The sequence below is a fragment of the Megalobrama amblycephala genome, linkage group LG20 (assembly GCF_018812025.1).
Source record: "Megalobrama amblycephala isolate DHTTF-2021 linkage group LG20, ASM1881202v1, whole genome shotgun sequence".
Lineage (NCBI taxonomy): Eukaryota > Metazoa > Chordata > Actinopteri > Cypriniformes > Xenocyprididae > Megalobrama > Megalobrama amblycephala.
Genome location: NC_063063.1, coordinates 34589846 through 34710969, shown reverse-complemented (window position 1 = coordinate 34710969; position 121124 = coordinate 34589846). Strand labels below are relative to the sequence as shown.

Genomic DNA, 121124 nt, shown 5'->3' with positions numbered 1-121124 from the left:
ATTTATATATAATTTATTTATTTTATTATTTAAATAATTTATTTAACAGAATTTGCACATATATAATGTATTTTATAATTATTTTTTAAATTTATTTAATTTATAATTTAAATTATTAAATAATTTATTTAATAGAATTTGCATATATAATTTATTCGATTTTTTAAAATTAATTCATTTATTTTTAATGTTCTAAATGTATTTTTATTTTTTCATTTTTTTTCTATTTATTTATTATTAATTTATTTAATAGAATTTGTATATATATATTAATATATATATATAATTTATATTTTAAACAGATATTATATATATATATATAAATATAATTTATTTTTTAAATTTATTTATTGTATCATTTAAATAATTTATTTCATATCATTTGCATATATATAATGTATTTTATAATGTATTTTTAAATTTATTTTATCATTTAAATAATCAAATAATTTATTTAATATCATTTGCATATACATATATTTATTTTATATATTTTTATTAATTTTAATTTAATACATTTATTTATATTTATTTATTTAATTTATTTATTTATTATTAATTAATTTATCTAATAATTTATCTAATAGAATTTATATATATACATATTTAACAGATATAACAGATTATATATATATATAAAATTTACATTTTAAACAGATATTATATATATAATTATAATTTATTTTTAAATTTATTTATTTTATCATTTATATAATTTAATTAATAGAATTTGCATATATATATAATGTATTTTTTAAATTTATTTTATCATTTAAATAATTAAATAATTAATTTAATGTAATTTGCATATACATATAATTTATTTTATATATATTTTAAATTGATTTTAATTTAAAACATTTAATTTAATTTAATTTATTTATTTATTATTAATGAATTTATTTATTTAAATAATTTATCTAATATAATTTGCATATATATATATATATATATATATATATATATATTTAACAGATATATATATATATATATATATATATATATATATATATATATTATATATTTTTTATTTATTTATTTTATAATTTAAATAATTTGTTAAATAGAATTAATAGGCCTATATATATATAAACAGATATTTGATGCTTCATTAAATTAACGTAGAAGACTCTGTTCTATTTTTAATGTGTATGTAGGTTAGTGTGGTTACACTGACACTTTTTGCTGCTTACACTTGCACAATTTGGGTCATTGTACACTCGACGCGCCAGAAGTATTTGGATTGGGTTTCCGCCAGAATCCCGGATCATTAGAATCCATGTCGTGTTTTCCATCTGCCCGCAGTGTGTCTGTGGAAATAGAATGAGCTGGATGTAATGTGACACTGGAAAAGACAGAGCTGCTGCTGCTCTCAGATCATGAGAGAACTCAACACACTTCAACAGCGCAGCGGATACTGTCACTCATCCTCCGGTGGGATTTAACCGGTAAGACCGTTTGTGCCTTGTTCAGCTGCTTCGGGATGGTTTTGTTCTGGGCTCTGAGAGAGTTTATCTCCATCCTGCGGGATCTGGCCGGGACTCCGGTGCGCGAGCTCCCGGTGTTCTGACGGTGCGCGCGCGTGTGCGGTCAAGATTCAAGCGGGATCGCGATGCGCCGTGATTCGGATCATTAATTCAGCTTCAGTCGTCTCGATTCGGATGATTTATCTCTGTTTAGATGATTCGGGCGATTCATTCTACTTGGTTCGGGCGATTATTCGGGTGTTCTGCACACATGGTTGCACTGATGCGCGTTTGTTTCATTCATAAAATCTCGAATATTGTGCTGCATTTGTTGAATGTTTGTGGTTGTTTTTGCTCACACTTTACATTGCAGTTCTGATTTTATTCTTTTACTTATTTTTGCACAAATAACAAAAATAAATAATATAAAAAAATAATACTTTTTTTGTAGGGCTGCTTGCAATTACACATTATCACAATAACATTGGTATTTTTATTGGTTGATTTATTTGAATACGGACAGTAAAAACATGATTCCACCCAAAAATAATAATGCATTGTATAGAGAATTAAACATATGCTAATTTGCATCTCACCTTTGGTTAACACTTTTAACTAATATAATACTTCGGTCAATGATGTGACGGGTCTTTTTTTTGTTCAAAAAAACAAAGATATGACATCCAAAGTATGTACAACTAGATCTCTTTTATTGAATCCTAAAGGTTTTAATTATATTTTGCTTCATATAAAGGTATTTTAAAGATTCTGAAGTGTCAAAAGGTCATTCGGTTTAACCGTTTAATACAGCCATTTCATTTGTGATTAAAATATCTTAAATTGTATAAATGTATGTATTTTTTTATTCTGGCATGATTTTATAACATCATATATCAACATAGTGCAAAATGGTGTTAAAATTATGTGTAGAAGTCATTGCTTTGTTATGAGAAAGAATGTCCGGAAAAATGAATTTCATTGATGTCATTCGGAGTAACCAATTCCTTTTGGATCGAGTCATGCGGTCAATATCATGTGACAGGATATGACATCATTCAGACACCTGCAAAGGATCACAAGTAACTAACTCTCTCTTAACTATTTGATAAATTCATGTTTTCTCTTGTTCATACGCATGTCTCGAAACATCAGGTCATTCGGTGCAACCGCTATAAAACATGGAAAATGTTGTAATATTTTAATAAGTATAAAACTATTTGATCGTAGATATCAGACTGTTAGCATTGTTTGAAAATGTTGTCATTCGGTAAAACCGAAATTTTGGTTAAACCAAATGACTTTTTTGGTGACACATTGTGTCCATCTTGTAAAAAATGACAAAAGCAGTGTTAACTGATTATAAAAATCACATAATATCATTGTAACACTTAATGAAACTTCAAAATGAATTATATCTCCATTATGTTTTTTTTTAATACTTTTAAAAACTTTTTTTGTCAATGACCCATACACATGCATACACCTAATAAGAGTGAAGAAAACGCTAACTTTTTGTCACTACCATAATAATTTTTTATAGGAACACAGACAATGTAAAGTATTACTTTTATTTTTCTTAAAGTGAAAACAAAAATGTCATTATTTGAATTATTGAGCATGAAAACTGTTCATAAATGTGTTTTTGTGGTGTGTGTGTGTGAAGATGCTGCTGTTTCATGCCTTGATGCAAAAACAACAAGAACCTAAAAACAGAAAATAGAGGTTCTTGCGAACCATTATAGATCTGTGTGTGTGTGTGTGTGTGTGTGTGTGTGTGTGTGTGTTCATGGAGGTATTTCTCTAGTTGAGTCATTGACCAGCCCTTAAATTCCACTTTGCAGAGTGGACTTTAGTCACAGTGTACTGTGAGTTGCATAATGCTCTATGTGTTCTATTGCGGTTTATACATAATTAAAAACGAACTCAGACGTGATTCTTGGTAGCAGGGTTTTGCTCGGAGAAACGAGAGTGATGTAAGTGAAGTGCAAGCTCTGATCGCTCTCGTGTGTTTATAAACTCACTGTCCAGAAGCAGGAAGAGCAGACGTGAATCTGAGGAGGGATTTCATGTCCTTGCTCCTGGATGGGCCCCAGAGAGTGTGTTGTGAGGGGGTCGTCTGTCCTATTCAGCTGTAGATGTAGACGCAGCAGCCAGTGGACAAAAGACACACTGACACAGAGCGGTGTTTGTAGCACGTGTGTGAAGCATTATTTGTTAACTCTGCTTTCAGTCTTGATGGACACTGCTGTGAGGCTTTATAAAGTCGAGAGGGAGACGGGATGGTGCTGTGGTTCCCAAACTGGGGTACGCGAACAAAGTTTTGCCGTTCGTTTAATGCAACCCCTCTTCAAAATAACTTTAAAACCGAGCATGTAATTCTAATAGGAGTGTGAATCTTGAGTGATTTTGATTTGATATATGCATAGATTTGATTCTAGTTTACCGTTTTGTGTTACTTGTCCATTTTGACTGTGGTAGACAGTTTAATTAAATGTGAACCTTGAAATTTATCTTGTTTTTCTTCTCATTTTAGTCAGCTCAATATTATAAAACAAATGCAATCATTACACATATGACTGTCTGTCTTCTGTAATAAGGCAATTTTATTTTATATTTAATATTAAAAACAGGACAAAATAAGCAAATTACAAACAATAGGACAAATACAATAGAAAACAATTATTTACAAATTATTTAATTTTTTCAGATGCGGTAGCCTAGGTTTATTTAACGTCTTAAATACTACAGAAATTGAATCATCAAATGTAAAAATAAAATCACTGTATGAATTAAATATAAATTGATTCATATTAAAGATACAAAAGTGATTCAGTCAAAAACTGTGATTTTTAAAAAGAAACTGACAGCAACAGTTTATTAGGCTGCTGTCCCTTTAAGAATGAATGCACAGATCTAATATACTGTTACACATCTGATTTTCTTCTAACTGTTTACATTCGTGTAGGACATAACATACTGTGTTTACGTGAATATTGCACACGATGTGCATTTTCACATAATTTGTGTGTGTATTTGTCCATGTGAGTCCTTTTCCGCAGCTTATTGTGATTAATAACACTCTAACTTGTCAATAACTTTTAGTACTGGAACGTTAAAGAAGCATAACACTTTAGAAAATCGATTTTTGAAATTTGATGCAAATCAGTAGAAGATAGAATGGTGATTCATATGTGAATCGATTTTTTTTTCGCCTACCTATTTTGCAATTAAATAATAGTTCCAACGAAAGCCACAGCACAACTGTTGTGCATCTCTAAGCAACACACAGCATTGTTTCGTTACTGAACGAATCTGCGGCTTTGAACGAATCGGAAGAGTCAATGATTCAATTACATATTCATAAAAGCCACTTGATTCGTTACTGAATGAATGAATGAATCATGATTCAAAATTTAAAACATCATCTCAGAACATTATTTATGAGCAGCATTGAACAGTGTGTAAATACATCTAGATGCAGATGCAGATCATCAGAGAAGAGATGTCGCTGCAAGAGGAAGGGACGTTATTCTGATTATAGATTACTAGGCACATTAATTTAAAACAATAATGATGCACACGGATAAATCATTTATAATAAATACTGCAATATTCCATTAAAAAAATTAATGTGGACTTTAAGGCTACAGCTTTTCTGAACTCATATTAACCAGACGGATGGCAGTTTGTGTGTGTTATGTTCGCTGTGTTTTGGGTGTGTAATCTCCGTTGAGATAATCTATCTTGCTCCGCTGTGATGAGACGCCTGCAAGTCCGTCTACATCAAACACGCACACACACACACACACACACACACACACACACACACACACACACACACAGAGAGAGGTCAGGTCAGATGGCTAGCAAACACCCAACGTTAGATCTGTGGAAAGGTCACTGACCTCTGGCTTCATCCAAAATCACATCCGTTTGCACAGATGCCACACAAACACACAGTATCCTAGTTAATTATGATTTCCTAAAGATTTTTATTTGCTTCACAACACATGAATACATAGAGTAAATTAGGCTTCTCTCCTGTATGATTTCATATGAGAACTGTACATGATTTATGAGCTTCTACATCTTTTGACCTCCTAACTGAACTCCTTTCCACAAATTGATTATAGAAATAAAAACAGTATAAATAAAAATGAATAACAGTCTTAGTCTTATTATGTGCAAACAATAAGTGCAAGTACTCTCTCAATATTCAAAATACAAACAGAGATGAAATATTTCTTCAAGCATGATACAGAGCTAAGAGATGGATACAACTACTTAGCCCAGCCTGAGAAAGCTTTCATATTGGGAGATGTTTACATGCATCAGGGAGCTGCTTTTAAACTGCAGGGTATTGAAATTGCGTTTGAATGCGCACTCGCGTTTTACTTTCGCTTTCTATTTCACAATCGTGCATACTCTGTACGAGATAAGACATCTGTCAGATGCTTATGCCGCCTTTATGTGCTATCAGAAATTTGATAATTCACACTTCTTAAAGGTGCAATATGTAAGATTGTTGCAGTAAAATATCCAAAAACCACTAGGCCAGTGTTATATATTTTGTTCACTTGAGTACTTACAATATCCCAAATGTTTCCAACTATTTGTAAATCGTGAGAAAATTGCAATTTTAACCAAGGCTCCGGGACGTGTGAGGAGTCGCCTGTCAATGGCGTCATACCCGCGTTACCCTCGGTTTCCGGTTTCATTTTGTAGAAACCATGGAAACACCAAAGACGCTTTAATATTTACATGTTTTAATAGATGAGAGAACAACTGTTTTGATATATTTATAGACAGAAAACTAATTATTGTTATAAAGCTCAACACGTTTAGTCTTATTGTTTAAATCAAATTTTCTTGATTTTTTGCGAGTACCATGCTTTACCATGCCTCAGAGAAAAACACTATTTTGTGAAGTAGCTAACATAGCATAATCAGATGCAGCTTTATTTTTAGTAACAGTAATACAGCATTTTCTCCATCATACAATACTTTTTAAAATTAATTGCATGCCATTTATCAACACAAGCCATCCAGCATTTAATATGATATTGTAAAATCAATCTATCTTACTGCAGTGTGTAACAGTGTCTCACAGCAGCCGCCGAGCGAACGCACAGAGTAACGTTATAACATCATTTTCAACACTCTCAAATGTATCTAATATGATCAACAGAGCTGCGTTACCTCATACTCATGACCGGAAAAGCGGAAGCGGCGTCATAATAAAAGTCCCGCTGCTCGTGAGGCGTGTTGCACAATCGCTCCAGCTCCTCGTTCAGCTCCACAACACTCGCTCCTGCTCTGCTTCATACTACAGTAACGTTAATAATCACATCCATGAACATGATTTCTTCCCGAGCCCTATCCCGATTGTTTCCACCGGCTGTGATGTGAAGACCACATGTCCCAAGATTCCACGCTCAAACGTGGCATCATCAAGCTACGCCTTTGTTTCGAATAGGCCTCTAGCGGACAGAAAATATTACATATTGCACCTTTAAGTCGTGATTACGAGCTCATCGCATTCAAATTTGAAATGGGAGGGCGTTAATGTGCCATTTTTAACTAGGAAACTCATATTTACAATAATTTCAAGAGCACATGAAGGCAGCATTAGGCTCTGTTGTGCAACGAATCCTCTGCCATGGTCTTGTCAGTCATCTCATCACATGATTCGTGAACTCTGATTCCTGCTGCACTATGTACGACTCTGCAGCTCGTGTTGATGAGCTGGATGAGATTGAAGCGACCGTTATCCAACTGAAGTAAATGTTTTCTATTTCTATGAAAAGCAAAATGTAAACGTAGCGGTGGCATATTCTATCCTAATTTCACCCTCACACTCAGTCATGGCAATATCTCGAGACAGCTTTTCACATCTCGTCACATTTTAATCTCGCGAGATGTCGTGGCACGAGATCTCGTCACACCCCTAGTGGTAATGATATATATCGTCATACCGCCCAGTCCTGTTCTGCAGTCCATCAGCACACTTTGGCTGAGCTGTGACTCTGTGCACTCAGCCAAATGAGTTTGATACACCAGATCTGTCAGGAAAATTGAGAAGAATTGCCAAGCCGGTGTCTGAGTGCACCGGATCCAGCTAATGGGTTCCAGAGAGACTGATATAACAGACCTTTAAGAGCTTGTCCTGCAATCACTACACATTTACATCATAGAAAGATTATCCTTTTATACAATTAATAATCCGTTGTTGGTATTATTACAATAACTCTCATTATACAGATATAAAATATGTTGTGTATATATGTTATTATTATTACTATTAGTATTATTAAATATCATTACTGCACTAAATAAATAGGAAAAAATCATAAAAATATTATTGTACAATATAAAAATAAGAACAGTTATTCTTAATGATTACAACTGTACTATGAAATAATGGAATATTTTTCATAAACATTTGTATAATAAAAAAAGTATTATTTTAATAAAACATACAGATATGTTAAATATTGAAATTATATAATTAGTATATTGTATTTTTATTTCATAGTACAAAAGTAATATTACAGCAGTAATTATTTCTTGTCTATTTCTTTACATCCACATGTTAAATCCTCAAGAAATTGAGCATGTTTTATGTGCAATTTCAGCAAATGGACATGAATGGTAGCTCAGAACTCTTATCCAAAAAGAGCCAGAAAAGTCCTGTTTTCATGATCTTACCTGTAAACTTACTGACGTGGGTTGAGATCATTCAGTCAACCTCTCAATGACGCGAGGAGGACGTTACTCAGTCGCGTGACGTAATGTGTTTGCTGTCCTCCAACAGCATGAGTCTCTGTTGAACTTCTGAAAACAAGAGTGATTTTATCTGTTATGCAGCCGAAGAGAGGCTGTGGTGTTTTCAGTCTATGAGTCAGTACAAAACCGCTCGCAAAACAAGCACTTATCAGCTGCCGAGCAGAGGTCAGTGTGTTTTTAACGTTGTGCTCATGTGCTCTGATGTTATTGGACAGAATGTTAAATATGGAGACTCACGGATGCTTCCTCAGTTACACACACAGATGATTTTGGATGAGAATTATAAGAAATTAAACTGTTTCTGGTTCCTTAATTATTTCATTAACAATTATTATAGTATGTTTTGTTGCTCCATCCCTTCATAAGAGCTTACCAAAAATGACTTAAATAAAGTAGCTACTTGTTTGGTAGAATTTTGTACTTAATTTGGTTGCCCCGTTTATTCTGAAAGAGATAGTTCACCCAAAAATAAAAAAAAAATGAAAAAGAAGACTTTTGTCCATGCATTGGACAACTTTTTAAAAATATATTATTTTTTGTGCTCCATAGACAAAAGTCAAAAAGGTTTAGAACAAAATGATGGCAAAATGATCATTTTTGGGTGAACTGTCCCTTTAAGCTGGAACTTATCTAGCAGCTTATATGCTTGTAAAATACATCTGTAATATGGCAAGCAATGTTTATCTTTATTGATCCAGTAAATTATCTTCAAATTTATTAAACCAAAATATGAATCAGATTAGCATGATACAGTTCATGTTTCAAACTCCTTGCTTCGTATAATATCAACAGGAGGAAAGTTCTCAATCTACTGAAATATGATGCATAAATAATCATGAACCGTATTAAATGACATTTGAATATTCATACTAGCTATATGTAAATTTGACAGGGGCAACAAATAAATACTAGCACTACAACATTGATATTGACTTGAATGTGACACCAAACGTGAAAGTGCATGCAGGATCCCCGGGGGTCATAAAACGTCTTAAATTTCCTTTTTTATCAAATTTAAGGTCATAAAAAGTCAAATTTAAAAGGTTGAATTTGGGGACATCCCTTAAAAGTGATCAAGAGTGGACATTAATCCATTAATTTTTCAGCATGATCACAGAAGGTTTTTTCACAGCCTACCTGACTGAAAGAGCTCATTAATATGCAGGTCATTAGAGGTCATTATGCGAATATTTTGTCTTCTCAGGTGTGAATCACAGCATTATTCATGATGATTCACGCCTTCATGCATGCTATGTTTCTTGACAAAAAGTGTCTTTGAAAATTTAAATATCTCTATAGTTTTATATGAACGAGTAGGCAGGATAATTTTTACATCATTTTTAAGCAAAAACATCATTTTTAGTCTACAACCTCCAATACCCAGAAGTCTTGTGAACACAGATTTAATATATATTTTTTGGCCTTTTTTCAGTGACTTAAGTTTTTTGTTTTTTCAATAACCACACATAAACGTTATTCCTTCAAAAACACAAACATGTACATACATGTTCCTCACATATTATTGTAGCCTAGTTTGTGCTGAATACAGTGTAATGGCACTTTTGTCATTAATATGTTTATGAACAACTGAAAAAAAGCACAAATGTCAGGGCATGTCAAAACTTCTCAAGGCCCCAAAAATCCTCAGACCCCAGAGGGTTAAAAGCTGAAATGTGAAGTTTTTGTCAAACTTGTAGGAATAAAATAAGAACAAATAAGCAAATTTATAAGGATAGCACAAATAAATACAATAGAATAAAGATACAAATTAAATAAATTGCTTTAAGTTTTTCAGGTAGGTTTAACAGCACTAGGGCTACTCAGGTAAGAAATATTACAGAAACTGAAGTAACTAAATGTAAAATAACCTTGGATAGTCTTCATTGTAAAAATTAAATACAGAAGTTACAAAAGTTATTCAGTCAAGAGCAGTGAGTGATTTTCTTTGTCTTTTGTTGTTTGATTAACATTAAAAACACGAACAACAGCATGTTTATTAGGCTGCTGTCACTTTAAGAGCCGACGCACAGATCCAATATACTGTTACACATGCATTTTCTTTCTGAACTGTTTAAGTTCACTTAGGACACAACCGATTGCGTTTATGTGAATACCCTGCAAGATGGACATTTGACAATATTTTTGAGTGTATTTGACCATTTAAGCATAACAAACCATGAAAAACAAATCAAATTGGCACTCACGTGCTGGTTCAGAGGCGTCTTTATGTTTGTAAATGTAAATGTGTGAAACGTCTAATAGTTGTAACTTCTCCCTGAGTCTCTCCACCAGTGTCGACTCCGGTTTGAACAATGTAAGGCTGAACACCGTTACTGACAATCCTCATTTTGGCTGCGTGAGATTCTCCAGCTTTGTTGTTGTTGAGCTGTTAAAGCTCCGCCCTCTTCTGGAAAGTGGATAGCTCATTTGCATTTAAAGGGACACACACAAAAACAGTGTGTTTTTGCTCACACGCAAGCTATAATGAATGATCATTTATACAGTCATTTTATGGTTTAGGATGCTACCATAAACATTGACCTGTCCTTCGCAATACAGTATTCATTTTATTTGTGCAGGTCATAAAAAATGCCTTCAATTTGATTTTACAAACCCTGCAGATAGCCTGTGCACGGTAGTTTAGATCCGTCTGTAAGGCTGAAAGAGACTGTTTTTCAGCTTGACAGTGTAATATATCGTGGTTTGAGAAGTTTTGGGGGCATTTACTGGTCACTGACTGGATGTGTGAGAGGGTGAAGGGTGTGTGTCTGCACATGCAGTGTTTGATCTTCACGTCTGTGATCTTCCATCACAAATCCTGAGTGTCTGCAGACTGCTGACATGATGATGTCACGCCTGACTGCGTCTTCATCACAATGAAATGGAAGCGTTCCAGTGCGGTGAACACCAGCAGATCAGAGTTATTACTTTCCTTCCAGGTGAACGTGTGTCCTGATACTGAGAGATGATCGTCTGGAGCTTGTGCTCAAACACTCTTGGATGTTTCATCTGTGTGTGTGTGTGTGTGTGTGTGTGTGTTGACAAAAAGCAGAATAAACAGCCAGAGATCTTTTTCTCAGCAAGGGTGGAGCTGTTTTCATCTCTCCTCAATGATCAATGATTGAGGTGCCAAAGCTCATAAAATGAGGGAATGAAGCAATGGGAGGAGAAGGAAACAGGAGGAGGATGAAAGTTAGTCGCTTATGAGATCAGGACCACAAAGGCATCCTGTGATTGTTCACACTCATCTCTCTCTCATGATTCAAGATGCTTGTGATTAAAATCACTTACGTAGCCAAAGCAGTGTTATGATACTGATTTATAATGCAGATAGATCTGACTCTGAAGTCTGATTGGCTGAGCTGCGTTTGAAGCTGTAGTATAGCTGGTTATCGCATTCGGTTATAAGTTCATACAACAAATGTAAATAGCCTAAGGTTAGAAAGAAGTTCTCTCTCTGTTGGAGCAGAAATCAGTCTGGATCTGGATCAGGGTGAGTCTGCCGTATTTCACTGGCATCTTAAACAAGTTTAACAGTTTATCAGTATGAAGAAATCAGACGCTTGCATAGAGAAACATCTGGTCAAATATGAATATAGCCAAATGAAGTCTAACATGAGCGATGTTGCTGAGCTGATTTAGACAGGGTTATTATCGTTAACTAAAACTAAATCCATTTTCATTACTTGAAACAAAATAAACATTAACTGAAATAAAAAATGTATATATTTTTATTTTTATTTTATCTAGTTGCCAAGTCAACTTTTATAATATGTTTAATTTTAAACTTAAAAACTGCATAGACATATTTTAAAAAGGAAAAAAAAAAAACTAGTGCTAAAAAAATTATTTCTCTAATTAATCGCAATTAAAAACATTGGAGTTTTAATTTTAATTTCTCAGTTAATCTCCAAATTAATGTAGAAACAACTTAAACATTAATTATAGACATTCAACATTACAGTTTAACTAACTATGACGGAAAATTGTGTTAAATATTTTTTAACCCAATTAATGTTAAAATATATTAATGGCATTCATTAATTTCGTTAAATATTTTTTAACCTGAAAAATTAATCACATGCATTAACACGCTGATTTCTACTTGAAATAAAATAAACATTAACTGAAATAAAAAATGTATATAAAAACTTTATTTCAGCTATCATTTTCATTATCATTTTCATTTAGTTTAAAACTTAACTATATAGATGCACAACAGATTTACTAAAACTTTAACTAGAATTAAAATGAAATCAGGAAATAAATAAAAATCTGCTTAAAAAATATTAACAAAAACTACAATGGTACTAAAATACACTGCTGTTAGATCACGGTTTGATTTTGAAGGAAGAAAAATGTAGATTGAGACTTGATTATATCCATCAGGAATTGATTGAATGGTGGAAAGTGTCTTTATATAAAGAAGGGAAAGTCATTTCAGAGATGAAGAAAGTTAATTAAGTTATATGAGTTGGCTAACTCAGTATTTCAGTTCAGATAACATGCTTGTGTGGAAGAAAATCAACATCTAAACTTCTAACTAGAAGTTTAAAAACTTTTATGTAAGTATTTACCTCAATTTTCTTAGTTCTGCTTACTTATTAGGGGTTGCAGTGTATTTTGATAAAAGATTATGAAGACAAGCATTTATTTCTATAAAACAGTCGCTGTTGAATCATGCACAGTAAGACCAGGATCATGAATTGAGAGAATAAATAGTCAGTTTGTTTTTAATAGGCGTCTGAGCATCTTCCATTATGTGTGTGTGTGAATTTAACAGGATGATCTGATAATGAGTGTCTGATGTAGGAAATCCCTGGAGCTGCACAAGCCTTAATGTAACCGAGGACTTTACAGCATCTCAGGAAATTCACTGACCGCAATTTCCTTTACTAAACAATCACACACAACAGACTGAATTATAAGAGTAGTTCAGACAAAAAATGAAACTTCTGTCATCATTTACTCACCCTCATGTTAATCTAAACTATCACTTTCGTTTTGTGTGTGTGTGTGTGTGTGTGGAGTCTTCATACAAAAGTCTTTTCCATACAAAAGTTCATAATGTCAAGCTAAGTAAAAGACAGCCATACGACTTGTGCACTATGTCTTCTGAAGTCATATGATAGTTTTATGTGAGAAACGGAACAAATTTGGTTGTATGTTGAATGTAAGTTGCTTTGGATAAAGGTGTCTGCTAAATGCATGAAAATAAAATTTAAATGCAAAAACAAATGATCCATTTGTTCCATTTAAAAAAAAAAAAATCAGCATGCAGGTTTGAGACAAACAATGAGTAAATAGTGTGTATGTGAGCAACAAAAGACCAGTACAGCCAGTTTGAACACATGCACAGCATGGATTTGCATGTTGAACACAGGCAGATGAAGGTGCACAAACAGTGTGACACGTTAACAGGCTCTGAGACGTCACGCCGAGGCTCTTCTTGGCTTTCACGGTTAAACGGTTATCCGTTAACATTGTCTTCACGCTGCGCTCAATAATAATACCCTGCAATCATTCACTAGCTTCTGTTAATGCCCTTTTCTAAGCATGTAGCTTAGTGTAGCTCTCAAAGTCTGTGTGTTTACACAGCACAAACACACACACCGGACTCATTGTAATGGGATCTGATTATAGACGTTATGCTGGTGAGGTGTGTGTGTGTGTGTGTGTGTTTAAATGGGACCTATTATGCCCCTTTCACAAGATGTAATATAAGTTCTCCAGAATGTGTCTGTGAAGTTTCAGCTCAAAATCCCCCACAGATCATTTATTATAGCTTGTCAAATTTGCCCCTATTTGGGTGTGAGCAAAAACACGCCGTTTTTGTGTGTGTCCCTTTAAATGCAAATGAGATGCTGCTCCCGCCCCCTTTCCAGAAGAGGGCGGAGCTTTAACAGCTCAACAACAACAAAGCTGGAGAATCTCACGCAGCCAAAATGAGGATTTTGGTTCAGCCTTACATTGTTCAAACCGGAGTCGACACTGATGGAGAGACTCAGGAAGAAGTTTTAGACGTTTCTGAATGGTTAGTGGATAAACTGATGTAGTTGCTGTGGAGTTGATTCAACTCATCCACTAGCATGTGCCGTCATGTTCATCTTTTGTGTTGAATTGACCCTCGTTTGTGAAGCAGTCCGGCGTAAAATGACGGCATGACAACAACACTCTACTACAACAACTCTTCCTCTTCTCTAAAGCAGCCCAACATGGCCCCGCCCCCTTTGTTGTGTGTTCTCGGGGGCGGGGTTTATGTACATTTTAGGGTTTGTGATGTCACAACCCGGGAAGAAGCTCGTTGTAATCCCTACCAGCTCAAACAGCAACATTACACACTAACTAAAGTTAAAAAAGTGAAATCATAATCAATGATCCTTTAATGATGTTCTTTGGAAAGCTACTGTGATCAATTAAACTACCTTCCAAACTGACCCATTTACCTTTCATTTTTCATTTAACTCCGTTATCCAGAAGGAAAGCGAACAGTGAGCGAATCACGCTGCTGTAGCAGGAATGTCTTTTATTGAAACTGAGGATAAACAGGAAAATATAAATAAAATATTCTAAAGTCCTTCATTTAAACATGGCATGTTTGATTGGTAGAGTGAAAGATGGTCAAGAACATGACCTAAGTGTCCCTCAGGAGAAACTGTATGTTGTGACCCTTTTAAAAGCGGATGAATCCGCTGATGCTTTGGCTCAAGGGGTCTGATCCACTCGTGGAACAGATGCTCCTGCCAAAAAAATGCAAGCGTTTTCCCTGCTGTGGGCCGCTGAGATCTTCTGGGAGATAAGAGGCGTGTGGGTGCCGTGTTTATGCGCGTCTGCTGGTGCAGATGAAGTTACTGCTGCCAGATGTTGTAAAACTCTGCTTTTGTCTTTATTTCATTTAAACCATTTGGAGAAACTGGATTTTTACATTGAAGAAGTGAGTGTTTGCCCATGCAAAAGTTGATCCACCACTGTACTAGTGATGTTAATCAATAGTGATGCACCTAAATGTAGGAAATATTGTAGATTTGGAGCATTGATCATTGGTGTGTGTGCATATTGCATTGTATTGAATTGGCTTATCCAATCAGCATCATCAAATGACCCTTTTAGCCTATGTAATGCAATGCCAGCGAAATATTTTGATTCATCAACATTCAGTGAAACACCCCAAAGTCCCAAAAACCAAACGAGACCAGCACTCAAAAACTGGTGTTATGTATTATAAGACCTTTCAGTATATAAACACATTGAGCGTAATGTAGGTCTCTCAGCAGCAGATGATTTCATTGTTAACTCATTCTCTGTTGATTTCTGTGAATTTGGAGTCTGAGATCTTTTCATAAGTGTTTTAGCAGTGGCGTATGAATGGCGGTGTGTGTGTGAGGTGTTATTCTGCTTAAAGAAATCAATTCCACTGCAGCTGGTACTTTCCTCTCAGTGTCTTTATGGCCTGTTTGCAGTTCTGACTCCATTGATTTTTTTTTTTCCCTCCGTCGTTCTTGCTTCAGGCTCAGAGGAGCATGTGATGAATGGCTGGAGGTGTCGGAAAGATCTGGAATTAGAGAGAGAAAGAGACTTTTCCTTCCTATTATGCTTCAATGCATCATCTCCACACACACACACGCTGCTCTCTTTAGGCCAGGGTTGAGGGATAGATGCAGGAATGATTGGAAGCTGTGACATTCCCAGATACAAAACTCTCTCCCTTTGGAAAATGCTTCAGCAGCTGTTTCAAATGTGATGCCGTTACACCGTGTGCTGCTAACCAGATATCACACGACAGATTGTGTATGTAGGCATATAAACATTGACATTGATTTTAATATACTATTATATTATTTATTTATTATGGAATTATGTACTTGTTTATTTTGTGATAATGACCATCTGACTGTACATTATCTGCTTTATTTCATGATTTCTTGTCATATAACTAACTAAATGGGCATTCTGGTTGCAGCGGTCTGAGATGTGGCACATATGATTAGAGCATTAGTCAGAGAAACAGAGAGAGAGAGAGATCTAAATAAATCAGCAGTGATCTGTGAGGGTGAGCAGGGGGTCAGACTGCAGTGAACGGCTGTCCTTAAACGCCGCCGAACACTCGTCTCCAAGAAACTCTAAAAATAACAACCTCCAGAGAGAGAGACAGACAGCGTCTCTCATCCAGCGTGTTCTCCTTTCTGTACTCCTGCTGGAAAATCACTCTCGCTGAGATGAATTTAGCTGTGATTTTCGTCTGATGGATGGGAGTGTTTGTTTGGATGTGCAGGAACTGATCCGCTATATGATATATGAATATGAGTACTTAAATGTATAATTACACTGTAACAAAGACACCTTAAAATAAAGTGTAAACAAAGGTTCTCTCGACTCAACCCCATAATACATTGCAAAAAAGTCCATCCAAGATTGTGGAAGTGAAATAAACAACGATTCTTTATATATTTAATTAATTCAATACCGAAATATTATCCATACTGAAGAATATGTTCAGTATGATGGTGTATGAATATGGTAATCGTTCTGTATGATGGTGTATGAATATGGTAATCATTCAGTGAATATGGTAATCGTTCAGCATGATGGTGTATGAATATGGTAATCGTTCAGTACGGTGGTGTATGAATATGGTAATCGTTCAGTATTATGGTGTATGAATATGGTAATCGTTCAGTATGATGGTGTATGAATATGGTAATCGTTCAGTATGATGGTATATGAATATGGTTATCATTCAGTATTTTGGTGTATGAATATGGTAATCATTCAGTATGATGGTATATGAATATGGTTATCATTCAGTATTTTGGTATATGAATATGGTAATCATTCAGTATTTTGGTATATGAATATGGTAATCATTCAGTATTTTGGTATATGAATATGTTAATCATTCAGTATGATGGTATATGAATATGGTAATCATTCAGTATTTTGGTGTATGAATATGGTAATCGTTCAGTATGATGATATATGAATATGGTAATCGTTCAGTATGATGGTGTATGAATATGGTAATCGTTCAGTATTTTGGTATATGAATATGGTAATCATTCAGTATTTTGGTGTATGAATATGGTAATCGTTCAGTATGATGATATATGAATATGGTAATCGTTCAGTATGATGGTGTATGAATATGGTAATCATTCAGTATGATGGTATATGAATATGGTTATCATTCAGTATTTTGGTATATGAATATGGTAATCATTCAGTATTTTGGTATATGAATATGGTTATCATTCAGTGTTTTGGTGTATGAATATGGTAATCGTTCAGTATGATGATATATGAATATGGTAATCGTTCAGTATGATGGTGTATGAATATGGTAATCATTCAGTATGATGGTATATGAATATGGTTATCATTCAGTATTTTGGTATATGAATATGGTAATCATTCAGTATTTTGGTATATGAATATGGTTATCATTCAGTATTTTGGTATATGAATATGGTAATCATTCAGTATTTTGGTATATGAATATGGTTATCATTCAGTATTTTGGTATATGAATATGGTTATCATTCAGTATTTTGGTATATGAATATGGTAATCGTTCAGTATGATGGTATATGAATATGGTTATCGTTCAGTATTTTGGTGTATGAATATGGTAATCGTTCAGTATGATGATATATGAATATGGTAATCGTTCAGTATGATGGTGTATGAATATGGTAATCATTCAGTATGATGGTATATGAATATGGTTATCATTCAGTATTTTGGTATATGAATATGGTAATCATTCAGTATTTTGGTATATGAATATGGTTATCATTCAGTATTTTGGTATATGAATATGGTAATCATTCAGTATTTTGGTATATGAATATGGTTATCATTCAGTATTTTGGTATATGAATATGGTTATCATTCAGTATTTTGGTGTATGAATATGGTTATCATTCAGTATTTTGGTATATGAATATGGTTATCATTCAGTATTTTGGTATATGAATATGGTTATCATTCAGTATTTTGGTGTATGAATATGGTTATCATTCAGTATTTTGGTATATGAATATGGTTATCATTCAGTATTTTGGTGTATGAATATGGTTATCATTCAGTATTTTGGTATATGAATATGGTTATCATTCAGTATTTTGGTATATGAATATGGTTATCATTCAGTATTTTGGTATATGAATATGGTAATCATTCAGTATTTTGGTATATGAATATGGTTATCATTCAGTATTTTGGTATATGAATATGGTTATCATTCAGTATTTTGGTATATGAATATGGTTATCATTCAGTATTTTGGTGTATGAATATGGTAATCATTCAGTATGATGGTATATGAATATGGTTTTCATTCAGTATTTTGGTGTATGAATATGGTAATCATTCAGTATTTTGGTATATGAATATGGTTATCATTCAGTATTTTGGTATATGAATATGGTAATCATTCAGTATGATGGTATATGAATATGGTTATCATTCAGTATTTTGGTATATGCATATGGTAATCATTCAGTATTTTGGTATATGAATATGTTAATCATTCAGTATTTTGGTATATGAATATGGTAATCATTCAGTATGATGGTGTATGAATATGGTAATCATTCAGTATTTTGGTATATGAATATGGTAATCATTCAGTATTTTGCTATATGAATATGGTAATCATTCAGTATTTTGGTATATGAATATGGTAATCATTCAGTATTTTGGTATATGAATATGGTAATCATTCAGTATGATGGTGTATGAATATGGTTATCATTCAGTATTTTGGTATATGAATATGGTTATCATTCAGTATTTTGGTATATGAATATGGTAATCATTCAGTATTTTGGTATATGAATATGGTAATCATTCAGTATGATGGTGTATGAATATGGTTATCATTCAGTATTTTGGTATATGAATATGGTAATCATTCAGTATGATGGTATATGAATATGGTTATCATTCAGTATTTTGGTATATGAATATGGTAATCATTCAGTATTTTGGTATATGAATATGGTTATCATTCAGTATTTTGGTATATTAATATGGTAATCATTCAGTATGATGGTATATGAATATGGTAATCATTCAGTATTTTGGTATATGAATATGGTAATCATTCAGTATGATGGTATATGAATATGGTAATCATTCAGTATTTTGGTGTATGAAAATGGTTATCATTCAGTATTTTGGTATATTAATATGGTAATCATTCAGTATGATGGTATATGAATATGGTAATCATTCAGTATTTTGGTATATGAATATGGTAATCATTCAGTATGATGGTATATGAATATGGTAATCATTCAGTATTTTGGTGTATGAATATGGTAATCATTCAGTATGATGGTATATGAATATGATAAATGTTCATTATGATCTTGTTCATTCTTTAGTACTCTGAAACCGTATTTCTTTAAGTGACATTTTAAAAATGTAGTTTTGTTGCTTTGCGGCTGTAGCTAATTACTGCTTGGTGTTTTTTCTTTCAGGTCAGATGAGAAACTGATGGATTCGTAGCAAATTCCTGTTCGGTCCTGTGGATGCAGAACATACGCAGGTAAGAATTCAGCCATCTTGGGTCAAAAATGATGCAAAATGTGTGTGTGGGATGTTTCGTCTGAGGAGGCTTTTACTCCTCAAAGTCTGGATGAGAAAACACTCATCAGCGTTGTGGGTATAAACACACCTTTGTTTTAGCTGAATAGAAGTCAGAACATGTTCGTTCCAAATATTTCATGAAGGTGAGATCGTGGAGTGCTGCGTAATACGTGTTGCTGCATAAATTGACTATTGTTTTTAGAAAAGTCTGGTTGTTTACCTGAGCCAGAAAATGATGGAGACTCTTTTGATTTGAGTTTTAAACTCACTAACATTTTTGGCAACACCTTCATATATAATGCATTATAAAGGGATTCGTAATGTATGTTATAATGCATTGTATCTTTTCATTACCAATTGTAACTTTGGTTACAGTTATTTGTTGAGTTTTATTGATGTCTATTTACAACATGTTTTTGAAGCATTGATCATTGTAGCCAATCACAGACATATCATATGTACGGGGGAGTGGCTAGGCATGCAAATTCCACTTGCCAGTTTCATTGGCCGTTTTTATAAAACTGTGATTGGTGCTCCTAAGTGAGACCCCATACATCAGTGAATGTGACTGACAGAAAGGGAATGCGCATTACAATGCATAATTACTAAATTCTTTTAGAATGCATTATATAAAGGCTTTAAGTAAAGTGTTACCACATTTTCTTCAGAAAATGATAAAATATGAACAATAATGTAAAAATCTTCTACTATGATAGAGAATGTATAAACATCAAATGAAACTGGGACGTGTGCATATTGCAACGGATGACTGTGCGTTTGTTTGCATATGTTGACACATGACTCGTGAATGTGTGTGTGTCTGCAGCTGGTGATGTATATTAGGTCGTATAATAGACTGTGTGTGTAAACTACGCAGTCAGAACAGCGCGTTATTGTTGAGCGTGTGAACAGTGCCAATTGTGAGCAGCAGTGACAACCGCCTCTGTCCCTCTCTTGTCTGTGCGTGTTATGAAGTTGTCTATATTAACGTCAACATGAAATGAAAATGGACTACACTTTCATGTGGTATTATTATGCATGTTAAAAAAATCAACTATAAAAATTGCAAATTTTACTTTTTCAGTTGTGCATCATTAATCTCTCTCATGTTGAACCACCTGATATATAAAAACACTTTCCATTGAGAAAAAAAAAAACCTGACCTACATTTTTAGAATATCCAGTTTCACTCTGAAATATGTCAGATTACAGACGTAAAACACTAGAATGTAATGCTAAAAAAGCAGTGCCGTGTTTTTATCCCGATGCAGATCTGTTCTGTATCCGTGACATCCAATGACATCATCATGATGACATCACAACCAACTGCAGGACAGACAGAGAATAAATTAGGTGCACAGAGAGTGAATTTAAATGTGATCTCAAATATGCTTTTTTCTTTTAAATTTCCACAAAAATGACAGAATTTTCAACAAAACTTAAGCACAAAAACAGCAGTAAGACGTGAAGATGAGCCGGGCGGCGCTGCACAGGAGGAACGTGATGTGCTTCCTGTGTGTCCAGTAGCAGAACCATAGCGGTTCACAGTTCAGATGGCAGTGTTCCTCCCTACACCAGTTCCTGTCTGAGCCTGTAAAACTCTCTCTCTTCCTCTGACAGGAAAGGCCTCATTTCCTGAGGCTGATGTGAATCAGAGTCACAGAGGGAAACATTCTGTTATGAGCGCTCTGACGACTCAGCTTTCAAACGCACTTGTGAATGAATATTTCAGACCGCACTCAGGGCTCCAGACTAACATTTCAGAGCAAGTTCTACAGCTCCTGATTTGGCAGCATCACACATGTAATATTAATAATATTACATGTTTTATCTCATAGAAATGCACATTTGATAGTAGCTTACTAGCTTGTGCTTGAGTTGGGAGGCGAATGTAAATGTAATTTCATTAACTTAACATTTGTAAAAATTGTAACAACCTCATTTTATAGGGTACACTTTAAATATTCTGACTCTTTGAGTTAGAAATCTACTTTTATTAAAATTAACCATAAGGTAAAACCATGGATGGCACCTCATTACCATTGTAAAAAAAAAGTAACTATATGGTTTCTGTGGCTTTTTGTAATGAAAAACAGTAGCCTGTTTGTTTATTGGTCATAATTGAGAATCAATCCGCATGATGGCGTATGAATATGGTAATTGTTCAGTATGATGGTGTATGAATATGGTAATCATTCAGTGAATATGGTAATCGTTCAGTACGATGGTGTATGAATATGGTAATCATTCAGTGAATATGTTAATCGTTCAGTAGGATGATGTATGAATATGGTAATCGTTCAGTACGATGGTGTATGAATATGGTAATCGTTCAGTGAATATGGTAATTGTTCAGTATGATGGTGTATGAATATGGTAATAGTTCAGTACGATGGTGTATGAATATGGTAATCGTTCAGTGAATATGGTAATTGTTCAGTATGATGGTGTATGAATATGTTAATCGTTCAGTACGATGGTGTATGAATATGGTAATCGTTCAGTGAATATGGTAATTGTTCAGTATGATGGTGTATGAATATGGTAATAGTTCAGTACGATGGTATATGAATATGGTAATTGTTCAGTATGATGGTGTATGAATATGGTAATCATTCAGTACGATGGTGTATGAATATGGTAATCATTCAGTATGATGGTGTATGAATATGGTAATCGTTCGGTGAATGTGGTAATAGTTCAGTATGATGGTGTATGAATATGGTAATCGTTCAGTACGATGGTGTATGAATATGGTAATCGTTCAGTACGATGGTGTATGAATATGGTAATCGTTCAGTGAATATGGTAATCGTTCAGTATGATGGTGTATGAATATGGTAATCGTTCAGTGAATATGGTAATCGTTCAGTATGATGGTGTATGAATATGGTAATCGTTCAGTGAATATGGTAATCGTTCAGTATGATGGTGTATGAATATGGTAATCGTTCAGTGAATATGGTAATCGTTCAGTATGATGGTGTATGAATATGGTAATCTCTCAGTGAATATGGTATGATCATTCGGTATGACGGTGTATGAATATAATAACCGTTCTGTATGATGGTGTATGAACATGAATAATTGTTTTCTATTCCTTTCATGCTGATTTATTTTTAAGTTCTGCAAAAAATGCATCTACACAGGTTTATTTTGTCCCTAGTTTTACTTCATTAGTTGTCTTTATACTTTCTGTTTCAGTTATTCCGCTCAGTTTTTATTCTCTTCCTCATTCTTGACGTCTGTATTAACGTGATGATTGTAATCCTCTTAATCCAGCATGTGTGTGTCATTCAAGAGCATCAGAGACGTCTGGAGCTTTAGCGTGCGTCTCGTGTCTGACATGTCATCTTATGCTCAATGATGCAACACAAACGAGACTCGTGTGATTAGACTAGTTTGATTGACGTTCACAATAAACAACAGGAAACACTCCCTCTGCTTCTCTACAAGTTTCCCATCGTCCTTCAGTCCTGCCAGGGATGTTTACGCATGTGCTTGTGTGTGTGTGTGTGTGTGTTTGTGCTTGTGTGTGTGTGTGTGTGTGTGTGTGTGTGGTGTGGCCTGTCTCAGCACATCATCTGCTAGTTACGCAAGTGTTCCAGCCGCTACAGCCCACAGTCTGACACAGCTGATAGCTGCGAGTGCATGAGAGATGGTGCGTCTTTGCCAGACTGTCTGCATATACTGCATATACCCTATAAATCACCATCTGAGATAGATGATGTAAACGGGATATCATGTGATTATGGAATCGGCTCTCGTATTCTGTCCTGATTTCATTATTTTACAGCAGACACAGAAATGCTTCCTGCTCAAACATGCACACAAATGCGTTTATCTTAGTGTTGAAAAAATAGCCATGAGTTTATGTACTTCTTCATGCTGTAAATAATGAAGAAAAGATGCAAACTAAAATATGACAGAAGAGAAATATCAACAATATAGAACTGGATATTTACTAGTGATGCACCACAAAATATTGCTGTTTTGGCCGCAACAGTTTTTCAGGGCCAAAATCATTTACTGATATGGTGACGTTTAATTTTCTGCAGAGTAGTGATGAATATTGTATTTTGAGGGCTTTGCACACTCCCACATCTCTAATCCATAAACTCACATAAACAGAGTAATAAATACATCATGACAGTGCATATAAAAGGATGAAGTTATGTAAACCATGCTTTTCTGTTATTGCTATTGCCTCTCTGATGACATTTTATGCACTCAACGTGGATAAACTGCAACAGGTAAATGATAAATGAGAACTTGAATTTCGGTTTGTGTAAAAAATTCATTTTGCATCACTACTACATGCAACGTTTTCAAGAAATTGTGATTGTAAGATGGTTACTAGGGTGTTCTGGGTGGTTTTGTTCCTGTCTGGTGTGGAATTTCTCACTTGTTTTATGGTCCAGCAGAATTAATTAATTAATAAAAATAATTTTAAAAAATGGCAATTGTATATAACTAAATCGCTAAAAATTAAACTAAAATTAACATGAAAACTAGACCAGTATGCTGATATGGAAGGCCAAAAGGTTCAAAAACGTGAATTTTAACACGTTAACAACGTGTAAAATATGCATATTTAACACGTAACGTATTTCATGCGTTAAATATGTGTTTACATGTTAACATGCTGATTTTTCATGTGCAAACACGCATTTAACGCATGAAATATGCATTTAAAACATGTGAAATACATGTATTTTACATGTTCTTAACGTGTTAAAATTCACGTTTTTGAACCTTTTGGCCTTCCATACACTGATAGACGCCTGCTTTCAAATGTGTATCTGTGTATCTCGGTGAAGAGCGTCATTGATGTCTATTTATAACATACAATGTTTTCAAGAAATTGTGATTGTTACTAGGGTGTTCTGGGTGGTTTTGTTCCTGTCTGGTGTGGAATTTCTCACTTGTTTTATGGTCCAGCAGGAGAAAATGGTACATCTGATCACTTCATCTGGCACTGTGTCTAAATCGGGTGTGTTTTACAGGGACTGAGTGTTGATGGCCGTGCGGTAGGGACAGAGAGGGTCCTGCAGGATGAATTCTTTCCCGTCCATGGACAGACACATCCAGCAAACCAACGACCGGCTCCACTGCATCAAACAGGTGAGAGAAAACAGACATGATGGGACCTTAAAGGGGACCTTCGAGCATGTTTTGGAAATGTCCCGCCGCTTACCATAACCGCCAATTTCAACACACTACTAACTAACTCAACTAGGCCCCGCCCCTTTATTTTGGGCAGGAATTATTTAAATCATCATGTCAATCATTCAGGAATCAATGCTTCTGCATTTACAGTGTGTGAGTGTTTTAAAGGTTTCTAAGTCATACTCAACGCTGTGACGCCCCCTACAGGACACCTGGAGAGCAGATGCATTTATTAGACTTCATTAGGGGCTCATACCCTCAGAAACAATCTACAGAATTTTCTGTTGATTAGTAATGAATATTTCACACATTAACATTTCAACTCACATAAACAGAGTAATAACTAAATACATTCTTATATGCCTGAATCATGACAGTACATATGAAGGGATAAATGAAGTGGTTTGTCATGTGATTTTCCTCTTATCAGCACCTGCAAAATCCAGCAAACTTCCAGACGGCAGCAACGGAGCTGTTGGATTGGTGCGGAGATCCACGAGCGTTTCAGCGGCCCTTTGAGCAAAGCCTGATGGGATGCCTAACGGTGAGGTCAAATTGATCAAATTTCAGTTTCAGTCAATTAATTAATCAGCATTCATCTGCTAGTTAGTAATAAAAACATTTGGCTCTGACAATGTGTGAAGATTTCCATCTGGCCCCTCTCACGTCACATTAAATATTCTATATTATATTATATTATATTATATTATATTATATTATATTATATTATATTATATTATATTATATTATATTATATTATATTATATTATATTATATTATATTATATTATATTATATTATATTAGGGCTGTTTGATTAATCTTAATTTATTTTCAATGTCGATTTTGGCTTCCAAATATTATGAAAACAAGATAATCGAGGTAAAATTAGCCAAATAAGTGAGTGTTATAAAATGACGTCTACTATTGCTAAACTGCGGGATGGGTTTGGTATTAAAAAAGAGTTATTAAAAGTGCATTAAGCCACAAAAAAGCCTTTTTGGAGAGTATTCACATAAACACAGTGGGTTATGTCTTAAGTAAACATACACAGTTGAGAAAGAAAACGCACGTGTAACAGTATATTGGATCCGTGCATTCGCTCTTAAAGTGACAGCAGCCTAATAAACCTGCTGCAATCTGTCTTCAATGATAATGACAAAGGAAAATCACTCAGATCTTGACTGAATAACGCAAGTAGCTTTAATGAGGATTAATCTATATTTAATGTGTACAGTAAGACTACACAGTGTTATTTTACATTTGTTTATGCATTTTATGTTGTAGGCTATTACTTATCTCAATACCGCTGTTAGATCTGTGCCTCAGACACTTTTATTCTCTTTCCGCCGTAACTTCTAATTGTGCTGATGTGAACTCTGACATGTTTCCACAGCAGAGAAAGAGCAGATCTAAGCTGCATTTAAGGAGAATGTGGAATGACGGCTAAACCAAACCTCCCTCAGATGTTTAATTATGTGCTTTAGACACACATATATCTCTGCCTGATGTGTTTAACTGTAATTAAGACGCAGATATGAGAGATTGCTTCCTGCACGTCTGTGTTTCAGAGGGAAACAGGCCTCAGGGTGTGGTGGTGTTGTGCGTATGGGCCGACCTGATGAGGGTTTGCAAATCAGGAGTGTGATTTCATTCTCTCAAACCCCCAAAACCACAACAACCCTGTGCAATTTTACTATGACAAATCATGCATGCCTGAATGCTGATATTTCAGTGATGTTTGAATATTGTTTGTCGGTCTCTCTGTCAGGTGGTGAGTCGTGTAGCAGGTCAGCAGGGGTTCGACATGGATCTGGGGTATCGGCTGCTAGCCGTTTGTGCAGCAAACAGGGACAAATTCACCCCAAAATCAGCAGGTGAGACTCCAGGATCTTCTATGATTGTCTCGACACCTGGTTTTGAGGCTTCTTTAATCACAGAGTGTGACATCAGTGCCCATATGAGCATATGAATTCTATACTTTTTCACTTTTTTTGCTGGACCTGATGTTCAGCACAATGATGACGTAACTAACTAGTTTACTACATCACCTTCCCACAAAGAAGAAATTGTTTCGAGTCTTATTCCTAGTTTTGAGAAGATATTTTAACTTCCAAAGTAATTTCAGACCATGTAACACTTAATATATAATGAATAAAAATTTGGTGTAATTAATTCCTATATATAAAATCTAAAAACTTGCTTAAGTGAGGGTTATTATTGTTAACTAAAACTAAAACTATTAATAAAATTTCTGTCAATTGAAATAAAGCTGAAATACTATAAAATATAAATATTAGTTGAAAAATGTAACCTTGGAAATAATCTGAAATAAGTTGAGGTTTGAGCACTAAAATTATTACCTGAAATAAAATAAAATTAAATCTAAATATCAGCATTTTAAATTAATAAAAATAATTTTAAAAAAAGGCAATTGTATATAACTAAATCACTAAAAATTAAACTAAAATTAACATGAAAACTAGACCAGTATGCTGATATGGAAGGCCAAAAGGTTCAAAAACGTGAATTTTAACACGTTAACAACGTGTAAAATATGCATATTTAACACGTATTTCATGCATTAAATATGTGTTGTTTACATGTTAATGTGCTGATTTTTCACATGCAAACACGCATTTAACGCATGAAATATGCATTAAAAACATGTGAAATATGCATTTAAAACATGTGAAATACATGTATTTTACATGTTGTTAACATGTTAAAATTCACGTTTATGAACCTTTTGGCCTTCCATACACTGATAGACGCCCGCTTTCAAATGCTTCCATGTGCATCTGTGTAAGCGTTCGGTGAAGAGTGTCATTGATGTCTATTTACAACATGTTTTTGAAGCGTTGATCATTGTAGCCAATCACAGACTTATCTGATGAGCGCGTGAACACAATGACCAATCAGAGGTGTTAACGAATCCGCTCAACAGCGCTCAAAGCGTCGCATTTTTAAATTTCAGTACCGACTAGGTACCGAAGTTGGTGCTTTTGACAACACTACAGCGTCTAGTTTGTATTTGGTGAGGACCTTGTCTGTTAGTGTTGTCCAACAGTTTCTTGGGAGATGGTTTTTGTCTGGTGTTAGCTTGACTGAATTCACTCCGAGATGATTTTTTTCTACTGTCTGAGAATGATTCTGCCATCAGAGGAATCAGCAATGCCAGAAACAAACACGTTTATAGCTGTCTGATGTCGGTCTAGACTGGGTGTGTGTGGGGTTTTCATGCACTTCTTCAGTTCACAGCTGAATGCTGGGGAGAAAGTCTGACAGCAAGGGACTCAATCTGTGTAATCCTAGAGTATGACATTGACACGTCCTGTTTGAAGATCGTTTGATGAGCGGTTTTTAATATGAGAGAAGGGACCAGCGTGAGCACGCAGGAGATTACGGTACACTTTAAGATCATTTATTACATGACTCTCTGCATTCTGTATACATATATATGTATGTATACATCAGGGTTGGAAGGGTTATATATATTCCACACACATATATTATATAAACACAAACCTTTATGTTATATGCAATTAATCGCAATTAATGACAGCACTATATATATGAATTATGAATGTTATTGAGGTTTCAGAGAGTTCAAAAAATATTTTAGGTCAAAAAAGTTTGTCCTACAGTATTAAGTATTTGCATGCATTTAACAAAACGCAATCCAAATATCATGAGTCTGAATGCATAAAGTAATAAAAATTGTATGTGTACCTTGAATGCAATGTAAGTTGCTTTGGATAAAAGCTATATATATATATATATATATATATATATATATAATTTTATTAAACTGTTTAAAGGTGTTTTAATTTAAAGAACCTTCGTTATGTCTTTGATATAGTGCCAGCGTCTGTATCGTGGTTTTCCCTGTGGATCAATCGCTCCTAATTGCTTTCGCTTCAGTAGACGGCAAGAATTCCACAGCTGCTCTTGCAGAAGAAGACGCTCGACATTAACCCTTCATTTACTGCAACTTAAAATCGGCTAAAATATGACACAACAACTCCAGACTTGAGTGTTTTCATTATCTTGTGGATGTGTGTGTGTGTGTGCCATTATGGTGGTTCAGGGTGTATGAGAGATCAGATGATAGGCCTTTGCTCAGACTCATGATGGTTTAACTAGTTCAAGCATGAACGACACAAGCCACTCGTTTAATGGAATGTGAAACACACTCGCGCTGTTTTCTGCACTAAGTGGAAGCATTTAGAGTCAATAGAGCATTTAAAATGCTTGTCTAGAGGAGGAGATGCCACACGTAAGGGCTTATGTTTCTTACCGTAACTCTGAGAATCATCCTGGTACAGAGAGAGAGAGAGCTGTCTCTGTTTTCACCGAAGGTGTCAAAAATGAAACCTTGTATCCGTTTGATGCTGAAACGCTCGGAGAGATTTTTGCACATTAATGTGTCAGTGTTTCCGAATGCAGGATTTTCCAAACTTATAAAAAAGAATAAATCATTTAAAAAAAAAAAAAAAAAACACTTCAAAATAGAACACTTACTGAAATAAGATGGAGTATTTTATTTGTTCATCTGCATGTCATGTGACCATTAACCGACATCAGAGAACTGCGAACATGCAAATGCAATTTTAATATTAACTTAAAGTTTCAGAAAAGTTTGGGAATCCTTGTCCTACAAGATTCAGTTTTTGTATTGCATTTAACAAAATGCATTGCATATATGAATTGATAAAATGCATGTGCACCTTGAATGCAGTGTAAGTTGTTTTGGATGCTCTGAGATTAGTTTCACATCAGCATTTACATACAAAACCAAACATTTAAATGCATGACAAATGCCACCTGGAAACTTTTGTGAATATTTTTGCAAGCAAATTACTGAACGAGAGTTTTGAATGGATTCATTGAATTGTGTATACACAGATATATTTAAAAATAAACTCTTAATTATCTCTCTCTCACACACACATAGAGATTTCACAGTCTGTAATTTTGTACGGGTGTCTCTCAGGGTAGAAACTGATAGTTAAACTGTGGCTTTTCCTAAATAGAAAATGACACAGACATCTGAGTGAAGCTGACAGCAGCCCTCTAGTGTGTGTGTGTGTGTGTGTGTGTGTGTGTGATTCATCAGACTGTAGCTCTGTCCTTGTCTTCTCATATCTGTTTCAGCTCTGATAGATCACACATACACACGTCATCACGTTTCTACTTCAAAGCTCTTAGTACAGAGTAAAGTATTCTGACGCTATTATTGCTTTTATTTGCTGATGGTATTATAGCATATTTATGTGCATGTTTAGGAGCAGATAAATATGGAATTGCATTTAACAACATTGGCTCAACCAATGGCGTTAATTGGGGGCGGGGCTACCCGTTTGGCTGACCAATGGCAGATAAAATGAAACATTTGGAACTTGTTTGAAAACAGGATTTTTTTTTGTAGTTCCGATCAGAGAAATCGCACATTTCACCTTGAATTAGTCTTCTGGCAAAGCGAATATAATGCTGAAAACTGCTGAAAATATACAGCTGTGCTCATGGATATGTTGTTTACTTGCTGCTAATCAACTGTTTCAAGATTTGATTCAACTAACTTGACAATCTCCTTCAGATCCAGTTTTTATTTTTTACTCAAAAGTGCTTTTTCATCCTTTAAGAGATGTGTTGATGTTTAAAGAAATAGTTTGAAATACAATTTAAATGTTCAAATGCCTTAGATCTTGCAGATTGTTATAGTTAAACTAAAATAATAAAAAAAAAATGTTACTTGAAATAAAATAAAATGATTAATAAAAAAACTTAATTTCAGCTAGTTCAGCTCATTTTCATTTAATTTAGCCTGATAATAACTAAAACTAAAGCTGAAATAAAATTAATTAAAACTATAGACATATTAAAAAACTAATAAAAATGACAAAAACACAACAAAACTTTAACTTAAAAAAATGGACATATGAATAAATCCTATAATAGTTTCTCAATTATACTAAAATAACACTGTAAACCTTTTAATACATGTGATATAATAGTCTTTTAAAAAATATTTTCTACAAGTGGTCATTTTTAATAAATTAAAAATGTAAATTTTTATAAAATATTTTTTAAAGTGGTAAAAATGCATCAGCAATTAAAGGCTAATATTATGAAGAATCAACATTCTCTTGATCTTTTGATGTTTCTGACTCAAATCTTCCTCACCAGACCATTTAATTTGAGTGTATTTGAGAGGAAAAAACTCCAGGACCTCAAGGAAAACATCAAATAATATGACCCATATTTTAAATATGACCCATTTATTGTGTGTTTGTGTTTGTGTAGCATTGCTGTCCTCGTGGTGTGAGGATCTGGGTCGACTTCTGCTGCTGCGTCATCAGAAAAGCAGACAACCCGATCCATCTGTGGGCAAGAACCCGATGCAAGCCAACATCAACAACATGAAGCCGGCGCTCTCACATGGGTCAGTTTCTTCCACACACACACACACACACACACACACACACACACACACACACACACACACACACACACACACACACACACACACACACACACACACACACACACACACACACACATTGACTCACACAGTGTTCCACACATTAACTGTTTACATCCTTGTATAATCTCCATAGTGATCCATCATTTCAATATGACTCCGTCTCCTGGCAACAAAACACCAATCAACCGCCGGGTTCTGTGTCCGTGGTGACCACCGTATGGGGTGTGACCAATACGTCACAGAGTCAAGTAAGAATGTATTTAACACCGTTCAGAGCACACACTGCTGTTTGAGTCTGTGTTGTAAGTCTGTGTGTGTGTGTGTGTGTGTGTGTGTGTGTTTAGGTGTTGGGGAACCCCATGGTAAACCCAAACAGCCATATGAACCCCATGACCGGAGGTAACGGGGCTATGAACCCGGGACAGTTTACTGCACAGCAGCAGTTTTCATCCAAGGTTAATGCAAACCAGGCCTACATGCAGCAGGGGATGTACGGGAGATCCAGCTATCCTGGAGGAGGAGGAGGAGGAGGAGGAGGAGGAGGGTTCGGGGGAAGGTCAGTGTCTCTTGCTTTTTTATTATTTATATAATTTTTGAAAAAGGCCTGTCAAATTTCCATCTGTTTCAAGCTACAAATATATAGATCACATCTCAAAAGAAGAACAACAAAGAAATCAGTAAAAACAGTGGGATGCTGAAAAACACTCTCTGATGTACTTAGAAAATATTAAAATATCAAATTCAAATGCAAGCAGATTCGATGAAAGTTTCATGTTGAATGTTTTTGTTTTCCCATAGAAAACATTATAAAGAAAATGCTTAAAGGGTAGTTCACTCAAAAACTGTTACGCAGCACGTTTGATCTTCAGCGAGAACCAATGAGGGTCATTCTCGTGTTACGCAGCACGTTTGAGCTTCAGCGAGAACCAGTGAGGTTCATTCTCGTGTTACGCAGCACGTTTGAGCTTCCGCGAGAACCAGTGAGGTTCATTCTCGTGTTACGCATCACGTTTGAGCTTCAGCGAGAACCAATGAGGTTCATTCTCGTGTTACGCAGCACGTTTGCTCTTCCGCGAGAACCAGTGATGTTCATTCTCGTGTAACGCATCACGTTTGAGCTTCAGCGAGAACCAATGAGGTTCATTCTCGTGTTACGCAGCACGTTTGAGCTTCCGAGAGAACCAGTGAGGTTCATTCTCGTGTTACGCATCACGTTTGAGCTTCAGCGAGAACCAATGAGGTTCATTCTCGTGTTACGCAGCACGTTTGCTCTTCCGTGAGAACCAGTGAGGTTCATTCTCGTGTTACGCATCACGTTTGAGCTTCCGCGAGAAACAATGAGGTTCATTCTCGTGTTACGCAGCACATTTGCTCTTCCGCGAGAACCAGTGAGGTTCATTCTCGTGTTACGCATCACGTTTGAGCTCCAGCGAGAACCAATGAGGTTCATTCTCATGTTACGCATCACGTTTGAGCTTCAGCGAGAACCAATGAGGTTCATTCTCGTGTTACGCAGCACGTTTGGTCTTCCGCGAGAATCAATGAGGTTCATTCTTGTGTTACGCATCACATTTGCTCTTCCGTGAGAACCAATGAGGTTCATTCTCGTGTTACGCAGCACGTTTGAGCTTCAGCGAGAACCAGTGAGGTTCATTCTCGTGTTACGCATCACGTTTGAGCTTCAGCGAGAACCAATGAGGTTCATTCTCGTGTTACGCAGCACGTTTGAGCTTCCGCGAGAACCAGTGAGGTTCATTCTCGTGTTACGCATCACGTTTGAGCTTCAGCGAGAACCAATGAGGTTCATTCTCGTGTTACGCAGCACGTTTGCTCTTCCGTGAGAACCAGTGATGTTCATTCTCGTGTAACGCATCACGTTTGAGCTTCAGCGAGAACCAATGAGGTTCATTCTCGTGTTACGCAGCACGTTTGAGCTTCCGAGAGAACCAGTGAGGTTCATTCTCGTGTTACGCATCACGTTTGAGCTTCCGTGAGAACCAGTGAGGTTCATTCTCGTGTTACGCATCACGTTTGAGCTTCCGCGAGAAACAATGAGGTTCATTCTCGTGTTACGCAGCACATTTGCTCTTCCGCGAGAACCAGTGAGGTTCATTCTCGTGTTACGCATCACGTTTGAGCTCCAGCGAGAACCAATGAGGTTCATTCTCATGTTACGCATCACGTTCGAGCTTCAGCGAGAACCAATGAGGTTCATTCTCGTGTTACGCAGCACGTTTGGTCTTCCGCGAGAACCAATGAGGTTCATTCTTGTGTTACGCATCACATTTGCTCTTCCGTGAGAACCAATGAGGTTCATTCTCGTGTTACGCAGCACGTTTGCTCTTCCGCGAGAACCAATGAGGGTCATTCTCGTGTTACGCATCACGTTTGAGCTCCAGCGAGAACCAATGAGGTTCATTCTCATGTTACGCATCACGTTTGAGCTTCAGCGAGAACCAATGAGGTTCATTCTCGTGTTACGCATCACATTTGCTCTTCCGTGAGAACCAATGAGGTTCATTCTCGTGTTACGCAGCACGTTTGCTCTTCCGCGAGAACCAGTGAGGTTCATTCTCGTGTTACGCATCACGTTTGAGCTCCAGCGAGAACCAATGAGGTTCATTCTCATGTTACGCATCACGTTTGAGCTTCAGCGAGAACCAATGAGGTTCATTCTCGTGTTACGCAGCACGTTTGGTCTTCCGCGAGAACCAATGAGGTTCATTCTTGTGTTACCATCACATTTGCTCTTCCGCGAGAACCAATGAGGTTCATTCTCGTGTTACGCAGCACGTTTGCTCTTCCGCGAGAACCAATGAGGGTCATTCTCGTGTTACGCAGCACGTTTGCTCTTCCGCGAGAACCAATGAGGTTTCACTCTCGTGTTACGCAGCACGTTTGAGCTTCAGCAAGAACCAATGAGGTTCATTCTGGTGTTACGCAGCACGTTTGATCTTCCGCGAGAACCAGTGAGGTTCATTCTCGTGTTACGCAGCACGTTTGATCTTCCGCGAGAACCAATGAGGTTCATTCTCGTGTTACACAGCACGTTTGATCTTCCGCGAGAACCAATGAGGCTCATTCTCGTGTTACGCAGCACGTTTGCTTTTCCGCAAGATCCAATGAGGTTCATTCTGGTGTTACGCAGCACGTTTGATCTTCCGCGAGAACCAGTGAGGTTCATTCTCGTGTTACACAGCACGTTTGATCTTCCGCGAGAACCAGTGAGATTCATTCTGGTGTTACGCAGCACGTTTGATCTTCCGCGAGAACCAGTGAGGTTCATTCTCGTGTTACGCAGCACGTTTGCTTTTCCGCAAGATCCAATGAGGTTCATTCTGGTGTTACGCAGCACGTTTGAGCTTCCGTGAGAACCAGTGAGGTTCATTCTCATGTTACGCATCACGTTTGAGCTTCAGCGAGAACCAATGAGGTTCATTCTCGTGTTACGCAGCACGTTTGAGCTTCAGCGAGAACCAATGAGGTTCATTCACGTGTTACGCAGCACGTTTGATCTTCCGCGAGAACCAGTGAGGTTCATTCTCGTGTTACGCAGCACGTTTGCTCTTCCGCAAGATCCAGTGAGGTTCATTCTCGTGTTACGCAGCATGTTTGAGCTTCCGCAAGATCCAGTGAGGTTCATTCTCGTGTTACGCAGCACGTTTGATCTTCCGCGAGAACCAATGAGGTTCATTCTCGTGTTACGCAGCACGTTTGATCTTCCGCGAGAACCAATGAGGTTCATTCTCGTGTTACGCAGCACGTTTGATCTTCCGCGAGAACCAGTGAGGTTCATTCTCGTGTTACGCAGCACGTTTGCTCTTCCGCAAGATCCAATGAGGTTCATTCTGGTGTTACGCAGCACGTTTGAGCTTCCGCGAGAACCAGTGAGGTTCATTCTCGTGTTACGCATCACGTTTGAGCTTCCGCGAGAACCAATGAGGTTCATTCTCGTGTTACGCATCACGTTTGAGCTTCCGCGAGAACCAGTGAGGTTCATTCTCGTGTTACGCATCACGTTTGAGCTTCAGCGAGAACCAATGAGGTTCATTCTCGTGTTACGCAGCACGTTTGAGCTTCAGCGAGAACCAATGAGGTTCATTCACGTGTTACGCAGCACGTTTGATCTTCCGCGAGAACCAGTGAGGTTCATTCTCGTGTTACGCAGCACGTTTGCTCTTCCGCAAGATCCAATGAGGTTAATTCTGGTGTTACGCAGCACGTTTGCTCTTCCGTGAGAACCAGTGAGGTTCATTCTCGTGTTACGCATCACGTTTGAGCTTCATTCTCGTGTTACGCAGCACGTTTGAGCTTCCGCGAGAACCAGTGAGGTTCATTCTCGTGTTACGCAGCACGTTTGCTCTTCCGCGAGAACCAGTGAGGTTCATTCTCGTGTTACGCAGCACGTTTGAGCTTCATTCTCGTGTTACACAGCACGTTTGATCTTCCACGAGAAGCAGTGAGGTTCATTCTCGTGTTACGCAGCACGTTTGAGCTTCCGCGAGAACCAGTGAGGTTCATTCTGGTGTTACGCATCACGTTTGAGCTTCAGCGAGAACCAATGAGGTTAATTCTGGTGTTACACATCACGTTTGATCTTCCGCGAGAACCAGTGAGGTTCATTCTTGTGTTACGCATCACGTTTGATCTTCCGCGAGAACCAGTGAGGTTCATTCTCGTGTTACGCAGCACGTTTGCTCTTCCGCAAGATCCAATGAGGTTCATTCTAGTGTTACACAGCACGTTTGCTCTTCCGCAAGATCCAGTGAGGTTCATTCTAGTGTTACGCATCACGTTTGAGCTTCCGCGAGAACCAGTGAGGTTCATTCCCGTGTTACGCAGCACGTTTGCTCTTCCGCAAGATCCAATGAGGTTCATTCTAGTGTTACGCAGCACGTTTGCTCTTCCGCAAGATCCAGTGAGGTTCATTCTCGTGTTACGCATCACGTTTGAGCTTCAGCGCGAACCAATGAGGTTAATTCTGGTGTTACGCAGCACGTTTGCTCTTCCGTGAGAACCAGTGAGGTTCATTCTCGTGTTACGCATCACGTTTGAGCTTCAGCGAGAACCAATGAGGTTCATTCTCGTGTTACGCAGCACGTTTGCTCTTCCGTGAGAACCAGTGAGGTTCATTCTCGTGTTACGCATCACGTTTGAGCTTCCGCGAGAAACAATGAGGTTCATTCTCGTGTTACGCAGCACATTTGCTCTTCCGCGAGAACCAGTGAGGTTCATTCTCGTGTTACGCATCACGTTTGAGCTCCAGCGAGAACCAATGAGGTTCATTCTCATGTTACGCATCACGTTTGAGCTTCAGCGAGAACCAATGAGGTTCATTCTCGTGTTACGCAGCACGTTTGGTCTTCCGCGAGAACCAATGAGGTTCATTCTTGTGTTACGCATCACATTTGCTCTTCCGTGAGAACCAATGAGGTTCATTCTCGTGTTACGCAGCACGTTTGCTCTTCCGCGAGAACCAATGAGGGTCATTCTCGTGTTACGCATCACGTTTGAGCTCCAGCGAGAACCAATGAGGTTCATTCTCATGTTACGCATCACGTTTGAGCTTCAGCGAGAACCAATGAGGTTCATTCTCGTGTTACGCATCACATTTGCTCTTCCGTGAGAACCAATGAGGTTCATTCTCGTGTTACGCAGCACGTTTGCTCTTCCGCGAGAACCAGTGAGGTTCATTCTCGTGTTACGCATCACGTTTGAGCTCCAGCGAGAACCAATGAGGTTCATTCTCATGTTACGCATCACGTTTGAGCTTCAGCGAGAACCAATGAGGTTCATTCTCGTGTTACGCAGCACGTTTGGTCTTCCGCGAGAACCAATGAGGTTCATTCTTGTGTTACGCATCACATTTGCTCTTCCGCGAGAACCAATGAGGTTCATTCTCGTGTTACGCAGCACGTTTGCTCTTCCGCGAGAACCAATGAGGGTCATTCTCGTGTTACGCAGCACGTTTGCTCTTCCGCGAGAACCAATGAGGTTTCACTCTCGTGTTACGCAGCACGTTTGAGCTTCAGCAAGAACCAATGAGGTTCATTCTGGTGTTACGCAGCACGTTTGATCTTCCGCGAGAACCAATGAGGTTCATTCTCGTGTTACGCAGCACGTTTGATCTTCCGCGAGAACCAATGAGGTTCATTCTCGTGTTACGCAGCACGTTTGATCTTCCGCGAGAACCAATGAGGTTCATTCTCGTGTTACGCAGCACGTTTGCTTTTCCGCAAGATCCAATGAGGTTCATTCTGGTGTTACGCAGCACGTTTGATCTTCCGCGAGAACCAGTGAGGTTCATTCTGGTGTTACGCAGCACGTTTGATCTTCCGCGAGAACCAGTGAGGTTCATTCTCGTGTTACGCAGCACGTTTGCTTTTCCGCAAGATCCAATGAGGTTCATTCTCGTGTTACGCAGCACGTTTGAGCTTCAGCGAGAACCAATGAGGTTCATTCACGTGTTACGCAGCACGTTTGATCTTCCGCGAGAACCAGTGAGGTTCATTCTCGTGTTACGCAGCACGTTTGCTCTTCCGCAAGATCCAATGAGGTTAATTCTGGTGTTACGCAGCACGTTTGAGCTTCCGCGAGAACCAGTGAGGTTCATTCTCGTGTTACGCAGCATGTTTGAGCTTCCGCAAGATCCAGTGAGGTTCATTCTCGTGTTACGCAGCACGTTTGATCTTCCGCGAGAACCAATGAGGTTCATTCTCGTGTTACGCAGCACGTTTGATCTTCCGCGAGAACCAATGAGGTTCATTCTCGTGTTACGCAGCACGTTTGATCTTCCGCGAGAACCAGTGAGGTTCATTCTCGTGTTACGCAGCACGTTTGCTCTTCCGCAAGATCCAATGAGGTTCATTCTGGTGTTACGCAGCACGTTTGAGCTTCCGCGAGAACCAGTGAGGTTCATTCTCGTGTTACGCATCACGTTTGAGCTTCCGCGAGAACCAATGAGGTTCATTCTCGTGTTACGCATCACGTTTGAGCTTCCGCGAGAACCAGTGAGGTTCACTCTCGTGTTACGCATCACGTTTGAGCTTCAGCGAGAACCAATGAGGTTCATTCTCGTGTTACGCAGCACGTTTGAGCTTCAGCGAGAACCAATGAGGTTCATTCACGTGTTACGCAGCACGTTTGATCTTCCGCGAGAACCAGTGAGGTTCATTCTCGTGTTACGCAGCACGTTTGCTCTTCCGCAAGATCCAATGAGGTTAATTCTGGTGTTACGCAGCACGTTTGCTCTTCCGTGAGAACCAGTGAGGTTCATTCTCGTGTTACGCATCACGTTTGAGCTTCATTCTCGTGTTACGCAGCACGTTTGAGCTTCCGCGAGAACCAGTGAGGTTCATTCTCGTGTTACGCAGCACGTTTGCTCTTCCGCGAGAACCAGTGAGGTTCATTCTCGTGTTACGCAGCCAGTTGAGCTTCATTCTCGTGTTACACAGCACGTTTGATCTTCCGCGAGAAGCAGTGAGGTTCATTCTCGTGTTACGCAGCACGTTTGAGCTTCCGCGAGAACCAGTGAGGTTCATTCTGGTGTTACGCATCACGTTTGAGCTTCAGCGAGAACCAATGAGGTTAATTCTGGTGTTACACATCACGTTTGATCTTCCGCGAGAACCAGTGAGGTTCATTCTTGTGTTACGCATCACGTTTGATCTTCCGCGAGAACCAGTGAGGTTCATTCTCGTGTTACGCAGCACGTTTGCTCTTCCGCAAGATCCAATGAGGTTCATTCTAGTGTTACGCAGCACGTTTGCTCTTCCGCAAGATCCAGTGAGGTTCATTCTAGTGTTACGCATCACGTTTGAGCTTCCGCGAGAACCAGTGAGGTTCATTCTCGTGTTACGCATCACGTTTGAGCTTCAGCGAGAACCAATGAGGTTAATTCTGGTGTTACGCAGCACGTTTGCTCTTCCGTGAGAACCAGTGAGGTTCATTCTCGTGTTACGCATCACGTTTGAGCTTCATTCTCGTGTAACGCAGCACGTTTGAGCTTCCGCGAGAACCAGTGAGGTTCATTCTCGTGTAACGCATCACGTTTGAGCTTCAGCGAGAACCAGTGAGGTTCATTCTCGTGTTACGCAGCACATTTGCTCTTCCGCGAGAACCAGCGAGGTTCATTCTCGTGTTACGCAGCACGTTTGAGCTTCAGCAAGAACCAACGAGGTTCATTCTCGTGTTACACAGCACGTTTGAGCTTCCATTTTTTCTTCTAGAATGTTCACTGCTTAAGTCAGCTACATAAAACCGTAGATTGGTCTAATTTGTTATCGAAAAGTAAGACTGATTACCCCTAACTGCTAGTTGGTCATACTAGTTCTTAAGACACATAATGGCTATGTTTACGCAACTGGCCCCTGAACTCTTTCTCTCTCTCTCCTGCAGTTATGGGGGAGGTCCTAACCACGCAGGTGGGATGGGCCTGCCTTCACAGACACGCCCCCCTTCGGACTTCAGCCAACCAGCTGCTGCCGCCGCCGCCGCTGCTGTGGCTGCTGCCGCTGCTACAGCAACCGCCACAGCCACGGCGACAGTTGCCGCCCTACAGGAGACGCAACACAAGGACATGAATCAATATGGCCCGGTGAGGGAGCGTCTATTATCGTGACAATTATTTCTAAGTGAAAAGATGAGTTTGAACAAAGTGTTTTGTTTGTTTGTCTTCTAGATGTGTTCCTCCTTTCAGATGGGACCAAACCAGGCTTACAGCACTCAGTTTGTGAATCAGCCCGGCCCCCGGGGGCCCCCTGCCCACCCTGGCACCATGAACATGGGCCAGCCTCGGGGGCAGATGCCACAGATGGGGCCGTACGGGGGTCACCCACAGAGAATGCCCCAGCAGGGCTACGGGTCACGACCCATCCAGGGGTTGAAGAGACCATATCCTGGAGAGGTGAGGAAACCTTATCTTATGTGTCAAATAAACAGTTAGTGGAGGTACAGCAGGTCAATAGCTTAGTTAACAATGTTCTTGAATGAAACTGTTTTACTTTAGGGGAGCTACGGGCAGCAGTACGGACCAAATGGGCAGTTTTCCTCTCAGCAGGGGCAGTTCCCGAACCCCGCCGCCACCAGAGGCCTCACTTCGCCCCATTACCCCACGCAGAGGACACCGGCACAGCCCGGGACCGCAGCACAGTACCAGACCGGCAGCATGGGACACTTCTACAAGGTCTGTTAGGAAACAATAACGTTATGCTGCCTTCTAAGACAACTTATTTTAACAATTTTAATAATAAATTTATTTTTATTTATTATCCTATTATAATAATAAATGTAATAAATAATTCTGAAAAGATTATTAATACAATAAAAAGTAACTATAATACTGGACTACACACCACTGTTTTAAAGTATTATATTATTTTATTATAATAATAAAATAATAAAAGTATTACATTCTAATAAAATCATGATAAAATTGATACAATAAAAAGTAGCAGTAATACTGGACCACACCCCATTGTTTTAATTTATTATACATTTAGCAGACTCTTTTATCCAAATTATATATTTTTAAATTATTTTATTAAAATAATAAAATCAAGAATTGTTTATGATAATATATGTTTATTATATTATGATTTTATAATATAAATATTATAATACGTTTTATTATATTTATGTTTTAAATATTTTATTAAAATATATTTTTATATTACATTCTAAGGCAGTCCTGTGTATGTACTTCCCAAAAACAATCCAATCCCAAAATGCTGAGAAGTTCATTGAAAAGAATCTTCAGAAATAGTGGATGAGATAAATGTGTGTCACGTTTTGTTCATGTTTTCAGTCTGTGTTTATGTCAAATATGAAGCAACAGAAACACATTTCATGTAGTGCATAATACAGCAACATCTGCACAAGAATAAAGTTCAACTACTATTTAAATACCAAAAAACTGGGTCTATATCAGATTTATTTTGATAAACATGACTCAATATAACATTATGGTTACATGAAATGTTGGCAACATAACTGCATCTTTCTCTCCATCTCTACTACAGGAACCCAGTAATAACTTCAACACGGGGAACTTTCATTACAGCCAGTCCAGCGTGAACGGGGTATGTTAGTACGATGTCCAATCAGAGGCAGTTTCAGCTGTTTACCTGTTCTTCATATGCGTGTGATTTATTGATGTGTTTGTAGCCTCAGCGGTCGATGGGCAGTTACCCCCACTCCCCGTTACCGGGTAACCCCACGCCCCCCGTGACGCCAGGAAGTAACATGCCACAGTTTCCATCACCAAACCAGGACATAAAGCCCCAGTTTCCTCCCGATATCAAACCCAACATAAATGCACTGCCGCCCCCTTCAGGTATGAGCCTCGTCCAGCCGTGGACACACTGTATAAAAGTCATATTCTTCCTTGTTTTCTAGTATAATATCTTGTCATTTTTGTAATGTGCACTAGCTTGTCGTCCGCATCTTGTTTCCCAGGTAATCCTAACGAGGAGCTCCGCCTGACGTTCCCGGTTCGGGACGGTGTGGTTCTGGACCCCTTCAGACTCGAACACAACCTGGCCGTCAGTAATCATGTCTTCCACCTACGGCCCACCGTCCACCAGACGCTCATGTGGAGGTGAGACGCGGCCACACAAACACAGTGTGTGAAGATGCTGCTACGTTTGCATTTTTCTAAATTAATGTCATGATCATCATGCCCTTGAGAGCCACCAGGGGGTGCTCCAACCCAGACTTTTGTCACTCTCTCACAAACTACATTCCCCATAATCCCTCGCCTGGACTCATCAATGATTGCTTTCAGCTGTCACATCATCTCATTATCAGCCTTATCAGCCCTGTGCATTTCAAAGCAATTAATAAACAAAAAAATGTATTACAAATTATGTTTGGTGAAAAGCGGTTCTGATTCACATCATGATTCTTGAGACATCTTTTAAATTGTCACTATGATAAAAAACCGATTTTTAAATGCTGTGATTTATACAATTAACTGTAATATTGGACTACACTCCACTGTTTTAATTTATTATATTTTTATTATTTTATTATAATATTAAAAATTAATATTAATTAAATTAATAATAAATAATACCGCACACCACTGTTTAAAATGTATTATAATTTATTTTTATTATTTAATAATAATAATAATAAAATCAATAATAATTTATTATAATATTTTACATTATATATTTTATTAAAATGTATTTTTATTTTATTACTACAAAACTTTTATAATTATTTTATAATTAAATATTTAAAGCAGTTAAACAGAAATCAATATTTGTATTATTTTATTATGATATTAAAATTAATAATAATTAATTATAATAAAATGATGATAAAATAATTTATACAATGAAAAGTAACATAATACCACTGTTTAAAATGTATCATAATTTGTTTGTATTATTTTATTTTGATAATAAAATTAAGAATAATTTATTTTATTATTACAGAACCTTTATATCTATTTTTAGAATTAAATATTTAAAGCTGTTAAACAGAAATCAATATTTTTTTTATTTTATAATAATGAATAATAATTTATAATATTTTATATTGTTTATATATTTTATTCAAATGTATTTTTTTATTATTACAAAACGTTTATAACTATTTTTAGAATTAAATATTTAAAGCGGTTAAACAGAAATCAATATATATTTTATTTTATAATAATATTACAATTAAATATCATTTATTATAATATTTTATATTTATATATTTTTATTAAAATATATTTTTATTTTATTATTAAAATCTTTTATAATTGTTTTTATAATTAAATATTTAAAACGATTAAACAGGAATCAATATTTTTATTATTTTATTATAATATTAAAATTAATAATAATTTATTATAATATTTTATATTGTTTATATATTATATTAAAATGTATTTTTATTTTATTATTACAAAACCTTTATAACTATTTTTAGAATTAAATATTTAAAGCGGTTAAACAGAAATATGTGTAAAATGCTAAATGCATAAAAAATAATTTTCAATGCATATTGAATCTCACAGCTAAATATTGCAATATCAAATCGAGAGGTCTATGGCAATTTATTAGCACTTTACTATCACATAAATGCTCACACATGTATAAACATTCAAACACCCAATCAAAGACTCTCAGTTCACATCTCTGTGTGTGTGTGTGTGTGTGTGTGTGTCAGGTCTGATCTGGAGCTTCAGTTCAAGTGTTATCATCATGAAGACAGACAGATGCACACTAACTGGCCGGCGTCGGTGCAGGTCAGCGTCAACGCCACACCTCTCACCATCGAACGGGGCGACAACAAGACTTCCCACAAAGCCCTGCACCTGAAACACGTGTGTCAGCCGGGCCGGAATACCATCCAGATCACAGTGACGGCCTGCTGCTGTGTGAGTTTACACACACACACACACTCTTGTGCTCATCAGGTGGGCGTCGTGTGAGCATTTGTGGTCTGTTCTCTCTGCAGTCGCACCTGTTTGTCCTTCAGCTGGTCCACCGGCCGTCGGTTCGATCTGTTCTGCAGGGGTTACTGAGGAAGAGACTCCTCACCGCTGAACATTGCATCACTAAGGGTAACGCTTCAGTCTGTCTCTCTTTCTGTTAGTCAGTGTTGCATTTCTGTGCCTTCATTCTCTCTGTCTCTTCAGTGAAGAGGAACTTCAGCAGTGTAGCCGTGTCTGTGGCCGGTGCCGGACTGAACGCTGATGATGGGGTGGAACAAACGGCCATCAAAGTGTCTTTAAAATGTCCAATCACGTTCCGGCGTATTCAGCTTCCGGCAAGAGGCCATGACTGCAAACATGTGCAGGTCAGGAAGTCTTTCAAACACCTGTTTTGATGTCTAATGCACGGGCCGCAAGAGGGTTCTAGGGGGGGTTTACAAAAATAATATTAATTATAAATATGAATAATTTCTCCTCAGGTTTATACATCCAAAATTAGTTTAAAAGATAGGACTGGGCAAAGAAAATCTTTTTTTTTTTTTTTGATTAATTGTTTTTTAAAATGTGGTTGACTCGATTTTAATTCTCAAAAACCAAGAATCAATCTTTTTCCCGTATTTATTTTCACAAACATTGAACATAATATCTGATTGACGTTAATCTTATTACTAGTCTTCTAGATGTTATCCTCTTATTTACCTTACGCGATGTTACAGCGGGGACCCTGTCATTCATTCAGTGCTTAACACGGCTTTCAGCAGGAAAGACGTTCCGGAGAGTTGAAGGAAATGTCAGTGTCCCAGTGCTGCATGGTCACGAAAGTTTATCATTTGCATGCTTTTTCAAGCCTTGCCAATTATGGAAGCTTGTTTCCTGCTACTGAAAAAAATAAAAATGGTAATTGCGACATTTTATCTCATAATTCTTTTAATACTTTTTTCTCAGAATTGCATGTTATAAAGTCAGAATTGTGAGATATAAAGTCAGAGTTGTGTAATATAAAGTCAGAATTGCGAGTTATAAAGTCAGAATTGCGAGATATAAAGTCAGAATTGCGAGATATAAAGTCAGAATTGCGAGTTATAAAGTCAGAATTGCGAGATATAAAGTCAGAATTGCAAGATATAAAGTCAGAATCGCGAGTTATAAAGTCAGAATCGCGAGTTATAAAGTCAGAATCGCGAGATATAAAGTCAGAGTTGCGAGTTATAAAGTCAGAATTGTGAGATAAGTCAGAGTTGCGAGATATAAAGTCAGAATTGCGAGTTATAAAGTCAGAATTGCGAGATATAAAGTCAGAGTTGCAAGTTATAAAGTCAGAATTGCGATTTATAAAGTCAGAGTTGCGAGTTATAAAGTCAGAGTTGCGAGATATAAAGTCAGAGTTGCGAGATATAAAGTCAGAATTGCAAGATAAGTCAGAGTTGCGAGATATAAAGTCAGAGTTGCGAGATATAAAGTCAGACTTGCGAGATATAAAGTCAGAGTTGCGAGTTATAAAGTCAGAATTGCGAGTTATAAAGTCAGAATTGCGAGATATAAAGTCAGAGTTGCGAATTATAAAGTCAGTTGCGAGATATAAAGTCAGAGTTGCGAGATAAGTCAGAGTTGCGAGATATAAAGTCAGAGTTGCGAGATATAAAGTCAGACTTGCGAGATATAAATTCAGAGTTGCGAATTATAAAGTCAGAGTTGCGAGTTATAAAGTCAGAGTTGCGAGATATAAAGTCAGAGTTGCGAGATATAAAGTCAGAGTTGCGAATTATAAAGTCAGAGTTGCGAGATATAAAGTCAGAGTTGCGAGATATAAAGTCAGAGTTGCGAATTATAAAGTCAGAGTTGCGAGATATAAAGTCAGCATTGCGAGATAAGTCAGAGTTGCGAGATAAGTCAGAGTTGCGAGATATAAAGTCAGAGTTGCGAGATATAAAGTCAGAGTTGCGAGATATAAAGTCAGCATTGCGAGATAAGTCAGAGTTGCGAGATAAGTCAGAGTTGCGAGATATAAAGTCAGAATTGCGAGATATAAAGTCATAATTGCGAGATAAAGTCAGAATTGCAAGATATAAAGTCAGAATTGCAAGATATAAAGTCAGAATTGTGTGATATAAAGTCAGGTTTGCAAGATATAAAGTCAGAATTGAGTGATATAAAGTCAGAATTGCGAGATAAGTCAGAGTTGCGAGATATAAAGTCAGAGTTGCGAGATATAAAGTCAGAGTTGCAAGTTATAAAGTCAGAATTGCGAGATATAAAGTCATAATTGCGAGATATAAAGTCAGAATTGCAAGATAAGTCAGATTTGCGAGATATAAAGTCAGAATTGCGAGATATAAAGTCAGAGTTGCGAGTTATAAAGTCAGAATTGCGAGTTATAATGTCAGAATTGCGAGTTATAAAGTCAGAGTTGCGAGTTATAAAGTCAGAGTTGCGAGATATAAAGTCAGAATTGCGAGATATAAAGTCAGAATTGCATGATATAAAGTCAGAATTGCGAGATATAAAGTCAGAATTGCGAGATATAAAGTCAGAATTGCAAGATAAGTCAGAGTTGCGAGATATAAAGTCTGAGTTGCGAGTTATAAAGTCAGAATTGCGAGTTATAAAGTCAGAATTGCGAGTTATAATGTCAGAATTGCGAGTTATAAAGTCAGAGTTGCGAGTTATAAAGTCAGAGTTGCGAGATATAAAGTCAGATTTGCGAGATATAAAGTCAGAATTGCGAGATATAAAGTCAGAGTTGCGAGTTATAAAGTCAGAATTGCGAGTTATAATGTCAGAATTGCGAGTTATAAAGTCAGAGTTGCGAGTTATAAAGTCAGAGTTGCGAGATATAAAGTCAGAATTGCGAGATATAAAGTCAGAATTGCGTGATATAAAGTCAGAATTGCGAGATATAAAGTCAGAATTGCGAGATATAAAGTCAGAATTGCAAGATAAGTCTGAGTTGCGAGATATAAAGTCTGAGTTGCGAGTTATAAAGTCAGAATTGCGAGATATAAAGTCAGAATTGCGAGATATAAAGTCAGAATTGCAAGATAAGTCAGAGTTGCGAGATATAAAGTCAGAATTGCGTGATATAAAGTCAGAATTGCGAGATATAAAGTCAGAGTTGCGCACAGAAAGCTACCTGTCTCACTTAACGTCTACTTGTGGACAAATTCACACAAATTTATCTCAAAATGCCCACTTTGGCGAATATCTTAGTAAGCATAGTCAGTTATGGTTTAAGTGAACGTGAACAGTAGAGAAAGACATCAGTATGTTGGATCAGTGCATTAGTCTTAAAGTGACAGCAGCCTAATATTCCTGCTGCTGTTTTTAATGTTAATCAAACAACAAAAGAAAAAATTATACTGACCCAAACTTTTGAATGCACTTATATTTTAGAAAGGAGTATGATATCATCATATTTGACATCAGAAAGATTGAAAACCCCTGATCTAATGTTCTAATGTAATTAACATTGTGTTAATGTTCTCTTACAGTGCTTTGACCTAGAATCGTATTTAGAGCTGAACTGTGAGCGGGGCACATGGAGATGTCCGGTGTGCAAGTAAGAACCTCCAGTCAGTCCTGAGATCACATCTGAGATGGTTGAATTGTGCAGAACTGATCTTCTGTTTCTCTTCTTCAGTAAATCAGCTCTGTTAGAAGGTCTGGAGGTGGATCAATACATGTGGGGGATCTTAAACGCTCTCCAAAAGTAAGTCTGCCCTTGATTTGGCTTAAAAAGCTAGCACTCACTTTTGGTTTTGTAAGTTTGCGCAATTTGTCCCTTTCATTTTCTCATAAAAGGATTTTAAAAGAGTTTATAAGCCTTGAAACAAACCAGACCATCTCACTAGACTGATCACAGATCCTCTTTCAGCTCAGAGTTCGAGGAGGTCACGATAGACCCGTCGTGCAGCTGGAGGCCGGTTCAGATCAAATCTGAGCTGCACATAAAAGAAGATCCAGACGGGCTGATGTCCAAGCGCTTCAAAACCACGAGCCCCAGTCAGATGGTGCTGCCCAACGTGACGGACATGATCGCTCAGCTCGGCCCGGGAGCGTCTCCATATCCTAACCAGAACCAGCAGAACAACAGCACTAACCAGTTCAACAGCCCAGGTACAGACAACACTCACATCCTGCTGAATCACCCACAACACTGGGGCTGCTCCATATCGGAGTTGACTTTTTCTGCGATATACACAAAAATTTGGAATAATTAGGATGTTTTTAATGTTTTTGAAAGAAGTCTCTTCAAGGTTGTATTAATTTGATCAAAAATACAGTAAAAAATGTGATATATTATTACAATTTATATATATGAATATATAGTAAAGTGTAATTTATTCCTGTGATCAAAGCTGAATTTTCAGCATCATTACTCCAGTCTTCAGTGTCACATGATCCTTCAGAAATCATTCTGATATGCCGTAAGAGGACCACCAGTGTATATCACAATATGAAGAAATAAAGGAAGCTCAACCAGATGACTTGAATAGCTATATTTGGAAAAAAAATAATCATTGTGAAATGAGCGGGGTGATTTTGTTGGGGATTGAAAAATAAAAACAATTGAAAAAGAAGGAAAATATTTTTTTATTCCTGAATAATTAGTCTGATTATATACAGCATATTATTCCTAAAACATAGTGAAAATTGAGTTTTTTTCCAGCTGTTGACAGTATTTTCTGATTTATGAAGTGATACAAAGCGAAATCACATCAGCAAAATGAAACAAGATTTTGAACCTGCCTTTTCTGTTCTGAAAACGTATGCAAATTAGTGCATGTTTAATCAGATAATGCATCATTTGCATATTTAAACAGAATATTTTTTTTTTGTAATATAAAACATGTCTGCTGTTTTATTTTTGTGATGTTTTTGCAATTTTCTCCCTATATGTGTCACGGGTGCACAAGGACAAGATGTAAAAGATCCAAGTGCAGCATAAGTATTTATTGGGGAGTCCAGAAACGTAAATCCAAGGCAGGCAAGAGGTCAAAATCCAGGTAATCAGTCCACAAAACAACAAGCCAGAGATATAAAACAGTGCACGTAACAAATACAACAAACCACAACTGAGGACAGAAACAACTGAGATTAAATAGACAGACACTAATGATGAAACACAAAACAGCTGAGTGCAATGAGTGTAATAATGAGTCCAGGGGTGAATATGGGAATTGTAGTCCAAGGGGTGAAAACAAGAGTCCAAGATGGAGTGCCCTCTAGTGGCTGATGGGCACTCTCACAGGTGATCGTGACATTACCCCCCCTCAAAGGAGCGGCTACCAGACGCTCCACCAGAAAACAAACAAAAACACAAAAAACTCAGGAGGGAGGTGGACAGGAGGAGGATCAGGGGGAGGGATGGTGGGCCAGATCCAGGGTGCCCAACTGATAGCCAGGGCGGTGCTGGAGGAACTGACCAGGCTGGTTCCAGTGGTTCTGGAGTCCTGGCTGATTGCCAGGGTGGCGCTGGAGGAACTGACCAAGCTGGTTCCAGCGGGTCTGGAATCCTGGCTGATTGCCAGGGTGGTGCCGGAGGAACTGACCAGGCTGGTTCCAACGGTTCAGACGGCCTGGGCAGTGGCGGCAGGGCAGAAAGCCTGGGCGGCGGCGGCGGCAGGGCAGAAGGCTTGGATGATGGCGGCAGGACAGAAGATCTGGGCGGTGGCGACAGGGCTGGCCAAGGGTGCTTCGTGGCCGTATCAGGGAGAACGAGCAGCTCGGTGACGGCCTCCGTGGCCGTATCAGGGAGAGCGGACAGCTCGGTGACGGCCTCCGTGGCCGTATCAGGGAGAGCGGAGGACTCAGGGACGGCAGCGGGCTCAGACTGGAACTGCTCTGGGACGGCAACGTGTTCGGACTGGATCTGCTCAGGGACGGCAACGTGTTCAGGCTGGAGCTGCTCTGGGACGGCAGCGTGCTCAGGCTGGGGCTGCTCTGGGACGGCAGCGTGCTCAGGCTGGGGCTGCTCTGGGACGGCAGCGTGCTCAGGCTGGGGCTGCTCTGGGACGGCAGCGTGCTCCGGCTGCTCTGGCGACGCCGGCAGGGCAAGGCGCTTCGTTGGCGCCGGCAGGGCAAGGCGCTTCGTTGGCGCCGGCAGGGCAAGGCGCTTCGTTGGCGCCGGCAGGGCAAGGCGCTTCGTTGGCGCCGGCAGGGCAAGGCGCTTCGTTGGCGCCGGCAGGGCAAGGCGCTTCGTTGGCGCCGGCAGGGCAAGGCGCTTCGTTGGCGCCGGCAGGGCAAGGCGCTTCGTTGGCGCCGGCAGGGCAAGGCGCTTCGTTGGCGCCGGCAGGGCAAGGCGCTTCGTTGGCGCCGGCAGGGCAAGGCGCTTCGTTGGCGCCGGCAGGGCAAGGCGCTTCGTTGGCGCCGGCAGGGCAAGGCGCTTCGTTGGCGCCGGCAGGGCAAGGCGCTTGGAGAACCCACAGACAACCTCTAGAGTGGTCTCCAGGCCTTGTCGGACGGAGGAAGCCCTTTTCCTCCTCCTCCTCCGCTTATGAGGGTGAGGCGGTGGCTCACCCAACAAGGATTCACTGGCTGGAGCGGACTCACTGGCTGGAGCGGACTCACTGGCTGGAGCGGGCTCTGTAGTGGACTCACTGGCTGGAGCGGGCTCACTGGCTGGAGCGGGCTCTGTAGTGGACTCACTGGCTGGAGCGGGCTCACTGGCTGGAGCGGGCTCACTGGCTGGAGCGGACTCACTGGCTGGAGCGGACTCACTGGCTGGAGCGGGCTCTGTAGCGGACTCACTGGCTGGAGCGGGCTCTGTAGCGGACTCACTGGCTGGAGCGGGCTCTGTAGCGGACTCACTGGCTGGAGCGGGCTCTGTAGCGGACTCACTGGCTGGAGCGGGCTCTGTAGCGGACTCACTGGCTGGAGCGGGCTCTGTAGCGGACTCACTGGCTGGAGCGGGCTCTGTAGCGGACTCACTGGCTGGAGCGGGCTCTGTAGCGGACTCACTGGCTGGAGCGGGCTCTGTAGCGGACTCACTGGCTGGAGCGGGCTCTGTAGCGGACTCACTGGCTGGAGCGGGCTCTGTAGCGGACTCACTGGCTGGAGCGGGCTCTGTAGCGGACTCACTGGCTGGAGCGGGCTCTGTAGCGGACTCACTGGCTGGAGCGGGCTCTGTAGCGGACTCACTGGCTGGAGCGGGCTCTGGAGCGGACTCACTGGCTGGAGCGGACTCTGGAGCGGACTCACTGGCTGGAGCGGACTCACTGGCTGGAGCGGACTCACTGGCTGGAGCGGACTCACTGGCTGGAGCGGACTCACTGGCTGGAGCGGACTCACTGGCTGGAGCGGGCTCACTGGCTGGAGCGGACTCACTGGCTGGAGCGGGCTCACTGGCTGGAGCGGGCTCACTGGCTGGAGCGGGCTCACTGGCTGGAGCTGACTCCAGGCCTTGAAGGATGGAAGAAGCCTTCTTCCTTCTCCTCCTCCTCCTCCCTTTACCGGAGTGAAGCTGAGGCTCAGTGCCCACCTCCTCTGAAGACTCTGGAGTGGACTCACAGGCGGGAACGGACTCACTGACTGGTAGATTAGGTGAGGTTCTCCTACCCCGATCCTCGAGGTAGAAAACGAAACCCCAAAAATCCAGGGTCCGGAGCCCCTCCAACTCCCACTGAGACAGAGGGTTGTCGAGGCATCCATTAAAAATCCCTTTTAACGCCTCATCATTATACCGCAGTCCTCTTGAAAATGTCCAGAAAAATTGGGCAAAACACCCTACCTCACTCCCCTCCTGTCGCAGCGCCAATACTGCCCGAACCAGAGCCATCCGCTCTCCAATGGAGGCTGGGGAACTAATCCGAATACTCATGCTGCTGGATCCTTTGTGTGGTGGTTTGTTCTGTCACGGGTGCACAAGGACAAGATGTAAAAGATCCAAGTGCAGCATAAGTATTTATTGGGGAGTCCAGAAACGTAAATCCAAGGCAGGCAAGAGGTCAAAATCCAGGTAATCAGTCCACAAAACAACAAGCCAGAGATATAAAACAGTGCACGTAACAAATACAACAAACCACAACTGAGGACAGAAACAACTGAGATTAAATAGACAGACACTAATGATGAAACACAAAACAGCTGAGTGCAATGAGTGTAATAATGAGTCCAGGGGTGAATATGGGAATTGTAGTCCAAGGGGTGAAAACAAGAGTCCAAGATGGAGTGCCCTCTAGTGGCTGATGGGCACTCTCACAGGTGATCGTGACAATATGTATGTAAATACTTATGTTGCACTCTGTGATTGCTTTTTACCAGGAAACAGTTTCCAAGGCCACAGTAAGTTTGGTGACTATCCCCATGGCAACCCTGCAGCATCATCAGTTAGTGAGTTCGTTCAGGGGCCGCACCTGTCACACCCCCCCGCTGACCTGCTGACCTCTGAGAGCGGCCTGACACACGCGCTACGCGACACGGTGAGTCACGAAACCACTATTCTAACAACGTAAGGACCGCCCACTTAGTCAGGAAGAGGCCTAAAGTGACCAATCACAGTTTAGTTTTGTTCAGCATCATGTTTAAGGACAGATACATAATAACCATCAATACTTTATTGTGTACCTGCATATGCCACAGATATATATTATTCCATTAATTAATGAACCTTAACACTTTTCCCTTAATCAGACAATATGATAATTAAAAACATTAATATCAGTTGATGCTGATATGCGAGATATAAATGTCAATTCATGTATATTTTCTGTTCTTCACAGGTGCATCGCCCACTCAACACGGATCATTCCCACAATCCCCTGCAGCACAGTATGCATGGTCCACCCAACAGTCAGCCGTTACATCACAACGCCCCACCACACCCCTGCAGGCCGCCGCCCACCCAGCAGAGCTCCGTCCCCGGCAGCCACATGCACCCAGAGATGACCTTTAACCCCTCGCCAGCCAACCTGGAGGGTCAGAGCGGCGCTGACGCACGCGAGGCCTCTTTAGATGTGAGTTCAGACTGACTCGGGACACTTTTGATCATCTGGTTTTCCTTGATAATAATCCAGATTTTTTCCCTCCTGCAGCTGCTGCCAGATCTGATGAATCCAGATGATCTTCTGTCCTACCTGGATCCTCCGGACCTTCCCAGCAGCAGCAACGACGATCTGCTGTCGCTCTTTGAGAATAACTGAGACTGTCAAACCCTCGACTAGCAGCTCCTCCATACTTGACAAACACAAATGCACTTACCGTCGTTTCCTCTTCCTGTACAGATTTCAAAACCAGCGTGAACAGACGCGTCCGCAGAGGTTGTGCTACAAATAATCATTCATCACTAATGCTTCACTGTAAGGTTTCAGTTCTTAACTTTAGTTAACTATATTCTAAAGCATTTAGTCATCTTAGTTAAGTTTAAGTTCAACATTCACTAATACATTATGAGCTCTCTGGTGCTCTTCTGTCATTTTTGACTGAAAAAAAATTACATTTTGGGGTTTTTTTCAGAATTTTTTACTTCATTGGAATGATACAAAACTTGGTAAAGGTAATTGCGAGTTTATATCTCACAATTCTGACATTTTTTTCTCAGAATTGTGAGTTATAAAGTCAAAATTGAGTTATAAAGTCAGAATTGCATGATATAAAGTCAGAATTGCGAGATATAAAGTCAGAATTGTGTGATATAAAGTCTGAATTGTGAGTTATAAAGTCAGAATTATGAGATATAAAGTCAAAATTGCGAGTTATAAAGTCAGAATTGAGTTATAAAGTCAGAATTGCAAGTTATAAAGTCAGAATTGAGTTATAAAGTCTGAATTGTGAGTTTATACCACACAATTCTGACTTTATAACTCGCAATCGCAAGTTTAAATCTCACAATTCTGAGGAAAAAAGTCAAAATTAAAAGTCGCAATTACCTTTTTTATTTTTTTCTTTAGTGGCGGAAACAAGCTTCCATAGGTTTTGGCGCTTGCTATGGGAACACACAAAAAAAAAAAAAAAAAAATAATGTACAGGATTTGAAAAGGTTAAATTGTCCTGAAAAAAATAGTCACACTTGTACTTCTCGTGGTCAAAAATGAGCATATTGGATACGAATGGGAAGCAAATCTAGTGGAGACTTTTGGTACTGCGCCCAAACAAATCTTACTGAAAGCTCATTTATTGAGATATCAACATTAAATTTGGAACACAACTTGTTTATATGTACGGCTTTGATTTATTTAGGAAAATATGTATTTCATGTAAAAACTGAAAATAATATTTTTGTTCATTTTTCATAACAATAAACGTAAAATTCTAAACGTAAAAAGTTCATCATTATATAATTTAATTAATATAATAATAAATATAATGTTTTGTTGGGGATTGAAAAATAAAAACAATTGAAAAAGAAGGAAAAAAAATTTTTATTCCTTAATAATTAGTCTGATTTTATACAGCATATTATTGCTAAAACATGGTGAAAATTGAGTTTTTTTCTGGATGTTGACAGTATTTTCTGATTTATGAAGTGATAAAAATCGAAATCACATCAGCAAAATGAAACAAGATTTTGAACCTGCCTTTTCTGTTCTGAAAATGTATCAGATTTATTTTGGAAAATATGTATTTCATGTAAAAACTGAAAATAGTATTTTTGTTCATTTTTCATAACAATAAACGTAAAATTCTAAACGTAAAAAGTTCACTTTTTACTGCATAAATATAATTTAATAAATATAATAATAAATATAATTTACCATAAAAATCCCTAAAAATTAAATAAAAAACATTATTGAACTAAAATATAGTACATTCATTTCATTGAAATAAAAAAACTCAAAGTGAACAGCACCAGAGGGTTCAAATCAAAAGTTGTTCATTAGGATTTAATCGACCTGAGCAAACATGAACAAACAAAGAACAGTTGCATTTTTATTAATAAATACTGTAACAAATGCATTGCTCATTAACTAATGTCAACTAACAGGACCTTATTTTAAAGTATTTTACCTTATACCTTATTTTTATCTGTCAAAATTGCAAAGCATTTCCATTATCAGTCAGCGTTTTTATCATTAAATGATGGAAAGTTAGCGCAACCTCTGAGCGTTCAAGCTGAAATTAACTTTGCAGCTAAATTCAGTCTTTTTTACCACATGAGAACAAAACTCGTGAATATATGTGCAAGCGTTTTTCTACTCGCTTTGACTTTGATATGAAGAACCAGACAAACGTCCGTCCGCTGTCAGAGTGTATCCTCTGTTTCCGCCACAGTCAGCTCCGCTTTTGTTTTTCATTCTCAAATGTCCACGCAAACATCTCAAAGCACAGCTCTTATTTGAAACGATTCACTCTGTTTGGAAATTTAAAGGGAAATAAAGGAATTTCAAATTACATGAGAACAGAAAACATACACGTGATTATCCTTCTAGTTCACTACTGTTCATAATGCAGTTGTATTATTTTTGAGAAGCTCATGTAAATATTTGTGAATACATTTGTAAGGTCTTTTGTATTGGTTGGTCATCCATGTTTCTTCTGCCACTGTATGTTTATGAATATTCATCGCAAGAGCGAGAGAAAGACACGAGCTGCGTTCAGAATGCAATACTGCATACTAATTTATAGGTCGGCTTTAAAATATTCTGTAAAAGTCAAAGGTTTGGGGTCGGTGAGACTTTAAGAAGGCTCTTCTGCTCAGCAAGGCTGCATTTACTTGATCAAAAACCAAAGTCATCTGGGTTTTCAGTGTGATACCGTACCTAGTATATATATATTTCATACTGCAAGAAGTCGTATGTTATTCTGAAGGCAGCCTGTGTCACGTCCACATGCAGCAACACACGAAACAAATACACTTGCATTTAAGAAAACCAGTTGTGTGTAAAGCTGTCGGAGGCTCAGTTAAGGATATTTTATCGTAATACAGAGTTTCATGTTAATATGAGAAATATTGTTAATATGTACAAGCAAATATAACAGCCTTATGTGAAATAAATCTATACATGTTTGTTTATTTGTAGAAAGGGCAGCTTTATGTAAAAGCTAACAGGTTTAAAATGTTGAGTATTTTATTATTTTTTGTTTCGGTAAATTATTTTTTATTGTTTTTCTTATATTTTAATGCTTGTTCTGATCACATAGCAAAAAATTATACACATGCAATGAATTTTTTTAATGAATTTGAATATGCGACACAAGTCTTCCCTTTTTTATGAAAGAGACGGATGATTTTAATATCTGATTCTAAATCGTTTTTATCTGTGAAATCGTTACATTTAAACACTGAGCGTCAGGATTTCCTTTCTTTAGAAATAAAGCCTTTCATTGGGATTTCTTTGGTCTGATTGTAGTGAGCAGCAGACGAGTCTCTAAAAAGTCTTCAACATCACAGTCTGTCCTCCTCGAAACTCAATAAACTCATCTGAAATCTCCAGCTCAGTGCCCAATTGACTCGACATTTATTGTTCTTAATCTGAATGATTGATCCTGTAGGTTCATGAACTGCTTTCAGCCGTTTAATCATTTACTAATACTCAGTTCAAATTATTTTTTTGCCATGATGGAAGTCTGTAACAAAAACTGAATCATTGTATTTATCATTTATCTCTTAATTAGATTTTTAAAAGACATTTTCAATCATTCAGGGTGTGATGTTATAGTCACCTTTGACCTTTATGTCATTGTGCACTGATGACAATAGCTAGTCGCATACTATAGTAGGCAAAAAAGCAGCAGGCAAACAAATATTATGTCCGAATCCTCATAAATCAGTAGGCGAGAAACACCTGGGTGGTGTATTATTTCACGTGAGATTTGGGTGTGAGTATACTAATGTTGCGTCCGAATATGCCTACTTGCCTACTATACAGTAGGAGAAAACAGTACGTGAAATAAGAAGTATGTCCGAAACCTAAAAGTAAAAAATCAAAAAAATCATAAAACGGCAGGCGAGAACTGCTCCCGCCCAGATTCTGAAAGGGTTAGTTCGCACCAAAATAGAAATAAAAATATAACAAAATAGAAATTCTGTCATTAATTACTCACTCTCATGTTGGAAGACTTTCGTTCATCTTCCGAACACAAATAAAGATATTTTTGATCAAATCTGAGAGCTTTCTGTCCCTCCATTCACTGCCTTTGCAACGGCCACTTTGACACTTCATAAAGTTCATTAAGAGATTGTAAAACAGATTGAATTCAGGCATTTTCTCACATTAGCAGAAGCTCAGCCGAACCTGAACGACGCACAAGAACAAACACTCTTCCGGAAGCTCAAACGTGCTGCATAACACACGAGAATTAACCTCACTGGTTAAACAGCATGATTGAGCTTCTGGAAAAGGTTCTTGTGCATCATTCATGTTCAATTGAGCTTCTGTTCATGTTCGCTGAATTATATCCACTGCTGAAACAGAACAAAAACAGTCAATATTGCATCTAAAATGTAATTGCTACTTTAATTATTAATTTGACCACATTAATTAAAGGTGCCCTAGAACCAGTTTTTACAAGATGTAATATAAGTTACAGCTAATATAACCCTCAAATGGATCTTTACAAGATGTTTGTCATGCATACTGCATGCATGTGTCGGATCATGTGAGTATAGTATTTATTTGGATGTTTGCATTTGATTCTGAATGAGTTTGATGGTGCTCTGTGGCTAAAGCTAACATTACACACTGTTGGAGAGATTTATAAAGAATGAAGTTGTGTTTATGAATTATACAGACTGTGAGTGTTTAAAAATGAAAATAGTGACGGCTCTTGTCTCCGTGAATACAGTAAGAAACAATGGTAACTTGCTAACAAAACATTTAGAAAGACAATTTACAAATATCACTAAAAATATCATGTTATCATGAATCATGTCAGTTATTATCGCTCCATCTGCCATTTTTCGCTATTGTTCTTGCTTGCTTACCTAGTGTGATGATTCAGCTGTGCACAGATCCAGTTAATACTGGCTGCCCTTGTCTAATGCCTTGAACTTGAGCTGGCATATGCAAATATTGGGGTCATACATATTAATGATCCCGACTGTTACGTAACAGTCGGTGTTATGTTGAGATTCGCCTGTTCTTCTGAGGTCTTTTAAACAAGTGAGATTTATATAAGAAGGAGGAAACAATGGAGTTTGAGACTCACTGTATGTCATTTCCATGTACTGAACTCTTGTTATTCAACTATGCCAAGGTAAATTCAGTTTTTTGATTCTAGGGCACCTTTAAGGTGGTAGCACATTCTGATAAGGGTATATTCACTAAAGTGGCTGTAGGACTGACAAATGACCAAAGAAATGTTATCAGTAAGATGGTGTAAAAGCGTACATTTCTCGTCTGCTTACACCAATGGAGGAAATAAGGCAGTTACTACAGCAGAATATGTGGGAGAGCATTGCTATAGTGTGACTATACAGTACTTCAGTGCAGGTGGAAGTTCATTCTGAGGGATATTTTGAGCCGCTCAGGATGTGCTGCCCTTCTATTGGACCCATTTGGCCACTAAAAAGTCACAACAAAAACATAAAAATAAAAGCAAACAGTAAGAATCAAAGAAAATTAGTTACAATTAATTTGCATAATTTATTCAGAACATAATGCATGCTGGGAGCAATGGGTGCGTTTTGATTGGTGGTGCCCAGCATGCATTGCAGCATGAAGCTGTTCATTGATTGTCACCGTTGTTCGTTGTTGAGATTCATATGCTGATTCTTGATGTCTGTGTGATTCAAAGTAATGCTGTAGATGTTTTTAAAAAGTTGCATATTATTTGATAACCACAGCACTGCTAGATATCCTACTGTGGAATCACATGGCCGCTATTATGAATAAAACAAAATTAATAACACATTACCTACAGGTGCTGGTCATATAATTAGAATATCATCAAAAAGTTGATTTATTTCACTAATTCCATTCAAAAAGTGAAACTTGTATATTATATTCATTCATTACACACAGACTGATATATTTCAAATGTTTATTTCTTTTAATTTTGATGATTATAACTGACAACTAAGGAAGATCCCAAATTCAGTATCTCAGAAAATTAGAATATTACTTAAGACCAATACAAAGAAAGGATTTTTAGAAATCTTGGCCAACTGAAAAGTATGAACATGAAAAGTATGAGCATGTACAGCACTCAATGTCTTGCATACGTCTGTGAGTAGTGGTTCTTGAAGCACTGACTCCAGCTGCAGTCCACTCTTTGTGAATCTCCCCCACATTTTTGAATGGGTTTTGTTTCACAATCCTCTCCAGGGTGCGGTTATCCCTATTGCTTTGACTATTGCTTTGTGTTGACTTTATTTCTGTCGTAATGAATATAACAGTTTCATTTGAGATCACCATGATGGAGATCAGCGGTGACTTTAGTTTGACTCTTGACCCTTTAACTTTTAATATTAGATTTTCTCTGGTTGTTGCAACTTTGTGTTTATAAAGTACATTTGTTATGGCAAGAGAAAATGTGATCAGTTGACGTTGGTTATTAACTGATAATGTAATCATTGTCTAAATCACTGAGCTGATGCTCTAGTTATGTAGGTTTTGTGTTATTAATAGTAGCTATGTGATTCTACAGCATGAGATTCAGTGTTGTGGTTATTAAATATGCAGAATTTAAAAAAAAACATTTAGTGCACAAAGGGTTTTACTTAGACACACACACACACACACACACACACACACACACATGAATAATCAGCATATGAATCTCAACAATGGTGACAATGATGAAAATAAGTTTTTTTCAATAAAATGTTTATTGAACTGTTGTATGAAATCAGTGTCACATGTTAATCAGGAAGTAGACACTCTTGGTCATGTGATGTTGCTTAACTGTATCATATGTTATAAATATAAAAATCACATTTTGAATTTTTACCGCAGTAAGTTAACATTTGTTTCGATTTCTCCATTATTTTTTATATGTTATTATCCACTATCGATCGTCATTTATAAAATAAAATCAGAGAGATTATTGTGTTTTGGTGATTCCCAAGTTATTTATTTATTTGTTATTAAAGTTTTAATCAGGTTGCTTGTCTGGCTGGCAAGTACAATTCTCTTTCACATGCCCCTTCAAAAAATCCAGTGTTTAAAACAATCATATTAACCATATGGTATATAAATATAATACAAATACAATAGTACTTGTTTATTGTCTAATAATTGGCTTGGCCAAATATAAATAGTTACACAATAATATAAAATTACACAACAACAGAAATGAAAACACTGTACAAATGCCACTGTACATTTGAAGAACTACGCAAAATAGAACGTTTATAAACATTCTTAGATCTGCTGTCATATACTGGCAATAGAATGGAATGTTAGAATGACAGATTTATGAGTTACTGAACACAAATCATTGGTTTGCAGTGTGCTCTGTACATCAGTCTCTGGAGTGTGAAGTGAACGAGCTGAGCTCATGTTCTCAGGTGAGCTGTGAGTGACGACAGGCCGGTTTTCTCCAGGATCCAGTGATGGTAGTTGCTCACTTTGGCATAAACACCAGGACGAAACTCTCTGGAACATCCCTCTCCCCAGCTCACCACACCGAACAGGAACGCACGGTCATGGACGTGACACACCAGCGGCCCGCCGGAGTCACCCTATGAGAGCAAACACATCAAACTTAGAGGCTGCTCGTGGCTCTCAGCGATAAAAATCTGCAATCATCTTACTTGTGCCAATATACACTACTGATTAAGTTTTAGATCTGTTTTTGAAAGAAGTTTCTTGTGCTTATTTGATGAAAAAATTGAATTTTCCCTCTGCATGCATGATTTTGCACCAGTCTGAAATGTAGCCCACTAGAAATCAAATAAACTATTTTGAGTTCCTGTGTAATTGTTTTTAATTCCAAAAATTGGATACATTTTAAGATATGCTAATGCAAAAATAATATATTTCTTTACCATTTTGTCTTTGTGATTATTTGTTGATATCTCTTGAATAAAATGATTCATTGTTTCATGACAAGAAAATACCTTTATGGTGCTTTTAGCTGAAATTTATTTATTAAGATACACAACCGTTTAAAAGTTTGGAATAATTATGCATTTTTAATTATTTACTGTTTTGAAAGTAGTCTCTTCTGCTCTCCAAAGCTGCATTTATTTGATCAAAAATACAGTAAAATTGTGAAATATTTTCACAATTTAAAATAACTGTTTTCTATGTGAATATATAGTAAAGTGTAATTTATTTCTGTGATCAAAGCTGAATTTTCAGCATCATTAATCCAGTCTTCAGTGTCACATGATCCTTCAGAAATCATTCTAATATGCTGATTTGTTGCTCAAGAAAGATGATTCTGATTATTATCAATGTTGAAATCAGTTCAACAGATTCATATTTTGTGGAAATCTTGATACATTTTTTTTTTTAGGATTCTTTGATAAATAGAAAGTTCAAAAGAACGGCATTTATCTGAAAAAGAAACATTATAACATTTTGTAACATTATAAACGCCTTCGCTGTCACTTTTGATCAATTTAATGCATCCTTGCTGAATAAAAGTATTACTTTTTTAATTTATTTCCCAAAAAAAATATTCTTGAGCAGCAAATCATATTAGAATGATTTCTGAAGGATGATGTGACATTGAAGACTGGAGTAATGATGCTGAAAATTCAGCTTTGATCACAGAAATAAATTATATTTTACTATATATTCACATAGAAAACAACTGTTTTAAATTGTAAAAATATTTCGTAATTTTTACTGTATTTTTAATCAAATAAATTCAGCTTTGATCACAGAAATAAATTACACTTTACTGTATATTCACATAGAAAACAACTGTTTTAAATTGTAAAAATATTTCGTAATTTTTACTGTATTTTTAATCAAATAAATTCAGCTTTGATCACAGAAATAAATGACACTTTACTGTATATTCACATAGAAAACAACTGTTTTAAATTGTAAAAATATTTCGTAATTTTTACTGTATTTTTAATCAAATAAATTCAGCTTTGATCACAGAAATAAATTACACTTTACTGTATATTCACATAGAAAACTGTTTTAAATTGTAAAAATATTTCGTAATTTTTACTGTATTTTTAATCAAATAAATTCAGCTTTGATCACAGGAATAAATTACACTTTACTATATATTCACATAGAAAACAGCTGTTTAAATTGTAATAATATTTCACTATTTTACTGTATTTTGGATCAAATAAATGCAGCATTGGAGAGCAGAAGAGACTCTTTCAAAACAGTAAAAAATCTTACAGATCTAAAACTTTTGAACAGTAGTGTACACAATCAGTGAAGAAAGTAGTGCCTCATTTTTATAATAAATATTCCAAATCATCCGTAAGGATCATTATTGCGTCTCACCTTACACGCGTCCGTGCTCCAGTCAGGACTCGCGGCACACAGCATGTTGTCTGTGATCATGTTGCCATAGTATGCTTTGCTCGAGCACAAATCCTGTGACACCACTTTGACCTTTGCTTCTCTGAGATACTGAGAGTAATACCACGACCCTGCTCGACACACACACACACACACACACACACACACACACAATGAATGAACCCTTCATTATAGTGCAAACAGAACGGACACACTCTCAACACACACTCAGCTGCTGTACCTTCTTGCTCTTTGCCGTATCCAGTGACCTCACAGGACGTCCCGTGACTGAGTGTCTGATGCGGTCCAGGGATGCAAACCGTCTTCACTGAACTGGACTCTTTTGCACAGCGACCGTCAGGACTGTGAATCTTCAACAACGCTGAACACACACGGATCAATCAGATGTTAATGAAAATCTGATGTATGCAACTTAACTAAGCTATTTTGGCCTTGCTAAATAGACCAAACCAAATCTGAATGCTTCTTTATTAGCTTAACCTGTCAGACTTTATTATAGTAGTAATCAGCATTACCGATGTCGTTTTTGAAGTTGCCGTCTGTGTTGTCGAAGTGTTCATGGATGATGAGCTCAGAGACGCTGAACTCCTGCTCTCTCTGAATGTCCGTCTCATTTATGGCGTTCTTTCCCAGGACTACTGAGAGTTTTTTAGTCTGAGTGCTGAAAACATGAAGGAAGAGACAAATGTGAGAGTATATTTCCAAATCCATCCATCTATCCTTCCTTCCTTCTTTCTTCCCATCCATTCATTTCTGCTTCCCATTTATTCAAATCAAATCTGTTAAAAAGCAGCAAAAGGGAAGGTGATGTAAAAATATGAGATACAGGAAAATTTATATTTTAAGGCTTTTGCGTTTCCTGGAGGAAAGCAAATGTTTTGTGCGCAAATGAAAATGCACTCTCAAATATAATTTTCCCATCAGCAGACCTTTGGTACGGAGTGGAGGAAAAAAATGAAATGGGAGGAAAAATAATAAGCCGATGCTTTTGCATTCTCCTGAGAAACTTTGCATTCGCTTGCAAAACCTTTTGAGCTCTTTGTGAGGGAAACCAAAGTTTCTTAAGGGAACTAGAGAAAGCGGAAACATTGACAAATAATTTTTTTTTCATCTCATATTTTTTTCCACCACCACATCCCTTTAGGTGCTCCATACTTTTGTGTTACCCCCAAAGAAAGTTTGCATTTTTGCAGGCGAGTGCTACGGAAAAGGATTAGGGCCAAGCAATAATAAAAAAATAAAACCATCTAGAGATTAAAGTTGTTAAATTTCGAGAAAAAACTCGTTAAATTTCGAGAAAAAAAGTTGACAAAATGTTGAGAATAAAGTCATTAAATTATGAGAATAAAGTCATTAAATTATGAGAATAAAGTCATTAAATTATGAGAATAAAGTCATTAAATTACGAGAAAAAAGTCATTAAATTATGAGAACAAATTCATAATTTAACGAATTTGTTCTCGTAATTTAACGACTTTTTTCTCATAATTTAATGACTTTATTCTCAACATTTTATCTCGACTTTTTTCTCGAAATTTAACGACTTTTTTCTCATAATTTAACAAATTTGTTCTCGTAATTTAACGACTTTTTTCTCTAAATTTAACGACATTTTTCTCATAATTTAACGAATTTGTTCTTGTAATTTAACAACTTTTTTCTCATAATTTAATGACTACTCTCAACATTTTATCTCGACTTTTTTCTCGAAATTTAACGACTTTTTTCTCATAATTTAATGACTTTATTCTCAACATTTCATCTCGACTTTTTTCTCGAAATTTAACGACTTTTTTCTCATAATTTAACGAATTTGTTCTTGTAATTTAACGAATTTGTTCTCGTAATTTAACGACTTTTTTCTCATAATTTAACGAATTTGTTCTCGTAATTTAACGAATTTGTTCTCGTAATTTAACGACTTTTTTCTCGTAATTTAACGAGTTTATTCTCAACATTTTATCTCAACTTTTTTCTTTAAATTTAACGAGTTTTTTCTCGTAATTTGACGAGTTTATTCTCAACATTTTATCTCGACCTTTTTCTCGAAATTTAACAAGTTTTTTTCTCGTAATTTAACAACTTTAATCTCGAGATGGTTCTATTTTTTTGTTATTGCTTGGCCCTAATCCTCTTCCGTAGAGTGCAAATCATCTCAAGGGGAATTTTTTTTGAGTGAACACAAAAGCACTGAAATATAATTTTTACTCCAATCTCATATTTTTCCAACATCACAACTTTTGCATTCCCCTGAAAAATAATTTGCATTCACATGCATAAAAAGCAATGCACCAAAAACAAAATTTCTGCATATGTGAAAGCATTGATTCGAGTAGGACTGGTTACATTTGGTGCCGTGACCCAGGTGGGAGAGAGGTTTAGGGGGGTGACTATAACGTCGTTTTTCAATCGAATGCATGCATATTTTTCATAAATTTTACTTTCGCTTTGTTTGCATTTGCAAAACCACAAAGTTTCTTTGGGGAACACAAAAGCATTGACATGTTCATACTTTGCTCTCGTCTGTTCGGTTAGCTTGTGTACTGACCCGTCGGGGAAGCAGTGCGCGGCCGTGAGGACCCAGCAGGGCGAGATGAGACTCCCGCCGCAGGTGAACGCTCTTCCCCGTGACCTCCAGCTGAACACCGCCGCCATCCAGGGGTGGAGCTCCACCGTGCTCAAAGCCCCGCCCACAACCTTCATGCTCCGCTCCTCCCTCTGGCCACACTGCCAGCCTGGACACATGAGAGACAGAGCCGCCTGTCAATCAAACAGATACTGCACTTCTTCAGACAGCATCTCAGGTCAGCTGGCAACAGACAAAATGATCTCATTCTCACCTGACTGTGCACCTGCCGGACTGTCAGTAGTCAGATCAGAACCTGCAGAGATCAGGTGGACAAAACCATTCAATATGTGTTCAACATTAATACAGATATTGAGTGGTGTTATATTAATAGAGTGAAAAGGACAGAATCAGTACTGTGATCTCTTGCACAGCGTGGAATATCACAGTCCTCTCTCATGATCCCAGACGGCGTCTGGACGTAACACCACGGTCTGCGGCTGTAGTCTGGGTTTCTGGTGGTGTTAGAACATGTACAGTAAGTTATGATGGATGTAAGTGACATGATAAAGAGAAATGAACACAATAACCACATTTACACGTGCAAGAATATTCCAAACAACACTGGAATGTCACAGGCTCGGGCAGGAGTGGGAAGGTGTGTATTTTTGCAGGAGATTTTCACGTCTGGACTTGAGAATAAGGGGGAGTATTACAAATCTGATCAAGAACGTGTGTGGGTCACTTTTCACTCAAAATGAAAAGTAAAAATAAATTGCTTTGCACTGTGATTAAATTCTCACTATACTGTAATGCAAAAATATTTATCATTATTTAAACTGATTATGTCATGCTGATATTACTAAAAATTATTATATAAAAGCTCTGATTTACTGTAATACAGCAAAATATAAATAAATGTTAATGTGGCAAATTATCATGAAAATAAAGTCACAATGCAAAAATCTTAATCATCCATCAAGATTGATTTTTTTTATGCAAAATAAAATAAAAATAATTATTTATTGTATAATACTATTGGTTTACTTTAAAACAGTAAAATTGTTAATGGGGTAAATGTGTTTCACTGGTTAATAATGTCAAAATGCAAATCTTAATTAGTGAAAAAACCTTAATTTTCTTTATGCTTTCTTAAATGAAATACAATTAAAACAATTACAGTATTGATTTACTGTAATATATATATAAATGTTAATTGGGTACATGTGTTTAATTGTGTTTAATAATGTCAAAATACAAAAAAAAAAAAAAAAATTGCTAAAAATGTTTCTTAAATTAAATAAAATTAAAATATTTTTTCATTGTATAAAAGTATTGGTTTACTTTAAAACAGTAAAATATAAATGAATGTTAATGGGGTAAATGTGTTTTATTGTGTTTAATGTCAAAATGCAAATCTTAATTAGCAAAAAAAAAATCTAATTAATTTACTTTATGCAAAACTTTTTAAAATTAAAAACAATAACAGTATTGATTTACTGTAATATATATATATATATATATATATATATATATATATATATATATATATATATATATATATATATATATATATATATATATATATATATATATATGTATATATATATATATATATATATATGTATATATATATATATATATATATATATATATATATATATATATATGAATGTAAATTGGGTACATGTGTTTAATTGTGTTTAATAATGTCAAAATACAAAAAAATATTAATTGCTAAAAATGTTTCTTAAATTAAATAAAATTAAAATATTTTTTCATTGTACAAAAGTATTGTTTTACTTTAAAACAGTAAAATATAAATTAATGTTAATGGGGTAATTGTGTTTTATTGTGCAATGTCAAAATGCAATAAATAAAGAAATAAATAAAGAAATAATAATAATAATAATAATAATAATAATAATAATAATGCAAAAAAGTCCAAGCTTAATTTAATTTATGCAAAAAATCTTATAAAATTAAATTAAATTATTATTATAATTACTAAATTAAAATTTATTTTAAAAAATAACTATTTTATTTTATTTATTTGTTTGTTTGTTTATTTTAAATTGGTTAAATTTCATTACATATAATATCTCAATTATTTCTTCTAATTTCAGGGTGAATTTTGCCCTAGACATGCTCTTGGCTTGTTTTCTTGTTCTATTTATATCCAAAGCTTCAGGACAAAGGCATGTTGATTTAGTATTTTTCAGCGTATTTGTGGTTGTCAGGTCACTCCTAGTAACGGAGGATCATGGCAGGTTTGGACAGAAGCTCTGCAGGGTCTGTTTTCTCTCTTTCTGTCAGTATAAGCTCGACTCGCCTGCAGTGTTTGTGTCGGCCCGGCCCAAGATTCTTGGGATATCCTTCGATGTCACGCACTCTCTTTAAATCCCATTGCAGACATTCCCGTCCACTCTCTGATTTAGACACGGGACCTCTGTAGTTCCGACCGGACCGGTCAAAGCAGGAGACGGATTCATCTACCAGAAAACATCATTATCTGACGAACATCACAGAGAGAATCGGTATTCATGAATCCAAACCCCTGATGATAAACACCTGTTTCACAGCTGGACCCGCTGAAGCCTTCAGGACATTTACAGAACAGGTGAAGTCCTGACAGAGACGGGACAGACTTCCCACCGTTCAGACACAAATCCCCTGCAGGAACACAAACACAACCCAGAGATCAGACAGAGGGATCTGTGTGTGATTAATGTGACATGATGTCTGAATGAAAAAGCACCTGATTTGTCCTGTAAAGCACTGGAAAAGGGTCTGCGCTGGGCTCTCTGGAGGTCAAAACAAAGAAAACAGGAGAAAACTGCTCCATTAAAACCATTCTCCAAATGGAAGAGAGTGAAGTATGTACTTGTGAAGCACACTTACACACACTGTGAGCGCTGCTAATGCTAGAATCAGACTCAGACAGCAGAATCCAGCCATTTCTCCTGCAGTCTTCAGACTCTGAAACACAGTGCATGTGATTAAAAGCAAAGTAAAGCAAGATTTTGATTCACAGCTGAGAATCCATGGCATGAATTTTCCTGGAAACAGGCCAGGATCAGACAGAACAGGCCCGGAGCGAAGATTAAAGCTCAGAGATCTGCACCCACGGGAAACAAACATCACAAATGAGACATGTGTAATAACGGCAGAGAGAGTTCAGCTGTTCTGAGATGAAGAGCCAGACATCTCACATGCGTCTCAACAAGGTCTCAGACTGGAGATTTGTCGAGATATCAAACGTATGCAATCAAAAGTCAGAGATCTCAAATATAAACTCATCAAAATCTTCTCAGAGCAAATGATCTGAAACTATCCAGCATGATCCAAATAAAATAAAATAAATAAAATAAAATAAAATAAAATAAAATAAAATAAAATAAAATAAAATAAAATAAAATAAAATAAAATAAAATAAAATAAAATAATAAAAAAAAAAAAAAAAAAAAAAATAAAAAAAATAAAAATAAAAAATAAAATAAAATAAAATAATAAAATAAAAAAAATAAAAATAAAAAAATAAAATAAAATAATAAAATAATAAAATAAAATAAAATAATCTTCCCAGAGCAAATGTTCTGAAATATCCAACATATTGAAATAATAAAATAAAATAAAATAAAATAAATAATCTTCCCAGAGCAAATGTTCTGAAATATCCAACATATTGAAATAATAAAATAAAATAAAATAAAATATCTTCCCAGAGCAAATGATCTGAAACTATCCAGCATTATTCAACATATCCAAATAAAATAAAATAAAATAAAATAAAATAAAATAAAATAAAATAAAATAAAATAAAATAAAATAAAATAAAATAAAATAAAATAAATAATCTTCCCAGAACAAATGGTCTGAAATATCCAACATATTGAAATAAAATAAAATAAAATAAAATAAAATCTTCCCAGAGCAAATGTTCTGAAATATCCAACATATTGAAATAAAATAAAATAAAATAAAATAAAATAAAATAAAATAAAATAAAATAAAAAAAATAAAATAAAATAAAATAAAATAAAATAAAATAAATCTTCCCAGAGCAAATGATCTGAAACTATCCAGCATTATCCAACATATCCAAATAATATAAAATAAAATAAAATAAATAAAATAATCTTCCCAGAACAAATGGTCTGAAATATCCAATATATCAAAATAAAATAAAATAAAATAAAATAAGTAAAATAATCTTCCCAGAACAAATTATTTGAAATATTCAACATAATCCAACATATACAAAAAAAATAAAAAATAAAATAAATTAAAAATAAATTAAAATAATCTTCCCAGAACAAATGATCTGAAACTATCCAGCATTATCCAACATATCAAAATAAAATAAAATAAAATAAGAAAAATCTTCCCTGAACAAATAGTCTGAAACTATTGAACACATCCAAATAAAATAATAAAATAAAATATAATAAAATAAGACAAATACATTTCAGTATAAATGTTCTGTGTTGCCTCTTACGGTTCATTAAAACAGCATGTACTAATATAAACATTTGGAAACAGTTTTATATGAAGTATATCATGTTATATCTACCAGCATGCATTGGCAGTGTTCACAGCACAGATCATCTTGTCACTATGAATATTGTGCAGTTGGATTATTCTCAAAGCAGTTTAAGTCCCAGCATGCCTTAACTCTGGTGTCAGCAGTAACTCACCTGTATCAGATCTCACCGCAGGTCTGGAGTGTGTCGCTCTGCGTCCGTCTGATGCTTTAAATACAGGCGCGTTCGCTCCGATTGGCTGCTGGAACAGAAGTATTTGTGTGGGAAGATTGTCTGTCTGGTGAGGCAAAAACACACACATGATGTTAAACTGAAACTAGATCAACGAATAACAATAATAAAGGAACATACTTGATTATCCACACATATTTAATAGAAAAATCATGAGTATCAAATATGATCAACAGGCTTTTGAGGAAATGTATTTGTTCATCATTGTATTGCATTGCATTATATGTTTTAAAACAGAGTTTTGTAGCATTAAATACATTTTATTGGCAGATAATGATATTTTTATGCATTTTATGTATGTATCTGCTGCACTGTAATAAAGATCTCATTGATTTACATTAAGAATTTCATCACTTTTTGGCCATATAAATATCAGCATCTGCACCAAATTGCATATTTTTGGGCCCAAATTGCATAAATTGAGCTGTTTATTCTCATATAATACTGGAAAAAAATTGATTTTGTCCAAAAAGGTTCAATAAACTGTTCAATTTTAACAAAAATTACAGTAAAACTCATGACAATATATGAATAACAGATGTTTTCCCGCAGTAATCAGAGTCTGAAAGGGATAATCCGAGTCTGGGGCATGAGCGGGGTCACTAAGCGCCGTTCCGGTCAGCAGATGGGCATTTTCTCCAAAACAATGACACTGACACCCACCCGCTGGAGAAACAAGTGGGCAAACTGGGAAATCAGTTTCTCGCTTACAAACATCCAGCTGTGCACTAACACTCTACGGGCCACATTTGGCCTCCATCCCATGATGCGCTCACTTCCTCTGGGATAAAAAATATTCAGTGACTAATTAGTGTAGGTGTTGGTCGATAGCTCATCATTTCGGGAATGTACAGATATGATTCAGTGTGTGTTTGAGCCTCAGACTCTTGATTCACCTTCCACTGTTGTAGAGGCCGTGAAGGCGTCATCACAGACTCGGAGCTGATTTTAGGTCAGTGATTAAGGCTTTTGAAAACGTGATGGTTAAAAATGGAGCTCCACACCCGACTGACTGAGCGGATGAAGAGCGGCGTTCATCATCTCTGACGGATGCAAAACAAACAGGATGTAGGTGAAACTGCACAATCATTTGAAGATTTTTGCAAGACAAAAAATTTTGGGTTTTGATTGGTGTTGGTGGAACATGTTGACAGTTAATGTCAATTATATATATATATAAATATTATACACACATACATATATATATATATATATATATATATATATATATATATATATAAATATACACACACACAGTATATATAAATTACTGAAAAAAAATAAAATAAAGACAATAACAATTTTTAAAAGTAATTAAAATATATTATATTAAAAAGTAAAAAAAAATTAAAATAATAACAATAGAGAAAACTTTAAACAAAAAAATTCAAATATATTTTTTAATTAAAAAGTGAAAAATAAAAATATATAATAATGAAAATAATATGTATGTATGTAAAAATGCATGCATGTAAAATGTATGTATTTTAATTAAAAAGTAAAATATAAATGAAAATATTAATAAACAATATTTTTAATTCAAATATATATTAGTAAAAAAATAAAAATAAACTTTTTAAACAAATTTATATATATATATATATATATATAAATAAATAAAACTATATATTAATTCTATTGAAAAAATAATAAACATTTTTTTAAACTAAGTAATTCAAATATATATACTTTCATTATTAAAAAGTAAAAATAAAAAAATGTTGAAAATAATAATAAACAATATTTTTAAATCAAGTCATTCAAATATATATTTTGATTATAAAAAGTAAAAAAATAAAAATATAATGATGAAAATAATAAACAATATTTTTAAACAAAGTAATATATATATATATATATATATATATATATATATATATATATATATATATATATATATATATATATATATATATATATATAAATAAACAATATATATATATAAATAAACATTTTTAAACAAAGTAATATATATATATTACTTTGTTTAAATATGTTTATATATATATCTTTTTTTAACTATTGATTAAAAACAATATTTTAAACAAATTCATATATCATCGCCATGGTCTCATAAATACAAGATGTTGAATTAAAGAAAGCTGGAGCAGAGGTTTCAGGAGTGAATTCTATTTATTTATTGCAGTTAAATCCCCAAAAAACATTTACATAAATACATTTATACAAAAAAAATAAGCATAACCGAACAATGACGTTCCAGTCGAGTAGTGCGTTATGAAGCAGACGTCTGAGAGAGGAAAGAATCATGTTTGTCACAAAGTGAAACCAGAGACTCTGTTGCTATGGTGAAAGAGTGGGCGTGGCCTAGGCAGAAGTGTCAAAGAGCTTGTCAATCATTTCTTCCACCTGCTCTGGGGCGTATCGGTGATATTTCTCTGGGTTTTTGGTGAATGAAATGTTTGCACATCTGTAAAAACAAAGATTAGCATGTAAACACGATCTGTATATCACACATCAGATATGAACCGATTGGTCGGTGATGCGTGAATGTCAAAGCCTCACCGCTGAAGGAAGGCTCTATAAGCCTCTGAAACCACTCTCTTTTGAGCCTGTCTGATGGCGTCACGCTGCTCTTTATCAGGAACCGCCCAGCCCTTCTGGATCTTACACAGTTCCTCCAGACCCTCATTAAAGCCCTGAAACACACACACACACACACTCTCAACACGAGATCATGATGCAGACAAAATAGAAAAGACTGAATATGTGTTTTGGTTGAGTACCATATTTGATCCATCAGGCTTATATAGTCTGATATAGTGAGAATATGGAGGAAAAAACAGCTCAGAGGAGCAAACTGAGCAAATAATTGCAATTTGGTGCAGATGCTAATATTTATATGCTCAAGAAGGACTGTAGGAGATTGTGTGTGATCAAGTTTTTCAGCAGTTTTGATCATTTAAAGGCTTTAGAAATGAATGCATCAAATATGATACAGTCAGTTTAAAGAATGAGTCTCTCTCACCTTGAACTTGTCCTTGATGATCTGTCGCTCCTTGTCTTTCAGCTGCTCATGCAAACACATCAGTGAAGGGTTAAACTGAGATCATTTAATGATGATGAACCAAACAACATTTTTAACAAAAAAAAGCTCAAAAAATAAGTTGCACTTGACTGCAGAAGTTACAAAATGCCTCAGAGCGGCCATATAATAAAGCATTAAAGAGGATCTAAGTCTTAACTTAACTTAACTAGAACAGGTTTTCATGCTTAAATGTTGATTATTTTCCTCATTGTTGCAGCTCCTCTCTTCCCAGTCTGTCAGTAATGCTCTGTCTCTATGAAGCCCCTCCCTCTGAGAAGCACAATGTGCTCTGATTGGTCGGCTGGAGCAGTGTGTTGTGATTGGTGTTTGGGAAATGTCCCGCCCCTTACCATAACCGCTAGTTTCAACACACTACTAACAAACTCAACCAGGCCCCGCCCCTTTATTCTGCATATTAATTATTTAAATGAGGAATATTGTGACGTGTTCGTTCCCGGAGGAAAACTCAAGACTACAATGGAGGCGTTTCAGGGAGATCTTCTTACTTTGGTTCCAGGCTGGAATGCTGGGATGTTTCTCTCGGTCAGATGCTCCGTGACCTTCAGCCAGCTGTATGTGAGTGAAGGTCAGAAGGTCATTCATTGGGTCATTACAGGATGGTTCTTGCATTTGGATGATGCTGTTTTACCTGCGCTGATAATTCTGGATCTCCAGCTCGATTAGCTCTCTGTATGACGTCTCCACCTTCTTATGAGTCACAGCAACCAGCTGAATCAACTCAGACCTGCACAACAGGAAACAGCACTCACAAGCCATTTTTCATTGGAAATGTGACTTATTCTATTTTCGAGTGTCTGATTGGTCTGAACCCGTTCAAATGAACTGAATGAATCAGTCCGTATACTCACTTCTCCAGGGATTTCAGGATGTAGTTGTAGTTGTTATGGAGGAAGACGGCTCGCAGGGCCGGATCTTCGTACACTTTAGCTTTGTTTGACAGATTCAGCTGCAGGTTACCGAGGACTTTATCTACAAACAGAAGAGCACAAAAACATCATCTATTTATCTACACTCTTAGAAACAATGTGCTGGCGCAACAAAAACAAATAATGCAACAGTATGCATCAGTTATGACATCTTTAGTGAATTTACGTTCAACCAAAAAGCTACAGTGAGTTAGTGGAACTTAATTTTTAGCATTAACACAAATTTTACTAAAAAAAAATAAGTCACTCCAACTACCAGAGTTGTAGCCCTGGAATCAATTAATCAGTTCAAATCAACAGCACATGCTAGCATAACTTATTTAACATGTATATTTCTTGAACAAGATATTACTTGTCACTGGCATTAGCGCAGTCTTTGATTATAGTGTTTACTCTTCAAGTTACCACAAAAACTTCAACATTACAGAAACTCTTTTAAACGTCAAACACTAACAGATCTTTCCCTTCACTAAAAACAAATTATTTAACACTTAATTTCAACATTTATTCTCCTTAACCAGTCCTATGCAAAGAATGCTGGGAACTGGAAATCCACTGCCTAATTTCTGAAGTTATCAAGACAATTTTATTAAGTTACTACAACCTAAAAATACCTTTAAAAAAAGCCAATTAATGCAGAAATTTGAGTTTAAATTAGGGCTGTTAAACGATTAATCGCGATTAAACGTATACAAAATAAAAGTCTGAGTTTGCATAATATATGTGTGTAAATAATATGTATATATAAATACACACAAATTAATGTATATATTTAAGAGAAATGTGTTATTTATGTACAAAAAAATTTATTTATATATAATATACATTACATAAAAATATAAATAAATACATATACTTGTAAATATTTCTCAAATATATACATGGATATGTTTGTATTTATATATACATAATAATTACACACAGTACACCCACATATATTAGGCAAACTCAAACTTTTATTTTGTATGCGATTAATCATTTGACAGCCCTATAATAAGTTGATGTGATGATCAACATAATTATGTAAACAGAACTCAACAAATTAATGTTTGCAACTTACATTTTTTAATTAAAACAATAAATTAGAATTTTTAACTTGCAATCATGCATTTATTTAAGTTGTGGTAACTTTACTTTTTAGATTCCAAACACAACCAGTGTTAGTTTACTATTATTTATACCTATTACAGTGAATTAACATTTGGTTAATTTTAGTTGAATTTAAATATTTTTATTTAGCTTTAATTTATTTTTAATTCAGTTTTAGTAAGTCATTTTTAGGAAACATTTTTATTTTAAGTTTTTAATCTAATATTTATATTTAGGGGCCAAACACCGAAGGTGCGGAGGCACCTATTGTATCTGTTGGCGTTCTTTTTATTTTCGATTCTTCTTCTTCTTCCGCTCTTGAAGTCTATGGCAGCCCATAGAACCACTTGCGGGAAAGTTGTGAAATTTGGCGCACAGTTAGAGGACAGTCTGACCTTTGTCCATAGCAAATTTGGAGTCTCTAACTCAATCCCTCTAGCGCCACCTGCTGTCCAAATTTGCACTTATGTTTATGCTAATAACTTTTGAACCGTAAGGGCTAGAAGCAAAATTCGAATGCGTCATTTTCCGTCATGAAAATTTTTCCGCCATTTTGAATTTTCTGAAAAACGTACTTTTTCGAACTCCTCCTAGGCCGTTACTCCGATTTTCATGAAAATTGAACCAGATAATCTTCAGACCATGCCGACAAAAAGTTATGGAATTCAAGTTGATTCCTCAAACCGTTTTCGAAAAACACGCGAACAAATTTAATGTTGCGCTTGCGAAAATAGACTTAAGGCTGTATCTCCGTAACACTTTATCGTATTCAGACCAAACTTGGTACATGTCTTCACAAGCATGACCTGAGGCATCATGCAGTGTTTCGGCGCAGCGCCACCTACTGGTGCGGAGATATAAAAAAAATGGTTATTTTTGCTTATAACTTCTGATGGCTTTGTCCAAAAATCATAAATTTAAAGTTAGATTCAGGGCATCATGCCGAGTCAAATGATATCAAACTTTTACATATCAGCCATTTTGGCAGTCGGCCATTTTGAATTTTGTGCTAAAATGCTGTAATTTGCTAACGCATTAGCGTATCGTTACGAAACCCGGTATGCGTCTTTGGCACCATGTCCTTACAATACTCAAAAAGTTTTGGTGCAGCGACACCTTGTGGTCAAAAGTTATAACAAAATTTACAAAAATGCGAATAACTTTTGACTATATTAACCGATTGTAATGAAACTGGTCTCAGTAGATTCCTTGGGTCATGCTGAGAACATAGATATCAAATTTGACATAGTCAGCTGAACTTCCTGTCCGCCATATTGTTTTTCTTTAAAAACCTACTTTTTCGAACTCCTCCTAGACCGTTGCTCTGATTTTCACCAAAATCGAACCGTATCATCTTCAGACCATGCCGACAAAAAGTTATGGATTTCAAGTTGATATATCAAACCGTTTTCATATACCGGAGCAAAGATTTTGAGGCATGATGCAAAACTCACTCTTTAAGCTGTATCTCTCCAATGCTTTGACATATTGACACCAAACTTTGCAAGTGTCATTGTCACCTCACTCTGACCATAACACAACAATTTGGACACAGCGCCACCTATTGGTCGAAAACGATGAACCAGTAAATCCTCATTTTTGATAATTTTTCAGCTCGTTTGCCTAGAATGATCTTAATAGGTCTTTAATTGCTCACTGTTGCAGTTGGTCTGATGCTCACAGCCGTGTTGGCTGGCTCATTGTGCCGTTTTTGTGCTTGGCTCCGTAATTGCTGCTTGCAGCTATATTTTATTTTATATTTATTTCAAAACAATTTTAATAGTTTTAATACTTTTTTTAATAATAACACTGAGCACAATTTTTTTACTGTATCTACTGCTATTATCTACTGTATTACTACTGCTAAACTAACATATCTTTAGTAAGATGTTTTGTTTTTTTAATGCAATACATTAAAAAAAAAATCAGTGCACACTTAAAGGGGCTCATATCATTAGGAATCAAATTTTATGTGATCTTTTAATATAAAAGAGTTTGATGATTATGAAAAAATCCAGTAACTTTCGGGACTCAAAACTTCATCTTGATCCTAAAAAAGAGCATTCAATGAAAATGGGCAGACAATTCTGAACGTCTGCAACTCATCAGACATCAGATCAAGAAAAACTACCCACTAACATTATAAGAAGACCTGAGGGAAAAGCTTATGCATGATATGACTCTTTGAAACATCAGTTATTTGTGTGTGTGTGTGAGAGTCTTACAGATGTATGTGCTCAGTAGTTTTCGGCTGAACTCTGAACTGTAGCTGCTGGCGGATGAGCTGCTCTCTGAAAATGACAAGAGACACATTTAAACAGCCGTTCATTTGTTTAACATGCAGAAAAATCTCACTTCCTTCTGTCTGAGCCATTCTGTCAACCTCTGAATCTAAATAACTTAATGCTTAGACTGAATCTAATCCAACCTTACATGCATAACATTACGCTTCTATACACTCACTTTCTGAGAAGAGAAACTGGTCTCAGACCAGATGAACTGATTTTGCTCAGATTAAATTACATCTCATGCTTTAACATTCTATACATTTCAATAACTTAGTTATTGTTTCATATCCTGTTCGCTACAGGGGATAATATGAAGATCCTCAGAGCCAATAACATGACATTAAACTTTCCATAGACAGATTATGTGAGCACAAACAAAAGTTCCTGGAAAGCATCATAAACATCACATTTAAAGCCTGCAACTCTTTCAGAAACATATGCATGTCTAAAAAGCAAGTACAGTAAGCGATTCAGAAAGACAGTTATGGGTTTGAAGTCAACATGAAATCAAATCGGCCTCGTTTACATTCATAATAAATGTTTCTGGTCATATTGTGAATGATTTTGATGTGTTATCAAAATCTCTGTCTGAAACGATTGCCATTTTCTGCTGATTTAATTAAGGCCAGGCAAAATGACATTAACTAATAATACTTTACCCCACTGTATGCATGCAATCAAATCCCATCCTTCATTATTTATAGTTACAAAATACTAGTCAGCACACAGTAAAATCCCCAGAGTTAAATCAGCTCTGCTCAGAGTACATATGGTCTCTCTCAAAATAGTGTTAAAGTAACACTGAAGCAGAGTTAAAGTTAATGAGATAATTAAGCAATTAATAAGGCTGTTCTTGTGTTTCTCTTCTCTTCAGTGATTCTGCTTGTTAACAGCAGGTGTTCATCACTAATGCACAATCATCACTTAATTCATTGTTTAATTATCTCATTAACTTTAACTCTGCTTCAGTGTTATTTTAACACGATTTAGAGAGGGACCATATGTACTCCGAGCAAAGTTGATTTAACTTTGGAGATTTTGCTGTGCATGAAGTGTTTTTTACCCATCATACTTAGTGAAACGCTTATAAACATTTTACTTTAGAATAACGAGCATCGACAGATCATGTATTAAGAAAGTAAAGCGAGTCAGTTCAGCTTTCATGTTGCCTGTAAAGTCGGAGGAGTCCCGCTCTACTCATCCACGTGGCTCTTACCTCGGGGGTCTAAAGGAATATTGTAAGTGTCCCCGAGTACTACAGGGCAGAAGCAAAGCAGAACAGAGAGAGAAAGAGAACAAGAGAAAGAGGCAAAGGGCAAGAAGTTAAAATAGTTCTGTTAGTGTAGAGCTTAACCACTGATGGCCAGCCAGGGTGGGAGAGCAAGATCATGTGACAGAAGCAGGGGTGAGTGGGCGGGGCTGAGAATCCAGTGGGAGGAGCTACAGAGTGGCATGCACTGCTGTGAACATGAACGGTAGAGGATATATTTAGTTTTCGACCATTTTCACTGACCATAAGGCAAGACTGCTTAGCAGATTCAACTCTAAATAGTAGTTGATTGCCAAAATGGTACTTTGGGCAGAATACTGCAATTTAGAGGCTAAATTATTATTATTTAGTGCACCCTTGCAGGGTGGAGAGAGATGGGTCAGGGAAAAACAACAGCAGAGAAGCTGAAAATGGTTGAATTTGCTTTCCAAATATGATCGACTTCAGGAAAACCAAAGGAAAAGGAAATGCAGACCACAGGAAATGTGAAAAGATGACAAACAAGGAGACAGGAGGGTGAGGATGGCGGTCTGTGGGGATTGTGTTATGAACATTAATGTGATAAAAACAGACATCTCAGTTGTCCAATATAGAGCTCAGATCTGCTCTTTAATTACAAACAATCTTCAGCTCATTGCAGAATGGCAGATTCATAATTCATATATATCTATTGGATCTAATATGTCTGTTTTTAATGTGTACATGACTGTGTTTGTGCTTTACCCTGAGAGGCCAACATCGCCCCTGCGGTTTCCTGGAAATCCAACAGCTGCTGCAGGAACAGGATGGCCTGAGGAGAAACGATGAGAGAAAAAGAGCATCTTTGTCTGGTTTTATAACTATTTACATTTAGTATTTTAATGTAGTAAATGGACAATGAAGAGATCTTACATTGCTTGTGAGCTCATGCACGGTTCCATCTTTCGGCATGTTGTACTCTTTATCTGGATCGTTCTGTTGGAGTAGAGAAAATCACATTGCCGGAATATAAAAATAACCGTTACTAAAATGGCAGGGCATAATGTATAGAAGGTAATTAGATTTATATTTATTATTATCGTTATTAATAATAATAAATGTAATTAATTATTCAGTATTAACACTTACAATAAATGCATTAAAAATATTGTTTACATTTAATGTAATATAAAATAATATATTTTTTAATAATTTTACATTATTTCTACATAAAATTAAATCATAAATACTATTTTAATAACTAATAGAATTTAGAATTAATTATTTATCACTTTTATTATTAATAATTTATTTAAATGTAAATAAAACAATAAATTTATACATAAATACATAAATAAATAAATATATATATATATATATATATATATATATATATATATATATATATAATTTAATATTTTATATTAAACGAAAAATATTTTAAATAGTCATAATTAATTATTAATTACATCGAGATATATGTATATAATTTTTATTGTATATATATATATATATATATATATATATATATATATATATATATATATATATATATATATATACAATAAAAATTTTATTGTATATGTATATATATATATATATAATTTTATATTAAATTAAATATATTCAAACAATTAATAAAATGTAAAATTAATTATTAATTACATTTAATAATAATTCTACTAATGATAAAGCCCTAAAATGAAATAAAATAATGAATTAAATATTAATTACAATAAAACGACATTAACTAATAATATATATTAATAATATTTTTAATTAATAATAATTTAGATTTAAATAGATTTAAATAAACTAATTTAGATAGAATTTAAATAAAATAATATATATATATATAAAATATATTAAATTATATTTCATATTTTGAAATGAAATATATTTTAAATAATAATGTTCATAGTTAATTATTAATTACATCTAATAAACAAAATAAATATATATATAATTTTTAAATAATTGAATATTTTATATTAAATTAAATCATAAATATTTTCATATAATTAATCAAATGAATAATTAATTATTAATTACATTTAATAATACTAATACTAATAATAAAGCTATATTTCATTATATTTAAATGAAATATAAAAATAATACATTAAATAATATTAACTATACTAAAATTACATAAATTAATACATTAAAAGGGGGATGATCATGTGACCCGGAGCTAGATGGTCGCTTAAGACTTCGCTCTGCTCCAGGCCAGGGTTTATTCTCTTATTTTCTCCAAGTAAATGTGACATTATCAGTTAATTATTGCCACAAAAAGCAAATAAGCAATAAGCACAATCAACATTCTGCACAGACACTGGCCATTCTGGGGTTTGCAGCCTTTTGATGACTGAAGCAGAGCTCTGGGCTGCGCAAGCCTAAGATGATCATAGAGATCAACGGTTCTACAATCAACTTAGGCTTACAATCCTTTTAGGAAACGCAGATTGATCATTACACTGCAGTCAGCGGTTACCTTAATACTGTCAGCGAACTCCTCAAGTGCTTTAGCTCCGATGGTCTCCATAGAGGTGATGAGAGCTGGGAGCTTGTTCTTGGTGCTGGCAGCCGTTCCCTGCACCACAACACAGGATATGACATCATCAGCTATGACACCTTACCAACAAAATCCAGTGCAAAATTGTATATCATTTCATATGCGTGTACTCTCCTTCTCCTTTATACCTGTAGTGTGGTGTCAAAGTCCGGTTTGGTCTGTTTGAGGTGGCGCAGGATGGGGAAGATGGTCAGCACGGCGGAGTAATCGTGTCTCATAATGGCTCTGCGTGCCGCTGAGACGATGTTATCACCTTCCAACATCAAATTATCCAATGCCTCCTGCAATGACATAAAATTAAACACAAACAAATAAACGGGAACCATATAAACACACAGCAGAGATCTGCACGGACCTGAATGAGCGAGTCGAAGGTCTTTTTCTGGTGATGTTCTGGGATGATCTCGGTCAGTAAAGCGTACTCGCTCTGAGCCAGCTTCACAAACGCACTGATGCAGTGGATGTACGAATCAATCTCAATGTCCAACACGTCATCCTTCCCTGAGAAAAACACACACAATCACACACACACCTGTAAGATCTCAAGAAAAACAATATTCAAATACACTCATTTTGAAATATGGATGATATAATAATATCTAAACAGGAAGGAAACCAAACAGAGTTAAAATCTGAGGGGCCTGGAATGTTAACACTTGCTCAACCAATGGCATGGTTTTTCCTGTAACTCAAATGGCAGATCATGGAGCTTGCAACGCCAAGGTCATGGGTTCGATTCCCAAGGGAATGCATGAGTTGATCAAATGTATACCTTAAAAAGCAATGCAAGTCACTGTGGACAAAAGCATCTGCCAAATGCAAAAATGCTAATGCGGCAGCACTATTGATTAGTTTGAACAACAGCAGACTTTATATTTGATAACTGACTGAGTCATTATTTCTGCAATTCTGTCTGGTGCTTTAAATAACTAACGCTTCAAATAAAATAGATCAATATGAGACCAAAAACCAACAAAGAGTAATTTCCATCGTTTAAATTTGCCAATTTCAATTCTTTCATTGAATATGGTTTCTGAAATGATATTGCAGGAAACCATATTTACAAGATGTGCTAAATGATCATTAAAAATATAGCTGCAAGCAGCAATTATCAGGGTTCAAGCGCTTTAAGGTCTTTCAGCACGTGTAAAAAGGTATAATGTTTTAATTAGCAAGCCTGTAATCATCTCGATCATAGATGGAAAAAACCATTTACAGCCAATACAGGTAATTTACGATAGGAAATAAATGGTTTATAAATCTTTTTAACAGTTATCGAGGTTGAGACAAAAATCCAAGGACTAGTTCACCAAAGTTAGTTTTTGAAATAATCTCCAATATTTAATGAACGATTCGATGGACAGAGGCGGTCCTAGAGGCAAAGTTGCTCAGAATGAGGAGTTCTACCATGTGGTACAAATGTCATGGGCGTGTGCGAAAAATGACAAAAAACACAATCCTTTACGCACGTGAAAACGCGAAGGTACTCCCCGGTAGCCAATTTCTTTTGAATTTCTCATAAATCTGCTCAAAATCCATTGGCCGATGACAGACATGTTTTTCAAGATACATCAGTGTCCTCATAAACAGTCATGACACCTCGGACAAAGACACTGCATGCCAATTTTCAAGTCGATCAGACTAACAATGAAGTAGTTATTAGCCATTTTCAAGTTTTTTTCCTGTTATAGCGCCACCAAGTGGCCAGTCGCCGCATCCTTTTTCACACGACCACAGAATGAGCTCTAACACAGATGTGCCAAATTTGGTGAAAATATCTCATTCCGTTCACGAGTTATAGCCATTTTAGTAAAAGTGGCTCCGCCCACTTTGAATGTTTTGGCGCCCCTTAAAGACCGTGAATCAAAATTTCAACTTTTTTTAATAATTATTGACAATCAGACTCCAGAGAATCTCGCTGCACTGGTTTGGTTCCGATCGGGCCAAAAACCTAGGACTAGTTCGCAAAAGTAGGGTTTTCAAAAAATCCAAAATACCCCAAAATTTCACAGAACGACAAATTCGAAGCATTCTGTCCATCTTGAGCCAACGATTCCAACGATATATCGGCCTACAGCGACAACACTGATATTAAAATTGCTTGATTTTCCTTCAATACCCTCCAGCTCTGCTTTAACCTCTCTTAAACAAACGTTTAGGGTTTAAAGCTTTAAAACCAAAGCTCTTACAACATCAGCATAATGTTGATCATGACAGAAAATAATTTAGACTTTGAGGAAATACTAAAACCCACCTGGATAATCATTAAAACACACATTATTTTGAACATAAAGCCACAAGATTTTGTGTTCACATGAGACTAATAAAATATCATTTCACAAGGACAAGTCAACATAATTTCCTATTTACTTGTTTTGAACACAAAACTACTTTTAATCAGAGTAACTGGTATTGAATCTTTGAGGTCAGACTCACCTGTAGCCGCCCCATGCTTGTCGTCAGACAGGAGCTTAACCCCACGAAGGTCATGATCCAAACCTGATTGGTTAGGATATAGTCACATGACCTGGGTCACTCTCCCCAGGCTATATAGGGAGTGTTGAACAAGCTCAACCCGCCCCCACAAAAGCAAAGGCCACTTGTTTTAGGATGTTAGTGGGGTTTCTAAGTGCACCGATGGACCCAGCAAAGCACAGAGACTTACGGGAAACAGCAATGGTTTGAGAGAGCGCACTCTTCCTGCTGCCACAGGAACTCAAAAAGTCAACTTCCTACTTGGAAAAGTGCAACAGAACAATTTAAGTTGGACTTACAATTTGGAAAATTCAGATTTCGCAAAGATTTTAATATACTATTGTAGTATTTATTAATTTAACCAATAAATTAATAATTAAATAATTAAGAATTACACTTAATTTTGCAATTTTGCTTAGTTAAACATTATTATTTTGAATTAGCTTTTTATATTTTTATTTTTCATTTGAATGTTTTAGTAATTTTATGTTCTTTTGTCTTTTTTTAAATAAAAAATCTATTAAGCTTTCATTTAAACATTTCTGTTTTAATTAAATTTAGTAAACATTTTTCTATCTAATACTTTCTATTTTTTTATCTAATATTTATATTTTATTTTGGATTTATTTCAGTGAACAAAAACAATTTTTAATAGTTTTAGTTAACAATAACAACACTAATAGTTTGATATCAGACATGACGGCAGTTAATTATTAACTTTTTTTAAAGCAAAAAATAAAGCATCAATAAGTCAAAGTTCTTGCAACATATTTTACACATATATTGTGGCAATGTATGTGGCAAAATTTAGTTAAATGCTGCTGTTCATCGCCATGTTTTCAACTCACTTGTGTAAATTAGAACGCCATCTTTATTTAAATCCACGTTTTTTGTGCCACATAAACATTGTTCTGATTGTAAACATAAATTCCAACATCTGATATTAATATTAAAAGAATACGGACAAACAGCGGTGTACAGGAAGGTGTCTCTCTTTCTCTCTCCGTCCTGAGGACGAAACCACCGTGGCCCATAAGTTTCTGTTTTCTCCGACTGTTGTTTTCCCGAAACGCAGGAACAACAGTTCAAAAACACAGCAAAAGTGAGAGAAAACGTAGAGAGGGAAGGAAACCAGAAAGACAGCGTGCTTTACCTTCCAGAGGAGTGAGGTTAGAACCCTTTTTTCCATCCAGGCCATGCTGAGAGTACTGTTTGAGCAGATTCTGAGCCTTACGGATCGTGCCTGCTCCCATCAACACCGAAACAGAGAGAAAGAGACAGAGAAGGGGGGATAGTAGCAGGGTATTCAAGGAGGAAAACAGAGGAAGACACCGTGAGGTAGAGGAAGAGGAAGGGCGTCTGAAACCCTGTTCACCGACACCAGAGGAACAACTGAAAGAAATCCAGATCCCTCCGTGACTAAAGCACACCACAGCTATCACAATCACACGGTCCAACGTTAACCTCTGACCAACGGCGAATGAGAGTTACAGAAATAAACGGCAGTTCTTGTTTGACGGTAACTTTATTATCACACAGTCAAACTGCTTCCAGTGCAAATATCTGAACGTTCTTAAAGGGACAGTTCACCCAAAAATAAAGATTCTGTCATCGTTTACTCACCCTCAAGTTGATCCAAACCTGTATGAGTTTCTTTCTTCTGCTGAACACAGAAGAAGATATTTTGAAGACGGTTGACGGTATTTTTTCCACCCATAGTATGGAAGTACAACACATACAGGTTTGGAACAACTTAAGTTGTTAAGTAAATGATGGCAGAATTTTTATTTTTGAGTGAACTATCCCTTTAAATCAGGATACCGTTATTTGAGATGCAAAATGACATTAGATAAGAAGTCTTGTTTTCTGAGAAATTGCTGGAAAAATGAAGTGAATTCATGTGGCGAGACACCCCAGGTGAATAGGGTAAAAAAATTAACTAATAGATATCACCATATTACCCCAGGTGATTGATTACATTAAAAATTGCAAACATTTTTTGTATTACAAGTTTTCTAAAATGTAATGTTTAAATATGCAAATGAGGCATTATCTAATTAAATATGCGCTAATTTGCATACATTTCTAGAACAAAAATCTGAATATTGGATGACGTCAGGTTCATAGTTCTCGTTTAATTTTTTGGACATATTAAATTCAATGGTTTTTACAGAGGGAATTTTGGATATCTCTTTTTATCACTCTATAAATCAGAAAATACTATCAACAGGTAGAAAAAAAAAATATTTTCACCATTTTTTTTTAGGAATAAAATGTTGTATAAAATCAGGCAAATTATATATCAACAAATCCCTCTGTAAAAACCTTCAGAATATAGATGGGAATAAAACTGTAAAGTTTGGTGTATATAAGTTCAGCTGAAGTGGAGATTTGTGACTCAGAGCAGGAGAAAAAACTCGGCCTTTAAAGATATTTACTGTAATTGATATCTATAGATGCAAATAAATAAAGTGCTATAAAATATACACTTAAAAGTGTATTTTGGATGTTTTCTTTCCACCAGTCTGAAAAAACACTATATGAAAAGCCCAAAAGTGCAAAATCTCAAAATTGACAGATGCCTGAAAAAACAGTGTTTTTGCCTGTAGTGTCTCCCCTTAAACAAGAAAAAACATCTTATGCCAATTTTTTGGTCAGAAAATGCCAATGTGGTCAGAAAAATAATCTTTATTCAAAGGGAAAACAAGTTTATTTTTCTGACCACATTGGCATAATCTGACATGAATAAATTAAAAATATACAAAAAGTATCTTAAAGAAAACATTTGTTGTGACTTGCATGCATTTGAATGATTTTAACTTAGTGGAAATTTCACCATCAAATCCTAATTTTAAATTTAAAATTTTAAAATATTAAATTAAGATATGAATTTATATGAAAAAATTTTACAACCAATTTACCTAAAACTTTATAATTTGCTAGGGGGGATATAAAATAAAAATAAATGTGCATTTACTCTGAAATTTAAAGTGGAATTTATTTACTTTTAATTTAGTTAGTAATTGTTATTTGCTTATTTTTGGTAGAAAAAATACAGTATTGTAAATAGTCTAATAATATATTTTTTATGATTTTTTTTTTATTGGTGTGTTATTACTATGAAGTGTTTTATGTTTCGTTTTGTTTTCGTTTATTTTTATTGTAATAAAAATAGAAAATAATTATGTATAAAAGTAAACTAAAATATTACTCACATTAAGTAAACAATACAAAAATATAAACACAAATCAGGATGTCATAAAAAGACTTGCATATGATACCACAAATTACTTATTAAATTAAAAATGTTTAATAAAAACAATGCAAAATTTTTACCAATGTTTAATGGCATGTAAAAATATTTAATACTTATTTATAGCTGGTAGACTTTCTAAATTGACTCGTCATTAGCAGGAGTGGCAAAAAGTTAATTTTGGACCTTGCACACACACACACACACACACACACACACACGCTTGCAGTGCACACAAACATCACATCACATATCATCACAATGTCTACAACTAAACAAAAAGAACACGTCAAACACACTGAGGAGAAAATACAACGGTTAATCAATCACAGCTATTAAACTACAGCATTGTGTCATGAACAGTGATGTTAATACACTCATTAATATTAGCGCTGCTCAAAAGCATCAGCCGCTGCCAAACATCACAACAATCTGAAACCTATTAACATCAGAAACTTATACTGAACACAGAGTTAAACACGTGAGAGTCATTGTGCGGCGTGTGTCTTAAAGGGGTCATATCAGCATTTTATATCCTATTAGTTTTCCACAATATCTTTGTTAAAGTTGCCTGGCATCATTTAATTTTTCACGAGCATTTCCACTCCATAGCTGTAATTAAAGACTTGAATATGTAAATGAGCTCTATTGTGATTGGCTAAACTTTAAATATGTGTGTTGATATGTAAAGAAGGATGGTTTCTGAAAGAGCCGTTCTTGCAGATTAGAATGTTTTCAAAGTACGATGAATTAAACCGTACTACTACTAATAAATAATACAAAGATCAAAATATCAAAGAAAATGTGATTAACCCCTTTAATAAGCAGTTAAAGTGCGGTAGATGTTTCTTCAAGCATGACAAAGACACTGGCAGTCTGTTAGTGAGGGCTGAACAGTCACAGCGCCTCCATGTGGTGGAGATGTGCACATGCAGTGAGTGTTAGTAGAAAACAAAGAACTTCCTTTCTCACTGTTGAGACACTTCATAGCAATACAGTGCTGTTAGCTGACAAAATGTGCCCTCCACACAGAGAAAATACACTAACACCACTGTGAAAGAGCGCTTCAAACTGATACATAGTTCCAACAGACAGGAAGGAAAGCGTCTGCTATAGCCTACAGCTTAAAATACTAACCTGATTAATAACAATAATATGAAAATGAACAAAGCCTGGATGATATATCAGTCTATCTCTACTGTGTGTGTGTGTGTGTGTCTGTCTGTGTGTGTGTAAAGGCCTTTTCACATTGGGCCTCATTTAAAGGTGCAGTAAGCAATTTTTGAGAAACGCTGTTGAAAGTGGATCAGACTGGAACGCCAAAACACACTTGTAGCCAATCAGCAGTGAGGGGTGTATCCATTCATGAAGGGGGAGGTGGCTGTGTTGCATAGTGTGTTTGTGAATTTGGGGGCGGAGCTATCTAGATAGGGGTGTGATCCTTTTGGGTGGGGCGTGTTTGTTTTGGTGATTTCAAATATCAATAGTGATTCTCAGAAATCGCTTACTGCAGCTTTAAGAAACATGAATAGAATGATTTCTGTCTAAATGGTTCATAAAACTATTCTTAAATAAATTGCCATTTGATTTGCATGACAATTTACGCAAGCACGGTCTGATAAAGTATTTAAATACTGAGAAAAAAATGGCTATATAAAGATTAGGGCTGGGTAAAAAAAATATCAATTTCTCGATTTTAATCGATTCTCATTTTTACGAACCGATATCGATTCTTAAATCCCAAGAATTAATTAGTCTAGTCTGTTTTCAGTTGATGAATGAGCAGAATATGTAGCTCCTCCCATCCAATAAATCGCAATAATCTTTGTGCTTTGTTACTTTTGATATGAAGAAAAGTCTCAGATTTCAAATGACATCCATCTTATTATGAGATTCAAAAAATAATTGCCGCTGTTTAATGTGGCGTGACGGATCGCTTTAGCGCCTCAGTTAAAGAGAAGCATGTGATCATCCTCTCCTCCGCTTTAATACCAGTTACAGCGAAATAAACATGCATGAACATCTGAAGGTATGTTAAAATATACAGTACAACTTACTGAAATCCGTATCATGTCTCGTGTAATCGCTCAATCAGTGTTTCAACCTCGGAAAGACTCAATAAAACAGCTTCAATGTCACGTGACGTCACATTTACCTCAGAAAAACATATTCAGTGACCATAAACTCATTAGTCAGCTAGAAAAGTGCTCTAGAAAGCAATATTCTGATAAATATAGCTATGCACCGTTACATATTCATTATCATGTTCTTCAATATTTAACGCATGTTTGAATAAATCAGTTATGACAGCCGCCATTTAAATGTTTATATTTCAAAAAAACGAATTGGAGTATAAATATGATTATGTAATTCTAAACTTTATTTATAATAAAAACATCATTGAGTGTAATTTAAGTGTTTGTATATAAATAAGTTAATTTAATCTTCAATATTATTATAGTAGCACCAGCTGACTCTCATGTGTAGTTTACAGCATTAGCTGAGAGATTTTTTTGATGAACTGTAACTGAAATACTACATCCAAAATAATCGATATCGAATCGAAAGCATGTGAATAGTAATTGAATCAAATCGTGAATATTGTGTCAATACCCAGCCTTAATTAAGATTTTAGAAAAAGTTGTTCTGCTTGTTTTTAATGAATGAGGACCATTGAGTGCAAATTGGGGTATGTAAGATTTTTTTTAAATACTTAAAAAATTTTAATTTGGCAAGGATGCATTAAATTGATCAATAATAACCATAAAGACATTTAAAATATTACGAAAGATTTCTATTTCAAATAAATGATGTTGGTTTGAACTTTCTATTCAATGAATCCTGAAAAAAATGCATGAGAGTTTCAACAAAAATATGAAGCAGCACAACTGTTTTAAACATTAATAATAATCAGAAATGTTTCTTGAGCATCAAATCATGAAAATCATGATCATGTGACGCTGACTGGAGTAATGATGCTGAAAATTCAGCTTTGATCACAGGAATAAATTACACTTTACTATATATTCACATAGAAAACAGCTGTTTTAAATTGTAATAATATTTCACAATATTACAGTTTTTACTGTGTTTTTGATCAAATAAATGCAGCCTAGGTGAGCAGAAGATACTCTGTAATAATTATATTTAATAATTTAATTTAAATATTAACTAAATAAATAAATTAATTAAAAAAATAAATTAAAATAATTAAAATAAATTAAAATTAAATTAAATATATTTATTTAATATAGCAAATATTAATTTTTTTTTTTTTTTTTTTTTACAGTATTTTCAAAAACATTACAAAAATCTTACTGACCCCAAACTTTTGAATGGTAGTATAATTCTTTTTTGGTTCACCACAAAGGCCATTTTTTTCCATCAAAATAAATGTTTGTGTCACACTCTGTGTGTATAATGTTTGGGTGTATTTGGCCAGCAAATTTTACTAGTGAAAAACAGTTGCTCTGCATGTGAACAGGCCTTTCATGGACACAATGAATCCTGATCTGTCACATGTATATGTGTGTGTGTGTGTGTGTGTGTATAATGTGAAGCTCTGGCTCTGCGAACAGAAGCAAGCGATGGACACGTCACACAATACAGCTGCAACTTTACCTGGGATGTAGACTGACATCATCAGACACGAGTGAGACAGAGAAGAGAAACGGGCAGAGGAGAGGAGACGGTTAGTGAGAACACACACTAGGAATAGGAAAAGAGGAGAACTCTCGACAGGAAATGAGGTCATGGAAGACAGATACACCTGATCGCAATCCATCAGGAACCCAAAGAGACCCGATCTGGTGAGGTCAAGGGCTAAAGGTCACTGACCTGGTCTTTTCGGAGCCTTCTTGGTGGGCGTCTCCTTGCGTTTGGTCTGTACGGCGGGGGAGTGGATGGCAGAGCTGGCGCTGTTCTTACGGAAATGCTCCTTCAAACCCTTGATGGACCGATCCAGCTGACTGGATCGGACCTGGAAATACACGTTCATGAAGTCTGCAGATAAAAAAAAACACACAACGTGAGATTTCAAACATCCTCGTGACATACGTGTAAGATAAAAGCGTTTGCGTGTGTCCACCTTGGTTGCGTCCGTACTCCACCAGCCATGCAGAGATGCAGATGATGTCCTGCAGCACGGCTTCGGGCAGGTGCTCCAGCGTAACGTCTTCCTGCACCTCCATGTCCTCGTCTCCTCCGATGGCGTCCAGGATGAGGACGGGCGGCACTGGCTTACTGTACCGCGTCAGCAGGCTGCGAAACTCCGCCTCCAGCAGCTCCTTTCCTTTCTCGAAACGAGCTTTCTGCAACACGACAGCCCTCGCTGGTGAATGCTTCATTCAAACTGAAGGAGAGTGAGGAGTTTGTGAGAGGAAGAGGAACGTACCACTGTGTTGAGCTCAGGACTGTCGGGATTATTGTCCTGGAAATACTCCACGGCCTTCTGGATCTTTGCAATGCAGGCCAGATACTCGTCCAGACGACCAGCTGGGCTGCAAGAGTAGTGATTGACTGATATGAGTATATATACACTACCAGACAAAAGTTTGGAAACTATTTTAATGTTTTTGAACGAAGTCTCTTATGCTCATTAAGGCTGCATTTATTTCATAATAAATACAGAAAAAAACAGTAATATTGTGAAATATTATTACAATTTAAAATTATGGTTTTCTATGTTAATATGCTTTAAAATATAATTTATTTCAGTGATGCAAAGATGAATTTTCAGCATCATTACTCCAGTCTTCAGTGTCACATGATCCTTCAGAAATCATTCTGATATGATGATTTATTATCAATGTTGGAAACTGTTGTGCTGCTTAATATTATTTTGGAACCTGTGATACTTTTTTCAGGATTCATTGATGAATAAAAGGTTAAAAAGAACAGCATTTATTCAAAATATAAATCTTTTCTAACAATATAAATCTCACTTTTTAATCATTTTAACACATCTGTGCTGAATAAAAGTATTAATTTCTTTCAAAAAAAAAGAAAGAAAAAAATTACTGATTTATTAATGATTTCTGAAGGATCATGTGACACTGAAGACTGGAGAAATGATGCTGAAAATTCAGCTTTGATCACTGAAATAAATTATATTTTAAAGTATATTAAAATAGAAAACCATAATTTGAAATTGTAATAATAATATTTCACAATATTATTGTTTTTTCTGCATTTATTATGAAATAAATGCAGCCTTAATGAGCATAAGAGACTTCGTTCAAAAACATTAAAATAGTAATGTTTCCAAACTTTTGACTGGTAGTGTGTATATATATATATATATATAAATAAATTAAAAATAAATATATTCATAGATTTATTTATTTTTATATATTTATTTTTTATTTATATATAATTATTTATTTTTGTATAAATAAATAAATAAAAATATATATAAAATTTAGGGATTCAAATTTTTTGCTCACCAGTCACTGTTGTAGTGGTTTTCAAAAGTTACAAGCATTTTCACTGGCCACAATTTTAACATCGATACCATGGGGAAAAACTGCCATATAGATATTTTTAATAATATCTCATAATTTGGCAGCAGGTTTATTAAGCTGCTGTCACTTTAAGAGCTGATGCACGGATCCATTATACTGTTACACATGTGTTTTCTTTCTCAACTGTTTACGTTTACTTAAAACATAACTGACTGTGTTTACATGAGTACTCACCAAGACTGGCATTTTGACATTATTTTGTGTGTATTTGTCTGTTTAAGCGCAATAAGCAGCGAAAAAGAACTCAATTTAGTACTGAGAGGCATTTTTATGTGTGCACACTTTGTGTGCGAGAACAAAATCTGTGTGAATGAGTAAAATTATGCGCAATATGTGCAATCCCATGCTGAAATTCAAGCCCTGTAACACCAATTGGTAGATTTTGGAAATGAAATAAGGTGGGAATGACAACAGTTTTCAGTGGATAACATCTGACCGATATATTTGCCTAACACGAGTCTCAGGTCACACTCACCCTTCCCGGATGATCTTGTCGGTGTCTTTGGCCACATGATAGTAGCTGATCACGTGATCCATACAGGAGAGAGTTTTGTCCACATTCTCCTGCAGTCGCTGCAGATTTTCAGTCTGCTTATGAACCGGGATTATGGAGTTCTCCAGCTGCATCAGACGGCTCTCAAACGAGGACAGGATGGACACCTGGAAGAATCAAAACACATTCATGGTTTTATTGATTAAAATGAATAACAAAATAATATTTACAATGGATGTAGCAGCATATTATCACTGTACAGCACTGCTGAAGTCAGTAAATTCAGAGTTTATCATCTTATATCTCAAAATCAGGATGACACAAACTAAATATATACAATTTCACTAAATATATGAACTGATCATCTCTTACCATTCCTTTAGTGAGCTGATCACTCTTCTCCAGGCTTTCACGAATAAAAGACAGAGTTTCTTGCTCCTGAAGATTATAAATAAAACATACAAGTCCATATCTATGCACCCTATCAACATAACATTATTATTTTTCCATTATTAAGCTTCAAAAATGCTTCATGTCATTATTTCCATGACAATCATGCAGATTTTCAGTCTATTTTATCGCAAATGACATTAATAACATCCGCTCCCTGATCACGGGATTCTCATGTTATTCTTCATTCTTCCTGTTTTTTCCTCATTTTACGGACCTGTTTGAGTTTGTCCTCGATCTCTCGCTTCCGAGCGGACGCGTCTTCGGTCGGGATCATCCTGGCGGTCAGAAATGTGATGGAAATGACAGCTGGATCCGTCCAAATGAATGATAAATTCACTATAATATTGCAACATTAACGTGAAGACAGCGGAAACAATACAACACAAACGGCAAGATGGCGGCGAAGTGACTCACAACATATACAAAATAAAAGTCCTCAAAACGTCATTCAATTCCAATTTAACTGCATTACATGGCCCAATTCATAAATGATTTTAAATTGTCCAAAAAATCCTCTATTGTGTGGTGTCATTGGCTATCGCGTCAGAGGCAGCTCGATCAGAAATCGTAAATATTAAACATGTTAAACATATTTACGATTGGGAGCAGTTAAATAATCGCAATGACACCACTTAATACAAGTTTTTTGTTTGGACACACATTGACATCAATTATCACCATACAAACTTCAACAATGGTGAGAAAACAAGCTACTAAAAATCCATGCCGCAATGCATGCTGGGAGCCATGGATGAGTTTTGATTGGTGCACCCAGAATGCACTGCGGCATGAAGCTTTTTGTTGATTGTCACCATTGCTGCGATTCATAGGCTGATTCTTGATGTCAGTGGGTGTCTGAATGATACCGTAGGTCAAAACTTGCTGATTTTTATTTAGTTCTTCAAATGATGAGGCACAATTAAAGGAAACACTATTCAACAAAATGGTGAACTCCATTTATTTCTTGAATTCACTGAACATGAGATACAATCACTCAATCATCAACTTTCATATCATTAACTAGAGAAAATACATATAATCCCCCCCCAAAAATAATTTACAGTAGTATATAAATATGTACATCTGTTGTTTTGTGTCACTGTCGGCAAAACAGAAGCATAATACATAATGTCATGCAATATTTTATAACAAAAATCTGTATTCTTTAAGCTAGTTCGTTAAAAAATAAGTAATATAAAGAAGTTAAATGTATTTTTAAATGTCAAACATATTATTTAACAGGTTGTGGTTAAATTATAGAAAACAACTAACACAAATCAGCTAACCAAGTAACCGTTTCCTTAAATGTTAAAAGTTCATTGTGTGAATTTTGAAGTCAGACGTTCCTTCCTAAGATTCCTCTTGTTTTGTGAAAGCCTGAAAATAAAAAGAGAACAATATCGAGTTATATACTGTATCATTAGAAAGTGTAAAATTAAATTAGGACACTATTAAAGTGACAGTTTACCCAAAAAGTCAAAGTTCTGTCATCATTTCATAACCCTCATGTCATTCCAAACCCAAAAGACTCATCTTCAAAACACAACTGAAGAAATTTTAATGAACAAACATGGTGCATTCAAATATGGTAAACGGAAGCTCAAATATGCTTGACTGACACGTGAGCACCAATGAGGTTCATTCTCACGTGTCACACGGCACGTCTGAGCAAGAACCAATGAGGTTTGATCTGGCACGTTAAAGGATTAGTCTGAAGTTTGAACTAATTGTTATATACTTGCACTAGCATATTGTATATGACAATTTAGTTCAAACTTTGACCTGTGGAGGGCAGTAATACACTTAGCAGCGTCTACACTGCCGGAATTCTAATAGAGAAGAAGAAGAGAGCTAGTTCAAGATGAGCGTCTATAGTTAAAACGTATATATTATTTATTTATTTATTTTTTTTTATAAAATGACTGATCGTTTCGCTAGATAAGACCCTTATTCCTTGTCTGGTATCGTTTAAAGCCCTTTGAAGCTGCACTGAAACTAATTTTGACCTTCAACCATTTGGAGGCCATTGAAGCCCACTATAAAGAGATATGTCTTGTGAACACACCTGCTTTAGAAACTGCCTTCCAAAGTAATTTGTTGCCACGTTCTTCAGGTTTGTTCTGGCTCCCACTTTACAGCGCACATATCCGTAGAGATTTGCTCCCTGTAACACCACTCCCATAATCACCACCGCCTGCCAGAGGAAACAAGATTACTCACAGAAGAACGTCAAAGATGTCTTAGTGTCTATGCAACACCTCATAAAGAGAGCCAGTAAACGGACAGACAGCTGAAGCTCAGAACTCACCAGCCATTTTATCTTAAAGGATATGAGTGTAGAGAAAGCAAAAACGACCCAGATGACGGGGCAGATGACCAGACCCAGCCAGAAGATTCGAGACTCTGCGTTTGAGGTTCGTGATGCTGAAGACTGAGTCCCTGTGGCCTGTAAACACACAGGGATATAGACAGAACACACAACAAATCACACAGATGTGTAATGCAAAAACAAAACAAAAAAGCAAATTCACATTCAACACTCTGGTCCTCTTCATTTAGGGGTCACACTTGGCGGTCAGAAGTGACCAAAGCCATGAAATGTAACTTATGTTGTTTTTCAGGAAAACCAATGTAATATATTTTTGTTCAATAATATTTTTTGATTATTATTTAAAATTTTGAGGGTATTTTATGATATTATGCAATATTTATAAAAATTTTACTAGTTATTTTTTCCCATTGAAAATAATACACAATTTATTTCTAATATATTTGTAAATAATTTCCCAACTAAAGCTGTATTCCATGTTAAAATAGAGACAATGCATGCAAAACAATCCAAATTTTTGAAGGTAGATTAGTGCCATCTGGTGGGTGTAAAAAATATAAAAATGTATGTAATGCCATGTTGTAACCACTAGATGCATATATAGTGTCTCTAATGGTTTTTAGACAGAAATGCTTATTTTATTAAGTTATGGATTTGGATTTATACTTATGACAATCTCAACAACTACTATTTGTCAAGGTTTAGATTTTTTTTGTTTGAAATGCTGATTTTAAGTGTCAGTTTTTGCATTAATTTTACTAAAGTCAAACCTGAACACAGAAGAGGACATTTTGTTAGAAATAAATTAACACCTTTATTCAGCAAAGAATCATTAAAATCATCAAAAGTGATATTTAAAATGTCACAAAAGATTTCTATTTTTTAAAAAAATGTTGCAAATCAGCATATTAGAATGATTTCTGAAGGATCATGTGACACTGAAGACTGGAGTAATGATGCTGAAAATTCAGCTTTGATCACGGGAATAAATTACACTTTACTATATATTCACATAGAAAACAGCTATTTTGAATTGTAAAAATATTTCACTATTTTTACAGTATTTTTGATCAAATAAATGCAGCCTTGGTGAGCAGAAGAAACAATCGTACCGACTTTTAAACAGTGGAGTTAATTAGGGCCCAAGCGAAAATTCGCGCAGGGCCCTCTTGTTTTTCTAAGGATTATTAGGGCCCAAGCGAAAATTCGCGCAGGGCCCTCTTGTTCTTCTAAGGATTATTATTATTTTTTTTTTTTTTTTTTTTTTTTATTTTTTTTCCGTCTTCCGGGGCTTTTTGGGGGCCTTAACATGCTCAAAAACTCTTGAAAATTGGCACACACATTGGAATCCGCGGCCATTAGGACGCCGGAGAGGCTGGTACCCGGGCGTGGCAGGGGGGCTCGACAGCGCCCCCTTGAAAAAAGTCTGAAAATTTGGTCCATATATTAAACACGCTTGCACGTATTAGTATGAAACTCAGTACACATATAGACCTCATCGGGCCGAACAACTTTCGTGCTCTAAGTTAAACACCACGCCAACAGGAAGTCAGCTATTAAGGGTTGTTTGAAAAACGCATGCTCTGGAATTTGATATACTCCTCCTAGACGATTAATCCGATCGCCACCAAACTCGGTCAGCATGAAGTCAAGACACTGATGATTAAAAATTGCCAGGGGATTTTTGATATCTCGAACGGTTTGGCCGTGGCGAGGCAACGAATTTATGGCGAGAAAAAGGAAACAGGAAATGTGTTATAACGTCTGCATACATATATTGATCTTTATGAAACTTCACGAGTGTGTTCGTTATAGGAGTCTGATCACATGGATGTGACTATTGTGAGTCAAAGTTATAGCGCCACCAACTGGCAGCAGGAAGTGTATCACTTTTTGAAATGTTTTGAGATCACCCTCTTATTTTTACCTGATTTGCTTCAAACTTCATCAGTGTAATGTCAATACACAGCAGATGTAGACCTATGACAGGATTTTTGATATTTGAAATATTGTTGCCATGGCAACAGGTCAAACTGTAATAATATTCTTGAGTGTTTTTGAGGCTCTTAACATGCTTCAAATTGCATGAAACTCGACACACACATCAATATTGTCAACCAGTAGACATGGACAAAGCCATAGAAATGGGCGTGGTGGAGGGGCTCAGTAGCGCCACCTTTTGACAAAAGTGGGGGGGTTAGTTTTTCCTACAATCACCAAACTCGGTACACATATTGTTCTCATCAAGCCGGACAATTTTCTAATTTACATTCATTAGCTCCGACCAACAGGAAGTCAGCTATTTTGGTTTGAATGTTAATTTTTTGAAAAAACAGGCTATGAATTTTATACTACTGCTCCTACAGGGTTTATCCAATTTACACCAAACTTTTTTTAACTTGTTGCTAACACATTGAAGTTGTTTAATTGCAAACGGATTTTGGATATCTCAAACGGTTTGGCCGTGGCGAGGCAACGAATTTATGGCAAGAAAAGGGAAACAAAGTGTTATAACTTCTGCATACATTAATTGATTTTGATGAAACTTCGGCTTAGTCTTCGTTGTACAAGGCTGATCACATGGATGTGACTATTGTGATTCAAAGTAATAGCGCCACCAACTGGAAGCAGAAAATGTGTCACTTTCAGCATACATTGAGATCACCCTCTTATTTTTACCTGATTTGCTTCAAAATTCATCAGAATAATGTTAAAACTTGGCACATGTAATCCTTTGAAAATGGGCAGGGAGGAGGGGCTCTATAGTGGCACCTTGTAGTGCAGTAAATGTGGAGTGAATTTGACATAGTCCTTTGATGTTTAACCGTTTTAAGTGCCTATTGCCCGCTGTGCACAGTTGCCCTGAAGCCACCGGGGTGGCGGTGCCACCGGGCTTGGGCCCGCCATCGCTGCTCGCAGCTATATTTATTATTATTTTTTTTTTTTTTTTTTTTTTTTTTTTCCGTCTTCCGGGGCTTTTTGGGGGCCTTAACATGCTCAAAAACTCTTGAAAATTGGCACACACATTGGAATCCGCGGCCAACAGGGCCGGGCAGAAGCTGGTACCCGGGCGTGGCAGGGGGGCTCAACAGCGCCCCCTTGAAAAAGGTCTGAAAATTTGGTCCATATATTAAACACGCTTGCACGTATTAGTCTGAAACTCGGTACACATATAGACCTCATCGGGCCGAACAACTTTCGTGCTCTAAGTTAAACGTCACGCCAACAGGAAGTCAGCTATTAAGGGTTGTTTGAAAAACGCATGCTCTGGAATTTGATATACTCCTCCTAGACGATTAATCCGATCGCCACCAAACTCGGTCAGCATGAAGTCAAGACACTGATGATTAAAAATTGCCAGGGGATTTTTGATATCTCGAACGGTTTGTCCGTGGCGAGGCAACGAATTTATGGCGAGAAAAAGGAAACAGGAAATGTGTTATAACGTCTGCATACATATATTGATCTTTATGAAACTTCACAAGTGTGTTCGTTATAGGAGTCCGATCACATGTATGTGACTATTGTGAGTCAAAGTTATAGCGCCACCAACTGGCAGCAGGAAGTGTATCACTTTTTGAAATGTTTTGAGATCACCCTCTTATTTTTACCTGATTTGCTTCAAACTTCATCAGTGTAATGTCAATACACAGCAGATGTAGACCTATGACAGGATTTTTGATATTTGAAATATTGTTGCCATGGCAACAGGTCAAACTGTAATAATATTCTTGAGTGTTTTTGAGGCTCTTAACATGCTTCAAATTGCATGAAACTCGACACACACATCAATATTGTCAACCAGTAGACATGGACAAAGCCATAGAAATGGGCGTGGTGGAGGGGCTCAGTAGCGCCACCTTTTGACAAAAGTGGGGGGGTTTGTTTTTCCTACAGTCACCAAACTCGGTACACATATTGTTCTCATCAAGCCGGACAATTTTCTAATTTACATTCATTAGCTCCGACCAACAGGAAGTCAGCTATTTTGGTTTGAATGTTAATTTTTTGAAAAAACAGGCTATGAATTTTATACTACTACTCCTACAGGGTTTATCCAATTTACACCAAGCTTTTTTTAACTTGTTGCTAACACATTGAAGTTGTTTAATTGCAAACGGATTTTGGATATCTCAAACGGTTTGGCCGTGGCGAGGCAACGAATTTATGGCAAGAAAAGGGAAACAAAGTGTTATAACTTCTGCATACATTAATTGATTTTGATGAAACTTCGGCTTAGTCTTCGTTGTACAAGGCTGATCACATGGATGTGACTATTGTGATTCAAAGTCATAGCGCCACCAACTGGAAGCAGAAAATGTGTCACTTTCAGCATACATTGAGATCACCCTCTTATTTTTACCTGATTTGCTTCAAAATTCATCAGAATAATGTTAAAACTTGGCACATGTAATCCTTTGAAAATGGGCAGGGAGGAGGGGCTCTATAGCGGCACCTTGTAGTGCAGTAAATGTGGAGTGAATTTGACATAGTCCTTTGATGTTTAACCGTTTTAAGTGCCTATTGCCCGCTGTGCACAGTTGCCCTGAAGCCACCGGGGTGGCGGTGCCACCGGGCTTGGGCCCGCCATCGCTGCTCGCAGCTATATTTAGGGCCCAAGCCAATGTAATGGCGAAGGGCCCTTTTGTTTTTCTAAGGAGAATTTTTTTTTTCCGTCATCCGGGGCTTTTTGGGGGCCTTAACGTGCTCAAAAACTCTTGAAAATTGGCACACACATTGGAATCTGTGGCCATTAGGACGCCACAAAGGATGGGACCCGGGCGTGGCAGGGGGGCTCGACAGCGCCCCTTGAATGGTGTCCGAAAACTTGGTCCATATATCAAATACGCTTGCATGTATTTGTATGAAACTCTGTAATCATATAGACCTCATCGGGCCGAACAACTTTCATGCTCTAAGTTATACGCTGGCTCAACAGGAAGTCAGCTATTATGGGTTGTTTGAAAAACGCATGCTCTGGAATTTGATATACTCCTCCTAGGCGATTAATCCGATCACCACCAAACTCGGTCAGCATGAAGTCAAGACATTGAGGATTAAAAATTGCGAGCAGATTTTTGATATCTCAAACGGTTTGGTCGTCGCAAGGCAACGAATTTATGGTGAGAAAAGGGAAATAGGAAATGTGCTATAACCTCTGCATACATTGATTGATGTTTATGAAACTTCAGCTGTGTGCTCATTGAAGGAAGCCGATCACATGTATGTGACTGTTGTGAGTCAAAGTTATAGCGCCATCAACTGGCAGCAGGAAGTGTGTTATTTTCAAAATGCTTTAAGATCACCCTCTATTTTTTACCAAATTTGCTTCAAACTTCATTAGAATAATGTGAAGGCATAACGAATGAAGACCTGTAAAAAGATTTTTATTATTTTTCAAACACTGTTGCCATAGCAACAGATTAAACTTCAATATTTGTTTTGGATGTGTTTGAGACACTTAGCATGCATCAAATTGCATGAAACTCGACTGATATGTCAGGATTGTCATCCAGTAGACATGGGCAAAGCCTCAAAAACGGGCAGGAAGGAGGGCCTCTATAGCGCCACCTTTTGAAAAAAGTGGGGGGTTAGTTTAACCTACAGTCACCAAACTCGGTACACACATTGATCTCATTAAGCTGGACAACTTTCTAATTTAAAGTCATTAGCTCTGACCAACAGGAAGTCCGATATTTTGGTTTGAATGTGAATTTTTTCATCCTCTCTCTCCCTCTCTGTGGTACCCCCCTCCACCTCCCCCTCACCCCTCACTCCCTCCTCACTCCCTCAGTCTGACTCTTGTGTGTGTGTGTGTGTGAGGGTGTGTGTGTGTGTGTGTGTGAGGGTGTGTGTGTGTGTGTGTGTGTGTGTGTGTGTGTGTGTGTGTGTGTGTGTGTGAGGGTCTCTGTCTGTGTCTCTCTCTGTACTTGTTTTGACTCTACTTGTGAGGACCAAATGTCCTCACTTATTTTGTGGAATACTTTCACAACCCACTAGTGAGGACATTTGACTGGTCCTCACTATTTTAAAAGGCTTATAAATCAGCCGAAATATATTTTATTTAAATCTAGTGATGGTTACATTTTTCTGTGATGGGTTTAGGAGTAGGGATTGGGTTATGTGATAGAAAATATCATTGACCCGATTTAAAATCAATGGAAGTCTATGCAATGTCCTCACCAAGACAGAAGTACAAACCTGTGTGTGTATGTGTGTGTGTTTACACATTTTTTGATGAACTTATAGAAATATTGAACTGCAAATGATAACTTCACACTCATTTGAAATTGAACCATGACATTATATCACTATTTGGACAGGACTACTTTTCAAATGTCATTTGAGTTACAACATACAAGACTTAAATCTTTGTTTTGTTTTTACAAAGGAGAGTGTGTGTTTTCTCGAACATTGGTGTTATAGAAAGTCATGTGCTGTGTTTGCAAACATTATGTACAACGCATGTCTTTAAATGAATTATTTATTGATATAATTCAAATTTATTAAAAATCACTATTTAAGTAAATTTCACTTGATTTTATACCACACATTTATATTGTTCTCATCAAGCCGGACAATTTTCTAATTTACATTCATTAGCTCCGACCAACAGGAAGTCGGCTATTTTGGTTTGAATGTTAATTTTTTTTAAAAACAGGCTAAGAATTTTATACTACTACTCCTACAGGGTTTATCCAATTTACACCAAACTTTTTTTAACTTGTTGCTAACACATTGAAGTTGTTTAATTGCAAACGGATTTTGGATATCTCAAACGGTTTGGCCGTGGCGAGGCAATGAATTTATGGCAAGAAGAGGGAAACAAAGTGTTATAACTTCTGCATACATTAATTGATTTTGATGAAACTTCGGCTTAGTCTTCGTTGTACAAGGCTGATCACATGGATGTGACTATTGTGATTCAAAGTCATAGCGCCACCAACTGGAAGCAGAAAATGTGTCACTTTCAGCATACATTGAGATCACCCTCTTATTTTTACCTGATTTGCTTCAAAATTCATCAGAATAATGTTAAAACTTGGCACATGTAATCCTTTGAAAATGGGCAGGGAGGAGGGGCTCTATAGCGGCACCTTGTAGTGCAGTAAATGTGGAGTGAATTTGACATAGTCCTTTGATGTTTAACCGTTTTAAATGCCTATTGCCCGCTGTGCACAGTTGCCCTGAAGCCACCGGGGTGGCGGTGCCACCGGGCTTGGGCCCGCCATCGCTGCTCGCAGCTATATTTATTATTTTTTTTTTTTTTTTTTTTTTTTTTTTTTTCCGTCTTCCGGGGCTTTTTGGGGGCCTTAACATGCTCAAAAACTCTTGAAAATTGGCACACACATTGGAATCCGCGGCCAACAGGGCCGGGCAGAAGCTGGTACCCGGGCGTGGCAGGGGGCTCAACAGCGCCCCCTTGAAAAAGGTCTGAAAATTTGGTCCATATATTAAACACGCTTGCACGTATTAGTCTGAAACTCGGTACACATATAGACCTCATCGGGCCGAACAACTTTCGTGCTCTAAGTTAAACGTCACGCCAACAGGAAGTCAGCTATTAAGGGTTGTTTGAAAAACGCATGCTCTGGAATTTGATATACTCCTCCTAGACGATTAATCCGATCGCCACCAAACTCGGTCAGCATGAAGTCAAGACACTGATGATTAAAAATTGCCAGGGGATTTTTGATATCTCGAACGGTTTGTCCGTGGCGAGGCAACGAATTTATGGCGAGAAAAAGGAAACAGGAAATGTGTTATAACGTCTGCATACATATATTGATCTTTATGAAACTTCACAAGTGTGTTCGTTATAGGAGTCTGATCACATGTATGTGACTATTGTGAGTCAAAGTTATAGCGCCACCAACTGGCAGCAGGAAGTGTATCACTTTTTGAAATGTTTTGAGATCACCCTCTTATTTTTACCTGATTTGCTTCAAACTTCATCAGTGTAATGTCAATACACAGCAGATGTAGACCTATGACAGGATTTTTGATATTTGAAATATTGTTGCCATGGCAACAGGTCAAACTGTAATAATATTCTTGAGTGTTTTTGAGGCTCTTAACATGCTTCAAATTGCATGAAACTCGACACACACATCAATATTGTCAACCAGTAGACATGGACAAAGCCATAGAAATGGGCGTGGTGGAGGGGCTCAGTAGCGCCACCTTTTGACAAAAGTGGGGGGGTTTGTTTTTCCTACAGTCACCAAACTCGGTACACATATTGTTCTCATCAAGCCGGACAATTTTCTAATTTACATTCATTAGCTCCGACCAACAGGAAGTCAGCTATTTTGGTTTGAATGTTAATTTTTTGAAAAAACAGGCTATGAATTTTATAATACTACTCCTACAGGGTTTATCCAATTTACACCAAGCTTTTTTTAACTTGTTGCTAACACATTGAAGTTGTTTAATTGCAAACGGATTTTGGATATCTCAAACGGTTTGGCCGTGGCGAGGCAACGAATTTATGGCAAGAAAAGGGAAACAAAGTGTTTTAACTCCTGCATACATTAATTGATTTTGATGAAACTTCGGCTTAGTCTTCGTTGTACAAGGCTGATCACATGGATGTGACTATTGTGATTCAAAGTCATAGCGCCACCAACTGGAAGCAGAAAATGTGTCACTTTCAGCATACATTGAGATCACCCTCTTATTTTTACCTGATTTGCTTCAAAATTCATCAGAATAATGTTAAAACTTGGCACATGTAATCCTTTGAAAATGGGCAGGGAGGAGGGGCTCTATAGTGGCACCTTGTAGTGCAGTAAATGTGGAGTGAATTTGACATAGTCCTTTGATGTTTAACCGTTTTAAGTGCCTATTGCCCGCTGTGCACAGTTGCCCTGAAGCCACCGGGGTGGCGGTGCCACCGGGCTTGGGCCCGCCATCGCTGCTCGCAGCTATATTAAATCATGTTTTTCTATAAATAACAAAGCAGTATACATCTACTGTAATATAAATGGTACAGCAATAAAAATGTTTATTTTTGTGTAATCGTACCTTTCTGGACTCAAACACCCAATGGCTTTTTCCATCATCATCCACTTGATTCCACCAGCGCAGACCCACCATCAGACGCCCTGTGATATTCTAGAAGACGACAAACACATATGCAGGACAAGTTACATGCTGAAGTGTAATATTTCGGCTCAGAGGTTTGTCTGAATCTTTAGGTGTGAGTGAAAGTGATGCTCGACATCTGATCAGTTATTCCGAAACCACACAGACCTTCACAGTCCAGAAGTCACATGACAGGAGGAGGATGATGGTGACCATACAGGCGATGAAGCTTCCGCCAAATGAGCCACACAGCAGGTAGACCAGAATCGCACTGATTCGGAAGAACAGGTGGAAGAAGGACGCCAGAGGATGCCTGGAACCACACAAACATAATAATAATAATTAATATTATTAAAAATTACTGTAATAATTACTATAAACTAAACATAAAAGAAAACATTTAGCATTTTTAGAATGAAAAATACTGTTTTGGTAATACATTTAATTAATGATAATAATTTATGTAATAAGCATTGTATTAATAACACAAGTAATTATTAATAATAATAATTTATATATTTTTTTTTAAATGAGGGCATCCCTGAATGTCCTTAAAAATGTACAATTTTACGTAAAATATTATTGATTAAATACTATAAAAACAAGTCGAAACCGGAGTCATCAAATACATGGAAAAAAGCGATATTTACGATCTAAACAGACTAACTAATGTTGACACACTTGATTTTGCTCTTTCTTGTGGCTGAATCTTCCTCAGCATCAAATAAAGACACATCTTCATCATCATTCGGGTCCTGGAAACGAGATGAGAAGATGACAGCTGTCAGTCTTGTGAAGAATAATTAAATGGCAGATAAAACTCAAAACTGAGTTGTTTACAGTCAGAGGAATGCTAAGCTAAACCAGATTATTAAAACATTTCTTATCTTAAACCTATAATAGAGGAACGCAAGCATTTTGTACACAGAAACTATGTTTACAATTTTTCAAAAGTATTAATAATACTAAAAAAAGGACATTTTCACACTCACCAGCCTCATTGTTATGACTATCTGCGAATGTTTCGGGTGCTACTGATGATGTTACGCGACACGTCACTTCCGGATCTGTAAGGACTGGCTACAGTGCGCCTGAACCAGCGTGAGCAGATTTTATTTTTATTTTTTTGTATTACAGCAGTAACAGCAAAACAGAAACAAAATATGATAATATATTGAATATGATTTATTAATTATTTAGTAAATAACATATTTTATATCACGTGTAATACATAATTCACTATTAATATTTAACAATACAGTCTTCAAAATACATTTATGAGTCATTCTACGAAACGGGTGCCATTTGGGTCTGCAACATTTGATCAGATGCATAAGGCACAAAAATGTCCCAAAGTCTGTTTCCAAAGCTTAAAGTTATTAATTCAAGTGTTCTTTTTAAGATGATATATGATCAAATGGGTTTTTTTGAAGATTAGCATACTATTTTTAATCATTTTTCATTATTACTTAGCCAATTTCACACGTCTGTGTTAACCAACATGACATTTGCATGTAAAATATCACCAAATAAGTTATATATTTTTTTCAAACATATACTATTTTCAGGATTATATGTGTGTCCCTGTTTACACAATAAATAAATATATATATATATATATATATATATATATATATATATATATATATATATATATATACACACACATAAACATACACACACACACACACACACAGACACACACACACAGTATATATAGGCCTACTACAATATATATATATATATATATAATACATTTCTGGATTAAAATTTATATATTTTTTTTTATAAAATTTATATAAACAATATATATATATATATATATATATATATATATATATATATATATATATAATACATTTCTGGATTAAAATTTATATATATTTTTTTATAAAATTTATATAAATTTAATCCAGAAATGTATTTATAAAAATATATTATTTACAAGATAATTAGTAAATCATATTCAATATATTATCATATTTTGTTTCTGATTTTCTGTTACTGCTGTAAATTTAATTTATTATAGAACATTATATATATATAATAAACATAAAGTTAAATAATAAATAAAATGTATTTATATATATTATTTAAATTTTTAATACTCACTTCACTATTTATATTACTTTAAAACTACCTCTTCATATTCCATACCTTTGCATATTATATATATACATTCTCCTTGTGTGTGTAAACATACTTGACATTAAATCTAATTCTGATTTTTATGCATTGGTTCAGTGTGATTATTGTTGAAAGTAACACTCTAATGTGTGAATTATTTAATAAAAATGTCTTCAGAATTTAGAATAAATACACATCATTTATCAGTTATGCACTGAAGCATGACGCTGTAGGCGCTGTAACATTCTGTCTGTAGACTAGTGGAACCGGTTATGACAACAAAACTCATGGATAAATACCAGCATTTCACTGTAATCATTTTTTATTTGCAGAGACAGATGATGTTTATTTTGATGGCAAAATAACTGTCAGTCTGTCAAAATATAACATACGAGAGGAAACAGCAGCACAGAGACAGTGTACAGAGTCATTATAGAGTCATATCTGTCCTGTTCACCCACCCAATCTCACCAGTGACCAACCCTAGTGAAATGTGCTGAAATATTGAACTACGTCAAATGGGTTTGGTCACTTGAGCAACATAACTGTAAACACAAGAAACTTGTCTTATATACTTTTGCATGGATATATATATATATATATATATATATATATATATATATATATATATATATATATATATACATATATATATATATATATATATATATATATAAAAAGATTTTTTAAAATCGTTTTTAAAAAAATGGTCTTTTAGACTCAAGCCTACATTTATTTGATCAAAAATACAGTAAAAACAGTAATACTGTGAAATATTATTACAATTTAAATGAACAGGTTTCTGTTGTAATATATTGTAAAATGTAATTTATTCCTGTGATCAAAGCTGAACTGTCACATGATCCTTCAGAATATCATTTCTTGTTATTATTAATGTTGAAAACAGTTTTAGCATAATTTATTTGTTTATTTATTTAATCATTTGGGAAAATCATGATAAACTGCCAATAAAAATGTGGCATAAGATAAAAAAAAGAAAAAGAAAAGAAATACTTTTATTTAGCAAAGACACAATAAATTAAAGGCATTGAAGAAATTAATAAATATTACAAAAAAAGTTCTATTTATAATAAATGCTGTTCTTTTTAACTTTCTATTCATCAAAGAATTCTGAAAAATAAAATGTATCACAGTTTCCACAAAAATATGAAGCAGCACTAATAATCATAAATGTTTCTTGAGCAGCAAATCATCATATTAGAATGATTTCTGAAGGATCATGTGACACTGAAGACTGGAGTAATGATGCTGAAAATTCAGCTTTGATCACAGAAATAAATTACATTTTAACATATATTTACATAGAAAACAGCTAAATCTATGTTCTAAAAATATTTCTCTGTTTTTAATGTATTTTTGATCAAATAAATGCAGCCTCAGTGAGATTAAGAGACTAATTTCAAATTTCAAAAACATAAAAAAAAATTAATGTTTCCAAACTTTTGACCAATACAGTATTTTTACAATGTATTTTTCTAGAGGTATTTTAATATAAATGCACTAAAGCAGTCATACAACTTTAATATCAGTTTAGATCTCTTATGATCTCTTATGAACGAGACATTATACTAAGGAAATGCTGTGGAGCAAAAGCAGTTTATTTTGGAGAGGAAACAGGAGACGGGGTCCTCAGAGATGATGATGCTCCTGTGGGCTCCAGAAGAACCACGTTCTCCTTCTTGGGAAGCCAGAACGCAGGGTAAAGCGGCTCCAGAAACTGAGCCTGGAACTTGTGGATGAGCATCATGTCGTTCTCCACGTCATAGAACGCCAGCTCGCCGCCGGAGTAATCCACGTACACGCCGATCCGTGTGGCTTTAGGGCTGCTGAGCGGCGTCTCCACATCACTGTGCCACGCGGAGAAGCTGCGTCCGTTCCACTGCAGACACCAGGAGAAGTTGTTTCCCGTGATGCAGCAGTTGCTCTCGGAGCCCTTGCGGTCGATGCTCTTGTACGTCAGGCCGACGTGAGTGCCCTCTCCTCTCATGTCCACCTCGAAATAGTGGCGTCCCAGGTAGAAGCTTTCGACCGTCAGCACCTGTTTGAAGTGCTCGAAGCGCTCGGGAAGCTCCGCATAGCTGTGCTGCCACGGCGTCGTGTTCGTGACCTTCTTCCGTTCTTCTGTCAGACGCAGGAACTGATGAGCCGTATCTCCGTCGAGGCTCAGAGGCGTGACGTCTGTGAAAGAAAATACAGTCAATCACCCAAAAATACATTCAAATTATATTAAAGGGTTAGTTCACCCAAAAATTAAAACTACCCCCAGGGCATCCAAGATGGAGGTGACTTTGTTTCTTCAGTAGAACACAAATGATGATTTTTAACTCCAATCGTTGCAGTCTTATAATGCGTGTCAATGGGAACTCCATCAATAAGAGTAAAAAAAAACATGCACAGACAAATCCAAATTAAACCCTGCGGCTCGTGACAACACATTGATGTCCTAAGACACCAAATGATCGATTTGTGTAAGAAACCCAACAGTATTTATACCATTTTTACCTCAAAAACACCACTATGTCCAACTGCCTTGCACATCCGGTTAGTGAGGTCTGAACGCGCTCTGATGCCGGAAGTGACCTCACCAACCGAATGCTCAAGGCAGTTGAACATAGTGGTGTTTTAGAGGTAAAAATGATATAAATACTGTTGGGTTTCTCGCACAAACCGATCGTTTCGTGTCTTAGGACATCAATGTGTCGTCACGAGCCACAGGGATTTGGATTTAATTTGGATTTGTCTGTGCATGTTTTTTTGACTCTTATAGATTGTGTTCCCATTGACACGCATTATATGACTTTTTCAAATTTTCATTTTTGGGTGAACTATCCCTTTAATGTAAAGCAGTTGAGAAGCTGTATGGTCAAACCACACTGTCGTTTTGTTTCATTTAACACTAATAACCCTCGTGAACACTCACATTTGAGGAACTCGTCTCTGGTCTTCGGATTCGAGATTGACATGTTCTGTCTCGCAGCGATCATGGCATAAACCGTCGTCTTTATGCCCATGTTATCTGTGATTTGAAACAAGATATTTGGGTAAATTAGCAACAGTTTCACAGTGCTTTATAAAACACAAATGATGTTTCTGAAATTCATGTAGTTTTGCACGCTGACCGTTTTTACAGGTGTCTTTGAGTTTGTTGGTGTACGAGGTCAGCAGGTTGGCGCACATCTCTTTCGTGGACTGTTTGACAACACGACTGAACAACTGCAGTCGATCCATGAGGCCGATATAAACACCAGGTAAAGACACATCAACAGCTTCCTTTTTCCACTCTGAATACTCCTGGGAAAAAAAACCCAATATTGATTAATCTGATCCCTTAAAACTCATCTTTGATCATCAAAATGGCATGTTTATGTGTTTTTTCCCTCCTGTGAAAATAATTCACACCTTAAAGCAGCTTGAATGTAACTCGACACCCTTGCTGTATTTAGTATACATGGAACCATGAATATGCAAATTAGTCTCCGCCTCCACTCACTCGGATTACCTGATGCATTCGCTCAACTGCAGTAAACACTGCACAATGGAAATATTGGTTTAATTCAGACATATATGTTTGAAGCAGAAACTGATTCAGAAGAAGAAGAAGAGGAAGAGTAAATTATAGAGGCTCGTCTACACATCGATGTATCAGAATCATGATGCTTCGTACACATAACGGTAAACGATATGATTAATTATATGACTAGACAGATATGCATACCCAGGCATTACTTTAGTATTATTTATATACTATTATAGTTTTTACTTTTTGTATTTTCATAGTAATATTAATTTTTTGTAATTTTATTATATGCTTTTGCTATTTTTGTTTTTTTGTTTTTTTGTTTAATATAGCTATTGTGGTTTAATTTTTTTATTTTAGTTTTTGTTTTTATTTATTTCCAGTTAGTAATTTTAGTGATTCATATGGAAGCTTGTTTCCGCCACTAAATAAAAAAATATAATTTTTATTTTGCGACTTTTTATGTCACAATTCTGACTTTTTTTCTCATAATTGCGAGATTTAAACTTGTAATTGTGAGTTATAGTCAGAATTGTGAGATATAAGTCACAATTCTGACATTTTTCTTGCAATTGCAAGTTTTTATTACGCAATTTTGACTTCATAACTCACAATTCTGCCTTTTTTTCTCAGAATTGTGAGATAGAATTGCTAGAGACTCTCAGAATTGTTCATTTTTTCTCAAAATTGTGTTTATATCTCTCAATTCTGACTTTTTTTCCCTCTGAATTGTGAGATATAAACAATTTTGAGAAATAAAAGGCAGAATTGTGAGTTATAAATTCAAAATTGCATGATAAAAACTCGCAATTGCAAGAAAAAAGTAAGAATTGTGAGATAAAAAGTTGCAATTACCTTTTTTATTTTTATTTCATGGTGGAAACAAGCTTGCCTTCCATAGTTTCAACTTAAACTTATTATTTATTTATTTATTTTTGATCAATTTATTCATCTAATAATTATATTTCAGCTTCATTTCAATTAACAAAAATGTTTCTAATAGTTTTAATTTTAGTTTTAGTTAACAATATCGTTGCTATTGCAACTTTTAATTTGAATGCATTTTAATTGTACACCCACAACACATGCTAAAAAATACTTTAAGGTCATGAACGGATCTCCATACCTGCAGGAAGTCAATGTCATGTTTGTTCTTGGTGATTTTCTCGACTCGACTCTGGGTTTTCTTTAGTTCAGTGCAGCGCTGCTCCAGATGAACTCGGATTCCCTCGGCCTGCCGCAGCGCCTGCCGCTCCTCCGCCTCCAGGATCTCGCTCACTTCCTTCTTCACCTGCTCCACGGCCGACAGCAGCGTGTCGAACTGCTCCTCGATCACTCCTCGCACCTCCTTCACAGACGCCTGCGGGCAGACAGAGTCATTACACGTCACTGAGCAAAAGGGTTGTTCTTTCTAAAGCCGGAGGGACCGGCCTTTGCATAACATCTGTCATCTTTTGAATGAGACGTATCTGAAGCTCCAGACACTTTCTGAACATGAACATTTAGGATGTCAATAATCAAATGTCATCAATAAATGCATAAAGCGTAATGCACAACAAAACTGCCATTTATAGACCACTGTGATATGTAGACTAACACGCATGAAATCCCAATTAAATAAAGAGTCTTTTAATAAACAATGTGAGGAGAAGTCCGAATAGCAGCTACACTTAACTTAAACAATACCAGACAAAGACATGAGGAAACACAGGGCTTAAACACATGAGGAAACAAATTTAGGATGAAAGAGAACAAGTGTGGGACGAATTAACAAACAAACTAGGAAATCAGGCAAACAGGAACAGATCAAACAAGCACAAATAAATCTCAAAATAAACCCAGAAAGGTTGATCAGATCTCACACACCTGAATCTGAACTCAGAGAGGGAATGAACTCCATTACTTTATAGTACAGTTAATATGTAAACTATTAACACTAGTCAAGCATTGAACAGTAAATCCAAAGTGACTGACTATACAGCAGATGGATTGGTAGGTGAATATGTCCAATTATTTCTAGGTTTCAGCTCGATCTAGTGAGAATCATCAAATCAAATTTGACCCTTGTGTGCATAAAGAATAATTTCATTTGGAATATTCTGATTCACTTGGAAATGCCTCATGCTACAGAAGTACAATGGGTTGCGAACAGGTCTGTGGACAGACTGTAAATGTGATATTTTACCTCTATAGACACCGTGTTGACCTGTAACTTGTTGATGGCGTTTTCTGCTGCTGTGACCGTCTTCATCATGTCCGTCTGTTTGTCATGAAGCTCTTTCTGTAAACACAAACACAATATTGTTTTAACAACAACAACAACAAAAAAAAAATTAATTCTTACACTAATATTTTTTAATAAATCAGTCACTTGTAAAATATTCTATAATGTAAAGAAATATTGACAATTTATACTGTATGTTTCCTGAAAAAAAATAAAAAAAACGATCAAATATATTATAAAATGGTAATACAATATGACAAGATCTCAGAGTTAAACTGTGTCAGAAAAAATAATCTTAATTATGTCAGATAACATTTAAGAAAAACATGGTCAGGTCAAAGTGTCAATAATTTTTGGTCACAAATGTTTATCAGTTTTACTGGTAGTCCACTGTATGAAGAATTTTTGGGTATAATATGTCACAGTTTACTTTATTTTGCTATCCTCACTTACATAAATGAACTATAGTGTCCTGCACCCACTAGTAAAAAAACATAAAAAAATATCAAAAATGTCTGAATAATTTTTGGTTTGACTGTATTATATATATGGTATGGAAGAGGATTAGGGCCAAGCAATAATAAAAAAATAAAACCATCTCGAAATTAAAGTTGTTACATTGAGAAAAAACTCAAAAGTTGAGATAAAATGTTGAGAATAAACTCATTAAATTATGAGAATAAAGTCATTAAATTACGAGAAAAAAGTCGTTAAATTATGAGAACAAATTCGTAATTTAACGACTTTTTTCTCGTAATTTAATGACTTTATTCTCAACATTTTATCTCGACTTTTTTCTCGTAATTTAACAAGTTTATTCTCAACATTTTATCTCAACTTTTTTCTTGAAATTTAACATTTTTCTCATAATTTAACAAATTTGTTCTCGTAACTTAACGACTTTTTTCTCGTAATTTAATGACTTTATTCTCAACATTTTATCTCGACTTTTTTCTTGAAATGTAACGACATTTTTCTCATAATTTAACGAATTTGTTCTCGTAATTTAACTACTTTTTTCTCATAATTTAATGACTTTATTTTCAATATTTTATCTCGACTTTTTTCTTGAAATGTAACGACATTTTTCTCATAATTTAACAAATTTGTTCTCGTAACTTAACGACTTTTTTCTCGCAATTTAATGACTTTATTCTCAACATTTTATCTCGACTTTTTTCTCGTAATTTAACAAGTTTATTCTCAACATTTTATCTCAACTTTTTTCTTGAAATTTAACATTTTTCTCATAATTTAACGAATTTGTTCTCGTAACTTAACGACTTTTTTCTCGTAATTTAATGACTTTATTCTCAACATTTTATCTCGACTTTTTTCTTGAAATGTAACGACATTTTTCTCATAATTTAACGAATTTGTTCTCGTAATTTAACTACTTTTTTCTCATAATTTAATGACTTTATTTTCAATATTTTATCTCGACTTTTTTCTTGAAATGTAACGACATTTTTCTCATAATTTAACGAATTTGTTCTCGTAATTTAACTACTTTTTTCTCGCAATTTAATGACTTTATTCTCAACATTTTATCTCGACTTTTCTCTTGAAATGTAACGACATTTTTCTCATAATTTAACAAATTTGTTCTCGTAACTTAACGACTTTTTTCTCGTAATTTAATGACTTTATTCTCAACATTTTATATCGACTTTTTTCTTGAAATTTAACGATTTTTTTTCTCGTAATTTAATGAGTTTATTCTCAACATTTTATCTCGACTTTTTTCTTGAAATTTAACGACATTTTTCTCATAATTTAACGAATTGTTCTCGTAACTTAACGACTTTTTTCTCGTAATTTAATGAGTTTATTCTCAACATTTTATCTCGACTTTTTTCTCGAAATTTAATGAGTTTTTTCCTCGTAATTTAACAAGTTTATTCTCAACATTTTATCTCAACTTTTTTCTTGAAATTTAACATTTTTCTCGTAATTTAACGAATTTGTTCTCATAACTTAACGACTTTTTTCTTGTAATTTAATGACTTTATTCTCAACATTTCATATCGACTTTTTTCTTGAAATTTAATGATTTTTTTTCTCGTAATTTAATGACTTTATTCTCAACATTTTATCTCGACTTTTTTCTTGAAATTTAACAACTTTAATCTCGAGATGGTTTTATTTTTTTATTATTGCTTGGCCCTAATCCTCTTTCATAATATGGAGAGTAAAACATGACATAACATGGAGTAAAAAGATAAAAAAGTTCATTAAGACTTCTGACTTTTTTCACAATTCTGAGAAAAATTCAGAGAAAAAAATTCTGTATTGTGAGATAAAGTTGCAATTACCTTTTTTATTTTGTTATTCTGTGGCCGAAAAATTTAGTGAGATGTAAACTCAGAATTCTGAACTGTGAGATGTAAACTCAGAATTGTGAGGAAAAAGGTCAAACCAAATCAAGCATCCCTCTGAATCAGTGAGTCAAAGGAGTAATCAGATAGGGATTAGTATCTTTATTCATCTTTTGCTCTGCATTCCACAGACAGGTTCAGACCAAAACTTCATCTACTGAGCACCCAGCTCATGTTCAGCAGTTGTTACTCTTGATCTGTGTAAGTTTTCTAAAGGGAACATCTCTAACAAAAGAGCTTTGACTTTCACATTAAAGCAAAAAAAAGAGTTTTCCCTCCACCCTGACAAGCCAAAACGTAATCAGATTATTTTTTCAAGTAACTAGTAAAGTAACACATTACTTTTAAATTTACAACAAAACATCTGAGCTACTTCAAATAACTAATTTGTTTGACTATTTATTGACTGACAGCTCTCCTGTCCCCATGTAGAGAGAAATTGGAAGTACAGAGGCGTTGTGTGTGAACATGATGGTTATGGTAGCTCTAAACTAAATGTCAGATTTAATTGCGCCAGGGCAAACCCTCTTTTGGCATTAAAAATTACTAAAGACATGCAGTGAAAAATTAGTGCTGGAAAGCTGACCTTATTGCATATGCATTTGTAGGAGTTTCCCTTTCAGATGCAAAATTTAGTATTTTAATGAGCATGCAAGGTGATTTACTAAGGTTTGTGCTAGTCAACATACTGGTATTTGCGGCATTATTTGCCGCCCAAAGATGCATGCGTTAAACCAGACGCTAATTTGCGCTGCTCTTGATAGATTGTGTTGTTCATTATGGAAATGTTATGGCTGCGTCTGTCAGTAGATCAAGGGGAGAACTTTCCACTCACATCTGCACTTTTGTGTAATTGCGATCTCACGCCCTGTTTAGTAAATCTGGCCCTATGTGTGAACATGCATTTACTCATCTCACTTGCACAAAAACAGATTCAGCATTCCTCAAAATTAATAAAAACAATGAAATGCAAACTCAGAATATCACGCAAACCTGTAATAATTAAATCTGTTAAATAACACAAATATACTTTATGTATTTAATCTCACTTTATTAACCAATATCTTTGTCCATAAAAAGTAACCAAGTAATGCAATTGCGTAGTTACTTTTTTAGGGAGTAATGCAATATTGTAATGAATTACTTTTAAAAGTGACTTTACCCAACACTGTATCTGACAGTCTCTCACTGCACTATTGTCAATGAGAACCCCTCCCTGCTCTCTCTCCAGTTAAAACATGCTTAGATACGCTCTCTGAGATGCACACATGGATTTTTGTTCTCTGATCCTGAGGTAACAAGTCCCACATTTCAAAGAAAAGGCCTTATTGTTCTCATAAACATGTCCTGGTAACTATTTTGATGTTATAATGAATGATTTGGGTGCCCTATGGACAAAATTTCAGGTGAAAACTGAACAAGGAAACTTTGCAAGGTGTTTTGTCAGACAAATATTAAAGCAAAGTTTAATATTAAGTGCATAAAGAGATCAATCTTATAGACACTTACTAAAATCCACCATAAAACCCTAGAAACGGTTTTAGCAACACACACAACAGTCTAGCATTTTAGTGTTGTGTTTTGCACAGGTAATCACATATTGCTCAGCTTACTTGGACACTGTAACGTAAAGTGTCTGGAATTTCAGTGGATTATCATCACTGAGAATGAAATGACTGATGAGTATGCAAATCAGTCAGTAATGTCATGACCTCAGTAGTTAAATTACGTAGATATGTACCAGAGATCTGTGTGTCATAGTTTCTCTGTTCATCAGCTGAGAAGAAGTTTCTGGAAAGATAACTGGACATACTGTGCCTGTTAGTTCTGTCATCCAGTCAGGCAGGATTGCTGAACATGTTACTAATGTTGTGCAACGCTGTAAACTAATTCTACTGTCAAAACGTCCCTAAGAATGCCTTGCCTCGACTCAGATCCATGAAAAGTGCGGGACACACCCTGTTCTGCACGCGGCAACAATACATCAAACACATTCACTCTACGGTTGAGAGGAAACTCCCTTACAAGCACACACACGTAGGGTGGATTGTTTTGCTCTACTGCGTTTACAGTAAAAGTTTTCCTAATGTCAAGGACATTAAAGGAATAGTTCAACAATTGAAATGATGTCATTATTTACTCAACCTCATGTTGTTTTAAACCAAAGTTCCAAAAAAAAAAAAAAAAAAATTTCAAGTTAAAAGCACCTTGAAAGTATCTTAAAAATGGTCCGTGTACATGCATTATATCCTACGGTAGTTTTATGCAAGGAACGGACATTAATACACTGAAAATAATGAATTGTGTGGCTTCAGAAGATTTGGTTAATAATCTACTGCTATGATTGTTCTATTGCGCTTTTTGTCATATTTGGATTTTAAAAGAGATTATAATGTAACAAAAGATTTCTATTTCAAATAAATGCTGTTTTTGAACATTCTATTCATAAAAAAAAAATCCTGAAAAAAATGCATCATGGTCTACACAAAGATATGAAGCAGCACAACTGTTTTCAACATTAATCATAGTAGGAAATGTTTCTTGAGCTGCTTTCAAACTCAACCGGATAAAAGCCCTTTTATTTGTTTAGCATGCAAATATGCCAGAAAACCTGACTGTAAATAACCCAACAGCGCTCAAATGCGGCCACAGCCAAAAAACAACCTAGAAACGACGTAATGGAATGTTAAAAGCATGTTAAAGACACACTAAACCACCTGTTGAGGTGTTGAATCATCATGAAAACATGTCACATGTTATGAAAAGAGTGTTTGCGTTCTAGTTCCGGTTACATTGAGTAACCAGTCTTTGAAAAACACCATATTTTGCTGCTTCCTGATGCACATTGTGTTCGTTAGTTTATCTATTGATATTCATGAGTTTCTTGATTATCACAGAAGTTTGAGATGTTTTGCATTCTTGAGGAGATGATGTCACGCAGACGTCGTTAACTGACACACACAACTGGATGCAGAATGACGAAACCAGTTTCAGATCAGACTACACCAGAAATGCATTAACTGACACATGCGTCAATGAGGTGTCCGAAAGAGAAATCCCAAGAGATCTTTCACAGCAATGAGACTGAATAGAGAGCAAATGGGTCAAACTCACACATGAGCCTCAACTACACCCTAAACACATAACTAGTCAAGCATAACCAAATACTAACCTAATTAAAGATGAATCAGCACTGTAAAATTATATATATATATAAACATTTTTCTTTTGTCAAGTCAAATTAGATTCACTCATGTTGATCAGATTACATAATCTTTTGAGTTTCTGTTAAACCAATCTCTTTTTCTTTTGTATTAACTAAAATTGTTAGTTTCAGTGAACTCAATTTTAATGCAATGAGGTTACTTTGTTTTTTAAGTTAAACCAACATTTTTTAAATCAGTTTATTACTTGATATTTGACCATTTTAAGACGTGAATCCTGAAGACTATGCAATTAAATTATCAAAATAATGTCTCTTTCTGAGTGATTTAAAAAATGATATGATCAATAATAAGTTATGGCAACATAGGTTTTTTTTTCCATTACTTTAAATTATCAAAATAATTTAACCAATTTCAACTTCATTTTTTTAAGTTATACAGGATTCAACTCAACTTTTAGGTCCGTTTAATATAATTTAAATTGAACAGATTATACTTAAAAATGAAGCAACTGAATTTAGTGATGGAAATTGTATACTTTTACGTTTTTGTTACATTGTAGCATTGTTGAAAAATTCATCCCCATGCTGTTTGAACAGTTAGTAACAGCAAAACTCTCCCCAACAGATGATCTGAGGAATCATTCACACCTAAAGCACTAAGTATTAAACTTCATTGTGTGAGTTTGATCACATCACTAACCTTCAGCATCAGTAACGACCTTAGCAAACAGCACTGATGGGTCTTTATTAGGCCCACTGTCAGGTCTTTGAAACAGTATATGCTTATGTGACCTGTTCTTTTAAATCAGAGACAGATATAGCATGATGACTGACCCTGTTACAAATGATCTGCACAGAGAGATGTAGTCTGATATGATTTAGTTGATCTCTGATCATTTAATCAGAGCGAGGAAAGAAAAAGTCCTCTGTTCCTTATAACTTAGTGTTTTATTATACGAGACAATGGGGCTAAAATCCACCTTAAAAGTGAAATGTTTTAGGTTTCTCCCATTTTAGCTCGTAAGGCATTCATAAGATGAGAGTAAATGCTGTGGCTGAATTCGGAGGAACATACTACTCTTACTATTTGTGATATATATCTTTACATGGCAGAAATTAAAAGAAAGTACTACTTTTATTCAGCATGGATGCATTAAAATGACAAAAGAAATAACAGCAAAGATATTTATAATGTTATAAATGTTTTCTATTAAAAAAAAAATGCTGAAAAATCTCCATCTACAGTACAGTTATACTGGTGTTCCTCAGGGCTCAGTGTTGGGCCCGCTTCTATTCATTATCTATTTACTCCCTCTTGGCCACGTTTTCAGGAAATATGATATCCATTTTCACTGCTACACTGATGACACCCAGATCTGTCTCCAGAACCCTCTGGTTCTTTTCTTTGTTCAGCTGTTTAACTGAAATTAAAGATTGGCTTTCAGCGAACTTTTTAAAACTCAGTAGTGATCAAAACGAGGTCCTACTTGTAGATTTGTTTTTCTTAAGAAAGTAATACTTTTATTCAGCAAGGATGCATTAAATTGACAATAAATGTATAATGTTACAAAAGTTTTCTATGTAAAAAATGCTGAAAAAATCCTGAAAAATGTCACGGTTTCCACAAAAATATGATGCACAACTGTTTTCAACATTGATAATGATCATAAATGTTTCTTGAGCAGCAAATCATCATCATAGAATGATTTCTGAAGGATCATGTGACACTGAAGACTGGAGTAATGATGCTGAAAATTCAGCTTTGATCACAGAAATAAATTACACTTTACTATACATTCACATAGAAAACAGCTATTTTAAATTGTAAAAATATTTCACTATTTTACTGCATTTTTGATCAAATAAATGCAGCATTGGTGAGCAGAAGAGACTCGTTTTAAAAAAAAAATCTTACCAACCCCAAAGATTCTCATTACAGCTATACGTAAATCTATACATGCAACATTTTAACATTATTAAGCGAAGTTATAAAGTATATAAATAAGAAAACAACATCAAATGGCCCTTGAGTCGTGCGGTACCTCTATTTTCCTGCGCGCCTCAGTGATGGGCACGGCGTTGTGTCCGCGGTGCTCCTCTGACGCGCACTCCTGACACAAGCAGCGCGCGTCCGCGCAGCAGTACAGCTCGAGCGGCCCGCGGTGAGTCTCACACGTCCGTCTCTCGATGTCCCGCAGCGGCTCCACCAGCTTGTGGCTCTGAAACTTGACGTTCTCCAGGTGCGGTCTCAGGTGAGCCTCGCAGTACGACACCATGCAGGTCAAGCAGGACTTTTTGGCTCGGCACGGCCGGTCGATGCAGGAGTCGCACGTGACCTCATCTGGTCCAAGCTCCTGCTCTTCATCCTGGGGCTTCTGAGGGTCCTCTGATTCCTGGAGGTCTTCTTGAATCTTGCTTTCCTCGGTGATCCTGCTGTCCTTTTCTCCTTCTGTCTCTGGAGATCCATTCACCTGAATCTTCTTCTCCTCGTCTGTGGACTTCAGATTGCTCTCCTTCTGCTGGAGTTTAACTGAACCCATGCTGCGTTCCGGGAGGTCTGCTGTCAGCACCACGTCGCCCATGACTGCTTTTCTTCTGTCTGTCCTGAGCTTTGACTTCAGTTTAAAGTTGCAGCCAAGCCCAAACTTATGACAGGTGAGTTGAATCGAAGCCACTCCCCCTGAAACTCAACCATTTCCTTATATTCCCTCTCGCGCTTACAGCCAGAGGCGGTGGGCGGGGTTACACTATGTTGTGGGCGGAGTCAACATGAGGGCATGTGGTTGCTGTTGATTCTGTAATTTGGTTTCTTAAGTTACAGGCTGATATAATTGTTTCTATGGCTTACTGGTAATAATACATTTACTCATCCACAAACCCATTTGACCTTCTTTCTTCTGTGGAACACAACAGATGCTCTTTTCCGTACAGTGAAAGCGAATGATGAAAATGTAACATTCCTGGATTCTTGATGAAGACTCATAAATGATAAACACTTTCACAGGCCATCAACAAGACTTTCATTTTTAAAGGATTAGTTCACTTTCAAATTAAAATTTCCTGATACTTTTTAACCATAAATGCTCATCTTGAACTATCTCTCTTCTTCTAATTCTCTATTTAAATTCCAGCAGTGTAGACACTGCTAAGTGTATTACTGCCCTCCACAGGACAAAGTTTGAACTAATTGTTATATACTTGCTCTAGCATATCGTATATGACAATTTAGTTCAAACTTTGACCTGTGGAGGGCAGTAATACACTTAGCAGCTGGAATTCTAATAGAGAAGAAGAAG

At 36.1% G+C, this 121124-nt stretch overlaps 5 protein-coding genes across 18 annotated transcripts; 1 reads left to right on the top strand and 4 right to left on the bottom strand.

The window, feature by feature from the left end:
• Window positions 1-1300: 1300 nt before the first annotated feature.
• On the top strand, window positions 1301-53548 carry LOC125255289 (zinc finger MIZ domain-containing protein 1-like). The gene is made up of 23 exons (XM_048170370.1): window positions 1301-1448; window positions 19736-19803; window positions 24851-24968; window positions 25444-25557; window positions 26783-26888; window positions 31318-31456; window positions 31632-31746; window positions 31843-32054; window positions 39896-40094; window positions 40179-40403; window positions 40506-40682; window positions 41518-41577; window positions 41663-41831; window positions 41954-42095; window positions 43664-43874; window positions 43955-44060; window positions 44136-44296; window positions 47420-47487; window positions 47569-47637; window positions 47803-48044; window positions 52191-52348; window positions 52649-52882; window positions 52961-53548. Exons 3-23 carry the CDS (start codon window positions 24900-24902, stop codon window positions 53066-53068), a joined length of 3084 nt encoding a protein of 1027 aa, XP_048026327.1. The 5' UTR covers window positions 1301-1448; window positions 19736-19803; window positions 24851-24899; the 3' UTR covers window positions 53069-53548.
• A 6309-nt stretch (window positions 53549-59857) lies between these two features.
• On the bottom strand, window positions 59858-69861 carry plaub (plasminogen activator, urokinase b). 2 transcript variants are annotated; one of them, XM_048171385.1, is made up of 12 exons: window positions 69533-69861; window positions 67737-67814; window positions 67594-67639; window positions 67407-67508; window positions 67168-67327; window positions 65253-65350; window positions 65110-65151; window positions 64818-65004; window positions 62785-62930; window positions 62490-62630; window positions 62231-62379; window positions 59858-60489 (listed from the first exon to the last, which is right to left on the bottom strand). In XM_048171385.1, exons 2-12 carry the CDS (start codon window positions 67791-67793, stop codon window positions 60304-60306), a joined length of 1314 nt encoding a protein of 437 aa, XP_048027342.1. In that variant the 5' UTR covers window positions 67794-67814; window positions 69533-69861; the 3' UTR covers window positions 59858-60303. The 2 variants fall into 2 exon arrangements, with proteins under 2 accessions (XP_048027342.1, XP_048027341.1); XM_048171384.1 differs by lacking the exon at window positions 69533-69861 and having other exon boundaries at window positions 67737-68155.
• Window positions 69862-71724: 1863 nt separating this feature from the next.
• exoc7 (exocyst complex component 7) lies at window positions 71725-93636 on the bottom strand. 13 transcript variants are annotated; one of them, XM_048169946.1, is made up of 22 exons: window positions 93194-93636; window positions 92899-92964; window positions 92509-92693; window positions 90905-91010; window positions 90599-90821; window positions 90349-90513; window positions 90133-90144; window positions 84412-84501; window positions 83220-83282; window positions 81139-81284; window positions 80912-81064; window positions 80703-80801; window positions 79142-79204; window positions 78974-79040; window positions 78197-78235; window positions 76918-76983; window positions 73526-73646; window positions 73306-73401; window positions 73163-73226; window positions 72597-72638; window positions 72134-72267; window positions 71725-72038 (listed from the first exon to the last, which is right to left on the bottom strand). In XM_048169946.1, the coding sequence occupies exons 1-22, from the start codon at window positions 93251-93253 to the stop codon at window positions 71936-71938; spliced, it is 2163 nt and encodes a 720-aa protein (XP_048025903.1). In that variant the 5' UTR covers window positions 93254-93636; the 3' UTR covers window positions 71725-71935. The 13 variants fall into 13 exon arrangements, with proteins under 13 accessions (XP_048025903.1, XP_048025905.1, XP_048025908.1 ...); XM_048169948.1 differs by lacking the exon at window positions 90133-90144 and having other exon boundaries at window positions 93194-93635; XM_048169951.1 differs by lacking the exon at window positions 83220-83282 and having other exon boundaries at window positions 93194-93634.
• A 277-nt stretch (window positions 93637-93913) lies between these two features.
• On the bottom strand, window positions 93914-105485 carry tvp23b (trans-golgi network vesicle protein 23 homolog B (S. cerevisiae)). The gene is made up of 7 exons (XM_048169961.1): window positions 105388-105485; window positions 105077-105150; window positions 104564-104708; window positions 104336-104425; window positions 95288-95425; window positions 95045-95173; window positions 93914-94356 (listed from the first exon to the last, which is right to left on the bottom strand). The coding sequence occupies exons 1-7, from the start codon at window positions 105394-105396 to the stop codon at window positions 94330-94332; spliced, it is 612 nt and encodes a 203-aa protein (XP_048025918.1). The 5' UTR covers window positions 105397-105485; the 3' UTR covers window positions 93914-94329.
• A 2526-nt stretch (window positions 105486-108011) lies between these two features.
• Window positions 108012-120502, bottom strand: trim16 (tripartite motif containing 16). The gene is made up of 6 exons (XM_048171254.1): window positions 119871-120502; window positions 112246-112341; window positions 111187-111420; window positions 109663-109834; window positions 109464-109559; window positions 108012-108721 (listed from the first exon to the last, which is right to left on the bottom strand). Exons 1-6 carry the CDS (start codon window positions 120408-120410, stop codon window positions 108141-108143), a joined length of 1719 nt encoding a protein of 572 aa, XP_048027211.1. The 5' UTR covers window positions 120411-120502; the 3' UTR covers window positions 108012-108140.
• Window positions 120503-121124: the final 622 nt, after the last annotated feature.

What these genes read in the sequence shown, in the direction of transcription:
- LOC125255289 (XM_048170370.1), top strand. Translation starts at nt 24,900, where the DNA reads ATGAATTCTTTCCCGTCCATGGACAGACACATCCAGCAAACCAACGAC. An exon ending in TGAACATTGCATCACTAAGG is followed by an intron (nt 44,061 to 44,135) that starts GTAACGCTTCAG and finishes CTGTCTCTTCAG; the next exon opens with TGAAGAGGAACTTCAGCAGT. An exon ending in CACGCGAGGCCTCTTTAGAT is followed by an intron (nt 52,883 to 52,960) that starts GTGAGTTCAGAC and finishes TCCCTCCTGCAG; the next exon opens with CTGCTGCCAGATCTGATGAA.
- plaub (XM_048171384.1), bottom strand. Translation starts at nt 67,976, where the DNA reads ATGTTTGTTTCCCGTGGGTGCAGATCTCTGAGCTTTAATCTTCGCTCC. An exon ending in CGGGTCCAGCTGTGAAACAG is followed by an intron (nt 67,328 to 67,406) that starts GTGTTTATCATC and finishes GTTTTCTGGTAG; the next exon opens with ATGAATCCGTCTCCTGCTTT. An exon ending in TCCGGCAGGTGCACAGTCAG is followed by an intron (nt 65,005 to 65,109) that starts GTGAGAATGAGA and finishes TCATGTGTCCAG; the next exon opens with GCTGGCAGTGTGGCCAGAGG.
- exoc7 (XM_048169946.1), bottom strand. Translation starts at nt 93,253, where the DNA reads ATGATCCCGACCGAAGACGCGTCCGCTCGGAAGCGAGAGATCGAGGAC. An exon ending in GGAGTACGGACGCAACCAAG is followed by an intron (nt 90,514 to 90,598) that starts GTGGACACACGC and finishes TTTTATCTGCAG; the next exon opens with ACTTCATGAACGTGTATTTC. An exon ending in ATCCAGAATTATCAGCGCAG is followed by an intron (nt 73,227 to 73,305) that starts GTAAAACAGCAT and finishes ACTCACATACAG; the next exon opens with CTGGCTGAAGGTCACGGAGC.
- tvp23b (XM_048169961.1), bottom strand. An exon ending in GGGTGTTTGAGTCCAGAAAG is followed by an intron (nt 95,426 to 104,335) that starts GTACGATTACAC and finishes GTGTGTTTACAG; the next exon opens with GCCACAGGGACTCAGTCTTC. An exon ending in CCTTTAAGATAAAATGGCTG is followed by an intron (nt 95,174 to 95,287) that starts GTGAGTTCTGAG and finishes TTCCTCTGGCAG; the next exon opens with GCGGTGGTGATTATGGGAGT.
- trim16 (XM_048171254.1), bottom strand. Translation starts at nt 120,410, where the DNA reads ATGGGCGACGTGGTGCTGACAGCAGACCTCCCGGAACGCAGCATGGGT. An exon ending in CAAAGACACCTGTAAAAACG is followed by an intron (nt 109,560 to 109,662) that starts GTCAGCGTGCAA and finishes TTCAAATCACAG; the next exon opens with ATAACATGGGCATAAAGACG. An exon ending in CAGAGACGAGTTCCTCAAAT is followed by an intron (nt 108,722 to 109,463) that starts GTGAGTGTTCAC and finishes TTTCTTTCACAG; the next exon opens with ACGTCACGCCTCTGAGCCTC.